The sequence below is a fragment of the Pelobates fuscus genome, chromosome 10 (genome assembly GCF_036172605.1).
Source record: "Pelobates fuscus isolate aPelFus1 chromosome 10, aPelFus1.pri, whole genome shotgun sequence".
In the NCBI taxonomy this organism is placed as follows: domain Eukaryota; kingdom Metazoa; phylum Chordata; class Amphibia; order Anura; family Pelobatidae; genus Pelobates; species Pelobates fuscus.
The window spans coordinates 82,949,760-83,071,655 of record NC_086326.1 but is presented as its reverse complement, the minus strand read 5'-3'; the positions used below and the strand labels follow the sequence as shown (position 1 = coordinate 83,071,655).

Here is a 121,896-nt window from a genome sequence, read left to right as displayed (position 1 = left end):
AAAACAATGTCCCAATGATTTTTTATTTTTTTTAAACGAACATGATATTTAAGGATATAATTGGTAATATAAGGGACATCTTTAAAATCAACAGCAGAAAGATGTGTGAAAGGCAGGGCTTTAGTTTTATTCCATTCTAATATTACTTTGCACTACGTAACCAAGTTATTGTGCTTAAAGTGACCCATTCATAGAACCAGACATCTGTGCAACTCACTTTAAAGCTCTACCTAGAACTAAGAATGTTTTTTTCCCTGTAGTTGAAATGACAAATGAAACGTTGTTAAGCAAAGCAACTTTATTTTAGTGAATTAAAATACAACATGTTTATTAAGAACAAGTACACATTTCCCAAAACATTTTGATGCATTAGGAAGGGGACACAAATGAGGCACTTAGCTGATGGAGAGTTACACCTCAGGGAGAAATGGAGAGCAGATACAAACCCAAGAACTCTCCCTACCGAGTCTCAGGATGGAATAAGCTACAGTCCACAGGCTGATTGAATTTAACGCCCAATAACATGGGACAAGTGTGATTAGAGATGAAGTCCAAAAATAGCCACAGAGTGACTGCAAACGGTCTGATCCTGTTACAGATCATTTTATCACAGCAAAAAAAAAAAAAAAACATGTGCAGCAGACTGAACAGTTTACATTTGGGCAGCTTTGTGTTAATTTATTCCTAACATCCCCTTTGGGGAACAGATTCTTTATTAATACATATATACACTTTATCCTCATCAGTAGTAAAAGTATAATTTTTTATCTGTAATAAAACAAAATAATGGGACACATAACAAGTTGTTCCCTAAAAATCTAAAAAAATGCAGAAAATTAAGACCAGAATGACAACAAATAAACCGAAAATAACCGACTACTGCTGGGCTGGAGAAGGTTTCCAAAGTCAGCGAATTTAGCGTATATTTTTGTCGTTCAGATTTTAATTTTATACCATTTTGAGTCTGATTTATAACCTTGATTGTCATGGAGTTATAAACATTTTATAGCTCAATGATGTTTGTTAGGGTAACAAAACAGTTTAAACCACCATCCAAATATTCGGGTCCAAATTATGCTTATCATACAATTAATAAATGAAACCTTAAAAGTCGAAAACTTTATATTTTGAGAGTGGCCTAACTTTTCTTCTTTACATATTTTTTAAACGTAAGAAGATCATGACAGGTCAAGGCTGGATGTAGACCACAAGTAACCATATTATGACGTAGCTCTCCTTAATGACGGATTGAAAATTAGTATTTGGTCTATAAAAACGGATTTCTCAATGTTTAGAATCTTTTAGATTCTGCTGTTCCAATGTCATGACTAGTGTGACAATGCATTTTGCAATGTTTAATCATGCAGGTATTTTAGGCACCAATAAACTAAGATTGTCTAGCTGATAATTCCAATCAGCACAAGTAATGGCTGCAAGATACCTGCTTTATTGCACTTGCCCAAAGCAGTCTGGATTGAACGTCATGTCCAATTTTGGAAAATGTTTTTCTGAGGTTTATTAACAGAAACAATTACCATAACAAATATATTACCCTAAACTGACAGCCAAACACATATCATCATTGGTTTCAAGAAGTGCCATCCCAGCGGAGAATGGCACACTAACCGGTGTAAAAAAATTATGGAAATCAACATATTTGCACACCATTGGTAAATAAGGTATAAATGTATTGGAGGGCATACAGGTGGACTGTCATGGGTGCTTTCATTCATTTTGTAGTTAAATGTTCAATCCAGAGACTATCAACTTGTACTGGTAGCAGTAATAACGCTGGATGGGAAGACAAATACAATATCCTAGAATTATTCATGAATGAACAATTCTGTGTTTAAGTCAACAAAATGTGCATTTTATGAAGATAGAATCCTCATAAAATATTCATGTTGACCGAGTTGGAATTTCATTGAAATTCCAACCCAGTCAAGAGACATGCAGGGACAAGGCAGAGACTAAGTGTCAATCCCTGCAACCGTCATGGTCAGTGATTTTTGTACTAAGCAGTGAGGTCAGCGCCAAGGAGGACCACACCGGACCAAGATGACGGCACCCGCAAGGGAAAGGATCAAGTAAGTAAACTCAAACTTTTCGTGCCCCTCTCAGCCACTGAACCACCAGCGGCAATGTCACCGCCAAGGGACTATGCAAATTCGTCAAAGTCCCTAAACGGTGACAGGGCCACTTTACGTTTTACAACTTTATCTATATATGGTATAGGCAAGATAGCTAGGTATTTAATCTTGATAGGCACTGTGCGCACACATTTTCTACTTTGTGTTAGGCTGCCAGGCACTGTGGATGCACTTGCTCTAAGGGCACTCACTGCAAAATCAATATTTGTATTTTAGGTTTTCAATGTTGCTGACACAAACATACATGCCTAGACCAAAATGTAAAATAAAATGCAACTGATATGGCTAGTACAAATTAAAATGTATAGGCTATTAAAAAGAAAAACTGTCACATTTTCACAACTCATTTTTTAAAGGATTACTACATTTAATGAAATGTAATTATATATATTTTTAAATTAGGTTTTTTATTTTAGAAAATTTCCCTTCTTTATAAATTGGCTGAGCGGCCATGTTGATTGGGTTAAACACATATCTGACCAACTGCTGCAATTGCTCTGTGTGAAACTTCAGGAAACTGCATCAGCAGAAGGCAAATCAGTTGAGCAGCAGAAGCCGACCCAACTAGGTTCTTTAGCCAGATAAAATGATATGTTTTTAAATGCATTATTAATTTCTGCACCCCCCACTAGGTTTCATTAAATGTATTGACAGATGTCCTTTAAGTGTCACTATATAATATTTAAATGGCAAAGCATTAGAATATACTGAAAAATACCAAACTTTGCAAAGTGATTTTGTTCCACTGCAAAGATTAACCTACTCCCCCCTCCCCAAAATCGCAATAGTTTCTTTATTTGAGTATCATAGGCGTTATCAATGAATGGTGGTGCAATCCACTGCTATGGCACTGAAATAATCATGATACTAGTGCAAGCTGTGCTTTCATTATAAGCCAACTATGAACTTAAACACTATAGTGTTTCTCTGACATTGTAGGGATATAGTAAGCCTAAGGATATAATGTTGTCAAATTAAGACCTCTCTCTAGTCAATGAACGTAAGCAGACAACTTCATTCCGCACAGATATTTGGTTGCAAAATGGCCAACAAAAGCATTTCTCTTATTCAGAATGATAAATAAAAATGCAGTAAATTTAACCAAGCTGTGTTAACAGGAATATGAATAAGTAATAAGCAGCTTACATCAGTGTACATGTTGTACAATACTAATAAGTGATAAGTACACTCATGTCACCTTTGTTGGGAGTATTTTTTAACATATAGCCTTATTAGCTGTGCAATTTCTTCAATATAGTTGTGCTTTTGGAAACAAACTAATTGATGTATTCACTTATAAATACAATGCTGCAAAATATACCTGAGTGTTTTTTTTTCTCTATTAAAGAAAGGCTGATGTTTAGGAATAAGTCTCCACTGTGTGTATTGTAATTTTTAATTGTAATGTTATAGATTTTAAAGGGCAAATCTCCACGGGAATAATTTATTTCATCAATTTCCGGTTTGATTAACGTTACTTCTTCCTTCTGTTAATTACCGGTTGGCCAGATACATACTCCAGCTAACTTTTTACATACATATAAAAAAATAAGATCTGCTGTATGAATTGTAGAATGTTGTGAAAAGTTTTAAGACAATGACAGATGTGTTCCTGTCAAAACAAAAAGTGAACAAAGACTCTTAAATTCAAATAAGCAAATGGAAAACTGTTCAACTCCTTGATCCTTACCTGCCATACTTGGCATGTACTAACTAACATTCAATACAAAACAGATCATGCAATTAATATATATCTGGCAAACTAAAAAAAAAATAAAAAATCCAATACCCTAGTGCTTCCAGATTACATATAGATCTTGTGGAGCAAACAGTTGACTAAACAAGTTAACTTATTGTAAACTGTGTCAGTAAACTGACAAAGCTGATGTGTGTTGATGGTTTATATTTAACAAACAAAACATAAATACCCAAGAAGAAATGGATAATTAAAACTCAGGCTTGATGTTGAGAGACTTAATACATAATGTTCTAGAAAACAATAGGGTTCTGTTGTTCTGGTGTTGTTGTGCTTTCCAATAATAAACAATGAATTCTTGCATAGTACTATTGGTGTGTGATCTTCCATTGTGGATCTCTCCAAGCAAGTCACATTATTATGGGACTATGTATTATGTATGTGAATCAAGAGAAAATCTGCCCTTCAGCACATGGACGACACATTGATCTTGGATTTTAGACAAAGATTGCTTTTTTTATATTTTTCTCCTGAAGAACCCTGAAGACTGGTCTGAAAATACATCTCCCTTTTCTTGTGTATGCTTTTTCTGCTAAAACAAAACTCACGTTCTCCTGCTGCCATTTGAAGTAGAAGAGTGTTTAATTTTTTTTTTTTTATAAATTAGTGCCAAACATTGGAGCAACAGACTCCATTCTAATAAGGATATAACAACTTAAAAAAAAAAAAAAGAAAAAGACAAATAAATAAAATATAGCTTCACCCTGGTTCTTGACTGTATTTACCATTTTAAAGGAATCCACAATATATTGCACAGCATACCTACGTGTATATATAGATATATATTCATATATGCCACTCACATAGTGGTAAGCTACACCTGCAAGGCAGAAATTGATACCCTTCTTCCAGGACAAAATGGTTATTGATGCACAGATCAAATGTACATCTCCAAAGTTCTCGGTGCGCATTCCTGCTACACGTTCAGTTTGTTGGCAATAGTCATAAGGACTTTCAGTATAGGCATAAAACCAGACACCTCACTGAAGCTGCTGCTGCTGACAACCTGCGTGTGCACAACAAGACCGTGCTGATAATTGTGGGTGTCTACGCAATGGGCAATTTCATGCAGCCCCATCAGGATGTGGGGGGAAAGCTGTGGGGAGATCAAAATGGCAACATGAACTATAGATGTTATTCAGTAAAAAAAAAAAAAAAAAAAAATAAGACAATTATATTAAAATATCCAATTGCTATATTTTCTGGAGAACTTTTCAATTTTACAGCCAAGTATGGCCAAGAAGAAGAGATGATCAAATAATTGTTTACAGGAACAGAAGCTGAAGAGTGCGCTGCCCAGCTTAGCATACATGGTTAATCTGCAAGGTCACAAGCGAATCAGAATATTAATAATTTATCTTTTCTCCATTTTTGGTGCACAGACTGCACATATTACCATTTAATACAGAATCAGGGTTATTAAAATTACTGGTTAGGAATTTGTGCCTAAAGAGATCTTTCAGAAGGCATCAAGGTGGGCTTAAAAGGGGGCAGTTTGCTAATTTTACATATTCTTTGCATACTTACAGCATTCTCTCTTAATTTGTCATACAAAAATTCCAACTTCTGTGATGCATCCTCCAACTTTCGCTTAGTTTTCTGGAGACAGAGAATAAAGAATAATGTTACATTTCCAAAAAAGATTAAAATAAGAGAGCCAGGTATATTATAGGCACTCTCTTTAAAATGGCTCACATAGCTTAAGGGCAGTCATAATATGAAAAACTCAAGAAAATACATTTTAGGGGGAATTTATACTTAAAAGCAGATCCACATCTGTGGACACCACATTTGTCTGTAGTCTTTTCAGTATATGGAGGAATAAGAATTAAAGGGACATTATAGAAGCTATAACTATTTCATCTCAGTGAATTGGTTATAGTTCCTGGAGTCTCCTTCTGCGGTCCATTTCATAAATGTTACACCATTTTCAAGCAGCATACTCAATAGGGTCCTTGCATACTCACAGTCCGGCTCCCCTCAGGTGGTAAGGCTAAAGCTTAGATGACACTTACTTCTAGCCATACCAATTTATACTAGCAGCGCCCACTGTAATAGGCTAAAAGCGGTAAGCTGACACTCTCAGCCAATCACAGCGGCACATTGCTGGTAAGGCTTATGCTCCCTCATTAGCAGCACAGAGGGGACAGGCTGCTGGGGATGTTTGTTAAGCATTAAAACATTAAAAAACCCTTAAGGCTGAATGGAAGGATGGCATCACTAAAGGTGCAGTGTGTGTGTGTGTGTGTATATGAGTGCAGTGTGTATGAGTGCAGTGTGTATGAGTGCAGTGTGTGTGTGTATGAATGCAGTGTGTGTGTATGAATGCAGTGTGTGTGTATGAATGCAGCGTGTGTGTGTGTGTGTATGAGTGCAGTGTGTGTGTGTGTGTGTATGAGTGCAGTGTGTGTGTGTGTGTGTATGAGTGCAGTGTGTGTGTGTGTGTGTATGAGTGCAGTGTGTGTGTGTGTGTGTATGAGTGCAGTGTGTGTGTATGAGTGCAGTGTGTGTGTATGAGTGCAGTGTGTGTGTATGAGTGCAGTGTGTATGACTGCAGTGAGTGTGTGTGAGTGTGTATGAGTGCAGTGTGTGCAGTGTGTGTGTGTATGAGTGCAGTGTGTGTGTGTGTATGAGTGCAGTGTGTGTGTGTGTATGAGTGCAGTGTGTGTGTGTATGTATGAGTGCAGTGTGTGTGTGTATGTATGAGTGCAGTGTGTGTGTGTATGTATGTATGAGTGCAGTGTGTGTGTGTATGAGTGCAGTGTGTGTGTGTATGAGTGCAGTGTGTGTGTGTATGAGTGCAGTGTGTGTGTGTATGAGTGCAGTGTGTGTGTGTATGAGTGCAGTGTGTGTGTGTATGAGTGCAGTGTGTGTGTGTATGAGTGCAGTGTGTGTGTGTGTGTGTGTATGAGTGCAGTGTGTGTGTGTGTATGAGTGCAGTGTGTGTGTGTGATGCAGAGCCTTGGTGGGGGGGTGGGCATTTTTAATATATTTTTTATTATTATTATTTTAAAAAAAAAATTATATTATTATTAATTTATTTTTATTATTATTTTATTATTATTATTAATTTATTTTATTTTCGTCCCCCCTCCCTGCTTGATACATGGCAGGGAGGGGGGCTCTCCTTCCCTGGTTTCTCCCAGAAACAGCAGAAACATATATGGCAGGGTTTATGGCTGGAAAACATATTCCACTGGCTGTGGCAGATTATTAACTCTATATTCATTTTATTTTTGTAACTACCCTGCGATTTATTGCTTTGGATGATATGATCAACAACAACTGGATTATAGGATAACAAAATTGTACACTTGGTTAAAACTTCAATTAATTCTGAAATCCCAGTAACTACTTACTGCAATGTTTTGTTACAAACTCTCTGGAGTAGTAAGAGTGGAGAAAACTATGCTATTACATTTAAATTGTTCTAATCTGTGATTATTTCATCAGACATTTGTGTTTGCTCACATCATTCACTGCTGGGACCCTTTACCCCATCCCTGTGTAGGTATTGGATCACAAGTTAATTAGAACTGCATTGGTAGTTCAGTGGGGGAGGGGGGCTGGCAGAGCGTTTACTTACCTCTCCTGCAGCTCCTGTCAGCTCACACCAAGTCTCGCAAGAGCCGCACTATGACCCCGCGGCTCTCGCGAGATTTACACTGGGAGCTGACCGAGGTGCTGAAAGGACCGCCGCGGAGGAGGAGGGAGCTGACAGGGAGCTGCAGGAGAGGTAAGTGCTTCCTGCCAGCCCCCAGTCTGTATTATGGCAATGTAAATTGCCATAATACAGACACTGACTCGAGTATAAGCAGAGTTGGGGTTTTTCAGCACAAAAAATGTGCTGAAAAACTCGGCTTATACTCGAGTATATACGGTAAATAATAACATAATAAATAATAATTTAGACGGAATGCTGACGAAAACCACCAAATTTCGCCCTAACAGAATGAGAACAGTTTCTCCATTGGTGTTAGGATGCAATTTGGGACTTTGTTCGGATCGGAATTTCATTAGAATGAATGTCCGATCCGTTTGCAGCTGCATCTTGCAGCCGCTAAGTAGATAGCTCCCTAATTCCCACATTATCAGGGAGCCATCTACCAAAAGGCTTAAAGACCTAAATTTGTCTTTCAGACAAATTTACTAATACCAAGTAAAAATTACTTGGGATTAGTAAATTCTGCCCCTACTCGCTATACCGAGGTGCCCTCCATGGGTGAAGATGGATTACTTTTTTAGCGTCTTTTTTTTTTTTTTTGGCTTAGGTTTTTTATTTTATTTTTAAAGTTCGACGGGTCTTATGGATTTTTATTTGGTCTTTTTTGGGGGCTGAAAAAAGAAGATTTTAGAAAAAAGACAAACGGTAATTTATTTTTTATTTACAGGGATTTAGTTTTATTGTTCCCCCCTCACTATTTTTAGGGTGAGGTGGGTAACTAGGTCTTTATTAAAAAAAATTGGGGTGGACGGTGACTAGGGGCTTGAGGACCCCTAGTCACCAGGGGGGGTATTTACCCATGGGTGGGAGCAGCAGGACGGGGGGGAGGGGGATAGGCCCCACCCATTTTCGTTTAGGGCCCTAAACCGCAGCTTATGGGTGAGGGCCGGGGGGGGGGAAAGACAATAGGTCCCCTTTCTTATTGTAATTTAGGGCCCCTACCCATTTTCATTTAGGGCCTGCACCCGCCACTCATGGGTGTGGGCCGGGGTGGCTAGGGTGGACAATAGCCCCCTTATTGTAATTTAGGGCCCCCAACCACCGCTCAGTGGTGGGGGCCAGGGGGTGGACACTAGGTCCACCTACCCCCATTTTTTTTTAGGGCCCCCACCAGGCGCCCAGGGGTGGGGGCGGGGCGAGGCCAATAAGTCCCCCTCCCCTTATTTTTATTTAGGGTCCCCAGCCGCCGCTCAGGGGAGGGGAAGGACAACAGGCCCCCCCCTTGTTATTTAGGGCCTCCACCCGCCACTCATGGGTGGGGGCCAAGGAGGACCCTACTCGTGGCATTATGGGGGACCCCAAAAGAGTGAAGGAGGACATGGGAGGCTTAGAAAGAGCCAGGGAGTGCTTCCATTTTTACATAATACAACATAGGTAATACGGGGGGCATAGAGGCATTTGGGGGTAACTAGAGGGACAATTAAAGTATGACATATGTCCATGGTGTGATAAAGGGATAGTAAATAAGGTTTGAACATGACAAGGGGTAGCATAGCAATGACGGACAAAGGCAGGGGAATATAGCTATGAGTATTCGATTACAATAATAAGCATGTGTACATGTGAGAAGTACTGTCTTAAACTTTTATATCGGCTCTTATAAACACACTTGTGATGGTACGGTGACAGTGCATAATGATTTATTGCTTTTAACGGTTTAAGATACACAAAGGTTGTCCCGCTTACATAATTAAAGTACATACATTGTCGTCGACAATCATTCCTCAAAATAGCTAAATATTTCTTTCATATGTACAATCGATAAACTAAAATCTGAATTTTCAGCTATTTAAATCTGAATAGTAAAACGAAGGATTAAAAAGCTGAACGAAGACTAGAGTAAAATGGAGCAATTTTTCAAGATCAGCTATTTTAGTCTCAATTTGCTGTAGCATTTAATGAAGTAAAATGCAGGGTTTTATGAAAATCCATTATGCCCATAAGGTCCTAGAACGTAGGACTTACTGACAAGTTGTAAAGAACAGCAACTGGAACACACTTTAATCAGCTATTTAAAAGTGGATGAAAATGTGTCACGAATATAGATATGGTTTGCAATAACACACAATTATAAAGGGTATAGCTATGCAAATAAGGTGACATAAAAGTTGTATTGTGCAAAAAATAAGATGAGATCTATTACCAAGTGACGGACAAGAGAGACTTTGGTACAGGCAGCACAGGAGACTTTCTTACACTTCCATTTAACACTTAAATGTTACAGTCAAGAGTTGCCCCTTATCACATATTAGCACCCGCTGTCTAGAACACTCTGTACACCGATAGGTCTGTGTTGCTTGGTGAACAGCTCTTTCTCTGTCTTAATCACACAGCTACTCCGGTACGCAGTCACAATTTGCGTGGTTTTCCTTTATTGCACCAGTTATAACTTTATAAAAACTAAAACTAAATCTTGTTTTATGGTTAACTGACTGCTACTGAGTCAATCCCTTCTCTGTGCCACCAGGAAGCTTCTTCAGTGACATCTCACATATCTCATAACCATCAGTCAAGCACTGGATGGAGTGATAAATAGCTCATCCAACCTCACACGCACATGCTACAAGTCTTAGAGAACAGACAACACAACGTGCTTATTGAACAACAGGCAGGGTATTTATACAGTAAAAGGTGGAATAAATGAAACCTGTGCTGGGACCAGATGATGGGCTACAAGAACATAGTGGGAAACAGAATACTAGGCAAACACCCATCCCCATTGCCAGGATGTTTGTGCTATGCCGAGCAAATAACCGAGGTGAATTGGAATCAGTTCCGCTTTATATACTGAAGGCAGTTGAATAATGGGGAGCTTTCTGTAATAGACTGGGGCTCCATAATCTGAAGGTATATTTGGATAGCTATCCTCATCTAGCAATCTATCAAAACACACACAATGGGGCACTGATACATAGAGAAACATTAGCATATCCTCGTAACTTTGCTGCCTGGCAGTGCTGTTTGAGTTCCATAGTATAGCTCTGAGAACTGTACTATTGTGTGTCAGTGTTGCCTGCAGGGAAAGATGCACTCCGGGTTCGCCACACAAACCAAGATTTCCCAGTCAGAGTACCAAGAGATAGGGGACTGCATTTTTTAAACAGTAAAGCAAGCAAAGAATTTTCTCAATTCAGTCCCACTATCCAACATACAATACCCCAGAGAAGAATGAACTCTTCACACACGATGTTAACCCTATGTGTCCACAATAATCTCTGTTCTCAGAAATAAACCCTTTAGATTCCAAGTTTAACCCTCAAAAGGCTCAACCTCCAGTTCCGGTTTTACAGTGTTCATAGGGTTAACCCTTTATTTGAAGAGAAAATACTCCTGCCGATGTTTTGAGGAGATAACAAATAGAGGAAAAAGGAGACAAATGATGTTGAAGCTATGGATTTTCAAAGAAAGGAGGATTCTAGTCCCTGGGTAAAAGGCTAGCAGTGAGCCAGTCTTATTTATTTTTCAACAGAGTAAACAAAAGGTAAGATCTAAAATAAATAATTTGTAAACTACAAGTACACGAAATCTGAAATGTATCTTCATTGAAAATCTGCCTTACTACGATTTAAGTTGGTCTAAGTGATAAATCAGGAATCCAAAACATTTCAGGTCACCATCCCTTTAAATTTAAGAGTGCCAGAAGGATGGGTACTGGTTAGAAAATCACAGGGCTAGATTGGAAAGATACCAATTTCACAAAATGCATCTTGGCAGTGAGAGGCGCTTCAAGTGTAGGTTTATTCAGATAACAGAGAACCACTTTGCTTTAGCTCATCATTGAATGCAATCTCATTAGTTTGCCGTCATACATGCCAGAACAGCATTATCTGTAAGATTTCCCACCCTCCAGTGTGTCGCAGATGTTTCTCATGAATGGAAGAACATGTACAAGTGAAATGAGGTGTGGCCAACATTTAATGATTTTGTGATGTTAAAAGTGGGGCTAATAAGACAAACCATTGAATATATACATTCATCACTGTGGTTGTTCCGCTGTGGTTCTATTTAACATTGCTTTTTTTAAATGGCAGAATTCATTGATGAGAACTTGTTTAGGAACCCTGCTGACTCCCCCACCATACTGCCGCGCTACCTATGCTGGCTTTCCTCAGGCATCTCTATGGCTCATCTAGAGCAATGATGATCTGCTTACAGATGGCAACTGAGAATGTAGATTTAGTGGCTGTTAATGCGACATAGTATAATAAGAAAAATGACTGGGATATAGTACTCTTTATATAGAAAAGACAGAGATGGCAATAAAGGGGAGGAGTGGCCCTGTATGTGAAGGACAGCATTAAATCTAACCTAATAAAATTTAGTGAGTCGAACATAGAGTCCGTTTGGGTTACGTTAGAATTTCAAAATCACACAGTAACTTGTATAGGTGTGATTTACAGGCCCCCTGGACAAATAGAAGAGTTAGGTAATCTACTAGTTGAGAAAATAGCTAAAGTGACAATGAAGGGGGAAGTTATTATCATGGGTGACTTTAATCTTCCGGATGTGAATGTGAAAACCAAAATAGCTGCTTGTGCCAGAAGCACATATATTCTAAACTCCCTGCTGGCATTGTCTCTAAAACAAGTCGTTGAGGAACCAACTCGTAAGGAGGCCATACTAGATTTAGTGTTAAAAAAAAAAAAAAATGAGATTTAGCATCAGATATTACTGTAGTTGAAAGTTTAGGATCTAGTGATCACCAGTCAGTGTGGTTTAATATACGAACAGTGACTGAGTCACACCACACAAAAACAAAAGTTTTAGACTTTAGAAAAACAGACTTTTCTAAAATTAGAATATGCATAAAGGAGTCCTTATCAGATTGGAGCAATTTAAATGGAGTCCAGGAGAAATTGGATTATTTAAAAGTTGCACTTCTGAAAGTAACAGAAAATTACATTAGGCTTGTCAGTAAAAGCAAAAAATTCAAGAAACCACTGTGGTACTCCGCAGAAGTGGCTAAAATAGTAAAAAACTAAAAGTTAGCATTTAGTAATTATAAAAAACAACAAAACAGAGTGAGAAAGACAGACAGATCTACAAGATTAGGCAGAAAGAGGCAAAGCAAGTTATAACAGCCTCCAAAGCACACAAAGAAGAGAGAATAGCACAGTCAGTAAAAAAAGGGGGATAAAACATTTTTTAGATACATACATGAGAAAAGGAAAGTAAAACAAGGATTAGTTTGATTAAAAACAAAAGAAGGAAGGTATATAGAATAGGATAAAGGTTTAGCTGACTGCCTTAATGAATATTTCTGTTCAGTATTTACAGATGAAAATGAAGGAGAGGGACTTCAGTTAAGAAAAAAGACAAATGGGTAATTTGGTACATGCGAATATACAGAGGAAGAGGTTCTATTTCAACTGTCAAGATTAAAGACAAACGTCCTAAAGTTATTAAAAACTTAGTGGTAAACTAGCAAAACCATTTACGGATTTATTTAACCAATCATTATTAACAGGAGTAGTCCCAGAAGATTGGAAATTAGCGAATGTTGTACCCATTCATAAGAAAGATAGTAGGGAGGAGTCGGGCAACTACAGGCCTGTAAGCCTTACTTTAGTAGTTGGGAAAGTGATGGAAACCATGTTAAAGAACATAATTGTTTAACATCTAAAATCACATAGATTTCAAGATCAGAGACAACATGGGTTTACTTCAGGGAGATCATGCCAAACTAATCTTATTGTTTTTTTTGATTGCGTAACTAAAATAATAGATCAGGGTGGTGCAGTAGACATTGCTTACCTAGATTTCAGGAAGGCTTTTGACACTGTTCCACATAGAAGGCTCATCAATAAACTGCAATCATTAAGTTTGCATTCCAATATTGTTGAATGAGTAAGGCAGTGGCTGAATGACAGGCAACAGAGGGTTGTAGTCAACGGAGTATATTCGAAGCAAGGTCTAGTTACGAGTGGGGTACCTCAGGGATCTGTACTTGGACCTATTCTCTTCAATATTTTTATTAGTGATATTGCAGAAGGTCTTGATGGTAAGGTATGTCTTTTTGCTGATGATACTAAAATTTGCAACAGGGTTGATGTTCCAGGAGGGATAAGCCAAATGGCAAATGATTTAGGTAAATTAGAAAAATGTTCAAAGCTGTGGCAACTGACATTTAATGTGGAAAAGTGCAAGATAATGCATCTTGGGCGTAAAACCCCAGGGGCAGAGTATAGAATATTTGATACCCTACTAACCTTAACATCTGAGGAAAGGGATTTAGGAGTAATTATTTTGATGACTTAAAAGGTAGGCAGACAATGTAATAGAGCAGCAGGAAATGCTAGCAGAATGCTTGGTTGTATGGGGAGAGGTATTAGCAGTAGAAAGAGAGAAGTGCTCATGTCATTGTACAGAACACTGGTGAGACCTCACTTGGGAGTATTGTATGCAGTACTGGAGACCATATCTTCAGAAGGATATTGATACTTTGGAAAGAGTTCAGAGAAGGACTACTAAACTGGTTCATGGATTGCAGGATAAAACTTACAAGGAAAGGTTAGAGGATCTTAACATGTATAGCTTGGAGTAAAGATGAGACGGGGGGATATGATAGAAACATTTAAATACATAAAGGGAATCAACACAATAAAGTAGGAGACTATATTTAAAAGAAGAAAAACTACCACAAAAAGAGGACAGTCTTAAATTAGAGGGGCAAAGGTTTAAAAATATCAGGAAGTATTACTTTACAGAGAGGGTAGTGGACGCATGGAATAGCCTTCCAGCTGAAGTGGTAGAGGTTAACACAGTGAGGGAGTTTAAGCATGCGTGGGATAGGCATAAGTCTATCCTAGACTTAAGACAAGGCCAGGGACGGATAGGCATAAGGCTATCCTAGACTTAAGACAAGGCCAGGGATTAATTAAAAGTATTTTGAAAATTGGGCAGACTAGATGGGCCGAATGGTTCTTATCTGCCGTCTCATTCTATGTTACAGGGATGCAATTTAAGGCTTATAAGGAAAACCATTAATTTTGCAACAGTTCTAAAATCTCTTACCCCAAGGCAGTATAGCTGTAGTTATTAAGCTGGATTATGAGAAAGGTCATGAGCAGTATAATAAAGTACTTTAAAAAACAGAGTGTTCTTGAGTCTAATTATTTTTAAATGTATTCAGCAGTTCAAGTTTTTAAAAATAACCCAACATGGAACACATGATTCAGCCGGAGAAAAATCAACGGGTTAAATGTTGTGACGTCACACAGCTAAATGAACAAATGGAGTTATCAGGGACTAAGCCAATTCTTGTGTTATTAAAGGGACAATCCACCGACCAAATGCAGAATAGATTTAAAAAAATCCCTGCTTAGTAGAAATACCTCAAATGAAAACATGCACGCATTTAATTAGGCATTTTGTCCACTGGGGATATAATTAAAAACAGCTTGTAAAATCTGCAGTTCTCATGTCTGCACCCTTTGCAAACCCTCTCCTTCTACCCCCGTGCAGACTTTCTGTGACTGTCCAATCACAGACTTCTCAATGCAGCTTAAAGGGAAACTCCAGTGCCAGAAAAACAATCCGTTTTTCTGGCACTGGAGGGTCCCTCTCCCTCCCACCCACCAATCCCCGGTTACTGAAGGGGTGAAAACCCCTTCAGTGACTTACCTGGGACAGCGGCGATGTCCCTCGCCGCTGTCTCCGCCTCCGCGACGCTCCTCCTAGTGATTACGTCGGCCGGTGGGCGAGACTAATCTCGCTCACCGGCCGAGGAGACCTAATGCGCATGCGCGGAAATTCCGCGCATGCGCATTACGTCTCCCCATAGGAAAGCATTGAAAAATCATTTCAATGCTTTCCTATGGGGTTTTGAGCGACGCTGGAGGTCCTCACACAGCGTGAGGACGTCCAGCGACGCTCTAGCACAGGAAACCTGTGCTAGAACCCAGGAAGTGACCTCTAGTGGCTGTCTAATAGACAGCCACTAGAGGTGGAGTTAACCCTGCAATGTAAATATTGCAGTTTATGAAAAACTGCAATAATTACACTTGCAGGGTTAAGGGTAGTGGGAGTTGGCATCCAGACCACTCCAATGAGCAGAAGTGGTCTGGGTGCCTGGAGTGTCCCTTTAATGAGAAGTCTTTGCAAGGCAGGTGCAATTGCGGTCTCTTGAGTGTAGCTCCACTGAGATAACCAAAGCAGGAAGTTCTCTTATTGAAAGTCAAGGGGGTGTAACCAGGATGATTTATAAAAGTGCCAATTTCTATAAAAAATCTGTACTTTTTTGCAAAATGAAAAAAACAGGACACACTACTCAAACATAAAACTTTTCAGCAGCTACTGCTTTATGGGTTCGGAATGTCCTTTTAAGGGATGCATAGATCTATTGCAGCATCACAAGAACACAAGTGTATCTCATACACAATCCCTTCTTGTCTCCTCCACCAAATATAGATAACACAACATGAAAGCCAACAACAAACTATGAAAATTTCCCTAAAACCGTTGCAAAAGACAAACACTTCATTCTTAGGAAAATGCTGGAGTCCTCATATTGGTTTGTGGATAGATATTACAATACACCTAATGAACTTCACTGCATGTTCTGTAATGCACTACATCCACAGCGCCAAACATATTCACGCATACTTGGGAGTGCCCAAAGTCAAAGTTCACGATACAGTGAAGACCCCTCTGGTACAGAGTGTTTTGCAGATTTTTTTTTTTTTTTTTTAAACCTAATATTTCAGCAGGAAAATAAACAATTAAATTTGATGTGCTTTAAATGTATCCCAAGTTAACACCATATATATATATATATATATATATATATATATATATATATATATAAAAATGGGATCTGTGTCAAAAATGTCTTAAGAACTACGCATGTAACCATTTGCTTACCGGGTCAGATGGCACTGCTGAACAGCGCTGCACTAAGCCATCAAAGGTTTTTTGTAAAGGCTGATGTGCCAGGGGCAATTCTTTTTTCTCTATCCGCTCTACTGGTAGCCGCTGTATTCCCTGTTGAAAAAAACATTTTAAATAGGAAATGCATTACCAAGCTCAAATGTGTATTTCTCTTACTATAATGAAATGGTTAATCTATTTGAATGCTTTTTTCCCAGTTTCTATGAATGTCACTTTTGCAGCTTTTATCTACAACAGTGTGTAGCTAGGAACAACGTGTCATGTAGGGTGGCAGTGATGATAGTGGCAAAGCATGATGCCCCATAGAATCACGGGTAATGAGGCAAACTGCTATGGGACAGTTAACCCTCCCCGCCCAAGGCCAAGCCTCCTTCCTTTTCTCGTGACATGCATCTGAAGAAATCGGATGCCAATCCTGTCGCCACTCATTGACTGAGAGTATTAGCTGACTGCTCACAGCCAATGAATTACATTTAAAACGCACAGAATTTACATTAGTCAACTTGGAACTTTTGATCCAGTTTGCAATCCTGCAGAGTTCACATAAAACAGGCAGATAAACGTAACCAGGTGCAGCTAGGTAGGGGGCGAATCCCATATAGTTCTGGATAGCTAATGATGCCGCTGAAGGTGGAATTACCCCTCTGACATCAAAGGGGGTAAGCTCTGTATGTGCAGCATTTCATAGATAACTACTGCACATGCAGATTTCAGTCACTATGGCCACATCAAATCAATGAAATGGTAAAGGTGTTTGGAGTTAGTTGTAACACTAATAGATTCGGTAATGGTTTGCACAAGGATGCATCCAAACTACCCCTCCTGCCCCCTGTAATAAAATCCACAATACCTTTAATATTATTAATATACAGGGCAATTCATTGCAGCAACACTGTTATATTCAACAAATTATAAGAAATCATCTAATGAGCAGGTTATATAAAACGGGGATCAGAATTTCCTTCATCTGAATATTTAAAATTAAAGAGGTGTGGTTAGTAATAGACATACCCACTTTCAGATGAGGCTTGTGTTATCATCATGCCACCTTCATGCAGTCTACTAGTGTAAACTAATGTTTACCCTTACACCTCATCTATGATACATATCTGCTTGAGATGCAAATATGGCCTTATAATTATTCACTCATCAATTCCCTCATTTTGTGGGTAATGTCTCAGCAAATATAGATCCTAGGAACCTGTCCAGGATTTTGGAATCTACCTGCAGATTTTAAAATGCAAGAGGGACTGGGCACTAGTACTATGCATGGAACACTTCTTGCACGATATGCTGGAGGACCCTTCCCTTTGCCAACCGGACCAGCCCAACTGAAGGGCTCCTGCTCTTTTCCCTGCCCGCCTCTGTTCCAGTAGGTGGGCAGGAAGGCTGAGAGGTATGATTTTGCACTTCTAATTGGACTGTACTGGTGAAAGACTCCTACCTGAACCGTTGCTTCTTTTGGTGCACCCATATGAGGCTGACCAGAGTCCAAATTACTGTCCCACTGATTCTGAAGGCTCTCTGCTTCACTGGGCAAATTCATAACAGGTGTAGTGATTGGTGCCAGAGGAATGAATGGATTTGACTAAAGATTAAAAAGAAATAAAAAATCATAGGAATTTGTGAAAGAACCACAAAAAAAAAAAATATTTAAACAGAATCTCAAGAAAGGCTTAATTTATAAATAACAAGAAATCCCAGAAAGGAATTTATACCAGGAAATGCACAAACCTAAAACAGAGTCATTTAACACAAAATACAGAGATAAAAACAAAAAGACTGACTGGGATGCTGTAGAAGAAAGGCATAGAAGAGAGGCATAGACAGCAAAATCCAATCAATAAGACTAGTAGGAGTTTTCCTTCTAACAAAATATAGCTCTTACTCTTAACATAATAAATAAAAAAAAATAAAAAGTTGATAAAAAAAATATGCAAAATAAAACTATGACATATTAATAGTATTTGGACAATAAGAAAATAAAACTGTATTAAAAGATCTTCAATGACTCAAAAAAACAAAACAAAAAAAAACTTATTGGGGCTTCTAGATAATTTAAACCTGAAGTCTCATTCACCATGTTTTGTGTATTCGGGATCGACCGATATTGATTTTTTTTAGAGCCGATACTGATATCCATAAGCTGTGAACTTTCAGGCCGATAGCTGATAACTTACCGATACAGATATTCTGTACATTTACCATTAGGAAAAAAAGAAACAATTTCTACACAAATCTACTGTTAACTGAACATGTTTATTATTAATGTTTGCAAATCTTTTATCAAGTAGTAAATGCACAAAATATTCATGCCAGTCAGATTTTTTTTAAATGTTTTTAAGACTATTTAGTGTTACTCTCCCTTCCCTGTCCCTGATTTTTTAACAAAGGCAAATTGTAAAAGTTCTATGAATTTTGATAAATGTAAGTTAGCAAGAATAATATTATATGTTCATGTATTTCAGATTTGCCTCCCAATTATGAATGATAGGTCTTCTAAGTCATTTCAATTGCAATATACATTGTCAATCTATCATAAATCCAATCTAGTCTCCTATTAGAGTTTGGCAGAGGAGGTTTACTCCCAGTTTTTTTGAAGCTTAAAGGACCACTATAGTGCCAGGAAAGCAAACTTGTTTTCCTGGCACTATAGTATTAATAGGTCCCCCCACCCTCAGGGTTCCCCTCCCGCCGGGCTCAAGAATGAGGAAAGTGTTAAACACTTACCTTTCTCCAGCACCGGGCTCCCTCGGCACTGGGGACTGTCCTCTCTCTTCTGCCAATTGCGCATGCAAAATCACAGTGAGAAGCGCCTCTAGCGGCTGTCAATGAGACAGACACTAGAGACTGGATTAACCCATATGTAAACATAGCAGTCTCTCTGAAACTGCTATGTTTACAGCAGGCTGGGTTAACCCTAGATGGACCTGGCACCCAGACCACTTCATTGAGCTGAAGTGGTCTGGGTGCCTATAGTGGTCCTTTAATCCATTTCTCACAAAGTGCTAAAGTTATAAGAACATTACCACTATTGTACAAATAAGCCCAGTGACTGTATGATTATGCCTGAAGAGGTCTCAATATCACAAGGATTGGTTTGTTACATATTCAGTAAACAAAGAATAGATTATATAATATATGGTTTGTACCCTACAACTGAATCAAATGTTGTTTATTGAAGGGGACACTAGTAAGTATCATCTGCCAAATTTAGGTCCAGAATTCCTAGATATTACAAAAAAAAAAGCAATGGAAAATAGTTTACTAGATGTCAACCACAAAGTGTCAGTGCGTAATATAGTCCATTATACCAAATTCTGTTTATCTTTGCTTCAGCAATGGTTTTTAAAATGCAGAAAAACAAATCTACCTATCAAGTCTCCATTTTGTTTCTCTCCATAGCTGCAGAGAGATTGCAAATTGTGGCCTTCCTTATCCCACAATCTAAAGCAACCATTGAACTTCAAGGCAATGCAAAAATAAAAAGTTAGCAACGGCACACAAGTTGAAAGGCAAGGGGTTAAATGAGAAGTTTTCATTAGAAGACACTACAATGAATAAACAATTAACGAGCTAAAGGCAAATGATGGGGAATAAAATAGAGCTACAGAACGGACAATGTGAACTGCATTGTCAATTTGATCAGCACCTGAATACAGGCATCTAGTTATCATTGACACTATACAAAACTTGAACAATTTTATCATGTAAAACCGAGAGCCAAAAAAACAAAAATGGTAATTATTAAAAACAGTTCATGTTCAACTGAATTGTACTTTGGAATGGATTATATATAAGGCTAGCTAGGTATGGAATGTCTATTTAATTCAAACACATTTTTAGCTGACACCTAGATTACTTTTTTTCCCCTTGCAATTTTCTGCCCGACTGATGACATTTAACGAAAGTATAACTCTAGCAGAGAGCTTTGTAAAAATAATTAATTCATTCATTCTTTAATGGGTAATGGAAGTTTGCCCACTTCCTGTGCCGTCCATGAATAGCTTTCAATACTTTTTGTTTTGCCTCTGTAGGTGAATATGTCCCATTGCCATCAGGGTGGGAAAACACTGGCCTGGCCTCCTCTGTTACACAGCAGCAGGAGTCGTGAATGTAACGATTAAGAAGCCGTAAACGGTCTGATAAAGCAGGCTTTATGTAAAAAGCAAGAAAAGAAAAAGAAAATACAGCATGTGTGAGTTTGGGATGTTAGTGTATTATTCCTCCTCGGCTAAGCCACGTAGTCAGAACAAATTCTCTCCAACAAGTCCACATCAAAAGGAGATGGTTTTAACGAGGAACTAATCCTGTTGTAGTGAGCACAGCCTGCAGCCTATTCCCAGCCAGGCCCCTGAGAAAGCCAAAGGATTTAACTAAACACTGGAGGGGGGCATGAAGACCACTGAGAAGGGTTAGATTGAGAACCTACCTGATATTAGCCGGGCAAAATATTTAATCTGCACATCCCATAAATGGCAGACGCAGCAGAATAAACTACAAATTCAGGATTGTAGAAGGAGAGAGGGAAATATAAAAGGCAGATCTCACAAGTACAGATATTCATTGCACAACAAATGGAGCCTTTATATTAACAGTCAAATCGCAGACTATAAATATCATTGTTTTAACTTAACCGATAAAAAAACAGGACCACTGAAAAAATAAATTTAATAAAATAAATTAGTTGCTGACTTTTGCACAAACTTAAATAAGAAATAAAAATTAATTGTTCACTGAATAGGGGTTTATTTGCTTTCACAGTGTACTCATGGGAGAGGATACCTAAACATGATTAGGATAAAATATCAAGAGATTGTTCTACTACTCTCCTAATAATTCCTAACATCCAAGAAAAGAGAGGAGGGACTGCACTTAATTCCTAGAGACTACAGGGTGCTTACTGAAGTAGGACCAGCAAATCCTTAGAATATGGTATATACAAGAAGATGCTTCAGGCACTCAGAGGGTGCAAAGATAAAGCAGGTTTATTAGATCAAAAAATGCATTTTTAAATCCAATAAATCTGCTTTATCTTTGAACCCTTTGAGTGCCTGAAGTCTCTTCTTGGATAGAACATCCAAGCAAAGACAGATACTAGAAATGGGATATTGATTGTAAATAGACAATGCCTCTAATAAAGTGGTACATTTCAGAGCTACTTTAATCAAACAAACACTACTGACTAATTATTGCATACAACACATCAATATATGCATATATGTACACACGCACACATGCACCCACAGTGCAGCACACATTTTCTAAGTGTTTGGCAGTTACATACAGTTAACTATGTAGACTAGCATATACAAATATACACAGAACGATACAGATATTTACAGTTACTAAGGAAACTTGGAAGAGTCCTATTTCTTACCTTTTTTCTTTGCGCAGTAGCATGGAAAGCGCGAGACTCAGTCCACCCTTCCTGTTCACTTGCTGAAAATAAAGAATAAATTAAAATAAACTCCATGCAATGGTCATAAGGATACCCTTCTACTGAACCATGTCTAAAGACGTGCTGTTTATTTGAAACAGACAACTTGGTGATTTAGCAATGTATGTACTGAAAGAAGAAAGCGTGCAATGCCTGGAGATGGTGTGCTGTCTGTTAAAGAGCTATGGCCTATGGAAATGTATATTCTAAACCCAGCACTGTGGCCCTATGGAAATGTATATTCTAAACCCAGCACTGTGGCCCTATGGAAATGTATATTCTAAACCTAGCACTGTGGCCCTATGGAAAGGTTTATTCTAAACCTAGCACTGTGGCCTTATGGAAAGGTTTATTCTAAACATAGCACTGTGGCCCTATGGAAAGGTTTATTCTAAACATAGCACTGTGGCCCTATGGAAAGGTTTATTCTAAACCCAGCACTGTAACCCTATGGAAAGGTTTATTCTAAACCTAGCACTGTGGCCCTATGGAAAGGTTTATTCTAAACATAGCACTGTGGCCCTATGGAAAGGTTTATTCTAAACATAGCACTGTGGCCCTATGGAAAGGTTTATTCTAAACCCAGCACTGTGGCCCTATGGAAAGGTTTATTCTAAACATAGCACTGTGGCCCTATGGAAAGGTTTATTCTAAACATAGCACTGTGGCCCTATGGAAAGGTCTATTCTAAACCTAGCACTGTGGCCTTATGGAAAGGTTTATTCTAAACCCAGCACTGTGGCCCTATGGAAATGTCTATTCTAAACCCAGCACTGTGGCCCTATGGAAAGGTTTATTCTAAACATAGCACGGTGGCCCTATGGAAAGGTTTATTCTAAACCCAGCACTGTGGCCCTATGGAAAGGTTTATTCTAAACATAGCACTGTGGCCCTATGGAAAGGTTTATTCTAAACCCAGCACTGTGGCCCTATGGAAATGTCTATTCTAAACCCAGCACTGTGGCCCTATGGAAAGGTCTATTCTAAACCCAGCACTGTGGCCCTATGGAAAGGTTTATTCTAAACCCAGCACTGTGGCCCTATGGAAAGGTTTATTCTAAACATAGCACTGTGGCCCTATGGAAAGGTTTATTCTAAACCTAGCACTGTGGCCCTATGGAAATGTATATTCTAAACCCAGCACTGTGGCCCTATGGAAAGGTTTATTCTAAACCCAGCACTGTGGCCCTATGGAAAGGTCTATTCTAAACCCAGCACTGTGGCCCTATGGAAAGGTTAATTCTAAACCCAGCACTGTGGCCCTATGGAAAGGTTAATTCTAAACCCAGCACTGTGGCCATATGGAAATGTCTATTCTAAACCTAGCACTGTGGCCATATAGAAAGGTCTATTCTAAACCTAGCACTGTGGCCTTATGGAAAGGTTTATTCTAAACCTAGCACTGTGGCCATATGGAAAGGTTTATTCTAAACCTAGCACTGTGGCCATATGGAAAGGTTTATTCTAAACCTAGCACTGTGGCCATATGGAAATGTCTATTCTAAACCTAGCACTGTGGCTATATGGAAAGGTTTATTCTAAACCCAGCACTGTGGCCCTATGGAAATGTCTATTCTAAACCTAGCACTGTGGCTATATGGAAAGGTTTATTCTAAACCCAGCACTGTGGCCCTATGGAAAGGTCTATTCTAAACCTAGCACTGTGGCCCTATGGAAAGGTTTATTCTAAACCTAGCACTGTGGCCCTATGGAAATGTCTATTCTAAACCTAGCACTGTGGCCCTATGGAAATGTCTATTCTAAACCTAGCACTGTGGCCTCATGGAAAGGTTTATTCTAAACATAGCACTGTGGCCCTATGGAAAGGTCTATTCGAAACCTAGCACTGTGGCCCTATGGAAAGGTCTATTCTAAACCTAGCACTGTGGCCCTATGGAAAGGTCCATTTTAAACCTAACACTGTGGCCCTATGGAAAGGTTTATTCTAAACCCAGCACTGTGGCCCTATGGAAAGGTTTATTCTAAACATAGCACTGTGGCCCTATGGAAAGGTTTATTCTAAACCTAGCACTGTGGCCCTATGGAAATGTATATTCTAAACCCAGCACTGTGGCCCTATGGAAAGGTTTATTCTAAACCCAGCACTGTGGCCCTATGGAAAGGTCTATTCTAAACCCAGCACTGTGGCCCTATGGAAAGGTTAATTCTAAACCCAGCACTGTGGCCCTATGGAAAGGTTAATTCTAAACCCAGCACTGTGGCCATATGGAAATGTCTATTCTAAACCTAGCACTGTGGCCATATAGAAAGGTCTATTCTAAACCTAGCACTGTGGCCTTATGGAAAGGTTTATTCTAAACCTAGCACTGTGGCCATATGGAAAGGTTTATTCTAAACATAGCACTGTGGCCATATGGAAATGTCTATTCTAAACCTAGCACTGTGGCTATATGGAAAGGTTTATTCTAAACCCAGCACTGTGGCCCTATGGAAAGGTCTATTCTAAACCTAGCACTGTGGCTATATGGAAAGGTTTATTCTAAACCCAGCACTGTGGCCCTATGGAAAGGTCTATTCTAAACCTAGCACTGTGGCCCTATGGAAAGGTTTATTCTAAACCTAGCACTGTGGCCCTATGGAAATGTCTATTCTAAACCTAGCACTGTGGCCCTATGGAAATGTCTATTCTAAACCTAGCACTGTGGCCCTATGGAAATGTCTATTCTAAACCTAGCACTGTGGCCTTATGGAAAGGTTTATTCTAAACATAGCACTGTGGCCCTATGGAAAGGTCTATTCGAAACCTAGCACTGTGGCCCTATGGAAAGGTCTATTCTAAACCTAGCACTGTGGCCCTATGGAAAGGTCCATTTTAAACCTAGCACTGTGGCCCTATGGAAAGGTTTATTCTAAACCCAGCACTGTGGCCCTATGGAAAGGTTTATTCTAAACATAGCACTGTGGCCCTATGGAAAGGTTTATTCTAAACCTAGCACTGTGGCCCTATGGAAAGGTTTATTCTAAACCCAGCACAGTGGCCCTATGGAAAGGTTTATTCTAAACCCAGCACTGTGGCCCTATGGAAAGGTCTATTCTAAACCCAGCACTGTGGCCCTATGGAAAGGTTAATTCTAAACCCAGCACTGTGGCCCTATGGAAAGGTTAATTCTAAACCCAGCACTGTGGCCATATGGAAATGTCTATTCTAAACCTAGCACTGTGGCCATATAGAAAGGTCTATTCTAAACCTAGCACTGTGGCCTTATGGAAAGGTTTATTCTAAACCTAGCACTGTGGCCATATGGAAAGGTTTATTCTAAACCTAGCACTGTGGCCATATGGAAAGGTTTATTCTAAACCTAGCACTGTGGCTATATGGAAAGGTTTATTCTAAACCCAGCACTGTGGCCCTATGGAAAGGTCTATTCTAAACCTAGCACTGTGGCTATATGGAAAGGTCTATTCTAAACCTAGCACTGTGGCCCTATGGAAAGGTCTATTCGAAACCTAGCACTGTGGCCCTATGGAAAGGTCCATTTTAAACCTAGCACTGTGGCCCTATGGAAAGGTCTATTCTAAACCTAGCACTGTGGCCCTATGGAAAGGTCTATTCTAAACCTAGCACTGTGGCCCTATGGAAATGTCTATTCTAAACCTAGCAGGGCTGTGAGAATGTGTGTTACCAGAGGTCAATGAAATACATTTAGGGTTGTGCATGTAAACACTATAAATAAATATGTGCAGAAATACTACCTAGTCCTCATTCTGCAGCTAAAGTTCACTAGATTTAATATTCTTCAAATTGCTAATATGTCCAAGGCAGTCAGTGATGGGTAATAGGTCAAAACATCCAAATTTGACTGCTATTAGCCCCATAAACACTAAAAAGGCAGGTTGTAGAACAAAGCAAGCTAGTAAATTGAATCCTGCTAATGTTATTTACCACTTTGGCTATTTCAAATGCTGGCAGATATGCGGTTCATATAGAATGCAAGTTTGTACAGCTTTCACTCCAGGAATAGATCTCCTTTTTAATTGTATGTCATGGTTTGTATAAATATGTCTGTATGATTGTGTAGTAAGATAATGGAACTGAGCACAATTCAATGAAATGGGATATATACTGACAGCTATATATACACACACACAAGACAAGATTTAATTAAATCTAATAGATGTGCTAGCATTTATTCTAAACTTGCAGTACACTCCACAAAAGCAGATTATTACGTGTGATTCCAGGAAAGAATATCCACATTTGTGAAACACATCAAAACCACTCCAAGACATGGCATACAACCCCAAGAATGCCTTCATATATTTCACACTTTCAAAACCACAACTTAGTTGACAAAGGTAAATATTGCCACATCAAACACGAAAGAACACCAGAATTATTTATTGTTTTAGAAATAGATTTTTTTGAATTGGAGACGGAAACTGCCAGCAAGCCAAAGCAAATGAATAATATATATATATATATATATATATATATATATATATATATATATATATATATATATATATCACAACTCCAATACATATACACTTGTTTTTAACCCAAGATTTTAAACAGCTTTGTTTAAATGCTATCTTCGCTCCTGGGTATGCTGTAAAATAATAATAGCTAATGGCAGAACTTGTATATGGAGTGAAGTTTCAAGGAAAGGTTTTCACACCCCTGCAATTAGAAAGTCACACCACCACAGAAAAAGGCTACATTCCACTAGTGTCAGATGGTGGAACAGTTCCTAGCACTTGTGTGAGGGCATGTTCCATGGTGTGTGAGAGAAACCACTTTGGTTCAATTTATTCTAACCGATTAATGTACCAAGTAAAATTATGGTCTGAGAATGAGACTCCTTACTAACACTGCATAATATTTAATTTTAAGAATAAAAGTTGTATCAAATTGTAATACATATTTACAATGCTGTTAGAGCTGTGCCTGATGTAAGATATAATAAAATAACTTAATCAGCAGGTCCAAATTTGCCTTAGATATGAATGACCCAGGCAAAGATTATGTACAGAAATGTCCATCTTTAGTGAATGCTCATAAGGTAGATTTAACGTAGAGGTTCCTTTAAAATCCAAAATTATTTTTCAAACATTACTGAAAGGTGATAGGTGGCTAATAAATTATGGGATAACAGCTTGCTGATTGAAGGAGATCTCTGGTTGCCGTTTTGAAGTCAAGAAGAACATTTTTAAAAGGTTTAGTACAACTGGAATTTGATTCAAATTTTTAATTTTCTAACCTTCTTGTGGATCAACAGCAAAAATGAAGATGTGTCAAAAATACACTTCATCTAACCTATATAGCTCCCAAGGCTGTGCAAGAGTGTCTGAATCTCTCTTTTTTCTGAACGCTTTCTAATTTTCTTAATACACAGAAGGAAAAGTAGGGATTACCGTACTTTTCCTTATGTAGAGCAGTCAAGTTGACAATGAGCAGAGCGTCAAGCAATGTTCTGTTTCCGTTGCCAATCATATTCACCCAAAATCCATCAGTAAAATCAATCTCACAGAAGGCAAACATCCGACATCATGGACAGTGGAGAATGAAATCACTGCACATAAATATGGAGCTCCAGCACGAGAAAGAAAAGATCAATATAAAGAATGGCAATTAGCAAGCGGGTGTATAATCATTAAGATACAGGAGGCATAAGGAAAGAAATACTAAAATTAAAAACGATGTATTAAGACAGGGCCACTTTAGTGTTCGGGAGTCTCTTTCCAGTCTACATTATTGTATAACTGTATAATTAAGAATGCTTTAATAAATGGAGAATTATACGCTCTATGTTTAAAGGATAATTGTATCTGATGAAAAATGAGTAAGGTTATTTACTAAACAAGAAATTTTCTAAAACTGAAAGGAGGAATTGAAAATTGTAGGCTGGAGGGGCCAAGCAGACATTGCTTGTCACTTCTCCCCAATTCCCAGTTTAGTGAATAACCCCAAAATATGTTAATGTTTCTTTAAATAGCAGCATGCCAAACATTTAATAAGCAGCCACAAACTGAAAACTAATTGTGCCACTGTGATACAAAGCTGCCTGTAACTAAACAATGTCTACCTTCTGAGGCTGGACGATTCTCAAGCCAGTGAAAACATCCTGAAAGAGGAATTTGGAGCATTCAGCCAAACTTCAGGTCTGGTAGTTAATTAAAGGAACACTAAAGGCAGGGCTTAAGCTGATCCCATTCAGAAGACATTTGCTTCAGGATTTGCATGTTCAAATGTATGGTTATTCTCTTGTAATTTAAAAACTGTTTAGGTTTTCAACCAACATCCTGTTATATGCTCTTGTGGGTCTTGTTGACAATCAAGCTAAAGAGATGTATCCCGACTAGGTTTGTATAAAGCGGTAAATAATCTACCACTACAGTGGTATGATGCCTCTTGTAGGAGAAAGATTCTGCAGTCCTCGGAACTGGAGTTATTTGGAGTTTGCAATCCAGTAAATTGGAGAATTTGACAAGGAATTTAAGGAAATTATAGGACAAAATAGCAAAACTTAAAGGGACACGCCAGGCACCCAGACCTCTACTGCCCATTGAAGTGGTCTGGGTGCAAACTCCCATCACCCTTAACCCTGCAAGTGTAATTATTGCAGTTTTTATAAACTCTAATAATTACCTTGCAGGGTTAAGTCCTCCTCTAGTGGCTGTCTATTAGACAGCCACTAGAGGGACTAGAGGGAACGTGTTTTAAATGACGCTGGATGCCCTCACGCTATGCATGAGGAACTCCAGCGTCGCTGGAATCCCCATAGAAAATCACTGATTAATGCTTTCATATGGGGAGGACTAATGCGCGTGTGCGGCCATTGCCATGCATGCGCATTAGGTCTCCCCCACCGGCTGACATTGGCAGGGGAGGAGCGTGGGCGGAGCCTGACCCAGTGCCGAGGGACATCACTGCTGGATCCAGGCAAGACAGGCAAGACACGTAAGGGGTTTTAACCCCTTCAGCAACATGGGATGGGGGGTGGGAGGGAGAGGAGCACTGCAGGAGTCTGCAGTACCAGGAAAGCTGAATGAAGCAGTTTTGATGTATAGGTCATGCCTCTGAAGTTTTACTGCTCAATTCTCTGACATTTATGAGGTAAATCACTTTTGTTTTTGTTGATGCAGCCACACCTCCCCTGACTGTTACTGTCACAGCCTGCATGAAAACAGCCTGCATGAAAACAATCAGATGTAACTTACGGTACTTCAAAAGTTTTTATCTCCTGTTCTGTAAATTGAACTTTAATTACATACATGCAGCTCCTGCAGGATCTAGCAAGCTATTAAAAGAGCAGGAGATAAGAAATTCTAAATTAAACAGAACTTGCAATAAAGGAAGTGTAAACATGACTCATGGATGACTCATTACAGGAAATGTTTATGAAGACTGTGTGAGTCGCATGCAGGGAGGTGTGCCTAGGGCTGCATAAACAAAGTTATTTAAAGGAGCACTATAGGGTCAGGAACCCAAACATGTATTCCAGACCCTACAGAGTTAAAACCACCATCTAGCACCCCATGCATCCATAGGTATAGCAAAATCTTACTGTATTCAAGCCTGAAGCTGTAGCTCTGCATGCTGTTTGACTCAGAAAAACAAGCAATCTGCTGACATCATCAGAAGTGGTGGCCTGATCCAATCACAGTGCTACCCCATAGGATTGGCTGAGACTGACAAGGAGGCAGATCAGGGGCAGAGCCAGCACAATTCAAACACAGCCCTGGCCAATCAGCATCTCCTCATAGAGATGAATTGAATCAATGAATCTTTATGAGGAAAGTTCAGTGTCTGCATGCAGAGGGAGGAGATACTGAATGTTTGGATGCATTTTAGGCAGCCATGACCCAGGAAGGATCTCTAACAGCCATCTGAGGAGTGGCCAGTGAAGTTATCACTAGGCTGTAATGTAAACACTGCATTTTCTCTGAAAAGACAGTGTTTACAGCAAAAAGCCTGAAGGTAATGATTCTACTCACCAGAACAAATTCAATAAGCTGTAGTTGTTCTGGTGACTATAGTGTCCCTTTAACTCATGAATGGCAGAGAATTGAGCAGTGAGACTGAAGGGGCATGATCTATACACCAAAACGGCTTCATTAAGCTAAAGTTGTTTTCGTGACTAAAGTGTCCCTTTAAAACTATAACAAACTTCGAGATATTTCTTCAATTTGACTGTTTTGGCCTATAATTTGAAAATCACACATAATTCCTAGCTATCCACATGCTAGTGAATAACCCAGCAATGGTCACCTCTACTAAATAAGTAAAGGGTCATAATTCTATATATCCCAGAGAAGAAACTTAAAGCAAGCTCTAATCATTCACACAAAAATTTAATATAATTAGTACACCATACAACAATGGTATAAAATATAAAAAAAAAAATTATAGTACTTTTAATCACACAGCCATACTTGGAACTAAGGTGGACAACGTTAAGTGTAAAAAAAAAAAAGCAATGCTAATAAAAGATTTTAAATGGCTTCAGTTTTGTTGAAAAAACAAATTAATTTTTAAATACAACTAATCAGGGGAGTTATACACATACATTTTAAATGACAAAGGAATCACATATTAAAGGGACACTATAGTCACCTGAACAACTTTAGCTTAATGAAGCAGTTTTGGTGTATAGAACATGCCCCTGCATCCTCACTGCTCAATTATCTGCCATTTAGTAGTTAAATCCCTTTGTTTATGAACCCTAGTCACACCTCCCTGCATGTGACTTGCACAGCCTTCCATAATCACTTCCTGTAAAGAGAGCCCTATTTAGGCTTTCTTTAGTGCACGTTCTGTTTAATTAAGATTTTCTTATCCCCTGCTATGTTAATAGCTTGCTAGACCCTGCAAGAGCCTCCAGTATGTGATTAAAGTTCAATTGAGAGATTGAGATAACATTATTTAAGGTAAATTACATCTGTTTGAAAGTGAAACCAGTTTTTTTTTTTTTCATGCAGGCTCTGTCAATCATAGCCAGGGGAGGTGTGGCTAGGGCTGCATAAACAGAAACAAAGTGATTTAACTCCTAAATGGCAGTGAATTGAGCAGTGAAATTGCAGGGGAATGATCTATACACTAAAACTGCTTTTTTTAAGCTAAAGTAATTTAGGTGACTATAGTGTTCCTTTAATGATTAATCATAGATATGCTAGTATGTAGCTAATAAAAAGCATCTTTCAGGTAATGTTGACCCTGATAACGCAGTGCTTTATATGTCAGCACACCATGTTTAAAGGGACAATATGGGCACCAAAACAACTTTAGAAGCAGTTTTAATGTATAGTTTATGCCCCTGAAGCCTGCTCAATTCTCTGCCATTTAGGAGTTAAAGGACCACTCTAGGCACCCAGACCACTTCAGCTTAATGAGGTGGTCTGGGTGCCAGGTCCCTCTAGGATTAACCCTTTTTTTTTTTTATAAACATAGCAGTTTCAGAGAAACTGCTATGTTTATACTGAGGGTTAATCCAGCCTCCAAAACCTCTAGTGGCTGTCTCATTGACAGCCGCTAGAGGCGCTTGCGTGATTCTCACTGTGAAAATCACAGTGAGAGTACGCAAGCGTCCATAGGAAAGCATTGTAAATGCTTTCCTATGTGACCGGCTGAATGCGAGCGCGGCTCCTGCCGCGCATGCGCGTTCAGCAGATGACGTCGCAAGGAAGAAGTAGAGGAGGAGGAAAGCTCCCCGCCCGGCGCTGGAGAAAGAGGTAAGTTTAACCCCTTCCTCCCCCCAGAGCCCGGCGGGAGTGGGTCCCTGAGGGTGGGAGCACCCTCAGGGCACTCTAGTGCCAGGAAAACGAGTATGTTTTCCTGGCACTAGAGTGGTCCTTTAAAGGACCACTATAGAAAAAAAACACTCGTTTTCCTGGCACTATGGTGCCCTGAGGGTGCCCCCACCGTCAGGGTCCCACTCCCGCCGGGCTCTAGGGGGAGGAAGGGGTTAAACTTAACTCTTTCTCCAGCGCTGGGCGGGGAACTCTCCTCCTTCATAGCGACGTCATCGTCTGAATGCGCATGCGCGGCAGGAGCCGTGCGCGCATTCAGCCAGTCCATAGGAAAGCATTCACAATGCTTTCCTATGGACGCTGGAGTCTTCTCACTGTGAAAATCACAGTGAGAAGCGCCTCTAGCGGCTGTCAATGAGACAGCCACTAGAGGCTGGATTAACCCTATTATAAACATAGCAGTTTCTCTGAAACTGCTATGTTTATAGAAGAAAGGGTTAATCCTAGCTGGACCTGGTACCCAGACCACTTTGTTAGGCTGAAGTGGTCTGGGTGCCTATAGTTGTCCTTTAAATCACCTTTGTTTCGGTTTATGTTGCCCCAACCACACCTCCCCTCATTGTGAATCATACACAGCCTGCATCAAAAAAATGGTTCCACTTTCAATCATATGTTAAAGAGACACTATAGTAACCAGAATCACTATAGCTTAATGTAGTAGTTCTGGTGTTTATAGCATGTCCCTGCAGTCCTAAGGAAAAATGCAGTGTTTACATTGGTGCCTAGTAACACTCAGTCACTAGAGGTGCCTCCTAGTCCAGTGCTGCACAATGTGCACTGGTATTCAGAGTCTCCACGCTCTGCATTGAGGCGCTTAAAGGGACACTAGTCACCTGAACAACTTTAGCTTAATGAAGCAGTTTTGGTGTATAGAACATGCCCCTGCAGCCTCACTGCTCAATCCTCTGCCATTTAGGAGTTAAATCCCTTTGTTTATGAACCCTAGTCACATCTCCCTGCATGTGACTTGCACAGCCTTCCATAAACACTTCCTGTAAAGAGAGCCCTATTTAGTCTTTCTTTATTGCAAGTTCTGTTTAATTAAGATTTTCTTATCCCCTGTTATGTTACTAGCTTGCTAGACCCTGCAAGTGCCTCCAGTATGTGATATGAATTTAGAGATTTAGATACAATTATTTAAGGTAAATTACATCTGTTTGAAAGTGAAACCAGTTTTTTTTTTCATGCAGGCTCTGTCAATCATAGCCAGGAGAGGTGTGGCTAGGGCTGCATAAACAGAAACAAAGTGATTTAACTCCTAAATGGCAGTGAATTGAGCAGTGAAATTGCAGGGGCATGATCTATTCACCAAAACGGCTTCATTAAACTAAGGTTGTTTTAGTACCTCTAGAGTCCCTTTACAGCACATTGTGTTTGAAAATGTTTATTTAATATATTATGCTTATGATTGCAAGACCCAACCAACTTCTAGCAGGCGTGGCAATTGACTGAGCCATCAGTTTGCTTATAAAGAATCTACACCAGGCAAAATGTTATCTGGATTGAGATCAGGAATAACCAATATATAAATCATGACATAGAATACATATATAAATTTGTGAAATCAAGCCTTTCAGGGTCCTTAAAAGTATAAGACAATGTTTAAAGAGTCACTCCAACCATTATAAGCACTATAGGCCTTCAGTGGTTATGATGGCAGGAGTACGCTGGCACCTGTTTTGCCCTCTTACCAGGTCCTGCTGGGTGTCAATGGTCCGATGATGGCGGCTGATGGCATCTGGCTTCTGTACAGCTACTGGGTGTTGATCCTGCTGTTCACTCATTGACCCATCACTCACAGTCAATGAATAAGCACCTGTACATAAAAATCTGCCACAATTGTTCTGGGCTAATGGCACCCAAAATAAGGCTAACAGAGGTGGAGTTACACCTCCAGCAGAAAAGGAGTTAAACCCAGAATGTGCAGCTTATCACAGCAAAACACTGCACATATAGGCTCTAGGCACCATGACAATGTTATGTCACTGAAGCGCATGAATTTACTCCTGTATTTTATGAATTTTGAAAGGGTTACTCCAACACTTTAATCAATTCACAAAATACAGCAGTAAATTCACGAAAGCAACAACAATGGTACATCCTAATACTTGACTTCATTTATGTTAATATTTTCTTGGCGTAATAAGTCTGACAATACTAAATAATAGAATGTGTTCACAATACATAAGTTTGTAGGCAGCACTTACCTATAGGAGGTGGAGGCAGGTTAGTAGGAACTCCGGGTCCCATGGGGTAGTTAAAAGGAACTTGTGCGGAATTCATAGACGGAGGTGTAGGAGGCTGCCCCATGGATGTAGGTGCTCTTACAGCAGAATAGCTGGTGGACGTGTGTAAGGAAGGGATGGAAGAGGGAGGGTAAAACATGGGTCCAGAAGGATTAGTAGCGGTGGGTACATTCATAGGTATTTGCCCCAACACAGGAGATGGTGGAAAAGCAGTAGAAGGTGGGACCTGATGGACTGGCTTAAAAGGTGGTGGTTGTGCAAATGCTGGATAGGAGGAAAAAAACCCAAAACATATTAAACAGGAAAACATAAATGTACAGTAACAAATTAAAAACTGTGCTTTATAATGTGCTTATGCAATGCTTTACGTACACCCCAAATAGTCATACTGTTGGCTTATTGATTTATTTGTAAAAACACAGCTAGGGTTTATATTTGGTCACTGACCATAAAATACACAGATTATTATATATACAGAGAACAAGCCAAACATTTTACTTGTTTGTCATGTTTTTATGTGATGTTCAGCATTATATAGAATACAAAGAAAAAAAAAGAAGCCCTCTTAAGTCTTCTAAAAAAAATAATGGTGATTTAGTTAAAAAAAATCCAGTGGATATTGCTATAGTAGGTAGCGATCAAATCAATATTTTTTATATATGTCAAAGTTTAAAATATTTTGACACCTGTTTGTTTTTCCTGGTTCAGATATAGAGAAACAAATCCTGATAAACTTCCTGCAAAACACTTTGTACATCTAGACATATGTTAAGTGCCTGAAAGATATGCACAGCCACAGAAAACGCAAAAGACGATGAAAAACAGAAACAAAGTTACTGTCCTGATATTTTTTTAGTTAGAAAGTGGACAGAACTTACAATGTTGCTGTTTTGTTTTTCTTTTCTCTACCGTTTTCAATCAACTGGGCAGAATAGTGAGGTTAATGAAAAAGGCCGCAAACAAAAAGCACCCATCTGAAAGTCAAGCAGAACCAAAAAGTAATGTCCTCTTACTAATACACTTATTAACGGCTTGAAAGTCACAGGCCAGGAGAAACTGATTTCCCTGCTGCTATTATATCTACACCTCTTTCTAAAGCCCATGTCACAAAGAGCCAACACAGGAGAATTGTACTCAAACAAAACAGCGTCAAGGACCTGCAGAAATCTCCCACAGCCACTGGAGTGTTTGGCAACAGTTGGGGGATTAAGCACTTGAGATGTGACCAGTTCCCCACCCACCTGCCACCAGCCATTCAACGATCTAAATGGATCGTAGACAAAGAGTGACAGACCTCATGCAGAAGTCTAGCAGCAAAACCTGCCTGTAATTCCTGCATGTCTGTACAGAATAAGCCAAAGCAATTATTTAAGAATTCAATAATAAAAAGGTGCGCCGCTTGTCTGGCCACACTACAAAACCATTGTAATGGATTAAAACTAGTTTGGTTCAAAATAAGACCACTATAAGCACTTTAGACTATTCTTTGAATGTTTCAAATCTAAACTGTGAACCTAAAATAACCCACCAGCCAGCAATTTAATTAGGTGCTGGTTCAATTTCTAAGGAATCCAATTGCAACGACAATATTGCTTTTCTCTTTTTTTCCCCCTCTTGTTAGGTTAAGTTATCCCAAACGTGCAATGTGTTTCAGGATCTGTTTTGGGTGCATGTGTTTTTAACAGTCAGTTTTTTGTAGAAATGTTCAACAACTCCGTTTGGAAAGTATAAAATGTGTATAATCTCAGTATGGCGCTTATGCATTATAACAAGAAAATGCAGCAGGCAGTTAGGACTATGCTTTCCATCATCCAGCAGCATAGTACCTACTATGACACACCATGCATGTAAAACTTTGGAAAATCTTGATGGTGATGATGTGCTTTGGACACAGTGCTGCAGTTGATAGTAGAGTCACTGTCACAGCTCCCGCGACTGCACCGAATTGGTGCGGTCACGCTATAAATACAGCAGGGTACTTACCCAAATAGGGTGAGTCTATTCTATTATATAGCGCTGCACTACAATCTCACGGAGTGGTAGAGGTTTTTTCTTTACTCTCTATCCTCTCTGTGTGTCTCTATCTTACTTTCTTAAAATAGTGGGTGATATTTGGAGCACCCACAAAGTGTACAAGCTGCTACCACTTAATTATCTAGTAATAAGCGCCTATAACCCACACATCTGTTTTCTTTGTATTCCACAGCAGGGTACTTACCCACATCGCGGCGTATAGCGGCCTGACCCGCTTGTGATTCAGCCCCTGGCAAGTGCGGAGTTCTAAGGGCCGCCAGACGCGATTTTCCCTTGAAATTTTAGAACCACGTCCGCAACCGGGTTAAAGGTTACGCGAATGTGCGTGATCGACGTGCACGCGTGTTCTGGAGTCACAAGACCCATTTCATCCAGTCACTAACATTTTAGGCTTATTTAAACCTCCAATTTCTTTTATCAATGCCCTGTTGTGGTTTCCACTTGCTGGTTATCTGAGAGCGCGTTCTGTTACTTTGTTTTCTGGTTATTTGATCTTGGATTGTTCCAGACTATCCCCTATTTCTGTTATGCTTGACCTTTTGGCTTTGTCTATTTGTTTATGCATCTGTCTGTGTCCCTGACCTTGGCTTCTTACCGCCTATTCTTTTTATGTTAAATCCGGCTATTCTAAGGCTCAGTAATAAGTTTATCTATGTTGGTATTTTCTCTTACTTAATTCTGGGAGTTGGGCCACTGTATCGTCCTGACACACTCGTAATAAGCTGAAATTTGTGTTTACTTACAATAGCTGCCTTGGGGACAGGCAATAAAATGAATGTGACCTATTTTGTCCTTTTCTTCAGCTCCGTTATTACATATTTCTCTCAATATCTAAATGCATTAAAGAAATGATCACTAGTGAATGTAAAAATTGCTGTCCATTTTACCAGGTTCTACAGCAGACATAGATCATTACTACAGTTTAAAATTGAGGTTAAACCTATAGTGTTGCACTCCACATTGAAATATAGTGAGCACAATGCTACTCTAGAAAGTGGTGAATTCTTCTTTTTCCACAAACACAGTGGCAGACAACATGAGAGAGTTATCTTGCCAGTGAGTTAAAACTAAGGCGTCTATTCAATATTGTTTTGTAGCTTTCCAAATGATAACATTTTTTTATAAACTTTAAAAATGACGAAAAAATGAAAATACTTTTTCATACTATTAAATATTTTGATATATTGATAAAATATATGTTTAAAAAAAAAAATAATTCGAAAAGTTTACCCAAAAATATTAAAGGAGCATTATAGTGCCAGGAAAACAAACTTGTTTTCCTTGCACTATAGGGTCATTAGGTCCCCCCCACCCTCAGGGCCCCCCTCCCGCTGGGCTGAATGGGTTAAAACCCCTTCAGCCACTTACTTCTCCAGCGCTGGGCTCCCTCTGTGCTGGGGAACTCTCCACCCCATCCCGATGTCAGATCCGAATGTGCATGCGCGGCAAGAGCTGCACGCGCATTCAAACAGCTCATATGAAAGCATTACTAAATGCTTTCCTATGGACGTCCAGCATCTTCTCACTGTGATTTTCACATTGAGAATAGCGTAAGCGCCTCTAGCGGCTGTCAGTGAGACAGCCACTAGAGGCTGGATTAACCCTCAGTGAAACATGGCAGTTTCTCTGAAACTGCTATGTTTTCAGCTGCAGGGTTAAAACTAGAGGGACCTTGCACCCAGACCACTTCATTGAACTGTAGTGGTCTGGGTGCCTATAGTGGTCCTTTAAGTAATTTGGAAAAATTAGCCAACAATATTACATTGAATAAAAACATTAAAAATCTAACATTTGGGTTAGCCTTTTTCCCTGAGATGTACAGTTTATTTTACATACTTAATTTACATTGCAGATGAGGAGGAGAAATAGAAAAATTCTCTTCTTAAAAGCTTTCTCTCTGCTGAGGTATGGACGCAAAATAATTGCTTGATGAGACATTAATACTATTGTTAATGAAATTGGTGAAAAGCTGGGAAAGCTTTAAGGGACTTGCTTCATGAATTTGTCTTGCTCAGCCCAAACGCAGGCTTCACAATCACCACCACAGGCACATATAAAACGATTATTGTGAATCACCACTGATAAAAGTATATCTGTCGCTTGTATTTCTAACTGGTGCGGTGCTCATTATATGCCATGCAATGAGCTGGGTAGGTTACCTTATCACATTACTTATCAGTTTCTGCTGTTGGGATAACTGTGCACTCCAATGGTATCTGAATTAGCAGAGAGCTCATTTGACTGCCATACACATGCATGGCAATAATGCAATGGCTATTAGGCTCTTCTAATAGTTCACTAACTGGTGTCCCTTCCCATCAAACTCACCTCGTGTAGTTGGTTGAGGTGCAGAGTAAGGCTGCAAAGTTCCAGGCCTGGAATAGGCATTCGGAGGTTGGCCAGGTACGGTCTGGAATGGGATGGCTGGAGGAGGAGGTCCCACTTGTGTGGGCATTGGCTGAGGAGTAAATATTGAAGGCACTGGTGGATAAGAAGGAATTCCAGTGCCTGCTGAAAGCTGGGACAAAGCCTAAACAAAGAAAACAAAAAAAAGCCCACCATGTTTAATGTTTGCTTTTGCTTGCAAATCAAATGCAATTTTAAAATAATAATTTATACACATTAGAAAAGAACACATCCTCTGTCTTTCGGTCTCTGAACTTTATCCTCTAGCTGTTCACTCATGACAGAACATGTCCTACTCTTATATTGATTTAAGAACAACATGCATGTATAGTGCACCTTATGCAACAGGTCCTGGAAGTGGGAAGAGCAAACTTAAGGGTTACTCCAAGGACCATGACAACTACAGGGATTATTCAACAGTGTTTCAGTTTATGTTAAATCTGTGCATATTTCGAGTCAATAGCATGCTGGTAAAAGATAACCAATGGAGGTAAGTTTTCCATTCTTGTTTTTTTTGAACCACTAATAACGAATGATTGCTGAGTTTATAAGCTGTTGAGTGCAGCTGGACATATATAAAACCAGTCTGAAGGTATCTCAAACATGCTCAGTCTACTCCTAGCGGTGATTTCTGAAAGTACCCATTTAATTTCCACTAGGGTGTCTGAGCTAGGTATTCTGTGTATAAAATGGTTTGTATAAAACTCTTACAATCTTATCGTTATAAAAACAAGTGTCGCTTCAAAACTATTTCTAAATATTATAGTCCTTTTATCAAGATTTAAAAGGAATTTACATTTTCTAGTGTCTTTCCGATATATTTAATAAAAAAACAACAACCAAAAAACATTTTCTTTCAAAACTGGATATAAGGATTATTATATTAAAAATAGTTTTGAGTTGGCAGTTCTTTAATTCTTAAGAAAGTATCTTAGGGGGCAAAGCCTGACCTTCAAGCTGGAAAGACGTGCAGAGTACGAGCTCCTCTGACTTCGGCAGATTTTGGGGCATAAATCCCAGCTACTGCACTTAAACGTTACCAAACAAGCATTATTTGGGTCAGGGACCTCTGGGCAAGCAGATTGATACTTTTCCTGACAATTTCTGCAGCTGAATGCCTGGACGAACCTATTGCAGCCTACTGGGAGCGGAGCTGGGGAGAGGCGGCCAATCTACTGGCTCTACAACTCGTAATGGAGTCCTGCAGTACTCCTTCGGACCAGTGGGGGATATCCCGGTCCCCACTGGGCAAGCTTGTTTCCACAGCACATGCTTTCAGCGGCAAGCATAAAACCAAGCGACATACCCAAAATGGCTGCCACAACTGTGCCTCCACACTCACAAGCAGATCTGGAGAGCTAGAAATGGAGAAACCCTCCTCAACGCTAGATTTGACGCCATATGTGAACAATTCTGGATCAGAAGTGCTGGCCGAACTGCAAGACCTCTGAAACCAGCGGCTCCTACACCAATATTGCCAACTGCAAGTCTGCTCAAGAAGAAGGCTGTCAAGGGCTCAGCCCCGAAGCATCACCCGCGCAGACGGAGACCATACCACAGCTGGCAGCGACAGTCCAGCAAGACGCTCCGCTACTCTCCAAAGGGGAGGGAAGGGGGAAAACCAGAGCATCATGACTTACGACACCTAGAGGCAGTCCTTCGTACACCCCGGGAGCTGGAGGGTTTTCTTACCTCGCTCCGTTAACAGTGGAAACACCATAGATGTTCGATGCTCGGTGGTCGAACTGAGGAGAAGAGTGAGGCACTCGAGTGGTGCGAAGCACGGAAGCCGTCTCTTACCTCACTCAGATCCCTCAGCTGTGAAAGGGACTGTCCTGGGGCAAGCTTATCCCAACATGCCGCCACCTACACAGAGCTCCAGCTTGTTGTCATCCCAGGACACATGAAGGTAACTCCCATCAGCACCTCCTAGCACATGGTGGGAATGGGCCTTGAGAAGGGGCATCGGCTGAGTGACTTACCTTTCTTACTGTCCCTCACTCGGACAGCACTTTCTGGGACTACCACCCCTAGTATCCTTGACCAACAATCTGCCGATGGACTCTTCTGACCTGCAAAGGTGTTTAATAGCCAGTGCACAGCCCTTGTTTGATGTGCTTTATTAGCTTGTGTTTCATCTTTGTTTGTTTTTATTTTTTATATATTTGATACGTGCCGTGCTTTAACAGTTTTCAAGCATAGAAAATCCCATGCACACTAACATAGTTCATAATGCCATAGACTCCTGCCTTTTGAGGTCTGCTGCCTCCCATCCACAGGCATCGACTAAGCAGTCTTGGGAACAAACCACAGATTCCTATAGCAAAGTTTGCCTTATTTACTTAATAGGCTGGCCTTAATATTATGTGATGCGCTGCACTCTGGAGCTTATCCACTTTTTTCTTCCTGTCTGATATTACAGTGCGTACCAGTGGTTAATATCTCTTGTAAATCTTGTTTATCTATTTTCCTATGTATATTAACAAAAATGGTGTTGAAAACTTGACACATAATGTTTATCTCACATGCTACTTTTGGAATTGTCAAAATGCCAATACTTGCATGTTGTTCCTTCAAAGCACCACAAAAATAAAGTAATATAAATTATTTTTTTTTTTTTTTTTTTTTTAAAAGAAAGTATCTTAGAGGCGAGTTAAATCCTCTGCATGTTTTTCCTGCTTATTCTTTATTTTTTTTACACATGTTTATTGTAATCAGCACATGTATATTCCAATTCTAGATATGGATATTATCATGATGTATTTTGTGAATGCCCTTAAAGGAATGTGGACAAGCTACAATAATGTTTCCTATTGAGTTTCTCTTTTCCACAAGTCTTTTTTTTTTTTTGCGCTGATAATTGCAATAATATCATATTTTATCATAGTTTAGCAAATCAGAGCAGGAATAGAGTAATCTATAAGACTAAGCAGTTCCCTGCATACTAAGTATGTATTTTTTTGACAGGCATTTTGAATTTTCATTCGAGTCCTTTCAGGAAGTTGGGATGGGGGTTGTTAAAAGATAGGATGGTGGAGACAAAGTTTTGGCATTCTACCACCTTAAAAACAAAAACAAAAAAACTCACTGGCCACTACTGAGGAAGTTGGACATTCACATGTAAGTTACTCTGTTTATTCCGCTGTAGTGTTTACGATGCCAGGAGCGTCCTGGCCGTTTTCCTGATAATGGGGGAAATTTAGCACTGAAAGTTGCACAGAATTGGCATTAGCCAACCCAGAACGCTAGTTCCAGACTGGCTGATGCAAACCCAATGACATCTTGCAGTGAACTGGTTAAAACCAATATGTGCAGTGTTTCAGTGCTGCACATAAAGACTTCAGGCACCATGACCACTTCAAATCACTAAAGTGTTCATGGAGTTCAGAGTAACCCTTTAATTGAAATTGCTCAATCCAGTTATAAAAGCACAAAACCCTCCTTTTTCTAATCAATAAAGCTATTGTCCCCAAAAAATAATGTTGGTTTACATGCTTGTTTGAAAAAAAAAAAATATGTGATAATGTAGCAATTGAACTACTTATGTGACTATAGTATGCAGGGATGCTTTTTTTATATTTAAATTCATGTATCACACCAATAAAACTTTTTTTTATCTAACTCCAATTCACTTTAGTAACAAAGATTTACTGGGATTTTACAATGAAACTGCAAATTTTTGTGTCAAACTACCATATTTTCCAACAAATCCACTAATAATTCTCAAACACAACTGTTTTTACCAAAGCGTTGCAATCTCCTTGTTAATCCTTGGTTTAGTGATTAGACTTACATTTTACAGCTACAAATTCAAAACTTTGTGGATAAACCCCACAATATAGTTCAGCACTGCCACCTACTGACGAGTGTAGCAGTTACATTTCAAAACAGAAAACTAATCCAAAATGCCCCCCTAAAAAAAAAAAAAAACACATAATAAGCTTGGCTCATTTAACAGAGCCGTAACAATATTCAAATCATCTCTAGGAAGATGAGCTAGGGAAATATCTGTTGATCCACATTAAAATTACTGAAGGCTGAAATATCAGAGTGAAATTATATATATTATGAAATTATGAACTTTAAGCAATAACACCTTGTAAAAATGAATAATGCAAAAAGAAAAAAAATGTATTGGTATACATTTGAGTATTATTTTTTTCAGATTTCAATACTTTTATTTTTCTTACACTGACTACTAGCTGTACATTTTCTTTTTTGTTTCGACTTTCAAAGCTTTTATTGAGCATAGTAAGTTGCAATACATAGCATACAGTGTCATGTTTTCTGACAGTGGGACGCGCAGGTCCCGTTCAATTGGTTACTTTGGACATAAGCAAACATGCGGTTAACTTAGCAATTTTCTAGGGTGTAGAAGAAGCGTTAACAACTGTGTACTTAGTGGTGTATTTGTCAGTTTAGCGAACGTTGAGTGCCCTTCTCGGTATTGGGCGTTTAAGATAGGTGCTGGTTAGTGCGTTGTGTCGTCAGTTGGATTGTGGAAGTCATAGCTGTTGGGGTAGTCTACAGAGACAGTGTAGGGTGGGGTCAGGAGGGGGGGGGTGTGGTTGGTGGGAGGGGGGGTGGTGGGGAAGGTGTGGTTGGTGGGAGGGGTATCGGCCTTGGGCCACCTTTCGGGAGGTAGCTCATTTCCCCCCCCCCATTGGAGGTGCTCTCAGTGCGGATGGGCGAGGGCCCACCAGGCAGGTAGGTACTCCCGCGTTCCTCTCATGTTCGTGCGTCACCCCCCGCCCCGCCACGTAGGCCAGCCAGGGCCGCCTCCTGTCCACGTGTTTCTCCTCGGTGCCTAAAAGATGCTTTTACTGATTCTGCAGTGTATATCTCGTCTACTTTTTCCATCCATTGTTCTGTGGTAGGGGTTGTGGTCTGTTTCCAATGTAGAGGGATCAGGGCTTTAGCAGCATTCAGGAGGTGTCGAAGGATGGATCTTCGTATGCTCCGATGGGGGTTGGTGTGCAGTGTAATAAGGCCAGTTCTTTATCGAATTCCCCCATGTCTCCCAGTATCTCCTTGTTTTTTTGTTGTATCGCTCCCCAGAATGATGTGATATGGGGACAGTCCCACCAGATGTGTGTAATTGTTCCCGGTCCCGTGCCACACCTCCAGCATGTGTTGGGTATTGCCGTGAAGATTCTGTATAGGCTGTCTGGTGTTTTGTACCACAGTGCCAGCAGTTTGTAGTTAGTCTCCTGGTATTTGGAGCTTGACGAGCATTTATGGTGTAGGAGTAGTATTTTTCGTAGTGGCTTCATTTCGCCTTGCGTAGTGGGATGTATTCCCCCCTGTCGATGAAGTCCCAGGTGTGTGGTGGCGTTCCCCCTTCTATTTTGGGGTTGTGTTGCACTTGGATCAGTGGGCTTGGCGTTGGGGATACGTGGGGGGCTCCCCTAATGCTGTCCCATACCCTTAGCGTGTGGGCCACTGTGGAATCGGGGTCCAGGGTGGGCTGTGTTGAGCGTCCAGTGTTCCATACCACCGGAATCAGGGATGGGTGTAAATGACCCTTGTCCAGTGTGACCCACTGTTTGTGTCTCGGGAGGCTGTGCCAGTCTAGTATTCTCTGTAGGACGAAGGCTTGGTAGTATTTGCGCAGGTCGGGGAGTGCTAGGCCCCCCCCAGGACCTTGGGAGGCACAGTACGTCGTGTTGGAGGCGTGCTTGGTCCTCATTCCATACAAAGTGGGTCATGGCAGTGGGTAGTGATGAGAAGAATGCGGCTGGCAGGGCCAGGGGTACTGTTTGGTAGAGGTATAGTATTCTAGGCAATATGTTTATCTTCAGTACCGCGATTCTGCCAAACCAGGATATGTAGGCGTATGACAATTTCTTCAGGTCTTGTTGTATTCGTTGGAGAAGGGGTAGGTAGTTTGACTGGTATAGCTCACCCATATCAGTGGTGAGAGCTAATCCGAGGTAGCGCATGTGGGACGGGCACCATCGAAAGGGGTATTGATGTTTTAGGGCTTTGGCTTCTGGCGTGGGTACCGTGAGGTTGAGTACTTCGCATTTCGTCATATTCAGTTTAAAGTCTGACAGTTCTCCGTATGCCTCAAGCAGTTCCATCAGTCCGGGCAGAGTGTTTTCTGGGTCGGTGATGAAGAATAGGAGGTCACCCGCGTAGGCGGCTACCTTGTGTGTTGAGGACTTCCATGTGAAGCCTTGGATTTCCTCCAACTGTCGAACTGCCTCCAGAAAGGGCTCGAGGAAGAGTGCAAAAAGCATGGGAGAAAGTGGGCATCCCTGCCTCGTGCTGTTTCGTATCTGGAAGGAGTCTGTAAGTGCGCCGTTCACCCGTACCTTAGCATTTGGGTTGTTATATAGTGCTTTGATCCATAGCATCATGTTTTCGCCGAGTCCTATTTCCCGGAGTGTGCTCATGAGGAAGGCCCAGTTCACTCGGTCGAATGCCTTTTCGGCGTCAGTGGATAAGAGGAGAGTCCGAGCTTTGGATTGCCGCGTTAGGTGTTGGATCGATAGGGCTCTTAGGGTACTGTCCCTGGCTTCTCTCCCGGGTATGAAACCGGTTTGGTCTGGATGGATAAGTTTTGGCAGTAGGGAGCCCAGTCTGTTGGAGAGTATTTTCGTGAGGAGTTTCACATCTACGTTAAGGAGGTAAATTGGCCTGTAGCTGCCGCAGAGTTCAGGGTCTTTCCCTGGTTTGGGGAGGACCGTGATGATGGCCGCTAGTTATTCCTGGTGGAAATGGGCTTCCGTTGTAAGGGCGTTGAATGCTTGGGTGAGTTTCGGGACGAGGATGGTTTTGAATTTTTTGTAATAGTCCAGGGTGAAGCAGTCTGGTCCGGGCACGCGTCCCATTTTAGCCACTTTGATCGCTCCAGCTACGTCTGCTTCTGTGATTGGGGTCTCTAGTGATACCATCTTGTCTGGTTGAAGCTTTTTTGTGACAAATTTCGTCAGGTATTCGTGTATCCTGCGTTGTTTGTCCACGTCTTCCGCCCGCTGGGTAGGGTGAGCGATATTGTATAGGGACGAATAGAAGTTTTGGAATTCGGTAGCTATCTTGTCCGGGTACTGGGTGACCGTTCCGTCGGCAGTCCAGAGTTTATGGACTTGGGCTAGTGTTTGGGGTCCTCTGAGCATCCTCACTAGTATTTTCCTCCCTTGTTCGCGTGTTGGTAAAAGAAGGCTTTCGAGCGTTGTATGGTGCTATAATGGCTTCGGGTTTGAGTATTTTTTTTTTAACTACTGAAGCAATTTATTAATAAAATGTCTCATCAAAATAAATAAAATTGTATATTAGTAATGACTAATGTTTGCCATTGCTGTTTGACTACAGTAGCATAATGGGAGCCAGACATCAACAGTGGGAATGCCAAAAGATAGCCATTAGATGCACTATATTTATTTTATATTTTTAAACAATGTCTCAAAGCATTGAGTCCAAAACACCTATTAGGATATACAAAGTTAGAGAGAGAGAAGCTCCCACCAAATTTGTAATGATTGTAGGGCCTAACCCAGAGAAACAGATAATAGAAGGGGCTGGAACAAGGTCTGCAGAGAGGCACACCCGATTCCAGTCCTATTACCCCAATAGAAATTGCTGAATAAAAAGTAATTGGCATATATTGCCTAATTTACATAAGCATAATAATAAGAAAAAACGTTATGGTCTATTACTGTATAATCTAAATATCCCGGACACAAAAAAAAAACTTGGAAAAAAAAATAATGTAGAAAGGAAAATTAAAAAGAAGTATAAAAAATAGGACCATCTGCTGGAGCTGATGAGTACAGAGTGTACTTGTTACAAAGTAGCCAAATATTGATACTGATCTAAGAGTATAGAAACAGTATCTAAGGGGAGATATACAATGTATAAATAGGTGAATATAATAAGATAAACCTATCAGTACTGGCCAAGTGGCAGACCTTGTTCCAGCCCCTTCTATTATCCAAAACACCTGTTTGCATTGTGTCATCCTAATAAACACTAGCAAGAAATGTATGAACGTGGTTTAAACTGTACCTGTTTACTGCTCTCCCTGTACGAGAGTCCATCAGGTGCTTTGCTGGGCTTTGCAGTAGGGGAAGGCTGGGTGCCTGGCATCCTTGTAGTAGAAGGCTGTGCAGACACAACCTCTCCCTGAGCATTCAGCAGGCGCTCTCGTAGTTGACGAATTGAACTCTTGGAGGGCCGAGGAAACACAGAAGAAGAAAACAGCGAGAAAGTTAGAATGTAATTTATAAAAGGTAAAGGTAATAAAAATACATCAAAGTGTCATGGTATTGAATCTATATTACCTTTCTTTCAGAGGAGTCTATTTACTAAACAACAAACTGCAATGAATTTCAAAATAAAAATTGCTATAAAGCCAAGCAGTGAATATATAGAATTTGGTGTTTGTAAATATGTATATTATAAATATACTCCAATGGACAATGTTCCTGTTTCTCCTCGTTATTTGAAATTAAGTGTGGGTAACTTTAGTTCTCCTTTAATGCTCAAGAAAGCGTGAGCTGCGTGTTTCGCACTCTATCAGACAGAAATCAGACCCTGTAACATGATTAGATACCTATATTTCAACATATGCAATGTTCTTTTAGATCATGTAGCAATTAACAAAGTTTCTATATGGACACCAAAGTACCCAGCAAGATATTTACGATGCTCTTCATATTCAAAGATATGGGTCACCTTTTCCTAATCACAGATCACAGATGACGTAAAATGGAAGATTGTATTAACTCACTGTACACGAATAAACAACTTACCTCACCAGAGTCCTGGGATAAGTAGCTCATGGCAGCAGTCAGGTCACCTTGGGATGCCAAAAGGTTAGCATACTGTGCTACCTTCTCAGACAGTACAGGACCTTGCAGGGGCAACTGTGTTCCTTGAAGCAACTCAATGGATTTTCTCAATACCATTACTTTCTCTATTAGATCCTGTATGTTTAACAAATAAAATGTATGGAAAACACATTAAAGTATCTTGGCTTCAGGTATGTTCATGTATATCAGAAGACAGGTCATCATCATGGATTTGACCTGCATACAATGAGAACTAAATCACATTTTAGAATTGTGGTGAAGAATCAGGGTGCTCAATAATGTGACTATTATGCTTAGCAGCTGTAGGCATGTCAGACACGTTCTATAATACGGAGTAGCACTACAATGCCCCCAAGCCTAAGAAATCTTGGACCCAATGCAATGCTGGCTGACAAAAATGGCTACAAATGGATAGTTAACTTTTGGTCATTTCTGCCATATGGGATATGGAAACTCCACTGCCCGAATAAATAAAATCACATTTTGTATTTTTAAACCAAAAGAAAACATGCATGCATTTAATTAAATATTTCATTTGGGGTATAATATCTAAAAACAGCTCGCAAAAGCTGTAGATATCTTGTCAGAAGCCTTTGCAAGCTCTCCCCTTCTAACCCAGCCCAGACCTTCTGTAGCTGTCCAATAACAGACTTCTTAATGCAGCTAAATGAGAAGTACAAGTGAAATTTTGGCATTGATTTTGAAAATATGACTGATCATGCAAAGAAAATGTATTTTATTCAAGGATAGTGATCATATGAAGCCATTTATTATCGCATAGTTGTTTGGCTCCTCTTTAAATCATAATTATAACAGAAATCACCCAAATAGCCCTGATCACAAGTTTACATACCCTTGAATGTTTGGCCTTGTTACAGACACACAAGGTGACACACACAGGTTAAAATGGCAATTGACTATTAATTCCCCACACCTATGGCTTTTTAAATTGCAATTGGGGTCTCTGTATAAATAGTCAATGAGTCTGTTAGCTCGCACGTGGATGCACTGATCAGTCTAAATACGGAGTCATCGGGAGCAGAAAGAATGGTCAAAAGACCGTTATCCAAAGCCTTAAAAATGCCAATCAGTACTGTTCAATCACTTATTAATGTGAGCTCTAAAGGCACGGAGAATCTTGTGAAAATTGATGGCAATATGAATGCAGCCTGTTATCAGAAAATACTGGCAGACAATTTGCATTCTTCTGCATGAAGGCTGCGCATAGGACGCTCTTGGCATTTCCAGTATGACAATGACCCCAAGCACAAGGCCAGTGATTCCAGCAGAAAAAGGTGAAGGTTCTGGAGTGGCCATCATCACCCACTCTGAGGAGATCTCAAACGTGCGGTTAATGCAAGACAACCAAAGACTTTGCAGGGGGTCTGGAGTGTCCCTTTAACAATGTATATTGTAAAGACAATGTGACACTAAGCACCAGAACCACTGAAGCTTAATGTGTCCCAGCAGTCTGACAATTGCAAACACTGCCTTTGTTGAGAATATGCAGTGTGTTTACATTTGTCCCTAATGTCCCCTCAAGCTGGCTGACACTCTGACCTCAACTAGATGTGCTTCTTTGAAGGGACAACGTAAGGGAAGTAAACTTATTTTACTATTTGAGGGGTGGGGGCATGAATCAAAATAGGCAGTAGATCACTAATTTTAGAAACATAGGTATCTATATAGTTAAATATACAATATAGGTATATATTTCCAACGTTCCTTTAATGGGACACTCCAGGCTCAAGAGGACATCCATTTATTTTTATGCAGCATTAGAGAATACTTTTAAAACACATGGAGAAAAAAGGGAAAATACACCTGTCAGTATAATGCCATTAAGATGAAAATTAAGTTGTACCTGTAGTGCAAGTGGAGAACATGTATCATGACTTTTCACCCAGCATTCAGTTAACTTGTCAACATTTCCTGAGGATATGTAACAAAGGCAGGCCTGAGAGGATAGCTTTCCCTCTCCCTCGGACTCCAAACGATTTCCAAGAGCATCTAGAAAACGCAGGGAAAAAAAAAGTAAAATAAATTACATACTATAAGGAATAATGTTTCAAGACAAGAAAGGACATAAAACAGAACCGCAAAAAATGCTATGATACAAAAATGGAAGATATGTGTTGTAATAGGATCAGAATTGAAAAGAACTGTGATACCACATCAGGATTTATAGTCAATAAAGAACAGATAGAATTCTGAGAAAGTTTCATGTAGCAACAGCTTATTCTAGTGGCAGTGTAAGGAGAGTGAAGCCAAAAAGATTACTTGAGCAAAATCCAGGCACATTTAAATAACTGAAGGATTTCTAGGATGTTTTAGTATCACTTCAATGGAAATTAAAGTGTAAGCTCACCTGCCACACCAAGGTAAAACCATTTAGGTGAGTCCTACACTAACAATTCACCTTGCTTCCTTAAGTTGGAAGACAAATTGGAATATGTGGCAGCTTTGTCGCATGGTGGTCTAGTACAAAAGCAAGTACAAAACATACAATACACACATATTTTCATTGTTTTCTTTTAAATACAAATTTCAGTTAATGAGCACTGCTGTATTGATTGGTTTACATTTTTCTAGATACTGCTTAATTTTCTATGGATTTTATTTTAAAATAATTTTTTACATGTAGGTTAGATTGGTAGTTGCGGTATGTGGCAGTGGAAAACGTGCTAAAATAAAGGTTTAAGAAAAAAAAAAAACACAAACTGTTAATATTTTGTGTCATTTTAAAATCCAGAATGTGATGTAACTGAAATAAATCTTCCAGATATTAAGTTACAATAATAATAAATCTCCATACAATAGAGCATGAAATCGCACATGCATGTAACAGTTTAAAATGTTAGTTGATAGCAGAAGAGAAGATGACAGACAAAAGATTTACAGTACCAGAAATAATAAGACTGATCATATTATAGAGCTTTTGGTTAAGTTGTACAAAAAAACTTTATTGGGGAACTTTCATGAAGACAAAGAAGATATAATAAACATGAACATGGAAAAGAACTAGCTTGAAATAATGGCTCAAACAGAGGAAACTGGTATCCAGCGAAGGTGAGAAAGGAAGGTGAGAGATATATGATGGGACATAAAAGATTACCGCAAAGTTCTGAGAACTCCTCTGGCTTGGAATATGTCAGTAGGAGAGCCAGTGCTTCCTTCCAACTCTGAAGACTGCAGTTGAGAACTATGTCCTTCCACTTTTGCTGAACGACAAATGAGAGAAGCTAAAGAGAGATGATATAATAGATTAATAAATACATTTACCTTGTAAACAATAAGTAGTATCAGATATGAAGACACTCATCTTAGAAATGAGCTCATCCCCCCAAAAATAAAAAAATGGCTGCAGGGGTGTCAAACAATCCTGGCACTACCATTACGTTTAATGGGGAAATGAGAATATCCATAAACTCTTGCAAGCGTTATGAAACCTTTGCCAGTAAAAATGGATGACACGGCTTTCCACGCTGCTAGAAGCTACCCAAGAACAAGAGCCATCATTACACCATAACATACACATGAGGCATAAGTTGTTATGGTGCTTGGAGAAGAAACCGTTTTTGAAAACAAATATTTAGTCACAAGAATGGCTCTTAGCAGCATGTGATAAATTTGACTTACTGATGTAATTTTATTTTTCTGATGAGAAAAGTACCACTGCTGTGTTTCTCTCAGCAGGTCTTCACCCCCTGCGTTGGCCAATATGATGGCGTCAGCAAAGCGTCCATCTTTCAGACACAAATCCACGGCACTCTCAAAGTTTCCCAACAGAAGTGCTTGACTTATCAGGCCATCCGTGTCTGAAAACAAATCACACAGGAGATTTAGAATCGCATAAGCACCAGTACAGGAAGAAATAAAAGTAAATATGATCATCGTATACTTGTAGTAAGAATACTGACCAGTCTCAAATATATTTCTAATATAGTTCCACTTACCTGGATTCTATGCTCATGTGGTTCAGAGTACGTAGTTCTTAAAGAGTCCCAGTACTGGAAGGTGATCAACTGCCAGGCAACAACATGAATAATAAAAAAAGCACATTTCTAATAAGTTTCATTAAAATAATGCCCAAAAGAATATAAACACATGATGTCCAAATTAAAACAAAAGAAACAAAACAAAACACCAAAAAAATGGATTCTTGTTTTTAGCATAAAGATATTTTATTTAATCAAAATTTGGCTATACATTTATTATTGGACTTTTTTCAAAAGCTGTCTAGCTTTAAAGTTAGTGCTAAGGTTCCTGAAGATGGTCTCATAATGTTAAGTTGCTTCCAGCGCTTAATTCTACAGCTTATTTTACCTTCCAAACTCACTATCCGTTATTGACATTATAGGCAGCCAGACTACTTCATCTCACATTGAAGTGGTCTGGGTGCCCCGTTCCGTTCCCCTCAACTCTGCAATATAAACATTGCAGTTTCTCTGAAACCAGACAGCTGTGAGTTCTGCTGTGAGTTTAACTCTGAGAAACAATGCTGGAGACATCACGCGATGCATGAGGATGTCCAGTGTCCTAAATTCACCATAGAAAAGCATTGAGTCAATGCTTTCCTTTGGGGAAGGGCTAATATGCGAGAGGCGCTCACCATGCATGCGCATTGGGTTTCCCCTGGGAGCTGATGTTGTGAGGGGCGGAGACAAAGCCAGCACTGAGGGGCATCAGCATTGGAAAAAGGTACACTTTAAAAAAAATTCTTTTTTTTTTTTTTTTTAAACAAGTTACTTGATGCGAAGGGCAGAGGGACACTAAAGTATTAGAAATACAGCTTTGTTCCATTAACGTAAATATCATAAATATAAAATAGTCCCTATGTTTGCATAAAACTCTGTTTAAAATATATATACATACATCTAGTTTAAAGATATAGCCAGATCTGATAAAGAAACATAAACATGACGATGTTAGGCTGTGGATTTTTAATCCAACGAGATCATTGGTGTTTTTTTGTTTTTTTTATTTCCATTACATCTTTGATATATCATATAGATGAGCAATGAACGTTTGGACATTATTTTGAATGATGTACTAGTTTTATTATTTGTGTGGTTACCTGACATTGAATCGTGTGAACACATCCTTTTTTGTTAACGCAAATTGTATATTTGGTGATGTGCTGAAACATTAACACAGTGCCCTTTAGTGTCCAATACAAACAGTTTTCTTTTGGAAGAGTTTATCTAAACTCATTTCTACATATCCCAAAGGATATGGGAGGAAAAGTTAAAAGTGTATATAGCGAGAAGAGGGGTTGATTGATCCCCAGCTTGTATCCAAATCTGTTCTGCTACATTGGCCGTTACTTCTCTTCTGGTACCAGGGACCCCTTCAAAGATTCTTCAGTGTAAGGTCTTGCCCTCTACCCACTGGACTAGACAGGCATCGTCCCCTTCTTCCAGGACATCCTTCCAGGAGTGTACCGTCCTTTCCGCATGCTCCAGACACCATCTTTAGAAAGACAATTTGGCTACATGAGCCAAAATAACCGTCTAGTGCCAAGAGGTCCTCAAAGTCTCCAGCAGGCCCTCAACATCTCAAGGAACAACTTAATTTACAAAGCAAATTCTCCTAAATCAAGAGACAACAGTTTTCTCAAAGCAGGCCCTTTTAACCCTGGATTCCCTAAAAAGACCAGGCTTTGACCATTTTCCCAACAGATTCCGGATTTTAAAACCGGGCATTCAAACTCTACATTCAACTTATGGTGAGAAATGTAAAACACATAAAACATAACAGAATGGGGAAACATGTAGGCAACAACACAGCACAAATAAAATAATTTTGTCAAAAGGAGAGTGAGTTGTAAAACAGACAATAAAAACCTAATGCATGCTGCCTGAATGGCTGTGGTTGCATATGTTTATCTTGAAAATATAGGCAATGTAAATGCAATTGCAGCAAACACAGCCTTCAACCAACAGATGGCACTGCAACAAACATAGTCCTTGTAGCAGTCAGGTTGCAATGGTTGCCCTAGCCTGGACAGGCCGACACAGTCATTCCGAGTTCATACAAGTCCCATGGTCTCTAAGCAAGAGACTAGCTCCCAAAACTCATTTAAAAAAATATTTATATATATTTTTGGCTTAGGCTCAGCAGGTTTATGTGAAACGGGTAACTGTCCTATTTAGTATGGCGCAAAGAGTATCCAGCAGAAAAAGTATTTCCTCAATTCAAGTGTTGGATGTATGCTTTTGGAGTTAATAAATACTTCAACGTCTACAATGATAGTGCCCATCTTAATTTTATCCCAATTTTAAATGCCTTTTGAAAATCACAAGCACCAAGGTTAGATATTCGAAAAACAAACAGTGTAACAAAATGAGGAAATAAAAATGAGGAGAATTCATAACATCACTTCTTCAGTCTGTGAATTAATTTGGAATATGCAAGGAGACCTGAAAACATTTTGACATTGAATAGTGTCTCTGTTCAGTCTAGATGGACTATCCTCAAAGTGAATCGAGGCAAACCACACGTAAAGTATAAACTTTCAATAATCATGAATAGTTAATATTACATACTTTGTGAAAATGTACACAGTGTACAAGCACAATTAGTGTTCCTTAAGTTACATATGCTGAATCATAATATAGGCTTTTTAAAATACAAAATAAGATATTAAATAAAGCTTTCCAAATAACTTCACATTCAACTCCCACAACAAGAAAAAAAAAAAAAGAAAAAGCCAATAGAGTTATTGTGTAGGGAGTTAGAGGGGACACTACAGGCATCTTCTTGGAGTGATGTCAGTTCAAAGATAATTGTCTTTTTTTGTTTCTTTTTTAAATATTATGCCTAAAGCACGGCATTAGCAGCGTCCAGACCAGAGGCACTTTGTCAGTAAAGCTCTATTTACAGAGCAGGAGATAAAAACGTATAAAGCAAGTTAACACCTGATTAAAAATGAAACAAATGTTTCTTGCTGGCTGTGTGAGCCACAGCCAGGGAAGATGTGGCTAGGGCTGCATAAACAGAAACGAAAGTTATTTAACTCATAAATGGCAAATAACTGAGCAGTGAGACTGCACTACACTAAAACTGCTTTATTAACCTAATGTTGTCTTGATGCGTATAGTATTCCTTTAAGTCCACAATGCTTTTCTGTAAGAAGCATTAGACCAAGATCAGTGTTTACGACTTCAGTAGAGGTAAAATGGCTGAGGGTGATGCCAGTCTCTAAACTCACTGTAATCCATCGTCAGGACAAATAAACTTGTACTGACACACAAAATTATTTCAATAATTGGAAAAAATTGGCATTCCTGCCTTGAGTTCTGCGTGTAATATGTGCAAGCGGTGTGTAGTGTGTGTATGTAGGGTTTGTTGTGGATGCTGGCTGTAGTGTTGCACTGTTTTACCCCCTCCTGCTTACTTTTCGGCAGGGAGGTTGGAAATAACCCCTGGTGATCCAGCAGTTAATAAACTCCTTGGTGGTTTAGTGGGGGAGGGGAGTAGGAGGAGCTGGGACCGTGAGGGAGCAATTGCTGTGGTCTGCATTCATCTAAGGTGCAGTCCACATGATCCCTGCCCTTATCCTGCCCCCCTTAGCAGGGCTAAGGGAGGCCTGCCAGATCTAAAAGTTGGGGAATAACACGATACGAGTTTCACATCGATGAACAATGCAACTATAAACAGAAATTTTCCTGATGTCCTCCATTTAAGAAGAATGCATGTTCACGGTATTCATAACATGTCTATGTACACACCTGCAGTAACTGGTATCTCAAATTTGGCTGTATCTGGAGGAGGTAGATTAAAAAAATCCATAGAAGAAGAAGATGATCCTAGTTGTCCTGTGAAGCTGCTGGAAGCCTAGACAAACAAGAGAATTAGGATTGTTTTAATGGCATCTAGGGTTAGTGACTTGAAATTCTTGGACGAAAAGTAATTAATGCTTAGAACATAGACAATATCTCCCATTTATAGTTAATGTTTAATCACCGATGACAGACATTGGACCTTAACTGTTAATCCAAATTATTGCTTCAATTTGGCAAAGCTCTATTTCATATTTCATGAAACTTTAAGAGACAATTTTTTCTACTTGAAGACACCATAGATCAAACAACATCTCTGTAACAGCCAGTGACAGTAGAGCTAGTTAGCCGTCCAGCTTGAGATAAAGTTATTATGGTGCCTGGAGTGTTGCTTTAAGAATATGATTAAAACAAATTACTGTCTTTTTAAACATATTCAAGATACCTGGCTGGACACTGACTGGATACTGTGCACCAGATCTTCTGCCTCTGAAGGGCTGCTTTTGTTTTGCCAACTCTCTCCCAAAGCCTTGGATATCTAAAATGAGGGTTGGAGAAAATGTATGAAACAGGGAATTCAATATATTTGTAACATAGGCTGCTTTTTGATTTTGTGTAGCTCAAAGGTAGGCCCCGGGTAATGAAGAAAGTTTACTGTAGTGGGTGTAAGACACCTAAACTCAGTCAAAATACTACAATCAGACATAACAATAGTGTTTTGGGATACTCTGGCTTTTCCGATTTTTTGATGCAACCATGATTAATGGGAATCAAGATAACAGCATGCAGCGTTTCCAAATATTTGCTTTGTGAAAACCCACCTTCCTATCCAGCTCTTCCTTGTTATATCCAAGTAACTTTATAAACTTTTCCCTGGCATCTTGTTCAAAGTTAACCTGCAATGGAAAATATACTTAGATACTGACAATTTGACACCCAACTTGTGTTACAAGACAGTACGTGGGAACCCTGATGCAGGAAATTTTCAACAGTCTAGATTTCAAACGTCAGTGGGCAAGCCTTTAGGTCATGCACAACAATACAACAGTGGGCTTAAAATTATACATTTTAAAGCTCACCAACAATCCACTGAAACTTGTATTTAGATCAAGAAGCACTGGTGAAAAACTATCAATAACAGGAGTGCACTACTTAATCAAAAAGTAACACAACAAAACTTGTACCTTGAGGAAGTTCCACACATTCTTGTCAAACCCTTGTGGAGAACTCTGCACTTTATTCTGGCAATAACTGAGCAGGTTTCCAGAAATCAGAGCAGCTTGTAATTCACTTGACCGCACTAGAATCTCACTCTCGGTGGTAACCTGGCTGATGTAGACCTTGTGCTGGGTTGGCTCTTGTGTGGGCTGTATGGGCACTTTTGGACAGTCAAAAGATACTAATTTCCCACCAAACTGAAAACAAAATAGAATTGTTTAATTAATAAAGTTAATGTGCGACTTACTTACATCTCATTTAGAAGACTACTTTCGAGGGTATTTGAATATTTTGCATTAAACGGTTAGGTTCTGGTGGATGTTGGGTGCAGTGGAAGGTAGAATTACTTCACTGAAGCTGTTCCTCACAGTTACCGACATATTTTTCTGGATGACAGATTAGCATTTCATTTGCCGGGAGCCACGGCAGTGCGGTAGTCTCCTGCATGCAAGATTAGAACACTGCAGTCTAATAAGGATCCTAGGAGACTGTGATCAGGATAGATCACATCTTGCAATAAGTGAGACTATGCCTGAATGCCACAGCCATCATTTGTGACAGCTGCTGGGATGAATAAAAGTGGAAGGCGGAGATTTCTTTTGTCAACCTCATGCTTGCCTTTAAGAAAAAGTAGTCCCTAATTTGTCATATGGTATCTTTGTATTTCAATTAAACTCCAACGCAGTCCGAGTGAGTATTTCATGAATAGCTGCTTTTAAGACATGGAAGCTCAGGAGAGGTCATCATCTTTGGCAAAATGAGCACAAGAACCACTCAAAAACATAACAGTGCAGGGATAGGCAACCTTCAGCACTGTAGATGTTTTGGACTACACCTCTCATGATGCTTTGCCAACATTATGGCTGTAAGGGCATTGTGGTATGTAGTCCACATCATCTGGAGTGCCAAAGGTTGTCTACCCCTGACCTAGTGTATGCATCAAAGTGAACATGGGATCAGAACGGAGATACCCACCCTCTAAAGTTACAGAGTCTCTCAAAACATGGAAACCCAGACAGGTTCACAGGAAATTACTGATGTCCTTCCAAGCTCACTTACAAAACAGAGTACTCACTAAAGTCAATAGACACTGAACTGTTCATAGTTCATGCATTGCACAACTTGGTGCATAGTAAAATGAAAGTATTCTCATAGCCAAAGAACCTCTTTCTTGGATGCTTAACGTGGCAGCTAAAACTCTGAATTTAGAGAATAGATCCCAAAAATGAGAACCTCTAAACCAGGGCTAGATGTGAGTAAAAACTTTGTGCCCTGCCTCACCAATTAAAATAAGCTTTGCCAATTTACATAGATTCTACAACTAGTTACACCTTTCAGTTAAGTCACTGTCATCATTTGCATTTTCTTCATCTACTTTTGATTTTAAAATAGCCAGTGTTCATTAAAGCAAAACATATCCAGTTGAAAATAATTGTCCTGTTGTATGTGGTTTACAGATTTGTCCCTACTTTCAATGTATATCTACTATTTCGCTTCAAAATGAACCATGGAGAGCATAACCATGAAAGTAATGCAAAATAAATAATACCATTGTAAATTAGGCTTACAGCAAAGCAGACGCCCACTGGTCTACGTATCCATCTGGGAGGCTTTTTTAAAGGTGGGATAACAGTGGTCTGTGAAACCTGCTGCGACACTTGTAGAGGAGGTAAGGGCTGTCCAGTGCCAAATGGATCCATGCTGTTAAAGGAGGTGGAGATCTGAAACACAAACAAACTGACTGCAAACACTATCAAACAGGACAAACACGAGATATGCATTAACCAAGTCAACTGGGAGTTGAATGAAGCGGAATGGGTACTCAACTTAAGGTTTTGCTTCCCATACTTTTGGCAAGGTCCTTTTGCATTTTGTTCTATTTTTCCCACTGGCCAAAATTTTGATAAATTCTTTAAATTAATAGGTAGATCTAGAATAATTCACCAAACCATGATAATTTAATCTTTTAACTGCAAAATTAGCATGGAGATTTCAGCATTTACGTCTTGAAAACATACATCCAAATGGAAGAGATAATTTTCAAAACCTTTGTTTTTGGTTCATTTTTGGCGTAGGGGACTTGTGTACCAAATTGTAAAAGTTTTGTTGAAGTGGCAAGTCAGACTTACCCGGTCAGCTTGACTTCGCTGCTGAGCTTCCAGGTTCCCACCCATTACAGAGTAAATGCTGACCCAGCCATCAAAAGAAGCAGCAGAGAACACAGAGGGGTTGCGTGGGCACCACTGAACATCGAAACACCACTGGTTCTTGGTCGGAAGCTCATAAACCACCTGTCACAGAATAAAGAAACAAATTTAAATAAATAAATAAATATATATATATATATATATATACACACATACATACACACACACACACATATATATACATTACACACAATGTCTATATATTTTTTTAATAGGGAATATGATCCATTATCTTAAATTCATATTGTAGTGATAGCACTAGACTTGGAATAAAAATAAGGAGATGTCCTCAGTTTGGTTTTTGTGCCAATAATAAAGTTGCAGGAAGTGTATATGAAGCTTGGCCTTGACTCACAAATAGTCTGGCTGCTTAACTCGCTCTCTCTCTAATGACTTCCTCGAAAGAGCAAGATGACTGCAGCCCTCCAGCTCCCTCCCAGTGTAGGTTCAAGTGGGTGCCAGAGAAATGATCACATTTGGAAACTTCCTTAAGTGCAAGGCAATCACAACCCTCAGATAACAGTGTGTGGATTGAGTTGTATGACTTGCTAAAATAATACCTTGACAATCATGCAATTGTGAATTACAGAATCACTTTAAATACTGAAAATAAAATCATTTGTGTGGACCGTGCTAAAAATTCTTATAGGAAGTTGGTTTCAAACTAAATTGAGAAACTGATACATTGTGTGTTCATTCCTTGGGAAATAATATGGTAATACAGTATACAGGTCATATTTCACAAATAAAATAAAGAAAGCCACAATTAATCCCACCTCACTTGTGCTTGGGTTCCAACATAATATACGGTTATCTTTAGCACTACTGAGAAGTAATTCTGGATCATCGTTGCTCCACGAAACAGACAATATTCCCCTAAGGAAAAAAAAAAAAATCTTTTCTAAAAGATGCCACGGTTTCACACAGCAAACCATGTTTTCATATTGTCAGGTGTCTCCTCACATGGTGAGTTTTAACACTTTTTTTTGCATTCAGTTAAATCCCTTTTTAGAAAATTAGTAAGCTTCAACTTGTTTTTATGAAAATTCTGGTACATCATTTGGCAACCCCCACCAATAAACAAAATCAAACACACAAGTTACGTGTTTGAATGGTAAGAATACTCGTAATTATACACTGGATCAAATCATTTTCATCCGTCATCCGTGTCAGTAGTGACAAATGTTAGAATTTTAAGCCACCACACACTTACTATTTTTATACCTTGCAGTGTAAGGAGATATGTACAAAAATATGTCCAGCTGACCACCACTGATCAGACAATTTCATCCACACAGATAAGCATTAAAAATGCTTCAAGAGACACTCCATGCAAACAAAAAATGTAAACCTATAATCTTAGAATAGGCATTCAAGAGTTTTTTAGATTAAAAGGAACACAGTGACAGGAAAACAAACGTGTATTCCTTTTCACTATATTGTTAAATTACGTTTAGGCTGCCGGCCCCCCTTGGCAATCTTTATAATGGGAATAAGTTTAGCTTTATTCCAGCGCCACACAGGTCAGCCGCGACTGGCCCTGCTCCGCCTTCTTGGCTGAGATCAGAACTGACATATTCAGCCAATCCATTGAACAGCACTGACCCAGGAAGCACCTCTAGTGGCTGTCTGAGTGACTGCCACTGAAGAGGTTACCAGGCTTTTCTCTGAAAAGGCAGTGTTTACATTAAAAAGGCTGCAGGGACAGGCTATAGACACCAGAACAATTACATTATGCTGTAGTTGTTCTGATGACTATAGTGTCCCTTTAAGAAGTATAGAATCACTGTGAAAAATGCAAGTCTCTGGGTAAATTATGTTGCAGGAATGACTCTTTTTAGCACTATCACAATGGTTTTCATTTGCATTCTAATTTAAGATGTCAAAAATAAAAAAGATCCCAGACCTCTTTAAAATATATACAAACACATGCTGTTTAACAGGATGCCTACAAGCAATTAGTTCACACAAGAAATGCTACCTTGTGTGGTTTTCTAGCATTTTAAGAGGAGAGCTGGCAAATCGTAGGTCCCAAACTTGGATGACAGGTAAACGATCATCTTCAGAAGAGAGAATGAGCTGGGTGGGAATCTCTGGGTGCCACAACATACCTGAGCAGTGCATCTGAGAAGGGAAGGAAATAGCTCTGGGTAACTATGTAGAAAGGGCATACATATAATTAAAAAAAAAAAAAAAAAAGAGTTTTTTTAAAAGTTATAAAAGTCACATTATAAACAGTCACACTTCATTAGCTGGGTGAAAGCTCTATGGAAGGTGTAAGACAAAGACAAATCTTCACATTTTGCTTGAAGATACACATGTGATTGCCAAATGCTTACCCTGTTGCTATGGTCACTGACTTTAATGACAGGTTCATTCTTACGGAGATCCCATACTACAGCTTTCCCACTGGGATGGGCAGAGGATAAGATATGTTGTACCTGCCGGTTCCATGAAACAGCACTGATATCTTCCATAGGCTGTACACATAAAACATAAAATTATTAACAAAAAATATTTTTTCGTTTCACCTACTCAAAGACAGGTTAAAGTTATTGCTTGGTCTCGTAAAGGTCACAACCTCCATTTTGAAAATAGTACAGCAACTAGTAGGGCTGTATGCATTATTGTGTAACTATGGTGGCCATTAATGTGTTGATGTAAATCATGTAGGGGATAACCAATTCATGTACAGCAAGTTTTGGTGCAAAGGGTACAAAAAAAAAAATAAAAAAAAAAACACCCCCTCTAGTGGTATAACGTATTCAAAAAAATACCCACACTCCCATTTTCAATAAAATAATTTATTTGATGATCAATAGTAAAACATAGTAGAAATGAAACGATATACACTTGAAAAATATGCAATAATAAATAGTTGATACTCAATTGATATATAAGCCGAGGCCCCTAATTTTACCCCAAAAAACTGGGAAAACTTATTGACTCGAGTATAAGACTAGGGTGAGAAATGCAGCAGCTACTGGTAAATTTCTAAATAAAATTAGATCCTAAAAAAAAATATATTAATTGAATATTTATTTACAGTGTGTGTATAATGAATGCAGTGTGTGTATAATGAATGCAGTGTGTGTGTATGAGTGCAGCGTGTGTGTATGAGTGCAGCGTGTGTGTATGAGTGCAGCGTGTGTGTATGAGTGCAGCGTGTGTGTATGAGTGCAGCGTGTGTGTATGAGTGCAGCGTGTGTGTATGAGTGCAGCGTGTGTGTATGAGTGCAGCGTGTGTGTATGAGTGCAGCGTGTGTGTATGAGTGCAGCGTGTGTGTATGAGTGCAGCGTGTGTGTATGAGTGCAGCGTGTGTGTGTGTGTGTGTGTGTTGCAGAGCCCTGGTGGGGGGTGGGCAATGTTTATTTAATTGTTTTTATTATTTAAAATTTTTTTTGTATTATTTATTATTTTTTATTTAATTTAATTATTATTATTTTAGTATTATTATTTATAATTTAATTATTATTATTTTTTTATTATTATTATTTTTTTTTTTTTCGTCCCCCCTCCCTGCTTGATACATAGCAGGGAGGGGGGCTCCTTCCCTGGTGGTCCAGTGGCATTGGCAGTTCAGTGGGGGAGGAGGGGGGCTGGCAGAGCTGTAACTTACCTTTCCTGCAGCTCCTGTCAGCTCTCTCCTCCTCCGCGCGGTCTGTGCAGCTCCCTCTGTCAGCTCCCAGTGTAAGTCTCGCGAGAGCCGCGGCTCTCGCGAGATTTACACTGGGAGCTGACCGAGGTGCTGAACGGACGGCGCGGAGGAGGAGAGAGCTGACAGGAGCTGCAGGAAAGGTAAGTTACAGCTCTGCCAGCCCCCCTCTCCCCCAGTCTGTATTATGGCAATGCAAATTGCCATAATACAGACTATTGACTCGAGTATAAGCCGAGTTGGGGTTTTTTAGCACAAAAAATGTGCTAAAAAACTCGGCTTATACTCGAGTATATACGGTACTATAAGCATGATTCTTATGTATATCTCATATGTATATAGTTCTTAATTAATATATACTATTGACTTAAAGGGACACTGTAGGCACCCAGACCATTTCAGCTAATTGAAGTGGTCTGGGTGCTGTGACCCTTTTGCCCTTAGTGCTGCAATGCAAAGCATTGCAGTTCCAGAGAACTGTAGTGTTTACATTGCAGCTCTAAGTCTGCCCTCAGTGGCGGTCTACCAGACAACCACTAGAATGCTTCCGGGATCCAAATGGACTTTTGGTCTGTTATCGGACGCTGGACACATGCGCATTAGGTCTCCCCAGCCAGCTAATGTTGGCGGTGGAGGAGCGTGGATGGAGCCTGATCCACGCCGAGGGACATCGGCGCTGGATTCAGGTAAGTGGCTAAAGATGGGAGGAGGGCACGAGGGACCTATTAAACCTATAGTGCCAAGAAAACGGCTTTGTTTAACTGGCACTATAGGATCCCTTTAAAGGAGTACTGTACAAAATTTAAGTTTATGTACCCGTCCATAAATTTAACAAAAACATTTTTGAAAGGTGTGAAAAATTAAATGAAAGAAATCCACACCTCTTTATACTCCAATTGGGTGCCTGCATCAGTTGCCATTAGATCTGTCCTTTGCACTTGGCAGTTTGCATAGAGAAAGCATACAGGGAAAAGGAGAAATGAAACAACGTTTCTATCTCTCCTCTTCGTTTGCAATGTTTGCCCTGGCTTTGTGTTGTTTGAGTTAGATTATGATGTCGTTTGTGAGATCTTTAATTTAAATTTTACATTAATATATGTGATTTTTAGTGTTCTGGTCAACAGTGTAAATTCCAGAGAAGTCTGAATGTGGTCACAAATAAAAAACAAAAAAACACACACAACAACAACAAACCCCACAATATTAATTATATATATATATATATATATATATATATATATATATAATATATTGTGGGGTTTATTGTTGTTGTGTGTGTTTTTTTGGGTTTTTTTTGTGACCACATTCAGACATCTGTGTAAAATAATATATATATATTAATATATATATATTATTTTACACAGATGTCACACTGAATCTATCCTCAATGCCCATCGAAAGTTCCTCCATTAAACCGCTTTTCACATATTCCCAAATAAAGTCCTCACAGAGAGAGTCTTTGAAGGAACTGTAATGATCATGGATGACCAAAAGGCTGGTAAAGCATCATGGGAGGCCTACGACTACTGGCGGACCTCTTATTGGTAGTCTCTGGATTAAAGAAACTAGGAGACCCACAGGAAAAAGTGAAATGGGCACACTAAGTATGTAACACACTCAGATAAAGGAGATATGCACGTCAAAAAGAGATGCAAACTTGTGCATATCACAGCATGCTGAGCCAGCCTGAATCGCTAACAGTTTAGAGCTCTGCCCCAGAGCGCTGTTGCTAATTCATCTTTACAGAGTGGAGAAAAGGATGATGTCAGCACAATGTTAAACCATTTTCAAACAGTTGAACCTTTCGTTGTGTTACAAACGTAGTAGCTGTCACTTTAACATGCATCCACTTAAATCTCTGCTATGCAAGGTAACTATGTACATAATGTAAGTAACAATTTAAATGATACTTCCCATTTGAATGGCATCAGTGTGAGTGGGGTAATTGAAACTAGAAGGGGCTTCTTTATACACAGAGTATTTTACAAAGTGATTACTACAATATGATCTCTACAGAGATTGATTAGGATTTGGATTTCTCTTTAGGGCTCAGCACACAAAATGCAGAAGACAGTTTGGACCCTGACATAAAGTCAGTAGCAGTCCCACAGCATCAACAGTGCTCTCAATGGAATTTTGTGGATGCCCATGTACCTAGTGCTGTATGAAAACAGAATACACTGTGCTATGCTGCACTCCAAGGCTGTGTCCGCTAATAAATGCAGAGACAGTTTAATGTTAACAATACAATCGTCCTGTAATAATGCAAGGCATTATGAAGTATCTCATGTCCAACTGAGTCATGCAACATTCAAAAAATTGACTAATTTTGAACAAGGTTGTTGACACATAAATGCATAAATTGCATACATTTAGGTACTCCCTTGCCAATAGGTGTTTGAATTAATAATATATGGCAAAGAGGATCTAGATAGAAAGGGCACAGTGCTCGGAACTCTTAAGTCTCATATGAATCTACTGCATCTAGTATTGTATTCTCTCAGTCTAGGTATAATATAAGAGCAAAGTGGTCTAACTTATCACACCTTTGTACATCACAAACAGTTTTTCAATCCGAGGGTTAGATACACTATTTACATGATCACCTGGGATTTTGTTCCTGGGGTCATTGGCACAGTGAAGTTATTCAGGTCCCATATAAAAACTTCAGAATCATTTGCACCAGATGCCAGGAGGTTGCTCTGCAAAGATAAAATACATTATGATTATCATAGTCTGTGTGCAAGTCAAAGAATGCAGACCAAAGAACACAAAAAAGACTGGATCGTACTTTCACCACATTGTACCTGAAAAGGGTTAAAGTCAAGTGCTCTGATGGGACCAGAATGTTTATCATTCTTTGCGATCACTGGGTCTTTCCCCGACTCGAGGATCTGAGAGGCACTATACAGAGTTATTGTTCCATTGTCACCACCGCCTACTATCACTCCCAAAGAACCAACTGTGTCACTTCCATAACTGCCCCAAATTAACTTGTGAAATCTGAAAAATAGGAGAAGGAATCGGTAAGATTGTATGGTCAGCAGCAAAAAATGGAGGAGTAAGACTTTCACGTTTTAGTAGATAAATACAGTAAAAGGAATATGAAATAGGTTGTTAAAAATATTTTAAAAAAGCAAATAAAACAAAAAAAAAAACTAAAAAAAAAAAAGCATTTTATAATTCTGTATACAAGATGCTCCTTGTTGACCATGCAAGATAGTGTGTGCCAGTCCAGTAGGGAACTTTCAATAACAATGGGTCTGTGCCTGGCCAAGGAGACCAGATGTATACCAACTAAGAGAATTTGCTTTGGAAATGGGCAGGGAAAGATAAATTGAGGTTTAAACTCACTATGAAAAAATGATTCAGGTTAGACATCAGATCTCACAAGTTTAGAATATTTTCATTAAAGGGGCATTCCAGGTAGTATAACCACTACAGCAAGTTTAGAGTGCCTTGGCACCATCTGCCAGTTTATTATAGAATGGTTTAAGAACAGTCAGATATAAACCCGGGTCTCTTTTCAGCAACCATCTCACCCTCACTGATAATGCAGAATTAATACTTTTGCATTATCAATGCCAATTTTGTTCAAAGTGAATGGCGCTAATTGGCAGAATGTTTGAGGGCAGGTAAACCCAGCTCTTTTAGCGAATTGCTCTTATATAAAGACTCTTGATAAATGTCAAACAGTTTCAAACAGAAGACAGGGGCAGGGGACTCTGGGAAAAACAACCACCACCGGTAGCCCTTTTAATGATCCATAAACGTTTATTAGTTTAGAATAAAAAATAAAAAGGGAAACACGAGTACCAGAAAAAAACTTTCCTAATGTACAGATTGGCGAACAAAACCTAGGCTCTAAATAGAAATAATATAGATTCTTGGATAGGCCATCACCTGTTATGACAATGTCATTCACAGATGATGCAATAATTTTTGTCTCATTTTAAACGTCTGTTCTATTGTCCTGAGTTATCTATGAAATTGAATTTAGAATACCGTATATACTCGAGTATAAGCCGAGTTTTTCAGCCCATTTTTTGGGCTGAAAAACCCCAACTCGGCTTATACTCGAGTCAGAGTCTGTATTATGGCAATTTGCATTGCCATAATACAGACTGGGGGGAGAGGGGGGCTGGCAGAGCTGTACTTACCTCTCCTGCAGCTCCTGTCAGCTCTCTCCTCCTCTGCGCCGTCCGTTCAGCACCTCGGTTAGCTCCCAGTGTAAATCTCGCGAGAGCCGCGGCTCTCGCGAGATTTACACTGGGAGCTGACAGAAGAGCAGAACGGACGGCGCAGAGGAGGAGAGAGCTGACAGGAGCTGCAGGAGAGGTAAGTACAGCTCTGCCAGCCCCCCTCTCCCCCCCACTTAACTGCCACTGGACCACCAGGGAAGGAGAGCCCCCCTCCCTGCCATATATCAAGCAGGGAGGGGGGACGAAAAAAAAAAATATAAATATAATAGGAAATAAAATAATAAAAAAAAAATTAATAATAATAAAAAAAAAGGGGTATAAGGACCACTATGGGAGGGGTATAAGGACCACTATGGGAGGGAGGGGGGTATAAGGACCGCTATGGGAGGGAGGGGGGGGGTAAGGACCACTATGGGAGGGAGGGGGGGGATAAGGACCACTATGGGAGGGAGGGGGGGTATAAGGACCGCTATGGGAGGGAGGGGGGGGGGGGTAAGGACCACTATGGGAGGGAGGGGGGGGATAAGGACCACTATGGGAGGGAGGGGGGTATAAGGACCGCTATGGGAGGGAGGGGGGGTATAAGGACCACTATGGGAGGGAGGGGGGGGGTAAGGACCACTATGGGAGGGAGGGGGGGGATAAGGACCACTATGGGAGGGAGGGGGGGGGGATAAGGACCACTATGGGAGGGAGAGGGGGTATAAGGACCACTATGGGAGGGAGGGGGGGATAAGGACCACTATGGGAGGGAGGGGGGGATAAGGACCACTATTGGAGGGAGGGGGGTATAAGGACCACTATGGGAGGGAGGGGGGGTATAAGGACCACTATGGGAGGGAGGGGGGGTATAAGGACCACTATGGGAGGGGGTGGGATAAGGACCACTATGGGAGGGAGGGGGGTATAAGGACCATTATGGGAGGGAGGGGGGGGTATATGGACCACTATGGGAGGGATGGGGGGGGGATAAGGAACACTATGGGAGGGAGAAGGGGGATAAGGACCACTATGAGAGGGAGGGGGTGGGATAAGGACCACTATGGGAGGGGAGGGGGAAGTAAGGACCACTAGGGGAGGGGAGGGTAAGGACCACTAGGGGAGGGGTGAGTCAGGACCACTGGGGGGGGGGGGAGTGAAGGAACACGGGGGTGGGGAGGTAAGGACCACTGAGGGAGGAGGAGGGGAAGTCAGGACATATGGGGGGGGGAGGGGGCGGCAAAAATTTTTTTGCCTACGGCGGCAAATATCCTTGCACCGGCCCTGCACACACTGCATTCACACACTGCATTCATGCACACACACACTGCATTCATGCACACACACACTGCACTCATACACACGCTGCACTCATACACACACGCTGCACTCATACACACACACACACACTGCATTCATTATACACACACTGTAAATAAATATTCAATTAATATATTTTTTTTAGGATCTAATTTTATTTAGAAATTTACCAGTAGCTGCTGCATTTCCCACCCTAGTCTTATACTCGAGTCAATAAGTTTTCCCAGTTTTTTGGGATAAAATTAGGGGCCTCGGCTTATATTCGGGTCGGCTTATACTCGAGTATATACGGAATGGATTTGTGAGCCAGACAACAATATGGAGCCGTCTATTACAACTATGAGTCTATATATTAGGTCTGCAAATAAATAAAATAATAATTGTAATCTGTATTTGCATACCTACTAGATGCAGGAAAAAAACCTCTTCTTGTCAGATCAGCATTCGGGTCCCCAAAATCCACCTCAAATATTTCAAGAGCTGCATTGGTGTTGAAGGATGCATCTAGTTGTTGTGCGGACGTACCTAGGAAAGAGCAAAACCTGCTAATTTGGATAGAGAACATTATATGTACATGCATGCTAAAATTACATCACACACGTGAGTTCATTATTGATACATCACTACTTTGTTGTAGTGTTCTTTTCCAAAATGTAATAATGAAAAGTATGTGGGGCAAAGTTCTAAAACTGGAGCAATCACCATGAAAATGACTTAAATGGTCCCGCCGATTACGATGTTTTTTTTTTTTTTTTTTAGAAATGTGTCACAGAATTTCTCAACATTTATACTTGTAACCAACTGTGAGAACAATCCTACCAAAAATACCAAATGAAAAGAACTTTCATTAAGCCGTTGTGTATAGATCATACCTCTCAAGTCTCATTATTCAATTCTCTGCTATTTAGCAGTGCATGCCCTAGCTACAACTCCCTTGGCTGTGACTGACACAACCTGCATAAAAAAAAAGTTTCATTTTCAATCAGATGTTAGCTTATTTTAGACTCTGATCTCCTGCTCTGTAAAACAAACTTTAATTACATACAGGAGGCTCCTGCAAGGTCAAAATAAGCAGTTAACATTTAAGGAAATAATAAATTCTAAATTAAACAGATATGTGCAATAAAGGAAGCTTAAACATTGGATCTCACTTTACAGCAAGCAAGTTCAACTTGTGGCCCATGGGCCGCACGCAGCCCACAAGATCTATATTTGCAGCCAAGCAGAGGCAGCTCTCTAATTAGGAGATTTAGGTGGCCGCCTAAATCGCCTTAGGGCAGACTAACATGTCGAGTCCTCGGTCACTGACCAAGGGCCCAGAATAGGGAGGAGGCCCAGCAGCTTGTCCAGTATGCTACAAGGTGCAAAGCCGGGTCAGTCCTGAGAGAGAGCCAGCACTACAGTCAGTCTGCAGCTTCGCCGGGTGCAGAGCTGCAGACGGAAGTATCTTGTGGTCTCCTACCAATCAGAGCATTGCTGTGGGTTACCACACTCTGACTCTGCTAGAGATCGCAAGACAATTACCATGTGGTCTGCAGCTCTGCTCAACGGAGCTGCAGACCGGATAAACAGACCACTGGACCACCGGGGAATGGATTAGGAAATCATTTAAAAAAAAATATATATATATATATTTCTGATAGGAAAACCCCCTCCACACTAGATCACCACCTCCTGCTTCACATTATATAACCCCCCCATCCACACTATATCACCGCCGTCTACACTGTCACCCTCCTCCACACACACTCTCACCCCAGACACCCCTCCTCCACACACACTGTCAACCCCCCCACACTCTAACCCTCCTTCACCCTGCCACCTTAACCCCTCGTGATCCTGTCACACTCACCCCCTCCAACAATGTCGCACTCACCCCATCACATAAATCCCCCAATCCTGTCACTCTGTCACGCTCATCTGCCCTCGTCCTGTAACAATCCCTCCTCCAACTGTGCCACACACACATCCCTCGACCATGCCACACTCACCTTGTCACGTCCCCTTGCCCTGGTACACTCCCTCTTTCAACCATGCCACATTTACGCCAACCCTGTTATAATGACCCTCCAACCATGACACATTTACCCCCTATTCCTGTTACACTTCCCTCCCCTCACCCTGTAATACTTCCTCCTCCAACTATGTCACACTCGACCTCCCTCATTCTGCTACACTCACCCCCCCAACCCGGTCTCATTCATTCACTCGCCCTGTGACACTCACCCTGCCACAGATACCCCTTTACTCATCCTGTCACAGTCACCCCTGAAGACAATCATCATACAAACAAAGTCATAAAACATAGCTTTGCCACAAATAGAGTGCACAAAGGCCACAGTCAGCCCTCCCATATACATTCTTTTTTTTTTATATACTATATTTTTCGAACCTACATTTCTATGAAATTTTAAGTTTTAGTTTTTTGCGGCACACATAAACTTAAACCTTGTTTATGTGGCCCGTGTTAGCCTTTGAGTTTGACATACTTGCTTTAAACACAAAGTGTTTAGGAAGGCTGTGCAGTTACAAGTTACATGTAGGGAAGTGTGACTAGGACTGCATAAACAATGTGATTTAACTCCTAAGTGGCAAAGAACTGCACAGTAAGGCAACAGGGCCATGATATATACATCAAAACTGCTTCATTAAGCAAAGTTGTTTTGGTGACTATAGTGCCCCTTTAATGCCACTATGATGGGGTAGCCAACAAAATTGCTCTGCAACTAATTTGTAGCTAGAATGTACCCCATTTTCCCATTCTAGAGCGTTCATATGAACGGAAATAATTATTCTCCCGAACGGGAACCACCCCGGTGCCCCATTAGAACGTTCCCACCAATTAATCAGAACGTTCACACTTGCAACATAAGTGTGAAACACAACGTTCGCACTGGCAACATAAGTGTGAAACCACAAGGGAAGTAGTTAATGAGTGCTCCCCTGGGTGACCGCCATTTCTTGTAGACGAACGCCAACCAGGGGGAGCATTCGTACCCTGAAAGGAGACGCTTCCCTTGCAGGTTTCAGCACCGGAACCTCACAAACGGAGGTTTGGCTCCCTGGTGTACAGGAGCATGGGATACGACCCCTGTTTGTGTGTGTTGAAGAACCCTTGCATGGGGCTATGCATAAAAGCTGTGTGTGACTCAATAAAATTGTGTTGTACCTCCAGAGCTGTGTCTCGTCCAGTTACTGGGGGGGAAATGGGTCTCTGTATAGTCTACAGTGGTTCCTAAACGGCTGAAGGAAGAAAATAGCGGAGGTAACCAGTTGGGTTACCTGTGGTCCGCTACAACCAGCATTAGCCATAGTTGAATGCTGTAGTTACACTACCCATAAAAAAAAAAAACTAATAAAAAAAACAAAAAAAAAAACTATTTGACAGTTGTCTTAAGGTAAGTACCATTGGCTTATTCAATCATTGACAGTTTGAATAGACGGCTACCTGTTGCTAAGTAAATTGGGTGTTGGTTGGCCGGGCTCCAGACTTGAACAGCAGATCGTTCAATTTCTTTCAGCTTCATTTTCTATAGTTAAAAAACAAACAACAACAAAAAAAAACACACGATTACAAAATGTGATTTGTTAGTACAGTACATGACAAAGCATGTATAAGAAGTATTACATTAACAACAAAAATAGTATAGGTATAAAGGAATCAGGGTGCCTTAATCTAAATGCATAAACATTTTATTAAATATTAAAATATTTACATTTTCATTTATTCTCCTCCTACCCCAAAAATAAATAAAAATATAATTATATACACACATATATACATATATATATATATATATATATCTCTATCTATCTATCTATCTATCTATCTCTCACACACACAGACACACATTAACTAGAATTACCGTCCTGCTTTGGGAAACTTGCACTGAAATGTCCAACTTTCAATAAAACTTCCCTTTACTTTCAGAGGATAAGGTTGTTAGTTTTCCTATGAAATTCCTCTCCGACCAGTCCTCAAGGACCCACAACCATTTCCAAATTTAGGAATTATCCGCAGTTTCAGATTCAAATATCAACAAAACCTGCAAACTTCGTGGCTTTTGACAAATGGTTAACAAAGCATTTCTCTACAGCAGTCACCTTACACAACCTGTCCTTCCACTGTATGCTTGAGCCAGGTCACTATTAAAGCGGCTTACTCTATAGCTATGACAGCTGGCACAGTAACAAGGATATCGAATGCCTGATGTACAGTCCGTATCGGAATACATGGAATCATTTCAAAAACTAGCTTTGCTTTACTACCCATTTTACATAATGACCCCCATATTTCAGAGAGGAAGAAGAAAAAGCTAAAAATAAATTTTAAAGAGATGCTCTGAGTCTAAGTGACAAAACAACTTTAGCTTAACCCCTTCAAAACAAATCTGTTTGCAAGGGAGGGGGGGGTGGGTGGAGGGCAGAGGGAGGAGAAACACCACCTAAATCCTAGGCCAGGTGTAGGCAACCTTCGGCACCGTTGTGGACTACATCCCCCATAATGCTCTTACACCCATAATGCTGGCAAAGCATCATGAGAGGTTTAGTCCAAAACATCTGGAGTGCCGAAGGTTGCCTATGTCTGTCCTAGGCAAATAATGCAGCTGCACATAAGAAAACAGCGTTGTAAATAAAGAATATATCTACATATCTCTATAGAAAAACAAAAAGAGACCACTACATTTTTTTCCCTCAACACAGCATGTCTACATGTATGGGAGCCATTCAAGGGTCTGACCATTCCAACACAGGTACACTTACTTAATGAGGTACTGATAAGGTGATCATCTGAACCAAAATCTTATTTACAAAGAGGAAACGTATAAACACCACTGCAGTGGTCAGCACTATCTTCTTGCACTAGGACCAGCTCGATGGTAAAAACAGTGCTAGTAGTACCATAAAAATGAAAATAATAACCACTGACTACTCCAAGAGATAATTTGAAAGAAAGGTTACTAGTAAGGAAAAGAATAGTTAAATTCTGACTTTTTGGGCAGAGGAATACAGTGAGTGTCAGGTTGTTTCCATTCTTAAAATTTAAAAGACGGCAGTTCATAAGAACAAGACCAAGTAACTGATGTGGAGGACAGCTACAGACCAGCAGAGGGCGAAAGGACTAACCACTGACCAGGATGACTGCCAACTCATTTGAGGGTCACTTAACCAAAGCATGGCATCAAGTAGCCTACAAAAATGGCAATTGACAGCTGGGGTGAAATGCGCAGTGTGGATGATTCATAACAGGCTCCAAGGGGCAGGGCTGAAGTTGTGCATCGCTACAAAATTTTAATAATTAATTAATAAAAAATCCTTTTATTAATGAGAAGCAAAGAAGAGTCAGATTGAGGTTTGCAAAAGACAAAAAGGATTGGAGTGTAGGGGGACTGGAATAAAGTCATCTCTGATGAGTCCAATTTTCAGCTTTGCCCAACACCTAGTCGACGAATGGTTAGACGGAGACCTTGAGAGGCCTACAAGCCAGTTTTTTGCACCCAATGAGAATCTGTGATGATGTGTCAGCAAGGCTTGAATTAAACAGATTCATCAAACAAATTAACAAAGACACGTATAAGCTTAACTTGGAAAAAAAACTTGCTTCCTTCTGCTCCAACAATGTTTCTAAAATGTAGGGATTGTTTTTTCCAGCAGGACAATGCACCCTTCCCACAAAGCCATGTCAATCAAGGTGAGAATGGAGGACCACCAGATCAAGGTCCTGTCATGACCAGCCCAATCTCCAGACATGAACCCCATTGAAAACCTTTGACCAGTGAATGTGATGAAGAGGAAGTTGGATGGACACAAGCCATCAATGACGAGCTTCTTGAATTTTTTGTGCTACGAGTGGCATAAACAATGTTAAAAACTAGTGGAGAGCTAGTGGAGAGCCGGCCTTAGGGGTGTGCGAGCTGTGTGGCCGCACAGGGCACCATGGCAGCAGGGGTGGCCATGTGGCTGACACAGCTCACACGTCTAGCTACCCGGGTGGAGGATTTCAGTATTCTCCACCCGGGACTATCAACCAAAAGAACATGCCAGCGGGGGCGGAGCTTGATGAGTGTCGGGGTGTGGCTTAATAAGCTGCGGAGGCAGGGTCTCAATTGCAGCAGGGGCAGAGCTACAAGCGCCCAGAAGCAAAAGCATCACAGGAAGGGGGAAGCAGGAAGGAGTCCCTGCTTCCCCAACAACAACCAGACTCCAGGAATTGCACTGCCTCCACTCCACAGAGGTAACTATGTGTATGATTGTCTATGTGACTGCCTGCCTGTGTGTGATTATAATGGTGTGTGACTGCAACCATGTGTTTGACTGTCTGACTGTGTCTGTACATATGTATGTGACTGTCTGCCTATACCTGTGTGTTTCTGTTATTGTCTGCCTGCAACTGTGTGTGTGAGAGACAGTCACACACACACACACACACACACACACACACACACACTTCAAGCAGACAATGACAAACACACACAGGTACAGGCGGACAGTCACATACATACTTATAGCCACAAAGACAGTCACAGACACACACAGTCAAACTGTGTGTGAGTGAGAGACTGTCTGCCTGTAATGGCGTGTGAGTGGCTGCATGTGTGTATGACTGTCTGTATGTATGACTGTAACTGTGTGTGTTTCTACCTGTAAGTGTATGTCTCTACAAAAATATACACCTGAATTCACACAGACCTACATGCATATTTTTATCTGATTTAAGTACCCATCACACACGGCAAATAAACCCAGCACAAAAATCACACACAGATTTTTCGCACAGGGCGCCTAGAAGCCTAAGGCCAGCCCTGAGGTTATTCCACAAAATACTGTTAAAATGTTCCTATTGTGTTTTGAGTTCTGAAAACACTGCATCTTTTTTTCTAATTTGAACAGGTTGTTATTTTCTGCAAATAAATGCTCGAACTGATAATATTTTCATTTAGGAGAAATGTTAATTTATTGAAAGGTTTATTTTACTCAAACACATACCTATACATAATAAACCCAGAGAAACTAATAAAAATCAAAATACTCAAATATTTTTTTTTTTTTAAAAATGTATCCAAAAATATTAAAATCATTTGAAAAGCTTATCCAAAGATATTAAATTAAGGTTATAATGGTAATTCACTTACAAATGGTTTTAGGCACTTTTGAAAAATGAAAACATCTGGTTGGATTAGAAAAACAAAAAATGTTACCCAAAGTGTGGTCTGGGTGCCTGGGTCTCTGAAACCGCTATGTTTACAGCTGCAGGGTTAAAACTAGGGGGAGTTTTAACCCTGCAGCTGTAAACACAGCGGTTTCAGAGAAACTGCTATGTTTACATTGAGGGTTAATCCAGCCTCTAGTGGCTGTCTCCCTGACAGCCACTAGAGGCCGCTTCCGCAATCCTCAATGCGAAAATCGCGTTGAGGACACGCTGGACGTCCATAGGAAAGCATGGAATAAAGTTTTCCTATGGGCGGTTTGAATGCGCATGCGGCTCTTCATCTGGCTGCAAATATTAAAATTATAACAATCAGCAAAAATGAATCTTTAGGTTTTAAAATCATGATTTCAAGGGATTCTATAATGTAAGGAATATAAAGCTTTATTCTTTACACTCTAGTCCCTGCAGGGCTCTTGTCATTCCTTGTTCCTTTATCATTAAACTTCCTTTCATCCTTTACAATGGAGCTTAATAAATTAAAATGACGGTACTGGGCTGATCTATTATGTTCTTGACAGAGTTGCCAACTAATAGCTGAAGTTGCTGTGCTGCTACCATGTAGAAATAGACTTTGATCATTGCATAATTTCAACAAGATAAAGGTGCAGCATATTATACATAATAAAATAGACGCATACATTCTGAATTAAGTGTTAACAGGTACATGACTAAACAGCTGTAAAATCTGCAGCCTCGGATTTCTCAAAAGAATATTGGGAAAATACATTCACAATAAAACTGCATAAAAATCCTTAAAAGGGCACCATAACTCCTGCTTTCTGTACGTACAGAATTTTATGTATTTTAAAGTGCACTTGTCCCTGGTCCCTCCTCTCCATTTATTTATTTATAAAATATTTTACCAGGAAAGATACATTGAGATTTCTCTCATTTTCAAGTATGTCCTGGGTCCACAAATCATTGCATTGTTACAGTTAGTGTACAATAAAATACAAAAACAATATTAATACACAATATATACAAAATTTAACATAGAACAGGTAGGAAATATATAATCAACCATGACAGGTGCATTCTGTTTTGAGGTATGTAGAGAGGGATCTCTTAAAGGACTTTAAGCTTAGGGAAGATTTTAATTTGTGCGGGAGGTCGTTCCACAAATGCGGTGCTCTGTAGGAGAAGGAGGATCGGGCTGCTTTCTTTATGTATTGAGGTAGACTAAATAAAGTGCTGGTACTGGATCGGAGGTTATAGGAAGTGGGAAGAGCCGGGGAGAGCATTCTGCTCAGGTAGGGTGGGAGTTTCCCCAGAAAAGCTCTTAAACACAAGGCTGGAAAGATGAAGGGTGCGTCTGGATTCCAGCGACAGACAGTTTAGTTATTTTAGCATGTCACAATGGTGGGTCCTGTAATTACATTGTATAACTCGTTCTGCCGATTTGTGCTACAATGTGTTGAGTTTATTAATGTGGGATTGCGGTGCAGATGCATATACTACATCCCCATAATCAATGATTGGCATCAGCATTTGCTGTACAATCTTTTCCTTTACTGAAGGGCTTAGGCAGGATTTGTTTCTGTACAGGGCACCTAGTTTTGGATAAAGTTTAGATGCAAGCTTTTCTATGTGCATTTGCCTTCCAACCTCACAGAGTCTGCACGCAGTCCAGTTTAGGCTTCTCCATTTACCATTCACCTGATGACTGAAGTTTTTTACGCACGTAATTGACATTGGCAGCAACTAGGGGGTGCAACTAACCCTCAGCACACAATGAAAACTATTTCAGTATGTGCAATATTTCAAGCAAAGACACTGCACATACTGACTCCTACCACCATGACCACTTCAAAAACACTGGTTGGAGTAACCTTTTAAAAGGAGTATAAAATTCCATCTAAAAATGTGCTAGCAAAAGTCTAGTTTGGGAGAAACATCTACGGTATTTAAAAATAGGTCTTTCCCCTACCTGTCAATCAGTTCTTTAGCAAAGACATCTATACCAAAGAATGGACTAACAGCGAGAGAGAGCTCCTGCTCTCTGGCATAGCAACCACAGTTCATACACTGTGGTTGCTATGAATACTTACTTTGTGCTGGCTAAGGAAGTATAAGAAAGGAATGACTGGTGTTAAGGTCATCCCCATGGAGGAGATCAAAATGGAGCGCAGATAAGGCAAAGGTGAAGTGACCACCATAAGGCTGAAGAAATGGCCATATGGACGTTAATAACATGCATAGCTTTTACACTTGCAGTTTCTGTGCTGTGAATGCACCTACTAGTTTAGGCTGTCTGTGCTGTGAATGTGTGGCTTGCATGCACACAGCCTGGTCTTTCTCCACAAAATATAGCTGCTCTCTGCCTGGCTCAATATAAGCCGACTGACAACCATTGCTTCTGCATTAGCTGCAGAAGTTTAATAAGGTAAACGTATAGGACTTAGAAAACATGTTGTTGATCTTTGAAGCAGGAGTTGAGAGACACACACGCACATACTATATGGTCCATGGCTAACAACTAATGAATACCTTAAAGCACAGGTCGACGCTTTACACATCTACAACTGTCCTCTGGGACCTGTCCTATAAATGACAACAGCCATGTAGATCGTTTTCTTACACCCAGTGTTAGAAGCTCTAGCTGTTAAAACAACTAAATCCAAATGTCAGCCACACTGTGAAACATCATTCAAGAGCAACTAAAAACATTAATAATGCATTCAATGTTTTATAGAAGCAGGGGTGTTTTTATAAAGCCCTTGATATTTTTGATGTTTTTTTTTTCCTCTGATGAAGCCTTGTAAAGGTTTCTAAATATATACCTATATTTCTACCTTTTACGCCTTCCCACATGATTAGCCATGACAACAATGCAGCAATTAGGTAAATACGTTTTTTTCCCAGCTCTTGCAGTGAATGCTTATCACTTTTAAAAACAAAATGAGATCAACAATCTAATTCAGATTAGCATGGCAGAATAAATGGAGGTCATATAAACTGGCATCACTTTACTCTTTGTTGGACTTGAAAAGATGTACTTCACAGGTGGTTTTGGTCACTTCGCAACTAGATAACCTATACAAGGTCAATCTAATCTCCCTGCTTTGCACCTTTCAGTTGGATCTGAGGGCCTGGACTTTACCTCACTTCTCTAGGCTGGGATGCATTGTCAAATAGTATCTTCTTCCGAGAATAGTGAATCTAATGCAAACTATCCTTATTAGGATCCCATAAGGATTTTTCAAATGTTTAATTCCCATATTGTTCAGTATGTGTAGGCAGGGAAGAAGCCTAGGGTGAAGCTCTGGCACCGGGCTCTTCCAAAATTAAAATGGAGTCTGGGCCTGCCTTCTCCTCAAACATCCTACATTGCGACTTGCCTACTTCTCACAATTGACTGGCAAGAGGCCCAGCCAAGCAGACAGTCAGCCCTCGAACATGACCTTACTACCTTCCCTGAGGTTAGCAAGAGAGCAACTCCTAGGGAGGCAGTCTGGCCTCCGCTGGTTGGACCTTCTCTTCATATTTGGTTTGCCACTCATTTTCACACCTATTTACACACTGCCCAATTCCCTCACCCCAATCTTGCACAACACGACCTTCCTAGGGAGACTTTTTCCATCTGGAACTTTCCCTATGCCCCCTATCTCAGAGCTCCTCTCTAGGAACAAGTTAAAGAGCCACTAGAGGTACTTCCTGCGTCAAGCAAAATCCCAAAGGAAAGCCTTGCAGCATGCACATTAGCACACCCGCCGGGTGACGTTAGAGGACGCGGCGCACCAAGGGACATTGGTGCTGGGATCAGGCAAGTACAGTAAGCATTATACAATGCTTTCCTATGGGGTTTTGGGTGATGCCTAATGTCCTCATGTATAGCGTGAGGACCTCCAGTGTCAGTTAGGCGACCAAAAGTCGCCTAAAGACCCGAAAGTCCCTTTAGTTGCTGTCTGATAGACAGTCACTAGAGGTGGAGTTTTAACCCTGGCAGATAATTATTGCAGTTTACTAAAAGCTACAATAATTACCAATAATTACCAGTGCAGGGGTAAGGGGTCTGGGACACTTCAATAAGATGAAGTGGTCTGGATGCCTGTAGTGTCCCGTTAAACATACAGGCTTGAGGGGGCAGAGCCTGAACAGCAAGCTAGCCAGACATGCCTTGCATGAGCTCCCAGTTCAGCGCGACAAACCCGGGGATTTCTTGGGCCCAAGTGCTAGAAAAAGGCACCCATGGAGCCCTACAAGTTGAGACAACTTACCCGCAACTTTTGATGCCAGAGTTAATGATCAGAGCGCCCGGGAAGCGAGGCTACAAGGTGCGGCCTACCAGAGAGAGTGTTGGGGGAAAGACGGCTTTCCTCCTGCAATCACAAGACCTGTCTGATTAGAAATCTCCTACCCACCCCCACCCCCCACCCCCCGTGGACCGGTGGGGGTTATCCGGTCCCCGTCGTCCCGAACTGCCGCAGTCTAACCCATCCCAGAGGACCCTGTACTACTCCTGAGCTGAACAGGAGCGGAGGGAACCAAGATGGCGGACATACAAGGCTTTTACACACGCAGCCTATCCCAACTACAGCATGGAACAGCAGACCCCAGCACTACAGCACCAGACACTCTCGATACAATCTTTGAACGGTTCTGGGCGAAGCTTTTAGACCGCAAACGACAAGCTAAAGCCCTGCAGCACCCACCTACGGAGCACAAGATGGCGGCACCAGGAGGACTGGCAAACCTCTCAAGGGCACAAACCTGTCCTCAGCTTCCACTACCAGCACACGCTGCCCACCTGGGCTGAGAGCCACACCCCCGGAGGGCTAGAAGAAGCCACAGGGGTCCCACACTGCCAACAAGCAGTGCCCACCGCACCGTCCCTAACGGGAAGACCCTGGACCTCACAGGACTCCAGGTTCGTCGTACAAAAGTACCGGCTCTCTCACAACGCCCCGCCACCACATCACCACACCGCTCCCAAATACGGACGGAGTCCTAAATCGAGCGACCCCCGTAGGGGCATCGGATGACTGTCCGAAATACCAGCGGGAGGGGTTAGCTTGATTTTGTGCAGTTCTAAAGAATGCCATGAAAGTGGTATCGCAGCAAGCAGAGTGATCAAATAGCCAGCAGCATTTGTATACAGGCACTCAGCGTGCTTACCTACACATTACCTAGCCTAGCATGTTGCATAGCTGTACAGCTCACACACACGTTTCACTCTCTATTTAAAACACATTTGTGCATGTCATGTCTTCCCCTCCTTTTGTCACTCCTCTGTTCATTTCTTCTTGACACGTAGGCCATGCTAGCTTACTTAAACAAAAAGAGGAATCAAACTGTTAAAAATCTGCTTTTACTACAACAAAAATGTGCCTGGCTAGCAAATGTCACAACTAATATTGTACACTGAACTTCTCTATACCTTGATACCACTGTTGTGACGTACCAAGGCGGTTTGTTTACTCTGTGCACAACAAAAAAATAAAAAAAATAAAAAAACATACAGGCTTAACTTTTTGCAGAGGAAGTATGAGCATGAATGTAGCATAGAATATCGAGTATACTGCACTTTTTATAGATATAAAACTGATTAGGCTAATGTGGGTCTGATTGGGAACAAAACATGTTAACAGCTGTGCATACATTGCTTCCTAACCACACTTATGAGGCATATAAGATTATCAAGAAAAAAAAACAAGAAATAAAAAAAACATTAATAACAAAAGAGAAATTAAGTTACAATACGAGGTAAGCCAAAGGAGCAAGGGAGGTTGGCATGCCTGGGCTAAACAGTGAAGGGCAGTCGTGCATCCGGACACACTGAATAGTTGCTTGATTTTATACACCTGTGGCAATGGGTCAGATTGAAACACCAGAATTCAATAATTTAGAGGCGTGTCCCAATATTTTTGTCCATATAGGGCATGTTTGTGCCTATATGTAATATATATTACTTTTTATTATAATTATTATTGTATTTATTTTTTAAGAATTGTAAAAGTTACCGGTAATCCAAAACTATTAAAGGGATGCTGTAGTCACCAGAACAACTACAACTTAATGTAGTTGTTATGGTGAGTATAATCATTGCCTTCTGGCATTTTAATGCAAACACTGCCTTTCAAAAAACAGGCAGTGTTTACACTGCCCCCTAGGGACACCTCCACTCCTCAGATCAATGGTGTATTTTGAATTTGTGCTGCCCGCCCTAGGCATGAACAAACTCGGGCACCCCCACACTGATTTAAACATTTTACTCACCCCTTCCTGTCAAGGGCACACACACTTTGACCGACAGACACTCACTCACTGATCCATGCACTGACATACACACTGTTTAGCCAACACACACACACTCACTGATTTGACACACTTACAGGCATACACTATTACACAGACACACCCCCACACACACACACACTCTGACAGAAATACACATTAACTAACAGACACACAGACACACACACACACACACACACCACAATTTATTTATTTTTTAAATTTAAATACACCCAGCCTCCATGGGAGAGCTGGAGTGGATCCTTACCTTGGCTCCAGTGGGCCTGCTTGTGTTGCTGGGCAAGTGTGCATGCAGGCAGGGGGTGGACAGGCACAGTTGGTGGAGAGGGAGCTCTGATCTTCCTGCTCCGCTCCGTCGCAAGTCGTTTAGTGATGCCGGGAGCCGGACTGACGTCATATTCCAGCTGCTGGCATCACTAAGCTGTGCGCGAGGGAGCTGAGCAGTAGGAGTACAACACTCCCTCGGCGCACACCCACAAAACAAGCTGATGCCCGCTCCGGGGGACCCCAAAAGGTGGCAAGCCGGACAAGCTCTTGGGACATGAGGCTAACAAGGCATCTGCTGGGGCATTTAGGGATGGCTTTTTTTGCCGGCCCCAGAAAAGTGCCACCAATGGCAAATGCTTTGTTAGCCTCGTGGTGAATACACTGCTACCTCAGATGGCCACTGGAGATGCTTCCTGGGGCAGTGCTGCCGTTCAGCGTCTCCATGCTCTGCATGGGGATGCTGAAATTTCCTCATAGAGATGCATTGATTAAATCTCTATGAGGAAGTGCTGTTTGGCTAAAACGGTGTTAGGCCCTGCCATCATCCCACCTCCATGCCTATTTAAATTTCGCCAATTCTGATGATGTCACCTAAATGGTGGCTTGAACATTATAGGGTAAGGAATACAGGTTTGTGTTCCCGACCCTAGTGTTACTTTAAATCATTTGAAAAGCTTATCCAGAGACATTATAATCAAGACTTAAGTTAGCTATAATCTATGTACATGCCCAGCCTCCTTTTAATGCTAGAAAAGGCATTAACATAAGGGAAACCGGAAAAAAACAAACCACACAACAATCACAATGATTAGGTCTGCAGCATGCTGTTAAATATATTTGAATCACAGGAGAAAGTAAAGATATAGCAGTGTATATAAGCCTAGTACTGTATGAGATAATCATCTGCAGCAGCATGTTACAGGAACATTAAAAGTGATGACAGATCCAGGCTTGTAAACCGTATGATTCATTATGGGTGGAGGACAACCAAAGTATATCCATTCTACCAGTTGGCAACTAAGGTGCCTCTCAAACATTTCAAACCGCCCACAAAACTGGAAATTCTTAATGTGACTCTCTCAGAAAAAAAGCATATGTTCATACATTTTTAACCTGCACAGCTGTTTTTTTGTTTGTTGGAAAAAAAAAAATACAAAATTGGGGCACAGAGCATCAATGATAGTTTTAGGATAATTATATGATTCCTGCACAAAGACTTACAGACCTGTATTTTCTGCTAATATCACATGCTCTCTTCAGTCATATCTGTTTTATTAGTAATGTTTATTGAGAGTTTGAATAGTGTGATGCAAGTCACACAATGAACCAGCAACAGACATTCCATGTTTACATTATTGTTTGAATGATGGAAAGAATTTTCAAGTGACAATGCCACTTTTAAATTCCAAGAAGTAATATAAAACAGTTCTAAGAATTATAAGGAACTATAAGGAATGACAAAAAAAAAAAAAAATGACATTCAGCAGTGACATTAAAAGAACACTATAGGGTCTGGAACACAAACATGTATTTTTGACCCTATAGTGTTAAAACACATAAAGGGTCCCTGGCACCCCCCTTGCCCACTTAAATAATAAGACAAGTCACCTCATTTACAGCACTATGTGGGTCCACAGGTGCTGGCCCCCTCCCCAATCCACCTCCTGGACGGATATCATCAGAATGGATGAGCTCAGCCAATCACAATGCTTTTCCAAAGGAAAGTTTTGGATTGGCAGTGATTGTCAATTCTAATGATCTCAGCTAAGGAGGCAGAGCAGGGCCAAACATCGCCTTAGCTAATCGGCATTTTCTTATAGAACTGAATCGAATCAATGTATCTCTGAGGAGCGTTCAGTGTGGAGACGCTGAATGGCAGTCAGGAAGCACCTCTACTGGCCACTGGAGGTGTCCCTAGGCAGTAATGCAAACACTGCCTATCCTTAGAATAGACAGTGTTTATAAATGAAGATGCCTGCAGGGACAGACAGGCTATAGACACCAGAAAAACTACAATAAAATTACCCTTTAAGGAAGGTTATAGAGAGGAGAAAAGAGAGAGACAGAGATAACAGGCTTAACGGTTTAACCCCTAATGGTATCCTTGCTCCAGGGCCCTCGTCGCACCATAACAACTTTGACGCCCAGAGTGTTCTTTTAACATTTATACTGGATAGCGGAGTTGGCCACATCCCTCCCCTTTGTGAGGTGAGGAAAAGTCTTAAAAAACACAAACTAAAGAAAAATGGCATTATGATCTGAATTTAGCAGTGCAGAAAATGCAGTACTAGTGCATTCCATATGTGCGGTTATATGGGTCTAGTGAGGGTGACATGGGACACATTGTGCCTGGTTTCTCCTACTATGTGGATTTATGCTCCAGACATCAGAGGAAGTAGTAGAGTATTCATTTTTGACAAACATATATGCATGGTTAATTCTGTCTGTTTAGAACGTTTGACTATCTGGAATATCTGACTGCTACTAACAGTCTCTTCTGCAAAAGTCCTTATCCAATCTTCATCAGGATTAATTAGCACAACTTCTGCAAATACTATAGCCCAGCCCGTATACTCCTCAACAGCCATGCACAATTTCTCAGTTTTCTCCAGAATAGTCATTATCTCAATGTATACTACCCCCTTGGAAACTTGACTCTCACTAGCCTTTCCCACAGCACTTTGCTAGAGGTGCAGCAGGAGCTGGACTAAAGCCTGCAGCCTTTTTATTTAAATTGTACATTTCTCCGGTTAAGAACACTATGTAAGAACTTAAAAAGGTGTTACTTTTTAGCAGGCATTAAAACCCATGTACTTCCAAGAAAGTAAAAGCAAACACAACTAAATTTAAAAATGTTTGTTAACTCTTCTGTACACCTTTATAAAATCTTCTGAGCAAAACAGTGTGCGTTATACTAGAATAAATAAGAAATACAGGACAACAGTTCTATTAAGTTTCGCGATCATGAATTTATAATCCACAAAAAAAAAAAAAAGGTTCCATATACACACACACACACACACACACACATATATCTATATATATAGCGCGCTGACAAATTATGTCATGATACATACACATTACTATAGGAGTTCTGTGATACAGTAATACAAGGTACTGCTTAGCTCCATGATAAACCCATGCTAAATTATGTAATGACATACACACTGCACAATGCTTTGGAGCTTTGTGGTTCAATTATACACCATGTATATTTCTGCAGAGCTCTGTGATTCAATCATACACCCTGCTAATTGCTGCAGAGCTCTGTTACTCATACATCTGCACATTGCTGTGAAGCTCTGTGATACATACTGCAGCTATATTGTAATGCTCTCTGTTGCACCCTTATACTGCTATTCAATTATTAAGGGATGCCAATTACCTGCTCACAGACATGCCTAATATACTCGGATATTTATGCTGTATCAACCTCACTCCTGCTATAATAATCCTAATCAGGGGCGTACATACAATCCATGGGGCCCCAGTGTGAAAATCCGTGCCCCCCCATACTGGCAGGGACCGCGGTATGTACGCCAGTGCATGCAGATACACATACACGTAAAGGACCACTATAGGCACTCAGATCACTTCAGCTCAAGGAAGTGGTCTGGGTGCCAGGTCCCTCTAGTTTTAACCCGGCAGCTGAAAACATAGCAGTTTCAGAGAAACTGCTATGTTTCACTGAGGGTTAATCCAGCCTCTAGTAGATGTCTCACTGACAGCCACTAGAGGTGCTTCCGCGATTCTCACTGTGAAAATCACAGTGAGAAGATGCTGGACGTCCATAGGAAAGCATTGAGTAATGCTTTCCTATGGGCAGTTTGAATGCGGAGCTGAGAGGTGGATCAGGGGCGGAGAGATCCCCCACTGGAGAAAGGTAAATGCTGAAGGGGTTTTAACCACACATACACACTCTCACGAACAGGCGCATACACACTAGCTAACAGACACACTCACTTACTGACAGACACACATACACACTCAATTACAAAACATACACTCTCACTAACAAACACTCACTAACAGACACTCACTCAGTAACACACATTTTTTTTTTTTAAATCCCCCAGCCTGGGTGGGGATTAGTGAGGCTGCTGGGCGGCCGGTTCCTGCAGGTGGCGAGGGAACGCTGATCCTCCTGTTCAGCTCCCTCGCGGGCCGCTTACTGATGCCAGAGCCTGAGTGACGTCATATTCCGGCTCCGGCATCACTGCGGTGCGCGCGAGGAAGCTGGGCAGAGAGCACTCAGGGGAGAATGCTCTCTCACGCACCCGCCCGATAACACCACTGCCAGCCTCGGGGGCCCTGAGGTGGCCAGCTCCTAGGCCCCCCAGGAGAAGAGGCTGGCAAACTGGCATACATACCCGGGTCGCAGGGCGGCCGGGCCTGGTCGCAGCTGAGACTGCGGTATGTACGCCAGTGATCCTAATATATAATACATTCAGACACACTATAAAGATAAAAAGCTTATATTTGAAACTTTATGCACACACACACACACACCCCCCAAAAGATTTGTGGTGGGGGAAAAAGTGTGGATGAAAACCCCTTCCACCTGAAGTAAGTGGATAGTTAATACATTGCTAAACACAAATACACACACCAGTCAAGTCATAGGACTTGCTTTTCCCAGAGAAATCTCACTTTAACAGTGCTCTCACTACTGCAAGGGATTCTGGGTAGGCATATGCAAATGAGCTCAACAAAGAACATTTTTTGCCTCAATTCCACTTTATACATAGATTTTATAGCAAGCCAGTAACCAACCTCATGCTGATGAGTTGCATTAACAATGAAACAGCGGTCCATGAGTGGTTCACTGGCTTTGCTCCTCTCTTAGTTGTGTTTCAAAGCTGTTGTATACAGCAGACATATACTCCAAGAAATCCATGTATAAAGTGGAATTGAGGCAAAAATGTGGTTCTTTTTTGAGCTCATTTGCCTACGCCTACCCAGAATCCCTTGCAGTAGTGAGAGCACTGTTAAAGTGAGATTTCTGTGTGAAAACAAGTCTTATGGCTTGACTGGTTGTGTGTATTTGTGATTAGCAATGTATTAACTATATTTTACATACACACATTTCAGAAGCACGGTTGTGTCTCCATCCTAGGATAGCACCCCCACAACACACCTGATTCAAATATCTGAGAAAACACAGACTACAGATTATAATACAGCTACATTAAAAGGAACAATCACTTGCAATGATTTTAATCTTTCATGTATTTATATATTTATTCAGCAAATAAATTTTTTTTTAAGGTCCGAAAAATGTAATTAAATGTAGAAATCTACACATTTTTATTTCGGAACTGAGCAACTCCATCATGGCTGCCTGTCAACTATTATGAATATGGAAGGGCAAAAAAAAAAAATCTATATATAAAAAAAATCAATGGTTACGTTATCCTTCCAAATTTGCACTGTATGCTTTGGCTGTGCCTGGACTGAGCAGTTTAGCATGTAGTTGAATTTCTATCCTATTACAGATGTATTTTTTGGATACTACACGCATCAACACAACTTTAGCTTAAAGGGACACTTTGGTAACCATAACAACTTAATCTAAATGAAGTTGTTATGGTGCCAGGCGGCCCCTGGGCGCACGCTTACCTCAAGGAGTTAAACCATTCTCGAACTGTTTAACTCCAAAGTGTGTCTCCAGAGTCGATCTGCAGGTTCCCTTAGGTGGCATCCGGCTTCTGAATCTCAGTTTCAGGAAGCACGGAATGCCCTCGGGCAGGGTTGCTGCTGATGGCTTAGAGCATCAGCTGACGCTCTAAGCCAATTAGTAGCTCCCTACTGTTAAAGCATCTCTCATTTCTAAGGCACATTTCTTTTGTTTTTTTAAGACTAGGAATTTACTGCAGACATAGCAAGTGTAGATATCAATTTTATCTTATACTTATTTGACTTGGTCGTTTTTGCTTTTTTTTTTTTTTTTTTTTTTTAAAACCCATAATCTTACAGGAAAAAAAAAAAAGAAAAGGAGGGAGAGGCAAAGTTTCAACCTGTAGTGTACCTTTCAACATGATTAAAAAGTCCACCATTCGAGGGGGCGGGGCCTGAACGGCATGGCGGACGGTCGCAACTTGCAGGAGCTCCCTACTAATCTACTGTCTCAAGCGTCTTACCGGGACTCCTGTCGCTCACAGCTTGACCCAAACAGGGACCTACCTAACACGGACGGCGGCTGGAATGTCCTGGTGCAGAAAGCAGAGATGCCGACCGCCAAAAGCCAGGCGGAGCGGTTGCGGCCTAGCGGGGGCTCCGGGCGGGAGACTTGGCCGATCTCCTGTCCCATGTCTCGCATATCAGCAGGTACTCACAAGGTCCCGTTCCCCCCCCCCACAGGGCCGGGGGGGATATCCCGGTCCACAGCAAACAGCATGGTGTTGGCTCCGGCACAAACACAGGCGATCATCCTAACCGAACCGCGAAGGGAGGTGCAGACACAAGGGCTATTGCACCCTGCACTGACCAACCTCAGACGGCAAGCGCCACGAGGACGCCCGGCGACATAGAAGACAAGCTGGGATACACGGCCAGGGTGGAGAGAATCTTTCAAGATTTTTGGCACAAACTGGAGGTACATATGCGCTCAGCCCTGACCCACCAAACTACCAGACTCCCACACAAGCGACAAATAAACAAAACACCTGTACCTAACAGGGCCCGAACATGGCGGCCGTGTGAAACGCGCCACAACAAAGCAGCGAGCGGGAGGGATAAACTGCGATCTCACATGGGGACGAATTCCCAAACTCAAGCCATGATACCAAACGCAGCCCGCAAGAACCCAACCGGGCACAAAGACCTACCTCTTGGCCCAAAGCTTCACCCACGAAGGCGGAGAAGCGGTACTTGCACGATGCGGCAGACTGCCAAACGACACCAACACACTCTGGACGCCACTACCGTGGGCCGTCCACAACGCCTTCCCAGGCCGAAGTCCACATGGAGACAGACTCCAAGACACCGACCACACCGCTGGAGGCTTGCCCGCCGCTGGCGGCGACAAAACACCCAAGCCCCCAAGGGCGCCCAACGAAGTGACGACACGGCCTCTCCGAGTAACCGAGTCGGTGGATCACGGGTGCAGGACTTCAAGATGACCTGGGGCTGGAGGACGGCCGTTGCCTACTCATACCGCACTGCAACCCTGTGAACCCACCAGAACGATGGTGCCATCTCCCCTGCTTTGCAGTCCTCCCCTGCTTTGCAGTCCTACCCAGCATTTTGCGAGGTACTTAGGTACATGGATGGCGCTCTCGTTTAGGAGTCACTCAGACTCAAAAGCCATTGGACATCACTTATATCTAACTACTTTTAGATTAAGCTAAACGTGTTATTAATGTTATGGTACGCATGATTACTACAAAATGAGGCTGTCACTCATAGGGATGTTTCACTGTGTTAGCATGCTCCCAACCTGTATAAAAAAAATTACATCCCCTCCTCTTTATTCTGTACCCCTTTTAACGCATGCCTCAATAAAAGAAAGATTGACAAAAAAAAAAAAAGTCCACCATTCTGTGGCTCAGATTGCAAAATAAATTTAGCTTCCTCATTTTCTGTACCAAATTTGCATAAAGTGAGCGCACATTACATGCTTATGCCAATTAATTTCTATGTTGGCAAATGGAAATCAATCCCTTTTGGAGAAATCTTGTACAGATAATGAAGAAATTAAATTCCTCATTATAACATCAGAGGAAAAGGGTCATAGGGAATTTGCTGATTTACAGCACCCAAAGCTTCCTTGTACCATATCCACTACAATAAACTGGTGTAATTAATGATGCATGGAGTGTCACTTTAAGTAAACCCTCAATCTATCTTTGGATTTGCATCAAATACAAATGTGCTTTCACAGTACAAATTGCTAGATCACAGATTAGTCCATTATGACACTAGCGGTGGTGATTCAGAGATAAAACCTGCACTCTGGTGTACGATAAGAATTGCAGTTTGAACACCGCACTGAACTGGAGGTCCTTTGAAGAAGAAGAAAAAGAAAAAGAAAAGAAAGTGTACATTTGTTTCCAAAAGCCAGTTAGTTGTTATCCAGGAAGACTGTGCCCAGTACTGCCTTCTGGATGGAGTAGGTAGTACCCTGGTAAGGGTCTCAGTCCAGCTCAGGGGCCTGCATGGATCTCACTGGGGAGAGAGCTGTATCTTCCTGAACAAGACTCAATTTACCAGCAGCATCAAAGAAGGGCCTTTATTAAATGAGAGCCTGCAAAGCTCCCTCACAGACGGCAGCGCTGGAGGATCTGACATGACATGAACCATGGAGCTGCTCTAACTTGCAGCTAAGGCTCAAAAGTGGGGCAGTGTGTAGAGGCATTTCAGATTAGGGATCGACTGATATTGACTTTTTAGAGCCCATACCGATAATCTGTGAACTTTCAGGCCGATAGCCGATAACTTACCGATATTCTGTACATTTACCATTTTGAAAAAATAAACTATTTCTACACAAATCTACTGTTAACTAAACATGTTTATTATTTATTTATTTTTTATTAATGTACAAAATATACATGCCAGCCAGAATGTTTTATGTGTGTGAAGTGGGTGGTAGAGGTTTCCTCAATTTCAGAGATTGGGTGGGCGGGAGGGCGGGTGCGAGCCGGCGGTACCCCTGCAACCCGGTACCGCCATCACCATTTGCGGCACCGGCCCGTGCAGCAAACCGCCGGGGCTGCCGCCCAAGGGGTCCATCGGGTGGCCCATGCAGTCAGAGCCACCCGATGGATGTGGATTGTTTGGGGACCCGGTCAGCGCTGGGCGCTTTAACAGCGCGACCGGGCCCCCTGTTATTACATCACAAGCTGGGAGGAAGTGACTGCATGTCACTCCTCCCAGCTAACACACAGACCGCGCGGGAGGAAGCAGACAGAATCAGAGTGGAAACTCTGACTCCCATCCACCTGAGCCACCACTGGACCCCAGGGAAAGTCACCCTCCTGCACCTAAAAGGTAGGAAACAGGAGGGTAACTAAAATATTTTTTGTGTGTTTGTATGCATGTCGTGTGTGTGTCTTTGTATGTATGTTGTGTGTGTCTGTCTGTGTGTCTTTGTATGTATGTCTTATGTGTGTGTAAGTGTGCATGTCTGTGTGTGTGTCTGTATGCATGTGCCTGTCTGTTTGTATGTATGTGTTTCTGTATGTGTGCCATAGTAAGTAATAGTAAGTGGGCTACCTAGCTCAGCCTTCCTACTGGGCATTGCTATAAGTAAGGTTAAAAAATGGAAAAAAGAAAAAAAAAAAAAAAAAGGTGGGGAGGGGAATTGAGGAGGGAGAGGAGGGGAGCTGAGGCACAGATGAGAGAAATCATATTATGCGCAAACAGAGAAGTCGTCTGAATATCACCGAAAGAGGAGACCTTTGTTTGTTCCTTATGAAAATCGAACCAGATATCAAATATTTAGTCTCGCAGCATCAACCTCAAGGATCTCATTAATCACTAGTAAAGGTAATTTCAATTTACTTTATTGTTTTCTCATTAAACTTTATAAAGTTAAAAACATTATAAACATGCATTTAGTAGAAATAAAAAGATAAATGTACGTACATTTATTTTTTGTAAAACACCCTCCTTTCTAAAAAATATTCCGCACTTGCGTGAAAACTGGTGGGCGGTAAGGAAATTTCTCCATCAAGAAAGATGCATTAGTAGGCGGTAGGTAGAAAAAGGTTGACTACCAATAGTATAGTGGATGCAGTGTATATATAATGAATGCAGAGTATGTATAGTGAATGCAGTGAGTGTTTGTGTACCGTATATACTCGAGTATAAGCCGACCCGAATATAAGCCGAGGCCCCTAATTTTACCCCAAAAAACTGGGAAAACTTATTGACTCGAGTATAAGACTAGGGTGGGAAATGCAGCAGCTACTGGTAAATTTCTAAATAAAATTAGATCCTAAAAAAATTATATTAATTGAATATTTATTTACAGTGTGTGTGTATGAGTGCAGTGTGTGTGTGTGTGTGTATGAGTGCAGTGTGTGTGTGTGTACGAGTGCAGTGTGTGTGTGTGTACGAGTGCAGTGTGTGTGTGTGTACGAGTGCAGTGTGTGTGTGTGTACGAGTGCAGTGTGTGTGTGTGTACGAGTGCAGTGTGTGTGTGTGTGTGTATGAGTGCAGTGTGTATGTATGAGTGCAGTGTGTATGTATGAGTGCAGTGTGTATGTATGAGTGCAGTGTGTATGTATGAGTGCAGTGTGTATGTATGAGTGCAGTGTGTGTTTGTGTATGTGTTGCAGAGCCTTGGTGGGGGGTGGGCATTTTTATAATTTTTTTTGTTATATTTTTATTTTATTATTTTTTATTTTATTATTTTATCATTTATTTATTTTTTGTCCCCCCTCCCTGCTTGATAAATGGCAGGAAGGCGGGCTCTCACTCCCTGGTGGTCCAGTGGCATTGGCAGTTCAGTGGAGGGGGGCTCGCAGGAAGCTCTTACTTACGTCTCGCGTGTAAGTCTCGCGTGTAAGTCTCGCGGCTCTCGCGAGACTTGCAGTGGGAGCTGACAGGGGAGCTGACCGGACCGGCGCGGAGGAGAAGGGAGCTGACAGGAGCTGCAGGAGAGGTAAGTAAACGCTCTCTGCCAGCCCCCAACAGCCCCTTGTCTGTATTATAGCAATGTAAGTTGCCATAATACAGACATTGACTCGATTATAAGACAAGTTGGGGTTTTTCCGCACAAAAAATTTGGTGAAAAACTCGACTTATACTCGAGTATATACGGTATGTGTTCATGTAGTGTGTGTATAGTGAATACAGTGTGTTTGTGTAGTGTGTGTATATAATGAATGCAGACTGTGTGTGTGTTTGTGTAGGTATGTAATGTGTGTAAAATAAGGAGGGGGTGGGGCATTTTTATTTTTAAAAAAAATGTTTTAGTCTTCCCTCCCTGCTTCTTACTTGGCCAGGGAGGGGGGATATGGCATTCCCTTGTGGTCCGGTGGCATGGACTGTGCAGTCGGGGCCCACAGTGTATCTATATGTGTCAGTGTTTGTTTCTGGGTGTCTGTGTATTTGCATGTGTGTCAGTATTTTTTATCTGTGTCTGTATGTGTGTTTTTGTGTGTCTGTATCTGCATGTGTCAGTGTGTTTATCTGGACCGATATGTGTGTTTGTGTCTGTATGTCTGTATTTGTATCAGCAACCTATAGCACGTGTGCCATGCATGGAACTTGAGGTGCCTTTGCATGGCACTCAAGGCTGCCAGAGCCAAACAGGCTCAGTGCAACCCGAGTGGTGATTGAAGGTGGTGAAGGATAATCCACATACACGCATACAACCCCAAAAGCAGTCTCTCTAATGCAATACCACAAGCAGACCCACACATACACACCAAACACGCAATGTGATATGAAACACAACTGCTAACTGTAATAGAAAACAGAAAAGAGGGAGTCAGCCTGTTAGACAAAAGCTCTGAAACTGGAAAGGTATAGGGATTCACCAAAAAACCTAGAAGAAAATATAGACAGATGATGGCTACTATACAAGATAGTAACCGTTTCTCCAGGAGCTTACTTAGTAGTGTGAATAAAATAAATGAGAATGAATGGAAAATTAGTCAAATTGGACTAAAGAATGAAAAAATAATAATCTAAAGTGCAGGTTACGTGACGTCCTTTGATCTGCTTAGTATGGATTAACCCTTAATCGTCTGATTTAATTGTATGATTAGACCCAGTTATATGGACCCAAGTGAGTAGAGAAGGTATAAAAAGAAAATGAGATAAAATTTTACCTTAATACTCAGTTACAGAAAAAATAGGAATAGGTATCTATTTAGAGGAAACAGTAACCAAATGGTTAAAAATGTGTTCACAAAGTATCCACTATCTTCTATTCAAACAAAGGGTTTCTTAGAGTGAATAGGCTTAGTACAATAAAACTAGTTTATATTAGGCAATATAAATATATATCGCTAAAAACAACTGTAGGTATAAAAAAATATATAATTAAAAAACAAATATTCAAAAAATATCCACAATATTAGTGCCAGTCTAATATGGGTAAAAAATGCAAGACCACCTTATTAAAAAGTATGGATGGATCCGGATGCTGTGTGTGATCCTCTTGCCCAGATCCTAGTTGCCGGTGAGGACGGCGTGCGTTCCACAGTGCGTTTCACCTCGAGCCTCACTTCGGGGGAACAGCACTGCTCTCGCGGCGGTGTCAGTAATGCGCCTGGGATCCGGGATAGGCGAGTTCTTCTGCAGAGGTACCCTGGCTGGATAAAACTTGTGGATGTTCCTTCTTGCTGTTCTAGCTGTCTCAATGTGATATATCATCCAAACACACAATTCCACAAGTTACCACCATAAGCAGCCCACATTCATAGGTATCTTACACAATTCCACAAACTATTCATGAACATATACAATATACAACCCACGTGCACACAAATACAATGTTACAAAGCAATTGGAGCACCCATAAATAACAGAAGCACAAAACGGCAAAATACGAACTTTAATTTAAAAAGGGACTGCAAGATCTTGTTTTGGCACAGTACTACTAAACGGTTGACTCACCCTGATATATACTAATATGCCTAGAGTAAAGGAGAAGCAGTGGGAGCCTGGAGAAGCAGAGGGAGCTTGGTGCAGAGTAGGAGCAGGGAGAGCCTGGAATAGAGAAAAATGGGAGATGCGACAGAGAAAAATTTATAAGTTTGAAATAAAGCAACTATATTAAAGGGACACAATAGTCACCCAGACCACTACAGCTCAATAAAGTGGTCTGGGTGCCAGGTCCCCCAGGTTTTAACCGTTCAGATGAAAACATTGCAGTTTCAGAGTAACTGCTATGTTTATATTGCAGAGTTAATCCAGCCTCTAGTGGCTGTCTTCCTGACAGCCGCTAGAGGCGCTTCTGCGACGCTAGATGTGAAAATCGCATTCAGCATGCAGAACATCCATAGAAAAGCATTGAGAAATGCTTTCCTATGGACTGTTTGAATGCGCCCGCGGCTCTTGCAGCGGATGATGGCGGGGGAGGAGAGGCCACCAACACCGAGGGAGCCCTGCGCTGGATTAAAGTAAGTAGCTGAAGGGGGTTTAACCCCTTCAGCACCAATGGAGGAGGACCCACAGAATATATAGTGTCAGGAAAACAAGTTTGTTTTCCTGGCACTATAGTGATCCTTTAATTACAAACATTTTGCTAATATGAGGGGTATAATTTATGAGATGAGCTGCCAAGGGGTAAACAAGTGAAAAAAGGTTGGGAACTATTTTCATGGTGTATCCTGCTGCCATCTCGTTCTAGGTAAACAACGCACATGTACCCATCCATCCACCTTATCAAAAATACAACTTGGTAAAATGAAGACACCCTGTGATCCGAGGAAGCCATATCTTCCCAATATCTAGGTTAACAAAGAAAAAAGAAAAAAAAAAAAAAAAAGCTTGACACCTGAGTCACAGAAACCAAGAATACACTTTAATATTGCACTATAGACATAGGGAGATCCTAAGAATCTGTAAACAACCCTTAAAACACACAAACAGACAGGGCATGCAGGAGAAGCAAGTTTAACACCCACGGAAAACATTGATTGATGATCTCAGCAGTAGACAGGGACATTGAAATGAATTAAAATATGAAATTTAATAGTATTAAGTGATAAACACTTAACTGTATAGCATGAATCAAGCCAGATGGTTAGAAAACTGCAAACCTATATTTGTCTTGACATGTTCACTTTAATGTGTGCTCTGTCAGGGTACCTGTGGTCTCTACCTCCAAAAGAGGTAGAGACTTAGCTGTTCCACCATTCAGACGGTCTGATGACTCCCTTCCCCGCAGTCTATCCGGTCATGCAAGGCCGGCCGCGAGGGAGTGACTGCCTTTTACACCATCTAGGCAGGAAGTCATCATCAGGACACTCCCCCGGATCGACCTGTCAGTCAATTGCTGCAGGACCAATCAGGACGTCTCGGAGGTGTGGTTACTGCTCTGAACAGGGTATTTAACAGAGCTTCCTTCATTAGCTCATTGCCCTGTCGTGGTTCTAGCTTGTTCTAGTCACTCAGTGCTTGTGTATTCTATTATCCCTTTTGGTTTTGACCCGGCTTGTTTACCTTACTCTGCTTATCTCTGTTACCCTTGATTCGGCTTGTCTCTCGCTTACCTGTCTTCTGTTACCCTCGACCTCGGCTTGTCTTTGACCATTCTATACGGTACTACTTACGTTAGTCCGGCCATTCTAAGGTCCGGTATACGTATCTGGCTACTGTTTGTACTCTGCGTGTTGGATCCCTGTCCCGATCCTGACATGCTCAAAGGAAGTGTTAGAAGACATTTATTACATTTTTAAAAAAGAAAACTGCTTTACAGATTTTAAAAAACAGGCAGCTTACACACACCCTATATCAGGGATCGACAAGTCGCCTGGTGGGTGGCTGTAAGCAGTGGAGGCCGGTGGCGAGAGAGCTATAATTTTCCTCCTTTTCTTGCTCTGCTCCCTCGCCACTGTGATGCCAGGAGTCGGGATATAAGGTCACTACAGCCCCGACATCACTAAACCGTGTGCGATGTAGCAGAGCAAGAAAAGCAAAAAGATGACAACAGTCATACTAAACCCCAGGGAAAGGATCCGCTCCCCTCCAAATACTCATGATTTGTAAGTATGTCAGATAATAAGTCTGCATGTCTGTCAGTGAGTGAGTGTGTGTCTGTGTAGGTGACCTTTTTTTCCCCCACACCGTGCCAGTCTGGCCCCACCTCCATAGGAAAGCATTTGGAGGCTATTGTGCATGCATAGCAAAATGCTGCACCAATCCACATGTCTCAGAGATGCCGAACACTCAGCGCCTCCATGCAGCGCCTCTCTGTGGATGCTGAAGATAGGTGCGGCACTATACTAGGAAGCTCCGACCGGGAGCTGAAACTTTGACAATTTTGGATTCATACAATAAATTGGATTAAGAAAACCTAGAGTGCCGGTATTTTTTTTATATATATATATCTCGATATCAGTGGGCCAAGGAAAGGAGTCCAGAAACCAAAGACCCATGCAACCTGCAGACAGACAAAAAACTAAACCAGCATTCTGTTTGCCATGTTTCAATCCTAAATTCCCTTTCTGTCATACTGTACTCCACATTCAGCAAATTTGTCAAAAGTTATGCCACCTCGTGTCAAAATAAACAGATATTCACAAAAAAAAAAAGGAAAGAGGCTGTCCCATCAAAGCAAGAACTTAGTTCTCAAACAATCTGTAGCTTTGTGAACTTTAAACCAGCAGATAAAAGACAGAACAAGACATACTATAGTTCGAAACCGTTGAAAAGTGTGTCTTGAAACAAGTAAAAACAGGCTCTTATGTCGTACAATGCCAACTGCAACATTATGGTATGTTTATTCTTGTCCCATTTAAAATTTGTTATGGACACTAAAAATAATGAAATACGGTAGTTTATTAATCAAATGTTATGCCGCATTTGTCTTGTTTCATACATTTCCCATATATATCACTCCAAGTATCAGAATTCACATCCTTCAAGTGCATAGTGTGTATTACATTTGCAAGTACCAAAGTACCAAAAAGTTACAATAAAGTAATGTTATGGGTTTTCGAATATTTAAAAGGAATACTCCAAGCACCATAATAAGTATAACATATTTGTTTGAGTGCATTGAATCATCCACACAACTTGAGAAACTTATTTAAGAATTAACTGGGGGACAAAAAAAAAAAAAAAAAAAAAATGGCTTGAGAAATGCATAAATGTTTTTCTCAAGCCGCTTTGTAAGTGGGGAGCATAATAAAATCCACCAATCCGCGCCCTTAAATAGTTCCTACAAGTTCCAGAGTTAATACAAAGGAAACATTTGCACAGCATTCAACAAGGCAAGGCAGGAATTAAAAAAAAATAATAATAAAAACTGTCACATCATGCTGCCTCTTCTTTGCCAGTTACTGTAATGATGGATGTCTGGGTGTTGATGCATTTGTGCCCTTAAATGAACGTGTGACAAAAGAGCCTGTGGAGAACCTGGTCCCATTAGCCTTTTTGTGTAATCTTCTTTAGACACCTTTTCTGAATTACCAAGCAGGAGTGAAAATACAAGAGAAAATAGCAGCGTGAAGGACCAAGTTGAGGAGGAGTGTATACCCAGCCTCCTGACCCCAGAGTTTAACTAACTGGGCAAGCCACCATTGTTTAAGACTGCAGAGTATGTAACATGCTTATTAGTGACAACTTCATGTTAACAAGTACCAAACACTCAATTAGTTTCTATGGCAAATTCTCAAACTTCATCACTCTGAAACTGATTTTCCTTAGAGGCGGGGAAGTGGTTATGGTGCAAGGTGTCCCCGGGCAACATCCCACGGTTAGAAGTAAATAACTTCACTGTACTGCTGTTGGTGCTTAGAATATACTCACACAACATATAGCACGCTTATCAGTAAAACAACCTTGAGCTTTATTTGCCTAAATAGGGCTTGATTTAAAGGAAAAATAATGGGCAGAATTACTTTTTTTTTTTTTTAAATACTTTTATGCCTTCTTACACTTTATCGTTTTATGCCTGTCATCCCACTTTTAGCATTAAAAATTTGTTGTAAATACCCAGTTTCTTAGCTTGTTTGAGAAGCACGTCACAGTCCTTGCAGCTAGTCCTCCCTCTTGCTTGCTGACTCTTCTTACACTTTTCATCCACTCAAATGATTCTTAAAACACAGCTAAAAACAAGTAAAAGCCTCTCATAGAGAGCATTTGATTGGTGCAGTAAAGCATTTTGCTACATATGAGCACTAGCCTCCCAATGTTTCTCATGGCTTAGACCATCAGTCTGGGAGACAGGGTGGAAGCACAGAGAGCAGCGCCCCGACATAAGGCAAGTACATTTTACCTTTTAAACCTCTGCAAGAGAGTGGGGGGATGGAATCACTATAGTGTTAGGAATTTATTATAGCGTCCTTTAAAGTCTATGGAGCCCTTCTATCTAAATTTTATAGATAAATCATTTTAAATGTTTTTTTTTTTTTTTTTTTTTTTAACAGAGTGTGATCATTTGAAAAGCTTTTCCAAAACTATTAAAACAAGCTCATTCGGGAGGTCAGATTGGCATGCTTGACAGCCGCTTCCTTATTATATCCCCATCAACAATCCCAGCTATCTTTAAGGGCTCACGGTATGTCTGTGGCGGCATCACAGGGTTTTGCTTCCTTTCTGCGGTCACGTCGTTAGAGAGCTGCTGGTTTGCTTTGCGGCCTAGTGCATCCAGAGAAGTAGAGAAGTGGACAATCTCTGCTACTGATCTGAGCTGCTGCCCAGTTTCCTCCCATTTGGACCGGTAGGGGTAATCCCAGTCTACACCTTGGAGGCTCCCCCACTATACTGCGCGGCACTACAGCTGAAAACCAGAAAAGGCTACAGTCTGACATATAACATGGTGGATGCCACATGCTCCTCTGATTTCTGCAGAGAGAATTCTGACATAATGTCCAAATTTAACACTTCAAGTCCATTTGGGCAAAGTGGACTGCTTGACAGAGACTTGCAGCTCCGGGCGACCGAACTAATACCCTACCTCATAGTCCACCGTATAAGGTTAAACTGAGGGTCACGGATCCATCTCCAGATCAGGCCAGACCAAAGCGATGGCAACAGGCAAGGCTTATCTTGGAGACAGCAGCGTGCAGTCCTGCAAAGTGCTCTCTGGCATTGTGTCTTATCATTACCTTTCATATTGTCACCTGTTGAGCACCGGTTTTATTTTACTGTTATACTATTGATTTGGAGCAGATTTTGTGCCCCTCTTACTGTTCACTTTTTACTGTTTATTCATTGAATAACATTTAGTGAAACATATCCTGTTTTTCATACATCTGTCACCATTTCATTTATTATATATATATATATATATATGTCAGTAACAAGGAGGACTGAATTAGGCACAGTAGCAGTAGAGAATGTAACTACCACCAATGACAGGCTGACTAAGACATCTAGGATTTTAAAATTACTTTAAAAAAAATGACAAGTGAATACATCTCTTGATCACACTCGTTCAACACCCATGCTATCTCCTATTTACCTTTCATCCAGAATAATTATATTGCCCACTTCCACAGCAATAAGAGTGAACCTTGGTCACGCCAACTGTCGCATGTTTCTACAAGTTGCTCAGCCAAACAAGAGGCAAGCTTAGGGTTGCCAAATCTACCATACATTGCTGAGCACCAATAACTGAGAACTTGTCATGCTGCTGGGTAATGAATGACAACTGCTGCCCAGCCACACCTATAATACAGTGACTGTAGGAGGGCAAATCAAATAAATTCCAAACAAGAAACCAGAAGGCCTGTCTTGAATAGGTTTACGCTGATTTCGCACAACTGATAAACTCCTGTAGAGCAGCACTGTACATGTATCACTCAACAACATGAACTAGTACTAACTATACAGGAAACCAACATGATTTAAGCACCCCTTAGGCTGGATGCGGATTATAAGCAAGGTTGTCCAGGGGTGTTTGTATGACTATGGAGGTCCTATAGGGTGTTGGCCCATAAACCCAATCTTTCAAGGCCCCCCTTCCACGTGTATACCTCAAAACATTTCAAATAACATTAAAGTGTCCTTCCTTGTCTAAGGATGTGGGTGGCTGTGTTGCCATGAGCAGGGCGTTCTGAGAAATTTTAGGTAAATTAATATTTTATGCAACTAAAATGTTATAATGAACAAAAATGTATCTTATTTACACAGACTGATTTCTACATACAATTATTGTTGTTTAAAGACCCATTACTGTGAGTATCATTGTAGTCTAGACACATTACTGTAGTCTAAAGACATATTGCAGTTTAAAGACACAGCACTGTAAATACTATTGTAGTCTAGACACATTACTGGGAGTATTACTGAAGACTAAAGGCACATTACTGAGAGTATTATTGCAGTTTGAAGACCCAGTACTGTAAATACTATTGTAGTCTAGACACGTTACTGAAGACTAAAGGCACATTACTGGGAATATTATTGTAGTCTAAATGCACATTACTGGGAGTATTATTGTAGCCTAAAGACACATTAATATGATTATTGTAGTCTAGACACATTACTGTGAGTATTACTTTAGACTAAAGGCACATTACTGTGAGTATTATTGCCGTTTGAAGACAAAGTACTGTAAGTACTATTGTAGCCTAGACACAATACTGAAGACTAAAGGCACATTACTGGGAGTATTATTGTAGCCTAAAGACACATTACTGAGAGTATTATTGAAGACTAAAGGCACATTACTGAGAGTATTATTGCAGTTTGAAGACCCAGTACTGTAAGTACTATTGTAGTCTAGACACGTTACTGAAGACTAAAGGCACACTACTGGGAGTATTATTGTAGCCTAAACACATTATTGGGAGTATTATTGTAGCCTAAACACATTACTGGGAGTATTATTGTAGCCTAAACACATTACTGGGAGTATTATTGTAGCCTAAACACATTACTGGGAGTATTACTGAAGACTAAAGGCACATTACTGAGTATTATTGCAGTTTGAAGACCCAGTACTGTAAGTACTATTGTAGCCTAGACACATTACTGAAGACTAAAGGCACATTGCTGGGAGTATTATTGTAGCCTAAAGACACATTACTGAGAGTATTATTGTAGCCTAAAGACACATTAATAGGAGTATTATTGCTAAGTGGCTCTGTATAACACTCAGACACATCAACAATAGTGAGCTCCTAAAAAAGAGGGACAGAGGGAGTTGAGCCCCAAATAGGGACGGTCCCTCCTGCATAGGGACACTTGTGAGCTATGTTTATATAAAGCCCCCTCCCCTCCCCATGTGTTGCTGAGCCCCACTCGGTTGGAGCTGTCTCTCACCATCATTATACTGAGAATAAAACCCAATCCCATGAAATCCCATGAAATCCCATGGCAGTCACTGAATTCCCTGCTCCTCACCCCAGCCAGCCCTGAGCTGGCCCCACCAGGCCCGCTAACTACGTCATGTGTCGGTGCCCGAACTCCTCTGCCTGCCAGGTGACTGTGACCCACCCTGTGATACCCACACAGCCCCCCTCCATGCTGTGTGCCCCCCCGGTGCTCTATATTTACCAAGCTCAGTGACCTGCTGCTCTGGGACGGTCTGTGTACGGCGGCCGGGGCGGGACGTAACAATGAAAACGCGCTGCAGCGGAGAACTCCCAGCCGCTGCCCAGGCTGTGCTGCCTGCTGGGAATGACAGGTCAAGGCCATGGGAAGGGGGACTGCTGCCATCTGCTGGTTCGCAGTGTAGGAGCAGCAGGAGGGACTGGGTGCAGATATATCCAATTATTAGTCACTGGAGGGATATTGGAAGTGTCACTGCCTGGGAGCCTTCTTATGGCCTGCTGACATGATCACTTCTAAAATAGCAGCAGACACATAGGGGGGCTCCATGTCTCTTCATGAAATAGATAAAAGGAGAACATAAGTGGAAAGCCTGAGGCAGTTTCAGTGCTAAAATGCTGGATGTACATTTCTGAAAATATTATTATATCTGATTCCAGAAAACTAAGTGGCTGATAAATATGTGCTTTGGTTAACACAGCAAATCTATTTCAAGGTTATAATAAATCAATTTGTTTTTCTCTTATAGGCACCCAGATATAGGAGGTGTCAAAAAAAAAAATAATTAGGTTAAGACCCCTTACAAAATACATACATTTTACTGCACTGACTACCATTTCATTGTTTATTCATAAGTTGTTCTTTTTTTTTTTGTGATCTGTATATATTTGATCATTCAATAAAATATTAAAATAATAAATATGTGCTTTGGTTACCAGAGTTGGGCTGACGTGCGTATAAATCAGTTGTTCCCAATACTTCTGCGATTAAGGCACAAATCAATGAAAGAAATTTATATATATATATACTGCCTGGCCAAAAAAAAAAAAAGTTGCCACCTAAAAAAAAAGTCACACACTCTAATATTTTGTTGGACAGCCTTTAACTTTGATTACGGCACGCATTCGCTGTGGCATTGTTTTGATAAGCTTCTGCAATGTCACAAGATTTATTTCCATCCAGTGTTGCATTCATTTTTCACCAAGATCTTGTATTGATGATGAGAGAGTCGGACCACTGCGCAAAGCCTTCTTCAGCACATCCCAAAGATTCTCACTGGGGTTAAGGTCAGTGGTGTATCCTGGTTTTGTGCTGCCCTAGGCAGGACAAAACTCAGGCGCCCCCCCCCCCCCCCCGCGCCACCCCCACCCAACCTTTACCCCGCCCCGCATTCTAAATACACACACACACATTCACTGACAGATACGCATACACTAGCTAACAGAAACACACACTCGCTAACAGAAACACACACACACTAACAGACACACTCACACTCAGTAACAGACAAACACACTCACTAACAGACACACACTCACTCACTAGCAGACACAAACTAGCAGACACACACACTCACTAACATACACACACACTCACAGGCAAACACACACTCACAGGCAAACACACACACAGACACACACACTAACATAAACACACTAACATAAACACACTAACATAAACACACACTCACACTCACTAACAGACACACACACTCACTAACAGACACACACACACTCACACTCACTAACAGACACACACACACTCACTAACAGACACACACACACACTCACACACTCACACACTCACACTCACTAACAGACACACACACTAACAGACACACACACTCACACACACACACACACACACTCACTCACTAACAGACACACACACTCACACTAACAGACACACACACACTCACTTACAGACACACACTCACTAACAGACACACACACACTCACACTAACAGACAGACACACACACTCACACTCACTAACAGACACACACACACTCACACTAACAGACAGACACACACACACTCACACTCACTAACAGATGCACACACTCACACTCACTCACATTTACACTTTTTTTTTTACTTTACCCCCCCCCAGCCTCCTTACCTTTGGGAATGCTGGGGGGGGGGGGCGGTCATCTTTCTCCCTGGTGGTCCAGTGGCTGCTGGGCGGTCGGGCGGCTGGCGAGGGAGCACTTCCTCTGAGCTGTCTGCTCAGCTCCCTCGCGCGCCGCACAGTGAGGCTGGGAGGCGGAGCCGGAATATGACGTCATATTCCGGCTCCCAGCCTCACTCTGCGGCGCGTGAGGGAGCTGAACAGACAGCTCAGAGGAAGTGCTCCCTCGCCAGCCGCCTGCCCGACAGCCCAGCATGTCTGTTAGCCACAAGGCTATCAAGACATTTGCCTTGGGCATTTGGGGGCGGCTTTTTTTGCCGCCCCCTGGAAAATGCCGCCCAAGGCAAATGCCTTGTTAGCCTTGCGGCTAATACGCCCCTGGTTAAGGTATGGACTCTCTGGTGGCCAATCTATGATTGAACATGATGTCTCATGCTTCCTGAACCACTCTTTCATAATTTAAAGGCTGATGAATCCTACCACCTGGGCGGTAATCGGGCTTCTTCCCCCAGACAGCAACCTGTGTGCCTCACCTTCAATGGACGCTTGATCCATCCCATGCTGGGACAAGGAAGGACTGAGGTGGGTTTGCCGGGGGAAGCCTTTTATAAAGTAATCACCTATCTTGCAGATGCTTGTCCCAATTAGGAAGCACAACCCATACGTACTGCCACCATATGTCAGAAAAAAGTGGACACTATAGTGTGTAGTAGTTTGTAATAATTTGGCATTGTAAAACAGGTAGATAGGAATTGCACTCACATTTTTTTGGAGCCTAATGCATAGATTTTTTTAGACAGCATGGAGTGGTATAATCCCCACTCTTTGGAAAACAATAAAATAATGAAATAATTGCATTTAAAAATAACACTGACACCGTAAGCAGGCATTGTACTGCTCAAGCACATCGCTCCATTTCCTGCAAGGGCATCTCTTTTCTCCTTTGTTTCTCCAGTTGTTTAAAGTACCACACTGTATTATTCCCCCTTTGTCCTCCTGGTTTTTGTTGCATACATCACCTGAGGTCACATCAAGGCGCTGCTCCCAACTTTCTTCTACCACTACCTCATACGAGAAACTTCGGCCTGGGTTGTTCAAGCTGCCTGCTTGCATTTACCAGTATCCTCTTGGAGATTGTGTTTTTGTTTTTTTAATTATAAATAATAATAATAATTAATAATAATACTACATTAGGCAGAATGTACAGAAGAGGTGCTCTTTATTGTTACTATTTGTCTGAATTTGCTGTAGAATAGAGTCAAGAATTTAAAAGCATGGTGATCCTATTTTGCAGCTTCATTCATACAACAAAGACTAATTCCATATGATCCTAAATGTACGCTATTGACATGTAGGTGGACATGCTGATTTCTGCAGCTTTCAATCAATCTTACAGTGCAGTGTATTTGTTCAATTTTTTAAATTAACTATTCAGAGCGCTCACACTAAAAGGTAATTTAATTACTTTTTTTATTCCTTCATTGCCTCTTTTCTACATTCATCTTGTCAATTCTAATTGACTGGTTTAGTGAATAATCTTACTGCACATTTTTTCCCCCCCCATTGGTTACAGGTAATACCGAATGTTTGTGGTTGGATTTTGCAGTGAATAAGAGAAAAGGAAAAATCTTTGCTAAAAGCCCCCCAAAAAAGAAAGAAAATAAACAAGATAAATTTAGCTTTACTTCCATTAAACCCACTATATTTTCTTATTTTACCAAAATATAAACCTCCGTCATGAGAGATGACATGACAGACCCATCATGGGTCATAAGATATGCTAAAATCCATATATTAAAGAGGTTAAATAATGTGCACTTTAGAAGGCGAAGCAACAGACCAGAGCAGTCACATTTTCTTTTTGAGTTCTGCACTTTTGGAAAAGTGGCTATTTCAGAGGGAATTGATGCAGTTTGTGTGTGGAATACTCTAGTCAGCCTACTGAGACCATCGACTGAAAAACCCAAGACAAATATGATGCCTACCAGTCAGGATATCGGAGACTTACTCACACACAAGGCAATGTGGTTGAATATGGCTCTGCATGAGGACAGACCTCAGTCAAAGACACCATTGAGGAGTCACCTCATGGTCTACACCAGGGGTAGGCAACCTACGGCACTCAAGGCTGCTACAGCCAAACAGGCTCTGGCCTATCAGGAGTCCCAGTGAAACTTCAGATATCTGCTAATATGAAAAGGTGGTGAATGGCGCATCCCACAAACAAAAGTGCTAGACAGATGTATTACCGGGCTTTAGAGTGGCTGGACTTAATGATAATAACGATAAAGACAGTCAGGAATAGCCAGGGTCAGGGATATAGAAATACAGATAAATGGAATAAGCCAGATCAGGATACCAGAATTACACAAATACAAGCAGAGGTCAATTTCACAATATAACAAGAGAGACTTACTATGAGCACTAACGTGTATCAAGACAGAAACCACAATACAGCAATGAACAAGGGCCCAAATGAACTTTACATAGGCTATTTCTATTTGGTTCACCTTATCTCTGCGTCTGCAAATTGATAGAATATGGTTGCTAGATGACGTGGTCACTTTAAGGGCAGGCTCGACATCACACAATTTAAATATATGAAAAGTGGGCAGCGTCTATATTATTACAGGGAAGAAACCGCAAATGTGAATTTCGGCCCGCACAATGAGCTCTTTGCGGGGCCAAATGGTAAGTATACTAAATTCCCTGTTCAGGTCGCACAAAAAAAACAAAAACAAAAAAAAAACAACGAGCGCCTGGTGCAGGTAAGTTCGTAACAGTTCCAACTTGAAAAATCAGAGGAATTCCGGAGCCAGTAGGCACTGATGAACTGCCACACTTTACCAAATTGGTAAAACTGGACCGCATGTTTCATCTGCCTAAACTGGCTAATGCCCCTGCTTCTACCTTGGACCTTATAATCCCTTTTTAAACCAACCAGATCCTATTCCTCGTGGCAGTTTGAGGGAAAACCTCAGTTCAATTTGACATTTAAACTTTTCACATTCCCAGATCTCACATGGAATAGTCTCATCTGGTATAGATCCTTAAGATCAAGGATCTCTTCCGATCCTGGGACATTGCTTACCATTGGAGAGTTGCCTGGGTGACCTTATTTTCCCGATGAAATACTCACAGGGTGCAGAGTCCTCAAGATCTGTAAACCTATCTGCGCAATCCAAAATTGCTGCGAATACACAGCTGGTCTGTTTGCAACCCTGCAATCACTACTCTTTTTCTTCCTCGGCCCTCTCATTTACATTGTTGGTGACCTGACTGGCTCTTTGTACACGGTCTCCATACAGCGGTATTTTGACATACCAAGTTTGATTGGCAACCCAAGGCCTCTACGATACTTCCACTTATGCATTTTGGCTTTTTCGGTTGCTGATTTTTAAAAACGTTTGCTTTACTTGGGGATGCTCTCTTGATATATATCTATACAAGTTCCTTTCCAGTTTGATCTCACCTAAGCATCCCCTCTGTTTTCATGCATGTCCATTTTATAATTATGTTTATGAGGGAAATAAATGTCTCCTCCTCCCCCCACCTATATCTGTTTGTGTTGCCTTCTCCATTAAGTGGGTGGGAGTATTTTATCCGTGGGGTATATATATATATATATATATATATATGTTCACTTAATTAAGTAAATGAAGACATTGTTGCTGGATATTATAAATATTCGATAAGGTCCTCTTTATTGAATAAAGAACAATCTGTACAGTGCCCAACACAGACAACACCCATTGAAACCATTAAATCTCGTAATTTTTTACTTCTTCGGGCTCTTTAGATGGATCACCTCCTCTCTCCAAGTACAGGTTATTGTATGGATACTGTTTAGGAGCCTGGAAAAAGAAAGAATATCATTATACAAAATGAATTTCCGGTCATTTTTTTTTTTACCATTATAACCCAAAATATATAATCATATATCAAAAGGGAACTGTGACTTCCCAGAATCTTTACTATTATGCTTACTTACCCATATATTTAGAAATATTTGTCAAATGTAAAAAATAAAATCTTAGTTCCCTGTTTATCATCAAGTTCTGTCCTTTGCACCCAACAGGTAGCAACAAAGCATACAGAGAACGCTTACCCTTGCTTTGCCATGACTGAACTGCATTTTGTTGTTAATTTGCTAAATCTTTAATATAAATTTAGCCAAAAAAATAAAAAATTGAGCATCTGATGCAAAAAAAGCTTAAAGAAACACTTCACGCAGCATAAACAGTACAGCCCGCTGTAGTGCTTTTGGTGCCAGGACTGCCCTGTCAAAAGGTAAGAAGTTGAACCACTTATATGTAAAGTTCAACAACTTACCTAGGTCCTGCCTGGCACCTGCAGGAGAAATCTTTTTCTGTACAAAACTAAGCAGGGCCATGCAGGACTGCAGTCATTGCATTACAGTGTCAGCTTTCAGCCAATTAGTGTGGTCTTTGATTGGTTTAGTTTTTAGTGGTTTATTCTATAGACACCTAGCTTTTCTCTCAAGATAAAAATCGTATGTGGTGCAGGCAACCGGGGTAAGTTGTTAAACCATACTCAAACAAACAGTTTTACTACTTACTATGGCACAGCACCAGAGAACTCCTGGCACCATAAACAATACAGTGGGGTTTAGTGGGGTATGGTGCTTGAAGTGTTTCTTTGACATAAGTTACAGTCAATTGTCATTTATATTTAATAAATATACCTTTTGGAAGGGTGCAGGTAACCTTAGGATCTGTATTCCCATGTATGGCACAAGTCAACAAAGTAATAGTTCAGCACACCTTTTTGCAATCTGCAATCTTTTATTTTCAGTGCATAGGGAAAGACAACGTTTCTGCCTCCAGTCATGATGTTGTCTTTCCCTAAGCACTGAAAACAGAAATTTTTACTCACCGTAAATTCTTTTTTTCTTAATATGGTGGCAGTAACTTATGGGTTTTGCTCCTCCCTGTGGACAAGACATTTAACAAGCATCTTGATTAAAAAGGACCCTCCCCCTTTCCCTATAAGAAGTTGAGCCGCAAAACCTACCCCAGTATGTAACAAGTAAAGAGACACAGACCAAAAACATCTACTGCAAAAAAATCATTTAATAAAGAGGGAGGGAAGCAGTACTGCCACCATATTAAGAAAAAAAGAATTTACGGTGAGTAAAAATTTCTGTTTTTTCTGTCATATGGTGGCAGTAACTTATGGGATATAGCAAGATACCCATCTGGGCGGGACTTATGCCACAACAGCTTGTAACACCTTTCACTCAAAAGCAGCTTCAGAGGCAGAGAATATGTGTAGCCGATAGTGCTTGATAAAGGTGTTGAAAGACGACCAGCACGCTGCTTTGCAGATGACTTCTGGAGATGCAAGTGCTTTTTCTGCCCATGAGGTAGCCATTGCTCGGGTAGAATGGGCCTTGACTGTAGCTGGAGACTGAAGACCTGTCGAAGAATACGACAATTCGATAGCTTGAATGAGCCAACGGGATAAGGTACCGCGGGAAGCTACCTCGCCCTTGAGGTGCCCCTGAAAATTAACAAATAGATGGTCCGAATTTCTGAATTCCTTTGTTCTGTCTAAATATACAAATAATGCTCTTCTGACGTCCAATTTTTGCCATCTGAGCTCTTGAGGAGACGATGCATCGCTAAAAAATGAAGGTAATAGAATTGGCTGATTAATATTCTTTGAAGACAAGACTTTAGGTAGAAAAGACGGTCTTGGATAAAGAACCACCTTGTCTTCGTGAAATATGGTGAATTCATCTGAGGAGGATAGAGCGTGAAGTTCTCCCACTCTTTTGGCCGACGTGATGGCTACCAGAAACAAAACTTTAAGAGATAAAATCTTTAATGGAACTTCCTCCAAAGGTTCAAAAGGATTAACACTAAGCTTGTAGGACCAGGGCCAAGTACCAAGTTGGAAACACAGATCGCTTAGGTGGTCTCTTGAGGCTGATGGACCTAAAAAATCTTCTGATGAATACATTGGATGCCAAATCCTTAAGTAGAAAAAAATTCAAGGCTGATATTTGAACTTTGAGAGTGGAGACTCCCAGGCCAGCTTCAAACCAGTCTTGTAAAAAATGGAGAATGTTATCTATGGATGGATGTAAAACCGGGAACTGGTGATCCTTACACCAGTGAAGAAACTTAGACCAAATCCTAAAGTATATCTTAGACGTCGATCTTCTAGTAGCGTGGAGTAAGACCGCTATTCTGTCTTCTTGCAAACCTTTGTTTCGAAGGATCAGCCTTGCAGTAGCCAAGCAGTCAACCTGAATATTTCTAGCACTTTCAAGGGCAGGTCCCTGTTCACGATGAGAAGGTTTGATCTGGGAAGCTCCCAATAGTTGATGGTCATCTTCTTTAGAGACGAAAACCAGACTCTGTTTGGCCAATAAGGGATTATTGCCAATATTCTTGCTCGGTCTGTTCATATCTTGAGGAGGACCTTTGGGATTAATGGCAGAGGTGGAAAGACGTAAGCCAGGCGAAAATCCCACTTTATTGCTAGAGCATCTATCCAATTGGGTTGATCTGTTCTGAATAGGGAGGCAAAATGGTAAACCTTCTTGTTTGAAGCTCTTGCCATCAAGTCTACCTTCGGTACTCCGAATCTTTCTGTCAGGATTCTGAAAATGTCCGGGTTCAACGACCATTCCTTTTGGTCCCACTTCCCCCTGCTTAGATCATCGGCTATTATATTGTCGCTGCGCCTCTTATGTGAACTGCCGCGATGTCTTCCAGATTTCTTTGTGCCCATTCCATAATATCTGCACAAAGACTGTAAAGCTTTCTTACTTTGGTTCCTCCTTGTCGATTGATATAAGAGACTACTGTACGATTGTCTGATTGGACCTTGACCGCTCTTTGAAGTAACCAAGGCCTGAGGTGATGTAGAGCATACAGAACTGCCAATAATTCTATGAAATTTGTAGATTCCTTTGCCTCCCTGGACGACCATTTTCCTTGGAACATGGTGGAGCCTAAGTGCGCTCCCCAACCTGAGTTTGAAGCGTCTGTAGTGACTATTAGCCAGACCTTTGGAAGAAAAGATAAACCTCCTGAAAGGCACTCTGAGGTTTTCCACCAAGCAAGTTGAGTTTTCACTTGAGGGGATAACAAGAATCTTTCGTCTAGATCTTCCTCCTTTTTTGACCAGGTAGTCAGGATGTTCCACTGTAATGGTCTGACCTCTGACCTTGCTCATTTGACTGCCGGAAAAGTGGCGGTTAGAAGTCCCAAAACGCTCATGGCCTGTCTGAAGGAACAAACTTCCCATCCTTTGGAGATTGGAAATCGTTTTTCGGATTTTCCTCCTTTTTCGTTTGGGAAGAAAAATGGACATGGAGACTGAATTGATCTTGAAACTCTATTTCTCTTGTTGGAATGCAAACTGACTTTTTTAGATTTAAGATCCAGCCATGGTCTTGAAGAACTCTTATAGTGACCTACAGGTCCTTGCGCAGCTGTTTTTCTGTATGTGCCATTAGTCGTCCAAAAATGGGATAATCGAAATTCACAATTTCCTCAAATGAGCTGTTAGAGGAGATGGGATCTTTGTAAATATCCTTGGAGCGGATGACAGACCGAACGGCAGAGCCCTGAACTGGAAATGAACGGTGGAACTTCCTTTAAGTCTATTTTTACCATAACGTCACCTCTTTGTAAGAGAGGAAAAATCGAAGCGATTGACTCCATGCGAAATCTGTGATAGGGGATAAACTGGTTTATCTTCTTTAAATCCAGAATGGGATGAAAAGATAGGTCTGGTTTTGGAACCAGAAACAATCTTGAATAGCCTCCCCGAAACTTTTGCTTTCGTGGAACTCTTGCTATCACCCTTTTGTGTAGAAGAAGCATGGTCTGATAATATAGAGCCTGAGATCTTTTTGAAGACTGGTATTTTGATAGCAGAAACCTTGCTCTTGGTTTCTCAAAAAAAAAATTCTTGTGTCCCCGTCGGATAAGCCTTAGAACCCACGGATCTTTTTTGGTCTGTTCCCATATTGGAAAAAATATTGGAGCCTTCCTCCCACACTTCTGGCATCAAAAACGTCTCTCTTTGTCTCTGAAGGTTCTTTTGACCTCACTTCTTTGTTCAAATCTCCGATTTTTATCTTCTCTTTGAAAAAGTTGTGGTCTCTCTTGATAAGATCTCCTGCTTTTATACTGGTAATTCCTGTAGACTGGTCTCCAGGAGAACTTCTTATCTTGAGGAAGTGCCTTTTTGGTTTCTGACATTTGCCTAATGATTTCGTCTAAAGGGGCGCCGAATAATTTAGATTTTTCCAGTGGGAGTTCACAAAGGACTGATTTGGAAGCTGTATCCGCCGACCAAGACCTTAGCCATAAGGCACGTCTTGTCACAGAAGACAAACCCATAATTCTGGACACCAATTTAAGAACTTCTACTGACATATCCAACAGGTATTCGTTTGCCAAATGCATGTTCTGAAACATGTGGCTAAGTTCATTAACCTGGTCAGAAGATAAAATTTCCTGGACCGTATTTAGCCAAACGCCATTTGCTCTGGCTACTGCTGCTCCTGCCAGTAAAGCTCTGCATTGAAAACCTGCCGTCTGATAAGCCCGCCTACACGAGGTCTCGGCTCTTTTATCCATAGGATTCTTTAAGGCTGAAGTCTCCCCTATAGGGATAGTGTTTTTTTTTTTTTAGCAATCTGTGCCACCTGAACATCTACTTTTGGGAGATCTTCCCAGATAACTTCGCCAGCCAGTTTGAAGATATCCTTGAAGTGTCTGGAAATGAAGGCACGTTTTTCAGGGTTTTTCCATTCCCTGAATATTAGATCAACCAGGCCTTGTTGAATAGAAAAACCTCTTTTGGGATTCTCAGATCCCTGAGGCAGGATTGATAGATTAACCTCTTGTCACGTCCTGCTCTGTTCTGTGGAGATGTCTGGCCTTGGCTTCTGGTATCCAGTACTCTTTTTGTTATTCTTGCTTAGTTTTCCATTGGTTTTTTGGTTTTCTAGTCTATGTCTGGTTTTCTTTATGCTGGGATTTCTGGGTTCATTCCTATAGTTCGTCCCTGGATTTCCCAGTCTCCAGGTTTCCTTTAAATGTTTGTTTTATTTGCCACGCCCGTTTGTTTCCATCTTTCATTATGTTTCAGTGTTCCTGCAGGCAGCTGCTCTCTGCTTCTGTCCTTTCTTGCAGGTAAGTGCTATATATGTGTTCTGAATCTGTGGTTGTTTTAGCATACATTAGGCAGTGTAGGACCTGCCAGATATGGGGTACATTGGCGTTGTTGGCACGCTTGTGCAATGTGATCATATAGTGTGACTAAATCCCCATGATTTTCATATGTAGTACTTGGTTATGTCTCCTTGTTTTGCCTATGTTATCCTGTCTTGTATTAGTTTGCAAACCCAGTCCTGTCCAGTCATGCCCATATTATGTTTATGTTTTCCTCATGTCTTGTGTATATGTTCTGGGTTTAGCTTACTATCCTTCTCTGGTTCTGGGTTCTCCTAGTTTTGTCTTGTTTTCATGTTTGGTGCCTATCTCTAGTCTTGCCTTGTTTCTAGTACTGGATACAATCTTGCTGCAGAGCCTCCCTATTCAGCTCCTGGGAGGTCTGCTAATTTCCATGCTCCTTGTATCCACTTTAGCTGTTTCAGGGACTTGGTATGTGGCTGCACAAACGCTGGTGCTCAACACCAGGGGGCGTGCGGTTACCCTGCACCAGACCCTGCTAATCCACCTCCACACTGTGACTCCTACTCTGAACATCAGGCATACTGGGTCCCGGTCCTGCTCCGCCGCCTGGACACTGTGTCTGGGTTTCGGACACCAGACCGCCACCCTGACACCTCTTTAATAAATTTTCGGATTGCATCCGAAGGAAACCCCACCGGTTTACTTGATGAGGATCCTGATTCATCCGAGTCTATAGAGGAAGTACATTCTCCGGATGATGATTCAGATGTAGATGATCTTCTTTTCTTGATCTTCTGTTGTATAGGGGCTTCTACCTTTTTAGACTCCTTAATAGTCTCCAAGGTCTGGACCAGATTCTCTTGGAACCAGGTTAGGAAAGATTGCATATCCTTTTGCTTATCTCTTTCCAAAAAGAGTTTGCAGTACACTGCCTGCATATTTTCTTCCTTGTTCTGTCTGGAAGAGGAGTTGCACAATCACTGCAAACTAGATGTTTGGATTTTACCGTAGCCTTTCTAGGCATGGGGGTAGCCAGTTTTTCCTTGTCCATCTCAGGATAGGCTGGGATAGACATATCTGTTAGAGAAATATAAAACGGAGGCTTAGAAAGCTTGTCAAATCCCATGATGCTTCAGAAAATATTTTAAAGTAAAGATTCCTATTAATTCTACCTCAAAATACCTCTGAGCCGTGTGGGGGGGATAGGTGACACGGCGTACCTCTTCTGACCTGCATCCATACAGTCAGTGGGTACCAGCACAGCTCTTTTATTGCGCCAGAAATCAAATTTTCGCTTTTTTTTTTTGGTGTATATCTCTTTAAGCTTCCGGTTTGCGCATGCATTTTTGCGCATCCGGAAGCTTAGGTGGAACGCATCACCACCCGGGCGTGCGTTCCACCGCTGTGCGCTTGCTCAGCAACTAGCTCCGCCTTCCGGAAGCCTTTTGCCGGAACCATTTTTCGGCATATAGAAGCCAACCTCTGATTGCTCCGTAACGAGCTTACCTCAGCTTACCACCCGGGCAGCTCTCGGACCGGATCCCCCAGACAGATAGCCCGTGTGTCTCACCCTTGAATGTCCTGTCCTTCCCTATTGGGACAAGAAAGAAGACTGGGGTAGGTTTTGCGGCTCTGCTTTTTATAGGGAAAGGGTGAGGGTCCTTTTTAATCAAGATGCTTGTTAAATGTCTTGTCCACAGGGAGGAGCAAACTATTACTTCTTTGCTTCTTCCCAGTAACTGATAGTTTTTTCTTTTACAGAAACTGAATTTATCTGCCTCTTAATCCCACTTCATACAAATCAACAGAAATTTAAAGATCTAGATTACTAAGTCTTCAGCATGCTACTTTTGCAAACAACAGTTTTCCAGGATATTAAAGATGGAGGAGATGTAGTGGTAAAATAAGATATTGATCAGTTCTATTATTATTACACCAATCCTCTATTTATAATATAGTGGAAAAGCATATTTATCAAGAATTAAGTATACGTACCACAGGGGGATAGAAGGAAAACTTCTCTCCAACCCAGAACATGAATAGCATGAATCCTATAAACCCAAATAGATGTTTACACATTGTGTTCCAGGACACTGCCGTGGGGGATGTATCCACACGATTTCTGATGAACATGTCAAAGTCCCAATGCATCTAGATATAAATAAAATAGGGAGGTTGGTGAGCTGAAACTGTGATATTATGAAGCTGAAACAATATAACTTATAACTGGATTGTTAAACGTAATGTTGAGAACTAAAAAGCTGTAGAGAGAAAAATAAAACATTTTTTTCAATGCTCAGAGTAGAGCAACACAGATTATCAGTTATTTTAAAAGGTGAATTCAAATAGCTCAATTTCAGTAGGTCTGGTAATTGGCATTAAACTTATGTGCAAGTACAAAGTCTCATAAATTAACCTTACTGTGCATGCACAATGTTTTCATGTCTGTTGTAACTGTAAAGTGCGAATGACATGTCTCTTCAATTACGTAGATTGTCCATGCATGATATACTAACAACAACAAAAAAGTGTCCATTTAAGTGTATACTTATATACTGATCTGTCAGGTGTATAAGTCTACACAACAATTTTTGTTGTTGCTGTTTTAATGTTGTTGTTTAATGAGTGCCACTGTGAGTCACCTTATTAATTTATTCATGTTATACGAAAGTTGACTTAAAAGATTTTGTACATGCGTGGACTCTACTCAGCAAAACTTCAGTGCACAAGGATTTATTACATTTTTTTATTGCATGACCCGGTTATAGTGCCCATGTGCAAAATCCTTCTGAGGTTCCTAGATTATTGACACTGTAATTTACAGATTAATTAAATACACTAATCTTTTAGATCTGACAGGTCTTTAATTCTGTGAAGTGCTGACTGAACACTAGGAGGATGAAAGACTTTGGGTGCATGCAGAGCAAGTCCAGAACAATGTGCTTCCTAGGTCCCAGGATATAGTGCTGCCCTCCTTCCCCCCCTTCTTGACCAAAATCCCACATCCTGAAGTCCTAACATTCCCTCCAGTGCATGTCTCCACTTAATTACATACACACTGTCAGTCACATAGCATCACACAATTGCATATTTATACACCGTCGCATGAAGACTCATACACAGTCACATACACTCACAACATACAATTTTTTTTTATACTTACAATCTGCCTCCTTGTGTGAATGAGAGGGTCCAAGTTGTGATATCATAGCGCCCTCTCCTCCCCTCAGAGTCCCGAGAGCTGGTGTGTTTAACTAACTAGAGCAGGTGCCCAGACCAGCTCCCCTATCCCATCAATGATAGAGGACTTTAACTAAAGAAGGGCCATGAGGAAGGAGAAAAAGTGCCGCATACTGCTTCTTCTGGTTTCCAGAAGTAGCGGACCCACCGGGACTCCTGTAAGGCTGGCTCTGAGTGCGAGGTGTATATGTGGGCACACTGACATGTGCACAACAGGAGCATACTAACTTGTATCTGGGTTCAAAACTGCAACAAAATGGTAGCCAATACAACTGTGAAGCCTGTCAGAAAGGGGAGTGCGCTATTTACGGCATAACAGAGGGACGACCTGGTGGAGTTGGAGAGTTTTCTATTCTCACTTCCTGATAGCCTAAATGTTGTCATTCAGGTTTGAATTTGCTGCAATTCAAAGTTTAGAAAATAAGGTGTAGGGGTGCATAGCATGTTTTTCATTTTATTTTACCAAGGTGAAATAACTACTTCAAAACCATTCATGCTTAAACATTTTTTTTTTTTAAATTGCAAACTTGTCTCATTAAAAAAATTACAGCTTCACATCTCTGGAAATATCTAAAACATATCTCTAACAGTTCTTGTTCTGCTAATTTTAATATCCACTGTCTGCACTTACGGGCTCTCCCCAATTTCTCCTGAGATCAGGATGGTCCCACTGATACCAAGGGTCTCTTTCTTGCTGAGATTTATCTGGAAGCTTGGGATAATCACCAAACCTATTGGATAAGTAAGAATATAGTAGTTGGAAACTTTATGCATGGTAGTTTAGTCACTGATGAGTCACAGATTACTAACTAGAGCAAAGAGGTCCAAGATAATGTGCAGACTCTACAGAGTGTTAATGATATGTTATGCACGAGTAAATGTGTACACTTACTTAGCAGAAACTTGTCAAGTCAGAATTTGCAAATATTATTATTTATTAACTATAATTAATTATGTTGTTATTATTATTAACCATGATTCATTACAATAATGGTGGGCGTGTGTAATATTATTAATATACACCAGCCTGAACTCTTGGCACAATGCAGGTTGGAACCATCGATTCATGTTTACACCAAAATTCTGATTCTAACATATATGCATATTGCAACAGAAATTGAGATTTATCAAACCTGGTGGCATTTTTCCATTATTCTACTGTCCAGCTTTTGGCAAACCTGTGCCCACTGTAGCCTTTTTTATCTTTTCTAGCAGACAGAAGTGGAACTTCTCACAGCACTTTTGTTGCTGTAGCCCAACCATTTAAAAGGTTTGAATTATGAAGAATTCAAATTGAATTATAAGCTTTAGATAAACACTGGCCAATTTATGGAAATAAAATGTTTTCAATTATCTTACTTACCCTAAAAATGTGAAATACACTTCTAATTCAGTTACTGTTGCCATGTTTAAAGTTTAAACACATCTGGCTATTCTCCTCTGTGCTCACATAGTTTGATCAATAAAACAATTAATGAGATCAGTTAAAATGATATTATACAAATATATTCGGGGCCAGTACAAACCATTATATGAAAATCTATTCATAAACAGGGCTATACATAGGACACAGCCATTTTGTGGTCAAGAAGGAATTTTTTCCTAGTTTGTTGCAAATTCGAAGCGCTTCAGACTGGATTTTTTGCTTTCTTTTGGATCAACAGCAAAAACATATGTAAACTTGTAAAGATATCTGAACTTGATGGACGCAAGTCTCTTTTCAGCTATGTATCTATGTAACTATGTAAAACTCATGAATTATTTGCATAGATTCTGACCTAATCTTACACCAAAAAAGGCTGGAATTCACGTGCATTAGGTCTTCCCCGCCGGCGGAGCCTGACCCAGCGCCAAGGGACATTGGCGCTGGATTCAGGTAAGTGTCTAAAGGGGTTTTAACCCCTTCAGCGATGTGGGATGGGGCATGCAGGGAGGGGGGCACTCCAGGATCCTCTAGTGCCAGGAAAACGGGTTTGTTTTCCTGGCACTGGAGAATCCCTTTAAATCATAAATAATGTGCAGGTGACTATATTTTGTGTGTTTTGGGGTGTGTTTTCTGTGTTGAGCTCTTTGTATCCAGGAGATTATGAGTTTAACGGAGAGCTGACTCAATTATCTCCCAGAGACAGAGGCACCTGGGCGGGCTTATGTCACAATGAATGGAACCCCAGGCTGGGGGTCTGGGTATCAATCTGTGTGCTTTGTTTAATAAAATGAGTTCTTCACCCTTCACTAAGTCTAGGCTAGTATTTGGGTGAACCAGCGGTACTTCTTGCAGGAGAGCATAATCACTCTGGAACTATACACACTGGTAAGGGACAACCTAGGTGGTAGCAACCCAACTACTCGAGGGTATACTGCCACAGGGGGAAAATTAGCTGAGTAAATATCTCACCCCATGCCATCGTCTGGATAAGGTTCATAGTCCTCAACTCTCATGTTGTATTTCTTGGCTGCAGCTGCTCTCTCCTCTGATGTTTTAGGGTATGACCCTGGCAAGCCACTCTTAGAAACTCCAGATGCTAAACAAACCAAAAAAATATTTTAACATTTTAAGACTGAACAGTACAGATGCAACAGCTAAGTGATTACATTTTAAAATAAAGATTAATTCTGTATTTCATGTAGCCTATCTTATTACAGCAATATAGATCACATATTTTCTTCGGGACATCATAAATCACAAAGAAAAGAAGGAGATAACATAAGATTTAACAGGGCAAGTACACAATTGAATATTGTAATGTTAGTTCTGCATTTGGTTTTCAAACCTGCACAATGAGAAAACAAAGAAAAAAAAAAATAATGATAAAGATATAACTACAGTGGTATAACAGGCAAATCTTGCATATTAAAGGACCACTATAGTCGGCATATAAAAGCAAGAAAGACAGGTCCCCTTAGCCTTATTTCTTGCTTTTATATTAGTTTGTCATTAAAAAAAAAAAAAAGAAAAGAAAAGAAAAGAAAAAGAAAAATCTGCGTGCTTTTTATCATATAATCTTACCTCCATTCCAGAGCCGAGATCTAGGAGAGTAAAAAGCTGCAGCATTGTTCCCTATCAACCTCTGCCACCCACTGCTCTAAATTTCCCGACGCGCATTTTGCAGAGTACCTGCTCTACCAAGAGAGAGGTACTATAACTACTTTAGCTAGTACTTTCTAGCGCTAAAATCCCTTCTCCCCTTCTACTGAGCATGTTTATATAGCACGTTTAGTTAAGTTTTAATAGATATTAGTCCATAAGGGTTGCTCCAAACTAAAGGTTAGATCTAGACCTATGACCTAACCTTTTTTGTTCACTTTTGTATTTATGTTTCCTACAGGTGTTACTCCCATTCATCAGTGGCAACCTGACACACTCTCCCTATCTTTCTCTCTATCCACTATATAAACAGATATCTCTATATATGATGTTTGTATACAAACACATACATTGTAAATAAATATTGTAAACCCCTTAAGGACTGAGCCAAATGTACACATTTTGATCAAAATAAAACGTAAACAAAACTTGGAATTTGACTATATGTCTGTTCAACCATAATTCACCTCTTTCATATTAAGTGCACCCACACTTATTATATATCATTTTACTTAGACGAAATAGGGCTTCATATTTAGCTATGAAACATAACTTTATATGAATAAAAAAAAAAAAGAGAAATTAATGGACCACTATAGGCACCCAGACCACTTCAGCCTAATGAAGTGTTCTGGGTGCCAGGTCCAGCTAGGTTTAACCCTTTTTGCAGTAAACATAGCAGTTTCAGAGAAACTGCTATGTTTACCTATGGGTTAATCCAGCCTCTAGTGGCTGTCTCACTGAAAGCCGCTAGAGGCGCTTCCGCGCTTCTCACTGTGATTTTCACAGTGAGAAGACACCAGCGTCCATAGGAAAGCATTGATAATGCTTTCCTATGAGACTGGCTGAATGCGCGCGCATGCGCATTCAGCCGATGACGGAAGAAGAGGGAGGAGAGTCCCAGCGCCGAGGGAGCCCGGCAGGGGGTAAAAGGTAAGGGATTAACTCCTTCCTCCCCCTTCAGCGCCACGGGAGTGGGACCCTGAGGGTGGGGGCACCCTCAGGGCACTATAGTGCCAGGAAAACGAATATGTTTTCCTGGCACTATAGTGGTCCTTTAAGAAATTTGGTTACTTTTTTAGTTCTGCATGACATTTTAACTATGAATGTCATAATGCTGTTTGCGTTTACTGCAATAAAATACACATATTTGTATTCAGTGATGTCAAGTGTAAAACAGTACACCCTAGGTTTTATGGTGTTTTGGGAAGTTACAGGGTCAAATATAACATGTTAAATTTTTCATTTTTTTCCCATTTAAATTCGCCAGATTGGTTACGTTACCTTTGAGACCGTATAGTAGCCCAGGAATGAGAATTACCCCTGTGATGGCATACCATTTGCGAAAGTAGACAACCCAAGGTATTGCAAATGGGGTATGTCCAGTCTTTTTTAGTAGCCACTTAGTCACAAACACTGGCCAAAGTTAGCGTTCATAATTGTTTGTGTGTGAAAAATGCAAAAAACTTATTTGAAAGCCAATTATGGCCAGTGTTTGTGACTAAGTGGCTACTTTGAAAGTACTATACCCCATTTGCAATACCTTGGGTTGTTCTAAGTGTATTTTGATATCAATATATATATATATATATATATTAATATTAAAATACACTTAGTGTGTGTGTACATATATATATATACACACACACACATATACACACACATATATATATATATATATATCTATATCTATCTATCTAAGTATACATTATTTAATTTTAAACTGTGTTTTAAACTTTATTTCATGCAGCAGGGGGACTGCCTTTCATTCCATGTATTCCCCCTGCTGGCAGTGCTATGAACGGCTATTCCGTCCATGTGATCGTGAGGTCCTCGCAAACACATGGCCCAGGAGGGCCGGATCAGACGCAGGGGGACTCCCTGGGATGCCAGGTAAGTCCCCCCATCGCGATCGCCGGTGAGCAGGTATGTGCATAGGATGGCGTGGACGTGCTATGCCGCCTGCAAGCGTTTAGAGCTGGGTCCCCAAGGACTGCATAGCACGCCGTCCTTAATGTGTGGAACATACACATACACTCTATCCATCTATCTCTATATCCTCACTCTCTCTCTCCCTCACTGTAAAATAAAACAAGTAAGTAAATTAGGTGGACAGCGCAAATCATACATACACAGGTAGCAGCAGATTTCGCAATTATGGGTCTTACTCTTAAAAAAAAAAAAAAAAAAAAAAAGGAAAATAAAAGTACAATGAATTCACTTTTGAGAAAGCTGTAAGCGAAACATGTTACCAGCAAAAAGAAATCCTTAGACGGAGATTGTTAAGTTCAGGCTCCTAAAATAGAGCTTTTTAAGCTCTGGAAAACGTGAGTGCCCCTTTGGAATATATCTTTATAACCATATTATCCATAACATACTGCTCTATCATTGTACTTTTATTTCCCTTTTTTTTTTTTTTTTAAGAGTAAGACACATAATTGCGAAATCTGCTGCTACCTGTCTATTTTACGATTTTATTATAATTCTTCTTAGCGCTGTCCACCTAATTTACTTGCTTGCTTTGTTCTATTGTTCACAAGGTAAAAGGAACTCCTTGTTGGTGAATAGCTGCTTTATTGGATAGAGAGCACTTAAGACTTTTTTCACTATCTGTACTCTCTAAAATAAGTGTACTGTTTGAAGTCAGTAGATCCTCCTGCCTTCAGCCTGTCAGCCCGAGCCCACGATCCTTATCTCCCACACTGTCGGCTCTGATTGCTAACAGGCTCCCGGATACTACAGGACACAGGAGGCGCATTGACAGAACCTCCTGTGTCCTGTTAGCACGTTTGATGTCTTCAGCCAAGTGTGAAGACGTCAAATGTGATGAATGCGAATTAGGCAGCAGTTTACTCAGAAGTCCCTCTAGTGGTCGTCTGAGTGATTGCCACTGGTGGCGTTCCTAGCTTCCAAAGTAAACACTGTATTTTCCAGAAAATACAGTGTTTACATGAAAAGGGCTGAAGGGAATTATTGCACTTCACCTGAACAACCCCATTAAGCTGAAGTTGTTCAGGCGACT

General features: G+C 40.8%; 2 protein-coding genes across 3 annotated transcripts in view; both read right to left on the bottom strand.

The window, feature by feature from the left end:
* Positions 1–280: 280 nt before the first annotated feature.
* SEC31B (SEC31 homolog B, COPII coat complex component) lies at positions 281–101,590 on the bottom strand. Of its 2 annotated transcripts, XM_063434205.1 has the most exons (27): positions 101,461–101,590; positions 71,047–71,128; positions 68,000–68,123; positions 64,905–65,100; positions 64,704–64,799; positions 60,781–60,921; positions 60,423–60,565; positions 59,218–59,317; positions 58,364–58,525; positions 57,803–57,955; positions 56,201–56,431; positions 55,838–55,912; positions 55,462–55,554; positions 54,966–55,071; positions 50,872–51,050; positions 50,348–50,474; positions 49,097–49,242; positions 47,173–47,346; positions 46,427–46,585; positions 38,339–38,540; positions 33,938–34,240; positions 28,007–28,045; positions 21,900–21,961; positions 17,964–18,107; positions 16,493–16,612; positions 5,434–5,505; positions 281–5,002 (listed from the first exon to the last, which is right to left on the bottom strand). In XM_063434205.1, the coding sequence occupies exons 2-27, from the start codon at positions 71,123–71,125 to the stop codon at positions 4,823–4,825; spliced, it is 3,606 nt and encodes a 1,201-aa protein (XP_063290275.1). In that variant the 5' UTR covers positions 71,126–71,128; positions 101,461–101,590; the 3' UTR covers positions 281–4,822. The 2 variants fall into 2 exon arrangements, with proteins under 2 accessions (XP_063290275.1, XP_063290276.1); XM_063434206.1 differs by lacking the exon at positions 28,007–28,045.
* Positions 101,591–107,051: 5,461 nt separating this feature from the next.
* NDUFB8 (NADH:ubiquinone oxidoreductase subunit B8) overlaps positions 107,052–121,896 on the bottom strand; it is a 16,057-nt gene continuing 1,212 nt past the window's right edge. Inside the window, exons 2-5 of the mRNA XM_063435217.1 lie at positions 118,185–118,311; positions 116,421–116,520; positions 114,545–114,700; positions 107,052–107,218 (exon numbers count right to left, since the gene is read on the bottom strand). Coding sequence (XP_063291287.1) covers positions 107,126–107,218; positions 114,545–114,700; positions 116,421–116,520; positions 118,185–118,311 — 476 coding nt within the window. The 3' untranslated portion in view covers positions 107,052–107,125. The remainder of the gene's footprint in view (positions 107,219–114,544; positions 114,701–116,420; positions 116,521–118,184; positions 118,312–121,896) is intronic.

Bases quoted from the DNA above. Each gene is read 5' to 3' on its own strand.
- SEC31B (XM_063434205.1), bottom strand. From the start codon at position 71,125: ATGAAGCTGAAAGAAATTGAACGATCTGCTGTTCAAGTCTGGAGCCCG. The intron at 60,566-60,780 runs GTAAGCATTTGG...TTCCCTTCTCAG, and splicing joins TCAGTGACCATAGCAACAGG to ATGCACTGCTCAGGTATGTT. The intron at 58,526-59,217 runs GTGGGATTAATT...ATTCTGTGACAG, and splicing joins GGAACCCAAGCACAAGTGAG to GTGGTTTATGAGCTTCCGAC.